This window comes from Ochotona curzoniae, unplaced genomic scaffold (assembly GCF_017591425.1).
Source record: "Ochotona curzoniae isolate NIBS_2020 unplaced genomic scaffold, NIBS_Ocur_1.0 scaffold_2587, whole genome shotgun sequence".
Taxonomy (NCBI): domain Eukaryota; kingdom Metazoa; phylum Chordata; class Mammalia; order Lagomorpha; family Ochotonidae; genus Ochotona; species Ochotona curzoniae.
The window spans coordinates 3,093,821-3,236,261 of record NW_024467096.1 but is presented as its reverse complement, the minus strand read 5'-3'; the positions used below and the strand labels follow the sequence as shown (position 1 = coordinate 3,236,261).

General features: G+C 50.6%; 1 protein-coding gene across 5 annotated transcripts; it reads left to right on the top strand.

The window, feature by feature from the left end:
• Nucleotides 1–34,895: 34,895 nt before the first annotated feature.
• MYLK (myosin light chain kinase) lies at nucleotides 34,896–139,035 on the top strand. Of its 5 annotated transcripts, none has more exons than XM_041002643.1 (26): nucleotides 34,896–34,973; nucleotides 36,026–36,522; nucleotides 37,296–37,502; nucleotides 42,084–42,218; nucleotides 45,170–45,322; nucleotides 53,966–54,103; nucleotides 55,817–56,014; nucleotides 56,638–56,887; nucleotides 60,735–60,806; nucleotides 61,216–62,507; nucleotides 69,079–69,195; nucleotides 77,437–77,523; nucleotides 90,966–91,016; nucleotides 91,803–91,930; nucleotides 93,656–93,809; nucleotides 101,609–101,911; nucleotides 108,572–108,607; nucleotides 108,709–108,802; nucleotides 111,097–111,300; nucleotides 115,855–116,072; nucleotides 117,862–117,985; nucleotides 124,233–124,385; nucleotides 127,330–127,453; nucleotides 132,835–132,964; nucleotides 134,568–134,699; nucleotides 136,911–139,035. In XM_041002643.1, exons 1-26 carry the CDS (start codon nucleotides 34,909–34,911, stop codon nucleotides 137,159–137,161), a joined length of 5,313 nt encoding a protein of 1,770 aa, XP_040858577.1. In that variant the 5' UTR covers nucleotides 34,896–34,908; the 3' UTR covers nucleotides 137,162–139,035. The 5 variants fall into 5 exon arrangements, with proteins under 5 accessions (XP_040858577.1, XP_040858576.1, XP_040858575.1 ...); XM_041002642.1 differs by having other exon boundaries at nucleotides 34,901–34,973; nucleotides 36,023–36,522; nucleotides 134,571–134,699; XM_041002641.1 differs by having other exon boundaries at nucleotides 34,901–34,973; nucleotides 36,023–36,522.
• Nucleotides 139,036–142,441: the final 3,406 nt, after the last annotated feature.

The following is a 142,441-nucleotide window of genomic DNA, read 5'->3' as shown; positions in this document are numbered from 1 at the left end:
ACATTCAAGGTGAGGACTCTAGCTCTAGGCCACCGCACTGGGCCCAGAAGCCTCTCTAGTATAGAGAGGAGTGAAAACATGTAAACCTGTGGGAGGCAGCAACAGCAGGTGAGAGATGGCAACAAACGCCTCAATGAATGCTGGAAAGCTGTCATCTGAGATGAGTTTCAGCTGCCTACGTTGTGATTTACCTGTGATTATGGGAGTGGACAACAATAAAAAGCAAGTCATAAGATTCTTGAAAAAGGCTGAAGATTTGGAAGATCAAGCATTTTCAAAGCTTGAGGAGCAGAATAAAGCTGAAAAATTTTTAAAAGCCTGATGCTGGCCAGATAAGCACCCAGATGCCCTCCCACGGTCCCTGCATCAGATTGTGGTTCCTTCCTCAGCCCCCGAGGACCAGGGTTCCTTTGTGGTAAAAACTGAATTCTACCAGCTCTCAGCTTCTAGACATGAGGTTCAGTGGCAGACAGGACAAGAAGCTGTACTCCAGAGGGAGAGGGGCTGAGCCAAAGCCAGGCTGTCACAATAAGGGTCCCTGCCTGCAATGTCTTCTTTCCCTGGTATCCTAAATGCTGGGGAGCCAGGCGCCAACATCACACCTACCACCAACACCAAAGTTAGAAGGAGGAAGATGCCTGTTTGTGCAGCCAGTCAGCTAGTAGAAGATCCATGTGTGAGTTAGGATGGAGTTTTTCATTCTTCTTTCTACCATGAGATTCAGCAAGTTGAAAGACCTCACTTGTGTACCAGAACGTTTTATTTCAGCACTTCTATCTGTGAAAATCCAGTGAAAGATCATCTGATGGCCAAGGAACACAGCTGTAACTGAAGGAACATAAACCAAGTAGAAGAAGCCAATGAGAAAAGGCAGAGGACTGCAGAAAGCAGGGAACTTCTAAGAAACTTCATGTCACTCACAGATAAGATTTTGCATCCACTACACAAGAATTCAGGATCATTTTAGAAAGCCTAAAAAGTTTTTTTGACATTATAATAGCCAAAATAATAAATTCAAAAGACTTACTGAAAGATAACTTTGAAGAAATCTACTGCTAGTGATGCAACCATCCACCGAAGAGAACACAACAAGGACATTAAGACCAACGGCAAGGCAAGTCATGAAATTTTAGACCGTCAGGTAGGATGAAGAGAAGATCTTCAAAGTTTGAAAGAACACACATGCACGTCCTAGGTAAAGAACTAGTAAGTTGACATGGCATTAAGCCTCTCAGTAGCAGCACTGGATGCCAGGAGTGCAATGCTTCAGACGCTGTGAAACAATACCTGTAAAATTCTGAAGAAAAGGATTTCCAGCTAGAGTTCCTGCCGGGGGAAAAAAAAAAATGTCAGTTGAGCAAAAATAGGGAAGGTCCAGGTCTTAAGGTCAACTTCCCATGAATTTGTTCTTAGGAAAGCCCTGGAGACGTGTTCTATCAAAAGGGTGAGGGACACCAAGATATTCCCAAGATATCCCAGAGAGGAATGCCCCAGAGCCACTGTGCATCTGGCTAGAAAGCATAAGCTTAGATCATAGGGGAACGCTAGAGGTTTTTTTGGGAGGGATGTCTCCAAAGGAGAAAAATATAAAAATAGAAACAATTGGCTGATGAGTTATCTATGTTTCAGCGATTACTGACCATAATAGTTCTCAAGAATTTAGGGTCCTTAAACTAAGCAAATCGAAAATAGGGGGATTATTAACTCCAATGAAAATGAAAAGCTCACGAAACTTAGTTGTAAATGTCAGTGTAGCTTGGCAGTGAGCAAAACTAAGATATAACAAACATTCTATATTAATATAGCAAAAATTATGATGTGATTATGGGAGCAAGTAACAGGAGAGTTTAGAGGGGGGATGATATTTGAGAGCCAAAGGCTCCTATCTGGTACAGAAAATTAAGTGGTTGTCTTAGTCTGTGATGTCATTACAAACACCCACAGGCTGTGCAGTTTATAAGCAAGAGGAAGCCATTTCCCATGGATGTGGAGACGAGGAATTTAAGATCAAGGTGCTGGCTGGTGGCAGCCTAATCTCGCTGTTTTCAAGACAATTCCTTGTTGCTGCTTCCTCTGGGGAGCATAGATACTGTGTTTTCATGTGATATAAGGTGGGAGGCCAAGTGTGGGCATGCTCCCTTGCTCCTGTCCTTTTATGAGGACACTTGATTACACTCATGAAGGCAGAACCCTCAGACTCCATCATCTCCTCATCACTTCTCAACACTGTTGCATTGGAGAGCAAGTTTCAAGTCAGAGATGATACCTACAAGTAAAATGCATAACTGTATCAGGCTGTTGTTTAGAAATAATAAAAGAAAACACCAGAAGAAATAGCTGAAAGAATTCAATGTGATTGTCCTCAAAGGAAGTGGAAATGAAGATGGTAGAGGCAGAACAGAGGCTATCAGTGGGAACTGTATTAGTGAAAATGAAAATATTTTAAGAAAGGTTGCAGGGCCAGCGTGGTGGATCAATCAGGCTAGTCCCCCCTTGTGATGCTGGCATCTCCTATGTATGTGCCAGTTTGAGTTCCAGATACTCCACTTCCAATCCAGCTTCCTGCTCATGATCTGAGAAAATGGCAGAGGATGATCCAAAGCCTTGCACCCCTGCACCCACAAGGGAGAGCCAAAAGATGCTCCTGACTCCCAGCTTCAGTCCAGCCCAGTTCTGACCATCATCACCATCATTTGGGAAGTGAACCAGTAGATGGAAGATCTCTCTGCCTCTCCCACTCTCACTGTGTTGACTTTCAAGTAAAATAAACACATCTTAAAGAGAAAAGAAAGTTTGCTTTCTCCAGCCTGATAGCCAGCCAAAAGTTGATTCTGCATGAGAAAACAACTGTTGATTCCCTCTCTGATATGATTCTCTGGACAAATCTGAATGCCTTTGAGAAGGTAGATGCTCAGAGCAAATTCTCTGCCCTAACCATGGCTGCCACCAGTGCAAGGAACTTCCTGGCAGAGTCACAGAGGTTCTCTCCTGACCTGACAGTGACACTGACATGGGTGGCTTGAAAGGCTGTGTGTCCATAACTTCACTTGCTGAGCTCCCTGCCTCACCACCTGCAGGAGTCCAGTAGAATGTGGACTTTGTCCATTCACTTCACACATGCAGCAGATGTGAGAGCAGACGGAAGAGACCCCAAGTTTTGAAACTAAGCCCAGAAGTCTGAGTAATTATGTGCTTGGGTTTGGGGGGACCCTCAAGTCACTTTTGCCTGTCCTTGCTTCTAAACAGAAGTGCCTTGTATTTTCTGAGAGACCCTTTTTGGAGTCTCTCTTGTTACACCTGGGCCCTGCTGGTGCGGGGAGGGCATGGTGTCTGTGTGGTTTGGGGAGCTAGCCTCAGCTCTATCCCTTCTGTCAGTGATGTATGTCTCCTTCTCTCCATGTCTCAACCTTGACTGGCTAGAAATCTGATTTATGGTGCCAGGTTGATTTCATCCCTGACTCTCCCCCATGCTCCCTTGACATTCCAGAGCTGCATTAGTCAATGAGGCAGAAACCCAGGAGAAGGTCATGTCTCAAAAGTGCACGTGGAAGGACGACATGGTATGACCTCACTGGATGCTTATGTAGAAGTGTACTTTGTTGTGTGACATGAGAACAATGGGCCTTTCCAAAATGGATTTCAACTCTTCCAGTAAAAATAACTAGCCAGTTCAACCCGAGTGAAATGTGAGGTTTTTACCTAATTAAGAGTGGGATACCTGCAGGATGATGAGTCATGTAAGATGAGGCACACAGAGCTCAGAAGTTCACTACTGCTGGTAACTCTTAGAGCCACATTTGTTTCACACTGGTAAGAAGGCTGGGAGCTAAATGGATTGACAAAGAATCAACTTTGAAAAACAAGAAGGATTTAATCTTTATTGATGTACTATTGTAATTGTGTTATCTTGTTTGATCAAAAAATTTCCAATGTGAGTGGATTTCATCCCTATCTCATGTAAAATTCAGGCCAGACTGTTGGCAAGGGAATTATTCAGAGCCTGCCCAAGGTCAGGCAGCTGGTTCTTAGTATAATCAGTGTTCACACACAGGTTGTCTAACTCTAAAGGCCATATACCTTCCTGGATTGACTGGGACTCTTGGCCTGCAAATGACAGAAACCAATGAAAGCAGGTGAAGTAGCAGTAACATACAGGTTTTGTATTACTGAGAGGTTCTAGAGGGTGCCTTTGGCAAGCAGCTGTTGGCATTTTTTTTTTCTCTCCTTCATTGCATGCTCTTGTTCTCATCTTGGATAGAAGCAAGAAAATGAGGGGTGGGAATGGGAGAAGATGGCTTCAGCAGATAGCTTCAGGCTTCAATCCCGCTCCCTATTCCCCAGCTTTGGACCCCTATGAAACAAGCCAGTCTTGGTCTTTCAGTATCAAAGATAAATGTGCAGACCCAGCACAGTGCCTCAGTCCTCACCTTACACGCACCAGGATCCCATACAGGCTCAGGTCCATGCTCCACTTCCCTTTCAGCTCCCTGCTTATGGCCTGGGAAAGCAATAGAGGATGGCCCAAAGCTTTGGGACCCTGCACTCTTGTGGGAAGTCCGGAAAGAGAAGCTTCTGCCTCCTGGTTTTGGATTGGCACAGCTCCGGCTGTTGGGGAATGAACCAGCAGATAGATCTTTCTCTCTGTCTCTCCTCCCTGTAAATCTGCCCTCCATACATCTTCAAAGATAAATGCACAGTGAAGATCTCTGATTGACTGACACAGGTCAGGTTTCTTGAGACCAAGCACTCTGGCCAGCAGACCTCTCACTGATGGGCATCCCCACCAGATTCACATGTAATAGAGGCAGAGAGGGAGCACTTTCCCTATAAGGCGAGTGGGGAATCCTCAGCCAATCAAACCATTGCATTAACTTGTGAAATCACATGCCTCTTACTAATATTTTCACATGACTGAGTGTTGATTTCTGCTTGGTAACAGAGCTAAAGAGCAGCCATGGAACAGCACTCTAGAGGGCCTGCCTTGACAACTGATAACATGGGGTCCTCAGAGGCCAAAATGTCTGGTTCCCAGGGAGGTTGGACTCCCACAGCTATCCCAGAGTGACTGGGAGCTAGTTTCACCAGAAGCACACTCTTTTTTTTTTTTTTTTTTTAAATTGAAAACAACAACTTTGGTACAAGGAGAGCATCAAAATGAGAGGTGTGCCATCACTCGCAAATTCTTTGTTGGATGAGTTCAAGTCTTTGATGTTTGTATATTCATAGAAGGGGAATTAAGGGGCTGGCTCTCACCGCACCTGTGTGGGAGACCCAAAGAGGCTCTTGGCTCCTGGCTTCAGACTGGCTCAGTTCCAGCTATTGTGGCCACTTGGGGAGTGAATCATCAGATGGAACATCTTCCTCTCTGTCTCTCCTCCTCTGTGTATATCTGTCCAATAAAAATAAATCTTTAAAAAAAAATGGGGCATCCAGGGTGCAAAACAGCACTGATATGGGATGCTGGTGCTGCTGTCGACAGTTTAGCTTGCTATGCCATGGAGGCAGCCCCTTAATTCCCTTGGACATGCTGGAATCCCACATGGGCACCATCCTCTACTGCTTTCCCAGGCTACAAGCAGGAAGCTAGATGGAAAACAAAGCTGCCAGGATTAGAACCGGTGCCCATATGGGATTCCGGCATGTCCAAGGTGAGGACTTTAGCCACTAGGCTATGACGTTGGGTCGATACTCCACTTCTGATCCAGTCCTTTGCTAATGTACCTGGGAAAGCAGTGGAAGCTGGCCTAATCAAGCCTGTCCAGGGAGACCTGGAGGAAGCTCCCAGCTGCTAGCTTTGGCCTGGCCCAGCCCTGGCCCTTGCATCCACCTGGATAGTGAACCAAGAAATGCAAACTCTGTGTGTGTGTGTGTGTGTGTGTGTGTGTGTGTGTGTGTGTGTAACTCTGACTTTCAAGTAAATGAATACATCATTTTCTACAAAAAAAAAAAAAAAGAAGAAGCAGATCTTTTGGGGGGTTTTGCTTGTTTGATTTTAGACTGAGTAGGGTCCAGAGTAATAACCCAATGCTGCTAAGTGACAGCTTGCCTTGTGCTGTTAGTGAAGCAGGAAGTCTTCAGACCTGCAAATGGATGTGGGCATTCCTGGGTCTTGGATCACGGGAAAAGAAACCGTGCACAGAAAGTGTGAGTGGCAGAGCACACTGAGGAGCTGCAGGCATCTGGTCCAGGAGACCGTGTGGCATTGGCTGAGGGTGGGGAATGCTCCTCTGAGTTTGGGTCCTGCCTGTTGCACATGCTGGCCTGGTGATGGGATCATCCACCAGGCTAAATCTTTCTCCTGATTGTCAGCCAATGTGATCTCTTCCCTGTGGGTTCTGTGGGTTCAGCTAAGGCTTGCAGTTGGCAGGGGAATCCTTCAGAGCCCTAATCAAGGACCAGCTTGTCCAGGCATGGGGGGGGGGGCAGAACTGATGCCAGTTGCTGACACAAACATGGGCCAGGATCTTGATCATGCCATGCCCACGGCTCTCCCCTCACTCTGCCCCATGTACACCCGGGAGCTGAGTCTCAGAGACCGTGTTGGTGGGCTAATCCATCTGAGGAGTTAATGTTTCAGTTGGTTGTGCTGTATACCTGTGTGTATTTATTACCTGATATTCGGAGATGGGGTAAAGGAACGAGTTTCGACTGATTCTTCAGCAACACTGGCTGAATTCCCCACTTCTAGCCATCATCCTTTATCCTAAAGAATGTATTTTTCATAAAAGAAAACACCTAGTCCAAGGCAAGAAATACAGAGCAGGCAGGCTGGCAGGCCCCTGTTCATGCACAGAGGGTGGTGTTGCAGAACCAGCCCTTGTCAACCTCAAAGCTTTCCTACATGTCCATCTCCAGGCCCAGCCTTTCCCAGCATCCATTCAGTTCACGAAACCACGTAAATACTGACATCTGCCCCCAGTCCCCCTCCACACACACACACCCGAGTCCTCAGGAGTCCTGGGCTCACATCTCCCTTCTTCTTGGAGCACTCCCCAATCCCCACATCCTGCTGGGATCAAGTTGTCTTCTGCCTGGCCCTGACTCAGTCCGGCTTCTCTCCTTGTGATTTCTCTCCATCCCCAGTGTGGGCAGGACCTCTGTTCCTTTCTCCTGTCCCATCCTGGCTGACAGCTGAGCCATTATAGCTGTACCTGTGGTTGCCAGGACCACAGAGCACACAGCGACAGGGTCCCTTTTCTTATGCTGCTTCCAGAGTCTGCTGCTGCCCTGATTCAGCCTCAGAGTCCTGTCTTGTGCAACTGGGAATGAATTGATAGCCTTGGCGCATCTAAAACAATCTTTTAAAGGGTAGGGCTTCTCCCTTTATCTCCCCTTTTGTCCCAGATACAGAAAGAAAGAGAGAGAATGTAGAAACAGTGGTCTTACCCACTTTCCTGTAGCCCTTGATCCTTTGTGCCCAAATCAACTATGTTAAGGTTATCAAAATAAAATAATTCTTAAAAATTAAAAGTTAAATGCATTATTGAAGAATATTTTCTTGGAAAGCATTTAAAAATGTTATAAAAACGCATTTGTGTGGTGTAATCCACTTCCTGCTTTATAAACTGATATTAACAGAAAAAAAAAAAAAGCTTTAGAATCCTTCATTTGTAGCCATTAAGTAAATTCCAAGATAGTATTTGGTTTGCAAACTGTCTTTCAGGTGACACAGGCGGCAGCTGCCTCTTTGCAGTCCAACATCAGCTTCAACCATCAAACCCAACAAACCCCATTCCTTTAAAGGCCTTCTGAGGCCATAAAGGTTTTTGAGGACATTTTATAGGGCCAAAGCACAGTCTGACTCTGTGAAATTCTTATATGGGTTATGGTTACTGTATCTGTATTTTTATGACAGGTTGTTGGCTATGCCCATGATTTATTTGATATTGGGCCTTTGTTCAAGAACACAGCCTCCAATTAAATGTGGCTATTGTGGCAAAAAAAAAAAAAAAAAGGAAAAAATTCTATGACTCTCTTTAGAATGACCCTCCTTGGGTTGTTGCCAAAAACTCATTATGGTGAGAAGTTGGGGCTGCCTGTTCATGTTGTGAGCATTTCTCCTCGTGGTCACTTGGCTTGCTCGGATGGAGGATTAGAGGGTACTGGAGCTGTGGGTTGGACCCAGAGGAGAGTGGAAAAGAGAGGAAAGCATCTTCCCCAGGAAACTAAATGGGCCACCATTTAAAACGAAAAGAAAACAAAACAAAAAGCATTCAGAGATGGAAGGAGCCAAGGACAGCAAGAGCAGTTTTCTCTTCAGTAAAAGGAAGACTCACAACCCAGAGAGGTTAAGAAGCCTGGCCAGGCACAGGACATTCAGCCCCAGCCTTCCAGCTCCTGGCTCTGCATTTTACTGATGTCCTAGGTGTGTCTTGCGTACATGTGCACAGCCCCTAGCCTACTGGGAATCCTGGAATACAGCCCAAGATTTACTCCTGATGTGACCCATGTTATCTGGGATTCATCTGATTTTTTTTCCATAAGTGAGGAACAGATATTTCTCTGATCTTTAATAACACTGAAATTCTTTCAGGTAAGGGATACTTATCTAACAGATTTGGGTTCTAGAAAACTCAGGTCACCAAACACATGAATTGGTCAACTTAAAGGCCAATATTGGGGCCTCAGATATGCCACTTACTCTGTCGTGTGAGCTCAGTGGCAAACCATCCACCACCCCAGGCCTTTTTTCTCAGCTATACATGCTTGATGCTGGGGTCAGCTCTGGAGCTTTCGTGGATGCTCTTAGTTTGCCCCATGGGGCCATTCCCAGCCACCTGGGGTAACAACGGAGGGTGGGGAGCTTGCAGAGAGGGTTTCTGAAGCCATCTTTTAGATCTTGCACCTGGGTTTCCCAACCTTCGACACCTACTTCACAGTGTTGCAAGGATCAGATAAGATTCTCTGTATGGAAGGGCTCTCTGAAAGGTAAAGCACCAGTAGGTGTATACTGTGCTCCTGATGAAGTTCCTAACCATAAAAGTCCAAGCAGTGGCATCCTGGCTAGAGGGACAGAGATGTTGGCAGATAAAATTGTCAGGGAAGGCAGGAACTGTGTCCACACATGCCAGGGAGCCCAGGAGAGTGGGCAGACAGTAGGAATGGGTTTCCTTGAGGTTGGCTTATGCTTAGGCCACATTAGGTAGAAGTTAAACAGGTTTTCCAGGGACTGGAAAGACAAGAATTGACGTTGCAAATCATGCAGACTTTGGCACTAAGTGAGGCTTGCATAAACTCCTGCCTTTGCTTTCAATCCAAAATAGTCTCATTGGAAAACTCCAATTCCAGCATCTGCATATTTTTGAATTTCTGAGCATTTATTCCAACAGGGTATTTCAGAGGTAACTTTTTGGGTGAGTGTACAAAGTGAGGGGATAAAGAGGCTGAGAGATTGTGTCCCCGAGGTCTGGTATGCTTGTGTTGTCTGGTTAATCATTGATGCCTCCAGACCTGATGGGCATCTGGAGCTGGCCTTGCTGCAGGGGGCCAGCGTGCCTGCTGATGGAATGTTAGTACGGTTAATGATTCATCTCCTGCTAGTGGCCCTGCTCCTCACTGCCCCAGTGTGACGCCACTACCAGGATGCCCCGCTTTTTTCTTCTGGAAGGCAAGTCAACCTTTTGCAAATTCTCTACAGGACTGGTCAGCCAATGGTCTTCCTTCTGTCCTCAGCTCTCTCTGAAAGTGAGAAGATGGCCATTATGCTCAGTGAAATAAGTCAATCTCAAAAGGACAAATGACCATATGTTCTCTCTGATATAAGCAGCCTTCATGCAAATTTTAAGATCAGTAACCCTTTCCATACTGTTTTTGCTGCATCCCATATGTTTTGATGTTTTTGTTGCTATTTTCATTTCTTCCAAATAGTTTCTTTTCTCTTGTCAAATTCATCACTGACTCGTGGATTGCACAGTGGCATCGTTTTACCCAAGAGGCTTTTGTGTTTTCATTTTCATTTCTTCACCTGTGCGTTGGTTACTCAGTGGTGTGTTTTCAACCTCATAGTGCTGTAAATTTTTGGTTTTAACTTTATACCTCTTGTTGACTTTGTTTTGTGGCTTCTCATTTAAGGGAATGTATAGTTATGGTGTAAAAGAGATTATCATATCCAGATATGAAAATGCAATGCAGTGTACATCTCTCTTCCAAATCATTGGACTCCCAATGAAATTGTTGGACATATCTAGACAATAGAATGCTGGATTGTCTGACATTGTCTGTACCAGCAATGTTGGGACACACTTAAATAACAGACTGATGGACTTATGACTGCTTATGAAGGACTGTACCATTGTAATAATATGGGGATAATCAGTGGGGAGTGGGAATTTGGGGAGGGAGTAGGGAAATCCCAGACCCAATGGAATTGTACCATAAAATTCAAAATTCAAAAATAAAATAAAGACTTGGGACTAGAGACAGAAAAAAAAAAAAACAAAGAGAGAAGATGGTTTTAAACAGGCAGTTGTTTTCTGATACTCCTTTGTGCCAAATAGTGCCACATGGCGCCATAATTTCACACAGATACACACGAAGTGGTCACCTTCAGATGTACATCATGTTCATCTGGGCAGTACCCCCTTTTTTTTCTAGACTGCTAAGTTAAAATCACATGAGAGCCCAGACAAATGTATGAGTGTGCTACACACTTGTTACACAGATGCCCTAATGTAATATAAAAGGATCACATTTTAAAATTTAATTTGTTTGCACAAAGGCCAAGTCTTGTTATTTGTGGAAGTATCAGAAACTAAGTGTTCACCAAGAGGGAAGGGACCGAGGCCCATAGTCTCACCAGAGACAACCCCTATTAATATTCAGTCCATAATTGCTCACAGCTGTGAAGCCCTTGGTCCCTGGAAACTGGTCAACCTAAGGTGTGATGCACTTGATTTGGTGAGACTGGTGGCTTCATACAGAGCTCACTTGATTTTTTTTTTCTTGGTGCGGGGAAGGGATTGGCTTCAGAAACCAAGCATTTCCTCATGAATGGTTCATCTTGCTTGTTTCAAAAATTAGAAACAAGGAGGTAATGCAACTCAATGTTGCCTTTCAGTTCTGTTCCTGGCTTAATGAGGCTAAATGAGTGAAGATGCAGAGGCCAGGTCTCTGTGAGATACAGTGAGTGGCTGGCACTGAAGGGACCCCAGGGTGGGGAACTATATACGGTGACCAGAGGAGGGGCTTGTTTCCCTCCTGTGGCTCTCGCTATGCTTTGAAGCTCCTTGCTCAGGAAAATATCTGCATCCTAGCTGTGGCAGCATTGAGCTCCAAGGATGGCTGAGGGAGGATGCACTTAGGAGGGGGACTGGATCCCACCCAGAGACAGACACTGATGCGGTCAGCACAGCTCTTCCTCCCACAGTGTGCTTGGGATCGTTAATCATAGTGGAATACTACTCTGCCTATTTGTACACACCACTTCGTGTGCCAAGAGAGCATCACCCCCAACCTCACAGGACAGGTGGCTGGAGGGTTGCTATAGGTCATCGATGGCTTGCTATGCAAATGTCAACAGAGAAGTAAAGGGATGCAGAGCAGTGCTGCCCCCAGGAGGGCCACATGAAGTCTGGACAGATGTATGTGGATAGTTGTGTCACTCTTCAAGTAGTCATAAAAAATAGAAAGAGGGGGAAACCTTTAGCACTACAGTGAAGACACTGCTTGGAATACCTACATCCCATATCAGAATCCCTGGGTGGGAATCCTGGCTCTGCTTCTAATCCAACTTCCTATTAATGCCCAACCTGGGAGGCAGCAGATGATGACTTGAGTACTTGGGCCCCTACCACCCAAGTGGAATCCCAGACAGAATCCCAGGCTCCTGGCTTCAGCTTGCCCCAGCCCTAGTTGGTGAGGGATATTTGGGGATTAACCTTCCCCAGCCAACCCCCATCCCATGTGTGTATGTGTGTGTATGCACGTGTGTGTGTGTGTGTGTGTGTGTGTGTTCTGTTTCTCTACCCTTCAGATAAATATTTTAAGAAGTAAAAAGAAACAGGTGAAATTGATAATTTATTTTTTCTAGACTGTTAGATAAACTGCTTGTTCAATGTGCAATCACTGTGCTTCTATTACTGAGATATTTTACAGTTCCTTCCTACTGTCTTTCAAACCCAGTGTGTAATGTGCACACAGTGCTCACAGTGCAGTACAGTCTCACTTGTCACATCCCAAATGCTTCCCTGCCACCTGTGGCTGTGGCTGTCCCGCTGGGTGGTGCAGGTCCTGATCCTTGCTGCTCAGAGTATGTGTTCCAGGTTCCAGCAGAGTCACTGAGCATGTCCTAAATGCAACATCTGGAGCCCCAACCATGACCCTGGAGACAGAAAACACATTTTAACAAGATCCCCAAGGGATTGCTCAGGTGTTAGGCTGAGTTACTGGCCTAGGGGTCCCACGCTGAGTCCCCACCTGAACCCCTGGGGTTCAGATTTAGTTGACCCAGGGTGGAACCTGGGTACTCCCCAGTGATGTTCCTACACAGCAAGGCTGAAGAGCCCCATGGGGGCAGTGATCTGTATAGCCAGGATGCACATGGGACCTTTAGGACCATGGGAAATCATTTTAATTTTGTGGATCTCCATCTCCTTCCCTGGATCTTGGGGATGAAAGAGTGATGTCTACATGCAGGGTTGACATGAAGATGAAAGATTTCACTCATGTCAGACACACAGACCATCGCTGGCACAGGGTCAGTGCTTGGGAGACTGCAGCTCTGACCCTCTCTCCTTTTTCCTGAAGGTCCGAGGTTACCCAGAGCCCCAGGTGACATGGCACCGAAACGGGCAGCCCATCCCCAGTGCGGGCCGCTTCCTGCTGGATTGTGGCATCCGTGGGAACTTCAGCCTCATAATTCACGCCGTCCAGGAGGAAGACCAGGGGAAGTATACCTGTGAAGCCAAAAATGGCCGTGGTGCCCGCCAAGTGACCGTGGAGCTGACAGTGGAAGGTAAGTCCCAGGGCTTAGAGCCCTCCCTGGGGCTGAGCTGTTGGTGTCTCCCCCAAACACCCCCTCTCCAAGGCCTGGAGCTGTGCCTCAGCCTCTCCTGAGAAATGGAGAAGCTTCAAGCCTGTGCTGTGGTGTAGTGGATAAAGCTGCCACTTGTGACACTAAGTGGATATTGGATATCCACATGGACACCATGTGGATATTGGTTTGAGTCCTGGCTGCTCTACTTCCAATCCAACTTCCCACTGATGATCTGGAGAAAGCAGCAGAAAATGGCCCAAGTGCTTGGGCCCCTGACACCCACGTGGAAGACCCAGATAAAGCTCTTGGCTCCTGGCTTCAGCTTGGCCCAGGGCTGCTTGTTGCAGCCACTTGGGGTGTAGGGGGTGAACCAGTGAGTGGAGGACTTCTCTCTGTCTCTGAAGCATTTTCAAATTGATCAATAAATAAAAAAGAAAGAAAGGAAAGAATTACAGAAAGGCATGATTAGTATAATATAATTTAACCACGACCACCACCACCACAACAAAGTAGGAACTTAGGAGCCATCCCATCCCTGGGCTGGGGACCCTTCAATGTAGTGAGGGACAGGGAGACACCCCAGGAAATGTGTGTGTCACACTGGGAATCCCTCACTTTCACGTTTGCTGTTTCCATGGCAGGTCCCCTCAACCCATCTCCTATCTCCTTTCACTTGCATACCCTGTTGAGGCCACCCTGGCCTTGGGCTCACCTCTCTGGTCTGCAGCTGTCTCAGGCACTCACATTCTTCCAGTCCCTGCTGAGCTAGCACATCCTTCTTACTCTCCAAATTCATAGTTGTGCACCCTTTGCTCGCTGCTGGGACTTGCCACCACTTCACATGCTGTCCTGGGAGGAAAGAATATTGTCCCTTGTTCACGGTTGGGTCTGCCATCTCAGGAAAGCTCCCTGGCATGCAGCAGCTCTTGAGAAATTTAGAGAATTGCCCAATAATTTTTATTGCTGTTAGCATAACCTTATAAAACAATAGGTGCCTGTTATTAGAAAGGGATAGAGCACAGAAAATATGGGAGAGACACCCATCAGTCTCTTAACACAAATTTGTTATTGTGTCTTTGTCCAACCCCCTCTGTCCTTGAAAACATCCCATGAACTTTAGAATTTGCAAGGGAGATATCTGACCATAAATAAGCCTGCTTTCCTGCTGTCAATGCATCTTCTCGCGATCTCAAGGTCGGCCCCCAGCTGATGCTTCACGACTTGATGACTGAAAGATCACAGGGTCAGCCAGTTTCTCAGATGGCAGACAGGTCCCCCCTCCTTTCTAAGCTGCCCCACCTATAAGCCAGCAAGTCTGACTGTCTTTCAGAGAGACCTCCTCCCAATCTTGGTTTTCTGGAGCACTGCGTGTGAGGACTGTAGAGGGAGAGTTAAGGTAGCTGGGAAGGTTCCACAAAGAGTAAGGTGCAAGGTGTCTGTGCCCTGTTTTCCTTATTTCCCCACACCCTGGGGCAGCCAGGTTGCTCCTCGCAGCACACATAGTTTGGATACTTTCCTGAAATTCTTTCATCCAGTGAATCATTTGTTTAATGACCCTCAAGGGCCTTGGCAGGGCACTCTTGATGACAAGTCTCAGGAGGGACTGACTTCATCTCTGCCATGCTGCTCCCCAGGATCCACTTTTTCAGTTCCCTAACTTTAAGTTAAGGTCTACAAATAACAATTACCCTGTCCCTTACCTCTCCTTCTCCCACTCTACTCTTCTGTATGCAACCAGAGGAATGGAGAGAGTGTCGAGTTCCCAGCCTGGGGCCGAAGTAGTCCTGGTCCTGACTTTACCATTCAGTTGTGTGGCTTGGAACCTGCTGATCCTTATTTCTGTAGAGTGAAGGGTTTGAATCCCATGGTCCCTATGGCCTGAACTAGTCCTTGCCTTCTGTGATCCAGGTTAACAGAAGGTTGGAGTGAGTTAGGAGTGCATGGGGGTATATAAAACTTTGCTCAAAACTTTGCTCAAACTTTCTCTGCAATTCCCATTGTTTGGGAAGTTGGATCTGATGTCCCAAGCAGGTAGGAGTACTGTAAAGGAAGGATGAAGGCCCAGGCCTTCAACCCTGCCCTCTCCTCTTTGATTTTTCATTTGGGAGAAATTCTGGCCCAGGCCATCAAGGATATTTTATGTCTTCTAACCCCAGGAGACAGCAAATCTTCAAAGTGCCAGGTGCCCTGGATGTTTTCTGCTTTTTCATGAGAGGCTGCTTCTGGCTGATGTGTACCATGGAGCCACCCAAAGATTACAGACCTGGAAGGATCCACTTCTGTCATGGAGATGCAGTTGACAGTGTCAGGCTGACCTAGACTTTGACAATGGGAAGCTGGCAACTCTTTTGCCTGCTCTCCTGCTGTCTGTGGGTACATGTTACCTGTGATCCCAACCTGGAGAGAACAAAGAGAGACCCTGGGATTAGGAATGTGAATCATACACGGAGCCTTCCATGATTGAGGAGGCCGTATTGTATGACAGAAACTCAGATGTCCTCAGATTGAATCTTAATTCTAAGTTGCTAACTAGAAGGAGCTTGGTTTTTGCTTTTGTTTTCTGTAAATTGGAACTAATGGTCTCCCCACAGGGTGGTGTGAGGAGAAGCACAGCCACTGGTAAATGGCTCCCAGTAACAATGATTATAAGACATTTGCATGAAGATCCTCAGCACTATATAAAGAGGGCAGCCTGGAAGTAGAAGGTGGCCTCACCTGACTTCCCATTTAGCAGTTAAGACCAAGGTGTGCGCGGTGTCTCCTATGAGAACAAGTGTCTTAATGAGAGAATCACATGGTACTTGGAACTTTGTTCACTGCAAGCAACCTTGGGCTGAGCTCCTGAATAAGACTCCCTAAAATCAGCTGTGATACCCACTCACCTGCAAGGGGCTGGCACCTGAGACCTGGCACAGAGTAAGGAAGAGATATGGCCCACACCCTCTGGGCACTTTTTCTCTAGCGTTTGGGCCCCAGGCCTTTCCTTGGACGTGTTACTGTCTGATAAGAGATGATGCAAGTCATGTATGTACTGTCAGGTTGGCAAGTAGCTACATTAAAAAAAAAGGCAGGTGAAATTAATTCTGATATAATATTTTATTTAGCCAAGTTTCATCATATCAACATTAAAGCTCCTGAGTTATTTCACATTCTTGAATATGCGTGTATATTTTACACTCACCAGACATCTCAGTCCAGACTAGCTGCATTTCATCTGCTCTGTAACTGCACATGGCTAGTGGCCGCCAGCTGGGACAGCACAGTTCTAGAAGCTCTCTTCTTAGTGGGGACAAGCAAGACTTCTACGGAGCAGGAAGGGAAGAATCCCATACAGATGGACAAAGTAGTAGATGGTCTGGGTCCTGAGCCTTGGATACTGGGCAGGTGAGTGCTAGGGCTCCAGTGATGGGTGTGGTCTGAGCCTGAGAAGGCCTTTTGCATTCAGACCCAAGTCACTGCAGGTAGCAGAGAATTAACTTTCAGGATGTAAATATCAGGTACCCACCATAATCCAGACCTTGGATAGGTGTCACCTTCTGGAAGGACGGATTGGTACAAATGCATGTGCATGTACTTCCCCTGGAGCATTTGTTAACAGGCTAATTTGGACCTATCGGTCTGTAGTTACAGCCAGCCCCTAGATGGTGCCCATGCTGCTAGGCCATAGCCTGCATCTGGAATAGCAAGTGGCCACTCCCAACTCCTAATGGGATATATTCAGTCGAAGACAATGATGGCTTTTTCAACTTCTAGAAATGTATTTATTTAGTTTGTTTGAAAGTCAGAGAGAATGATCCATTTCCTGATTCACTCCCCAGAATGCCTACAAAAGTATGGAACAAAGCCAAGGCCCTGGAGCTTTGAGTCTCCTATGTGGTTGGTAAGGACCCAAGCACTTGAGCCATCCTCTGTTGCCACTCAAGGTACACATGTTCAGGAACTGAAATCCATAGTAGCGCTGGGATACTGACATCCCTCTTCATTCATCTGTCAGACACCCACCCAAATCATTCGTAACTCTGAGTCTCAGAATCACCCAGAAATCAGGGCTGGAGCAGGGGTTCCTAGCCGGCCTCCCATTCCTGCTCCAGACACACCTCCTTCCCACCACCAACCACTTCTGAACTGTGACTGGGGCTTGCGGTGCCTCCATAGAACCACTGCTCTGTGTGCCAAGGCTTCTAGGTGGGTCAGCTTGTGTCCACCTTCAGAGTGACAGCAGAGAAGGAGTGATCCCACATCATGGGATTTAAGGGAGCAGGGAGGCCCTGGTGGTTACTAGTCCCGCCCTAGTGGTGCCACCAAACCCAGGATTCCTAGACAATTTTAAACTTAGTAGGAAATGCTCCCCTGTGATGCCATCTTTCTGCAACTGCCCTTCTTGGGGACAGATTTCTCTGGTCCTTTTTTACCTTCATGATGGACTGAATGGACTGAATGGACAACACTATGCTACTTGAGCCTCTGCATGAGTTTTAACTTCTTGTGTTTCTCCAAAGGGTCTGTCATGATGTTCCTTTAGTGTTTTGTTCTCTTATTTCTTTTATACTACCTTGACCTTATTTTCCTACTTTTCTAAAAACTTAATAAAAATCTGTTTCTTAAGAAGTAAATGTGCTAGCCAAGTTTAACAAAAAGAGTATACCTGACAGATCAGGTGGGCATCTCGGGAAGGAACAGAGAGCTCAGTCTGCATTCATGTTGGAGTTTTTTATAGATATAAGAATGGGTCCATTGTATCTCCTTCCCCCTCCCACTCCTGTGATATTCTTGGATGAATTCCTCCCAGAACATCCTAATGTACCTGCCCTCAGGAGAGAGTCGGGACCCTCCTAACAATATCAAGCAAAAGCAATTACTTCTTTCTGTGTTATTGCTGATCAGTCTTGCATCTACATTTCTGGGTCATATCGCAGGTCAGTTTTCAGTTCTCTTAGAATTCTCCATATTCACTTGCATAATGGTTGTTCTAGCCTACATTCCCGCCAACAGTGAAGGAGGGAACTTTTCTTCCCACATCCACAACAGCAGGTGTTGTTAGTAGAGTTCTGAATGTAGGCCATCTCACTGGAGTTAGGTGGTACCTCATTGTGATTTTCATTTGTATTTCCTTGACAGATAAGGAGTCTGAGCATTTTTTCATATGTCTAGTGCCATTTGAATTTGTTCTTTTGAGAAGTGTCTGTTCATTTCCTTTGTCCGTTTCTTTACAGAGTTGTTCTGCTGTCGCTGAGTTTCTGGAGTTCTTTGTAAATCCTGGATATTAGTCCCCTATCAGTTGTATAATATGCAAAGATTTTCTCACTTCTTCACTTTGTTGGTCATCTCCTTTGCTGTACAGAATCTTCTTAGTTTGATGTAGTCCCATTTGTTTATTTTAGCTTTGGCTGCCTGTGCTTTTGGTGACTTTTTAAAGAAATCTTTCCCCATTCCTGTATCTTGGAGAGTACTTCCTATGTTTTTCTCCAATAGTTTGATGGTTTCTGGGAGTAGATTTAGGTCTTTGATCCACTTAGAGCTGATTTTTGTATAAGGTGACAGGTGGGAGTCTGTCTTCATACCTCTGTAGGTTGCTATCCAGTTGTCCTAACAGCATTTGTTGAGGAGACTAGACTTTTCCTCTGGATTATTTTCTGTTCATTTGTCAAAGATTAATTGGCTGTACATGTGTGAGCTCCCTTCTGGGATTTCTAGTCTGTTGCATTTATCTTGTCTGTGTATGTACCAGTACCAGACTGTTTTGATGACCACTGCTGTGTAATATGTCTTGAGGTCTGGAATTGTGATTTTTCCATCTTGATTTTTGTTCTTCATGGTAGCTTTTGCTATTCATGGTTTCTTCTGTTTCAGATGAAGTCTTGTATCTTTTCTATTTTTGAGAAATATTACCAAAATTACTTTTGGAAATATGGACATATGATGATGTTGAGCCTGATGATCCAGGAACACGATAGGTTTCTTTATATTTTAATGCCTTCTTCTATTTCTTTTTTTTTTTTTAATGTTTTGTAATTTTCATTATAGGTCTTTCACATCTTTGGTTAGGTTAATTCCAAGGTATGTGAGATTCTTCTCTGCTATCTTAAAGGACACTGTACTTACACATTCTTTCTCAACTGTGGAGTTATTTGTGTATACTAGTGCCATCAACTTGTGTTCGTTAATGTTGTATCCTGCTACCCTGCCAAATTCTCTTATAAGTCCCAATAGTCTCATTTTTGTGTAAGGTGAATCTTTAGGTTCTCCTATATAGAGAATCATGTCATCTGCGAACAAGGCTACTTTAATTCCTCAGTTTCAATTTGAATTCCTTTATTTTGTTTTTCTTGCTTAATAGCTCTGGCAAGAACTTCCAATACTATATTGATTAGCAATGGTGAAAGTGGACATCCTTGTCTAGTTCCAGGCCTTAGTGGAGAAGTTTCCAGTCTTTCCCCATTTAGTATAATACTGGCATTGGGTTTTTCATATATTGCTTTGATTGTGTTATAGAATGTTCCTTCTACGCCTATCTTGCTTAAGGTTTTTAGCTTGAAGTAGCATTGGATTTTATCAGATGTGTTCTCTGCAATTATTGAAATACTCATATGGTTTTTATTTTTTTCAATGTGTTAGTGTGGTCTATCACATTTATTGATTTGTGAATATATTCCAGGCAAAATATTAAGAGGTTTAAGGTTCCTTTCTGTCACATTAGAATTGACAATATAAATATGGTAGAGTTACAGTTAATCTTATTGCCCTGCTGGTCTCAACACTTGTGTGTCATTGTGGCCTTGTGAAAACCTAGCTTATTTGATATAAATAAGACATAGATGATGACTTCTGGAATCTCTTTCTATTGCTGAAGAATAATGTTCAAATCATTTCCCTTCCCTGAAAGTAGACTTTTTTTATAAAAAATTTTTTTACTTATTTAAAAGGTGAAGTGAGAGACAGAAATAGGGAGAGATTGTCCACGTACTGGTTTGCTTCCCAAATGCCCAGAATGCCCACAACAGCCAGAGCTGGGTTAGGTCAGTCTTGAATCAGACTCTATGTGGGTCTTCTATGGGGAGCAGTGGCCCAAATACTCCAGCCATAACCTGCTGCTTTCCCAGACATAGTAGCAGAAAGCTGGATTAGAATCAGAGTCAGGACTCAAACTTCCACTCTGATTTTACATGCTGTCATCGAAACACTTAATGCACTGGACAACTGTCACACCACTATTAACTCCTTTAGGTTTGTTTGTTTGTTTAGGTTTATTTTATTTCCATTGGAAGGTCAGATAAACAGAAAGGAGGGGAGACAAACAGGAAGATCTTCCGTTTGATGAGTCATTCCCTAAGTGGCCACAATGGCCAGAGCCAAGCCAATCCAAAGCCAGGAGCCAGGCGCTTCCTCTGGGTCTCCCATGCTGGTGCAGGGTCACAAGGCCTTGGGCCATCCTCACCCACCCTCCCAGGCCACAAGCAGGGAGCTTGATGGGAAGCAGGGCTGCTGGGATTAGAACCGGTATGCATAGGGATCCTGGCACATGCAAGGTGAGGACTTAAGCCATTGGGCAACTGGGCCAGGCCCAACTCCTTTAGTTTTACCTTATGTGTTAGCTTTATGTCTTTCTCCCATCACTGTACCCTTGCTGGCCTAACCTTGATTTTTTTTTTTTTTGTAACCATCTCTGTTGCCTCTTTTGCTTCTCATCTCTCACTCCTCTACCCACTTTTCCCATCCCCCACCTGTGGCCCTTTCTGGTTGTAGGCTTTGCCAAGTTACCCATAGCTCTGACCTCTTACTTATTCACCAAACTTTATTGGATGAGCTGAACTTTATTGGGGTGTGAAGAGAAACAAAACTTGGTCATTACTCTCCAGAGACTGATTTTATTGATCTCACATTTCATTATTAGATTATGATTAAGATCTTTATGAAGTGCTGGCTTTATGTGGGAGGCAGACTTCTTTTTCTAAACCTTTTCCACAGAAGCCTGAATGGTCAGATTAAGGCCTAGTCACATTAAAAAGTTCAGTGAGTGCAGTTTTATTCTGTAGAGATTCTAGAATTGTGAGAACTATCTCTTTAGAAGAGATGTGTTGCAGGGAGGAGTGGGGTTGTGTGGTTGTAATGCAGTGGAGTAAACCATCTGTTTGGACATTGGCATCCCGCTATATCAGCATGCTGGTTCCAGTCCCGGCCATCACTGCCCAATTCCCTGCAGGCGCTTGGGTTCCTTCCATTCGCATCAGAGATCTGGATGGAATTCCTAGGTCCTGACTGGCCTGGCCCAGCCCTGGCATTTGGGAGAGTGAACCAGTAAGAGGAAAATTCCTTTCTGTCTCTCCCTTTCTCCTTCTCTCCTTCAAGTAGGTGAAAATAAATTGTTTTTAAAATGTATTTGGATTCTTTTGTCCCTTTTCTTTCTGCTGCCTTTAAGTTAGAACTCTATGCCCTCTCCAAGGCCCTGCCCATGTTAGTGGATCTTTACTTCTCCAGTCTCCTCCTTGCCTACTGAGTCCCGGCCTATAGCCTTTACAAATCTTTCAAGAACCCAAGTCTGAGCCAATCCAACGCTAGCAGCCAGGAACTTCCTCCAGGTCTCCCACACGGCTGCAGGGTCCCAAGGCCCTGGGCCGTCCTCGACTGCCCTTCCAGGCCACAAGCAGGGAGCTGGGATTAGAACCAGCGCGCATACGGGATCCCGGCAGGGAAGACTTGAGCCACTAGGCTGCAACTCTGGGCCTGAGACATGTATCTTTTATCGTTTACTGAATTCTTGGTGCTGACAGCCTGACACAGATCATGTCCCATAGTAGGTCCAGTCCATAGCAAGAGCTTTGTAAACTCAGGGATATTTCAAGAAGCTCATGGAAAAAGTAGAATTATGTAATAAGATTTTGGTGTGTGAAAAAAAAAAAGGGGGGGTCCTGGCTACTCTAGCTACTGCACTTCCCTTCCAGCTCCCTGTTTGTGGCCTGGGAAGGCAGTCAAGGGCGACCCAAAGCCTTGGGACCCTGCACCCATGTGGGAGACCTGGAGGAAACTCTAGGCTTTGAATTGCCTCATTTTCACCCATTGTGCCACTTGGGGAGTGGACCAGCAGATGGAAGATCTTTCTGTCTGTGTCTCCTTTGCTCTGTAAACCTGACTTTGCAATAAAAATAGACAAATTTAAACAAACAAACAATAAAAAGGCTTTGAAAAATCCATGCATACAAAAGATACTGTCAAAAATCTCATAAAGATTCTCATCATAAAAACATTTTGTGTGGATTTCAGAAATTTTTTTGTGCCAAATTTTCTTTTAGTTCCATTTTTTCCCATGAACTTTTTAAATTTCCCTTCTGTATGTTGAATCTCTGTGTGCCTCTGTTTGGAGCCTAGCATTTTAAACTAAAATATTGATCCAGTCCTCATGGTGAATATGGCCAAAGCTTCACCAAGAAGGCCAGGGTGTGCCATGAATCCAGAATAAAATCTGATCTTTGGAGAAAGACATGGTGCTGCAAAGTACGAAGAAGACATATTTGCTTGCAGAATTTCCATAAAAAAGTTACCCACAAGGAGCAATCTTAGTTTCAGCTCTTTTTTTTCACTCCCTTTTTTTTTTTCCAATGTAAGGTAGAACATGCAAGCAATAGCTCTAATATTTGCATTTTTATTTATTTGTTTTTTTAGTTATATTGTTGACAGTCTTTACATAGTTAACTGGGGTAAAAAGGTTTAAGGGCTACAGGAAAATGGGTAAGACTATTATTTCCACATTGTTTCTTTCATGTATCTGAGATAAAGAGGGATAGATATTAAGGGAGAAGCCCCACCCAGTCTCCCACCCTCCGCAGATCCCTGATGTGGGGCATGCTCCGAGGGTCTTGCTCAAGTGGTTTTGATAATTCAACAGTTATGAATCGCTGCCAATCTCGCCACTCTGAGCACTATGAGGTTGTTGAAGAATCCACTGATTGACGCAGCCCATCTTAAAGTCTCCATTTGCCCAGTTTTTCACTGGCAACCTATGGCTGAGATGGTTGATTGACTTGTCCTGTCCTCTGTCTTTTCATGATTAGGGTTCTGAGTTCGGTATTTTGATCGGGGAGATCCCCAAAGAAACTTTGAGGTATTCCCAGACCAGATTCTTGTATGTGTTAGCAAGTACAGGACCTGGCACAGTCCATTGCCCCAATCAGCTGGTGGTTGCAATTGCTGGGTCGGTTCTTCTCCAGCCCTGTCTTCCACTGGAACCAATGGGTGTTGCAGCCTGGTTCTGCCCAGCACATACTCAGCCCTCACATAAACCAGTGGGAGCTGCAGCCTAGTCGGAGTGACCCACAATAACCCCCACCAGGCCTGCCCCCTACCCTGGTTTGCCAATATGTGCAGCAGACTAGTCCAGTCTGTCCCACACCCCGTTCAGCTCTCATACATATCAATGAGCATTGAAGCCTAGTTTCATCTAACCAGCCTCTCTATCCAGCCCATACAGATGTTATTGGGTGCCTTTCTTTCTAGCCACCGCATCCCCTGTCCTGGTTTTCGTGCCCTGCAGTGGGAGTGGTAACCCAAGAGGGAGAAGCCCACTATTTCCCTCCCAGGCCTCTCCCACTCCCGGATTATGCACTCTCCAGGTAGTTCTGTAGTTTACTTTAACAGAATTAGCCCCCAGTGCCAGCTTCTGCCAGCTGACGATGTGACTAGGCCCAACCAACCCTCACCCACTCTAATTTTTTGTTTGCATTAGTAGGAACGATCAGCCCAGCCTGGCTTTTTTCCCTGATATAATTCACATGAGGCCCATAGATGTTGTAGCCCTGCCTAGTCTGGTCTGCCTCCATCCCAGCTTAAGCTCTCCAGTGGGAGTAGCTGTCCAGCAGGGGAGCACCCTCACATTCCCCCTGACAGCTCTGCCCCTGCCTCCCTTCCTGGCTCTCATGTGTGCTGGTTGGGCACTGTGGTCACATCTGGTACAGGTTACCTCACCTTGACATTCCATAGTGTGAACTGTTTTTTTGTCATGACCGAACCTGGCTTGACCCACACTCTGTTCTGGTGCTCAGATTCGCCAGTGGATGACATGAACTGATTCAGGCTGGTCTGCCCCTGACCCATGCCAAATGTATGCCAGTGGGCAACTTTCCATGGCCTGTTCTGGGCTGTTTCCTGTCATGCTTCTTGCGCTTACCTGCTGGGTCTGTGTCCTGCCAGAGGAGTTGCCTAGGCTCCTCCATCAGAACCTCTCCCAATGCATACCAGGGGGTCCATGAGCCAACCCTACTCAGTTCACCTCCTGTCCTAGCAGAAACAGTGGCTTTTCCTGACTGGCTGTCAACCCAATCTGGTTCTTACTGTTGGATGTTTCAGTCCAGCCATGGCTTGTCCATACCCACATACAGCTCACACATGGCTCAGTAGGGGCAGAGACCTAGCCTAGTCCATCCCACATCTACCCTGGTCCTCCAGAGCACCAGACAGTGTTGGAGTCTAGCCTGGCTTGGTGCGTCCAGTCCCAGTCCGACTTGTATTAAGTGAGACTATAACCGTATCCTGATCAGAACGCAGCACCCATTCCAGCCCCATGCTCCTTGGTGGGAACCTCAACCCAGTTAGGGTGTTCCCTTAGCTCCCCAGCCTGGCCTGTTCCCAGCCATAGATCACACGCATGCCTGTGATTGCTCTGATTCAGCTTGGTTCAGCCCCTCGCCTGTCCCGATCTCTTCCTTAGACACTGTGGCTTAGCGTTCCTGGCTCACACAGAGCAGTAGGTGCAAGAGCCTATCGGCATGACCTGTGCTCCATCCTGATTTCTAATTTTGCTTGTGGGCTAAGATTGCTCAGTCCTGCCTGATCTACCCCATTCCATTACCAACTCACACATTATCCAGCCATTGGAGCTACTTTGCCCAGTTTGTCTGACCCCCAGGTCTGGACTATGTTTTCACCAGTGGGAGCTATGACCCACCAGGGGAGTTTCCCAAGTTCCTCCACTTGACCCACTCCCAGACCCAGTTCTCATACATGCCATTAGATTTTAGGCCAGTGCCCGGCACAATCTTTCCTTCCATTTGGCCTTGTATGAGCAGGTGAACATTGCAGTCCAACCCACCCCACACCCTATTCAGGATGCACATTCAGGTGCAGCTGCCTTGACCAGTCCAGACTGTTGTCAGTTCCTTTACCCATGAGTGATGGCAGGCTCCTTCGTCACACCTAGCTTGGACCATCACCACATCAACTCTTGAGCTAACCAGTGGGGCTAGTATTTCCACTAGATGGGGCCCACACATCCCCCACAGAATCAACCCCCGGATATGGTTCTCTCATGTGCTAGTTAATGTCATGGCCCTGCCTAATGAGACCTGTCTCCTGATCCATCATCATGTCAGGTAACAGGATATGATCCTGCTAGACAAGCCCTGAGCTTTAGCTTTTGCATGGACTGGTGTTCGGTGGTTAGCATTGTTCAGTGTTACAAGTTCTACACAGGATTTAAAGGAGTTTGGTATATCAGTCTTGTCCAAAAAGATCATCTGGTCCCTCTCCTTCAACCTACCAGGTCTCGTTACTCTTGCTTACCTTCAAAGGAAAAGTTACTGTCTTTGGAAGTCTTAAGGATTGATTGACATCCCAGAAGTACAGTGGACTTAACATGGAGCTACCTAAGCAGCAATTCAAAGTCCCCAAACCCCAGAGCTGTCTGCCAGGTGGCCAGCAGGCAGAGCCTGACGCCAAATGGAGTACTGGCTGCCCAGGGACAGGTCACCACGTGTACATGGTGGCTGGAATCAGGGCTCCAAGCATGGTAACAGTCCAGGCCTGGCACCCACCAGCAGCCAACAGGATGCTGGAAGTTTTAATCTCCAGACTCCAAGTTCACCCCCCGTAATGTTTGCATTGTACCAGGGATGTTCTCAAGCTGTGGTTCTCAAGCAGACCCATCCTCTATGAGGCACTTAGGAGACTGTGGGGGCCCTTTCAGTTCTCCGGTGACTGAGCTGCCACTGGTGTTGGGTGAATGAGCACCATGGGTGCAGGAAGGGCTTTGTGACAAGAGGGCAAAAATCCCTCAGGCCCTCCTCACTGTCCTTCAGAGCAGAGATGCCACAGATACATACATCAGAGATTCCTTAGTGTTCAGTAATACAAACCAAGTTTACAAGAAGTTGCAAAAACAAGCCCAGAGATTTAAGAAACAATATTTACGTAGGAGGAAGCCTAAAAGAAATAAAGGTATAGCCTCAGAGTCTTTGAAAAACTTCCTCTGAGCACAGTTTTTCCACTCCGTGGCATATATATTTCTAGTTGTATAAACAGTTTCTTTCTGTAATTATATACATATAGTCATTGCTACACATTCATCCTGAAAATATGGATCAGAGGAAGCTTGAAATACTTAGATTTAGAACCAAACAGTGTTAAATCGGTGGAGACACAGGAAATGTCGGTGTCACATTAAATCATATTGCCATCTTACATATTTTAAAAAAAAGCCTTTGGAGTATAGTGATAAACAAAAAAGATTCACTATCGAAGATACTTATTTGGGTCCCTGATTTCTGAAGCCTCTTGTTATTCCTCTGTCCAAACCTTTCACTGAGTGTTTCAAGAGGTGATAGGATGTTAAGACATTGATAAGGCTCTCTGTGGTTACTTTTCACTCCCTTGATCCCATGTCATAAAGCAGAAAATTGCTTTGATAGTCGCACTTACACATTTTTTTCATCTTCTCCACTTGAGTGCTCTGTACCTTGTCTTGCCAGATTATTTTTATATTCTCTTTGCCTTTCTTTTTAATGTAGTATATTTGCAGTGTTATTTATCCTAATGCATTTTTTTTATTTGTGTGTCCACCTGCAGTTTTTGGTTGTTCCTTTGGAAACCCAAACATATGTTACAAGTTGACACAAGTATCTGACAAGTTAATCAGTTCCTCAGTAGGTATATATTGTGAATAGTTGCATATTAAAAGAAATATCATTTTAATTTACTTTCTTTCCACATCTCCTTCTGTTTTTAAAGCTTTACGTTTGTTTCTTTTCGGAATTGTGTGTAGGAGTGATTAGTGGTAAATGCCAGTTCAGGGTGGCAAGGGTTGGAATTTATAGTAGTGGTTGAGATGCTGCTTGGGCCACCCATGTTGCATATCAGAGCACCTAGGTTTGAATCTGCACACTCTGGGAGGCAGCTGGTGACAGCTCAAGTAGGTGGATCCTTACTACCCATGTGGGACATCAGATTGAGACCTAGAGTACTGTCATGGACCTGGCCCTGCCCAATCTGTTGCCCGTGTTTGAGGCATGAATCTGTGGATATTATTGTAGATAGAACACACACACTCTCTCTCTCTTTCTCTCTTTCTCTCTTTCTTTCTCTCTTTCTCCCTTCCTCTCTCCCTCTTTCTTAAATAAGTAATATAAATTAAAAATTGCAATATCATTTTTAAAATATATTTTTATTTATTTAATGGCAGAGTTGCATAGAGAGAGACAGAGAGATCTTCCATACACTAGTTTATTCCTCTAAATGGCTACAGTGGTTGAGGCTGTGCCAGGCTGAAGCCAGGTTCCCAGAGCTTCTTCGGCGTCTCTCTTAGTGGTGCAGGTCCCAAGCACTTGGGCCATCTTCTGCTGCTTTTCCAGGCATTTTAGTAGGGAGCTGGATCAGATGGAAAGCAGCTAGGACTCAAACTGGAATGCCATCACAATAGATAGCTTAATCTGCCATAGCAAATACCTTATACATGCATAGTATATATAAATATATTACTGTGTATAAATACATAGTAAAATACCTTCCAGCCTCAGGAAGGTAATTTTAAGAATGAAAATCGTTGTTAGAGTGATAAATGATATGATTCCCACATTTTGGAAACATTCCCCCTACCCCACCCCAATCCTTAAAATCCTGATTGCGGTATCATCTTCTAAGCAGTATGTTCTGTTTCCATTTTGTCTTTAAGAAGCTCTTGTTTATAAAATAAAATTTTAAAAGGCCTAGACCTGTTTTTATCCCCTCTTCTGTTGAACTTTTCACTCCTACAACCTGCCAGCATTCTCCTTCACTCATCCTCGAAAAATCCATGACTAGTTCAAACACATTCAGTTTCTCAGCTTTTTCGTTTCTTCACCAACTTGATCCTGTCTTCGTTAATTGTCTTACCTCACTCTTCCGTTTTTTGGCATTCTACCTTAATTCCCTTTCCACTGATTTTTCCATATCTTTACTTCTCTGTCAAATTTTCATGCTTTCACAAAATTTATTGTGCCTTATCTGACAACTTGTAACTTCAATTCTTTTGCTATAAATAGACTCTACTGGTTACTGTAGCACGAATTCTCTTTTTGTTTTGATGTGAGCTCTCCGGTGTTAACTCCCATTAAGACAAGCATTCCTCAATTCCATTTTTATCTCATTGCTATGTGTGTCACCTTTGAATCATACCATAAACTGCTGTCACTCTGACATTCAAGAATGTCTAAATCGCATTCTTTTGTTACTTGGGGGCAGGGAAAGGGAAATGCTGTATTTTTCTTTGGTTTTTATTTTAAAAGAAATTTTAGCTTTTACATGAAGATATTTAGTTTCTACCAGTTTTAGTAATACTTGGTCTTTTTTTTTTTTACTGTGGTAAAATGCACATAAAACTTAACATTTTAATCATGTTCAGGGGTGTGATTTTGTGTCACAGAGTACATTCCTCAGTGCTGGACAGGCATCACCTTTCTTTGGCACTAGAACTTTCTCGTCCCAAGTGAAAACATTGAACCTACAGAGCTTTTCTTCCCCATCCTTCCTCCCCAGCCTCAGGCAACTAACTACCATCTTCCCTCCCCAGGAGTTTGCCTCTCCTGTACGTTTCATAGGGAAGGAGGCCCTTAGTGCGCGGCTTCTTTGGCTTGGTGTACCCTGTCAAGGTTCAGTCATGTTGTAGCCTAGATCATGACCTCGTTCTTTCTCCTGGCTGAATGACAGCTTATGGTACGCAGAGCCCCCGTCTCACTATCTGTTCACCAGTTCATCAGTCTGACTGCCTCAAGAGATAAATGACACACTAGCACTGATGAATACAGTGCTGATGTGTGGGTATTTGCAGGTGGGAATGCTGGTGCCTGAGAGTGTGTGCCACGCTGCTGTGTAGGCAGAGCCGGCACAAAGGGCCTGCTCATGCTTTTTTGGATGCAAAACTTGACAGCTTACACTTTACTCCCTTTTTCATAACTTTACTATGTTTTGTCTTTATTCTACCATTGTATTGCAACACCTAATGTTGGAAAATTCAGCTGATGAAAATGAGTCAAAGTTGCACGTGCCTCCCTCTCCCCATCCTCCAAAAAAGGAAGGAAGGAAGGAAGGAAGGAAGGAAGGAAGGAAGGAAGGAAGGAAGGAAGGAAGGAAGGAAGGAAGGAAGGAAGGAAGGAAGGAAGGAAGAAAAAGAGAGAGAGAAAGAAAGAAAGAAAGAAAGAAAGAAAGAAAGAAAGAAAGAAAGAAAGAAAGAAAGAAAGAAAGAAAGAAAGAAAGAAAGAAAGAAAAAAAGAAAGAAAGAAAGAAACCAGAGATAGCATGTTGATGTACTTCCTTGTGGTCATTGTCCTGACTTTTTTCTCCCTAATTATGAGCACAATCCCTAGGTAACTGAGTCCCTATGCTGTCCCACATCCAGTTCTAGAGATCTCTGATGGGTGAAAAAGAAGTGCCAGTGGGGATACATTGGAGGGGACTGTCAACATATAGATGGTCTTCAAAGCTCTGGGACTAAGACTTGCTGGATGAGGGGAGAAAATGCTGAGGAGGGGCTGGGCTGAATCCCAGGCCTCCCTAGCATGCAAAGGTTGAGTAAAGACGGAGGGCTGACAATCGGGGAAAAGCAGATGGATCCAGAAGAGAAAGTGCTTTGGAGGAGAGCAGCGCTTGTCCAGTGCACCTGCATCTCAGAGTGAGAATGGGACAGAGGACTGCAGTCAGGCTGGAATCTGGGGGAGTGAGAGGATCTTGAGGATCTTAGCCCTTTGGGAGTTTGCCAAGGAGCAGAGGAGATTGTGTTTTTGAAAACAGGTTTCTGCATGTTTCTTCTAAACATAGTTCCATGCAGGGTAAGCTGTCTAACTATGCATCCTATTTAACCACTTCTTGTCTTGCCCCCGGGTGGCATTGGCTGTACTTCCAGTCCTTGCTTTTACAAAGAATATCTGAGCGGCCAGCTCCTTCAGTCTTACTGTTTTTAGCATTATTTTCCTGCAAGTGGAGTCAGTTACAGAAAGAGAGGGTGCTGATTGAGGAGCAGAAGTAGCCATTCACCATCTCAGATCCTTTCTAGAAGGGTCCAGTGTGGTCATTTGATAGATGCATCTACATATACACAAGCATGGGTGGTCAGTCTTCAATATTGACCATTTCTTGGTTGGGGCAGTCTCTGAACTCCTGTCTCATATCAGTTTGGAGAACAGAGGATGGAACCCCAAGTGTGGAATCTCGCTGATCCCCACACCAAGGAGCCATTGTAGGTACACATCCTAGAGATGTGACTTCAACATGTTTGGCTCACTGAGACCCTGAGGAAACCAGCCCAGGGCAGCCATAGAGGCACATAGGCAGCAGTGATTCCCCTGTGGTACTGGTGTTGGAACTTAAGGTTAAGTTTATTCTTTTCCTGTAAACACCCTGCACAGTCCCCAGAGCAGCTGCCTGTTGACACCAGAGAACGACGTCAACCCTTTCCATGCATATCTTGGGTAGGGTTTTGTAAACACTTCCCAGCTTGTAGCAAAAAAGAGAACAACTTCTAAGGTGATCAGCCTCTCAAAAATGTCCCCTCCTGCTCCTCTCCTTCCTTGAAACAACAACAACAACAACAACTTTGTGGTTATGAATTCTTCCTTCCCAGCCCAGCTGGAGCAGAGGAATCTGAGGTGCTGACCTCGCTGCCTTGCCGGGCTCCCTGTTTAACTACTTCCTGCCTGGCAGGAAGGGTAGAGGCTCACCCTGGGCCAGGGGTGGCCTGCCCATGACTGGTGGCCATGCTCCACCACAGCTCATCTCCATGCCTCTGTCCTGCTCCATCTGGGTTGTTGGCTGAGCCATAGTGGGAAGCATGCCGCATTGGTGGTGCCTGTTGCAAATAGAAGTTGGAAGAGATGTGCATGGCATCTTGTTGTCTTCTCTGGCCTGGGTCATGTTCTAGAGGGATCCTGGGTCACTGCAGATCTCATCCATGAGATGGAAAGATTCCTAGCTTGACCCCCCACCACCTTCCTAGCAGAGGAGTTGCATGTCCTAGAACCTGGCCCACCTGAGTGAATTCCCACACTGCTCCCAGTTCAGTGTCCTGACAAGGATGGTTCAGCTTCCCGGAATCTCACTTTTCTCTGAAAAATAGGCAGAGTGTAGTACCAGCCGCATTCGATTGTTAGAGAAACTCCTGGGACAGTGCTGCTCAGCCTCTGACTCATACCTGACTCTTGAACCTTCTCTGTCTCCTCTCTGCAGGGGGGTTGGCAAAGAGACATGGTCAGCCTGTTTTCTCCAAAACCTTGGGGTAAGTGTTGGAACATGCAGGTCATGAGGAGGCATGGTTAAAGCATTTTCTACCAGCTTGGGTAGGATAGGTCTGGGCATCCAGGTTGTAATAGCTGGGGAGGAGATGGCGCATCTTTCACACAGCACATGTGAAAGGTCATGATCAGAAGACAAAGCAGACAGACTCAGAAGAGGCAAATAACCACACCTTCCCTGTGGTGAAGAAGCCCCACATGTTAAAGGCTCCACCCAGGGACAGCTGATTTCCCAGGGAGCAAGGTTCTGTTCAGATTGGCTTGGACAGCTAGAGGACCTTCTGCATTTTCTCCCAGGAACCCAGGCTTTTGCCATTTTCAGCTGCCTCCTCTGCCAGGGCCCTGGAGCCTCCACTGGACCCTCTGCCCCTAACCAGCAAAAATGGCATGGGCAAAAGTGGAGAACCTTGCAGGAGAATATTATGGCTCTGCCATAGAAACAGCCCATAACACTTGGCTCATAGTCTGTAGGCCAAAACCCTAGCTTTTGGCCAGAGCTCGGCAGAAATCCTGTAGCTTTAACAAGGGAGGCTTGTCCTGAGACCTAGCTGCAGGCACAGGACGTGGAAGAGATGATTGTTGCCATCTCTCTTTCCAGAAGGGTCATGAGAAAGTCTGAGGCTAGAGTTGGGATGAACTGCACACCCCTGATGCTGTGCAGTCCCAGCCTGTGTGACTTCAGTGGGGTAGAGGAAAGAAGATCAGATTGCTGCCTAACATGATTTCTTCCCAGGGATAGACTTGCAACTCCAGCAGCAGAAACTCGCCCTAGCATCTGGGGAGAGTGCCCACCGAAGTTTGCTACCAAGCTGGGTCGAGCAGTAGTCAGAGAAGGACAGATGGGACGGTTCTCCTGCAAGATCACCGGCCGGCCCCAGCCACAGGTCACCTGGATGAAGGTAAGGTTTCCCAATGCTCTAACCCCAAGCCAGGCCTGGAGACCCTGCAAATCCAGGGTCACATCCTTCAAACAGTGAGAGTCTCTTTGCAGACTGGAGGGTTCTCTGGATGGCGAACAGCAAATCATTTGTGCCCCTTCCCTATGTCACTCAGACCACATGGTTCCTATCATTGTCACAAAACAGCAGCCTGGCATCCTCAGGAGAGTGGATTTGAAGTTATGGCCCTAGGTTTAAAAATCCTATGGTGCTGGCATCTTACATGAGATCCACTTCAAGTCCTGGCTGCTCCATTTCCAATCCAGCTCCCTGCTAATGTGCCTGGGAAAGCGTGGAAGATAACCCAAGGCCTTGGGCCCCTGCAACCATGTGGGAGACCCAGAAGTTCCTGGCTCCTACTTTCAGATCGGTTTAACTCGTTGCATTCATTTGGGATGGAAGATCTCTTTTTCTGTCTCTCTCCTGCCTGCCCTGTAGCTCTTTCAAGTAAAATAAGTCTTTTTAAAAAAACAAAAAACTGAAGAACAAAAAACAGCTCCCTGGTTCATAAGAGCCATGATCTTGGATAAGCTGTCTCATCTCTTGTACTTCCTCCAAGTACTCGGAGAGGCTGCACATGGTAGTGCTCAGTAGGTCATGCAGGGCAGAGTAAAGATGAAAGTGGTGGAGAAGATTGGGACAGGGAGGGAAGATAGTGGGGTGAGAGTCAGTGTTCAACCTTGATGAGCAGGGAAGATCAAGGCCAGGAAGAGTAGACTCTTCAGCAGTGGGTGGTAGGAGCTGGCATTGTGATGCAGCAGGTGAAGCTGCCATGTTGCAAGCCTGACATTCCCTAACAGAGTGCCAGTTTGAGACCTGGCTACTATGCTTCCAGTCCAGCTCCCTGCTAAAGCGCCAGGGAAGGCAGCCAGTTTTGGATCAAGTACTTGATTCTACCACAAATGTGGGATCCTAGATGAAGCTCCTGGCTCCTGGCTCGGTCCAGTTCCAGCTCTGGTGGCCATTTGGGGAGTGAACCTGTAGATGGGATCTTTATCTCGCTCTCTCTCAGTCTGTCACTCTGTCTTTCAAATAAATATTAAAGAAAAACAGGTGCTAGGATAAATTTGCCTCTTTCTTAGTTCTTCTGAATTCATAAAAAAAGAGCAGCAAAGAAAAACTAAAGTGATAAATAGAGACTTTCCTTCCTCAAACTTGGGCTCCTTTGAAATGTGTCCCATGCATCCGCTCATAGTCTAACTGACTGCCACATCACGTCCGTGGATCCTAGATCAGGATGATTAGATTGTCTCAAGACTGCTCCATGAACCTGTGGAGCAGAGTGTGTCTCTCCCACCAGGCCTGGCAGGAGAACGGTGGCGACAGGATAACAGGTTTGTGTGACCACTCCACCCTTCTCACCCTCCACAGGGAGACGTGCCACTTCAGCCAAGTGCCCGCGTGTCCATGTCTGAGAAGAATGGGGTGCAAGTTCTGGAAATCCACGAAGTCAGCCAAGACGATGTGGGGGTATACACATGCATGGTGGTGAACGGGTCAGGGAAGGCCTCCATGTCAGCTGAGCTCTCCATTCAAGGTATCCTCCTACCAGGGAAGCTGGCAACCTCTGTGCCATCCTAGGGAAGCCACTCATCTGTCATGAGCTTGTGTGTACACAGGTGGCATCCTTGTGAAGCCATCCCTCCCCCACTCCCAGCAGGGGCAGGGTCTTGAGCAAGAAGAATGGGGAAAGCAGGTAGGCAGCGCAGACCTGGCTGGAAAAACTAGGCTGTCACCTCCACATGAGCCCGCACACTTGATCTTCAGTCCTTTCTTGTCACTGAGTCCCTTTATTCTCACTTAGCTCCCTTTGTGTTTCTCTTACCAGTGGGAAGAGCATACTAAGGTTTTGCTGTTACCCTAAATGTCACCTGCTTAAAATATAGCTCCTTGTCAGCTCTGTCCTCCACTCAATTCTTCCTACCCAGGGTCTGTGTTTCTTCTTGCCATGAGTCGACCTCTCACCATCCCCTTTTGACCCCTGCCTCTCTCTGCTACAATCCTCACCCTTTGAGATCTCTCTGAATTCGTCTCCTTCTTCCACATCCAGCCTGGAGAAGCCAGAGCGTACAGGGGAGAGTAGCCCAATGTCACATCAAAGAGGAGTACTTTGGGAAAGGGTACCTCAGGGTGGGTTAAAGTGTCTGGGTTGAACATTTCAGAAGCTGTTTATTTTTATGTGTGGCTCCATTGGTTTCTCTGTGTGGTGGATGGGGACAGATCCAGTGCCCTTAGGGCACAGCCACTGGTGGGTTGGTTTTTTTTTTTTGTATTTGTTTTTTAGTAGTTTTTTTTTTTTTTTTTTAAGCCTAAGAAGGCAACAGTTGGAGCTGTGACCTTATCCTTCAGTGGGGATGGGTTTATCGGACCAACCATGTTCAGCAAAGGAAGCTGGTGGGGGTACAGCAGGGCAGAACCACAGAGATAGGAAAATGCTTGGGAAGTGAGAAGTCAGTCAATGCAAAGGGTAGCTGGCATGGTGTCTCCAGTAACCGTCTTTCTTCCCTCCTCTCCTTTCGCAGGTGTGGACAAGACCAGCAGGTAGGTCTAGGTTCTGCCCTGGTGTGCTTTCCAGTTTACAGTGCCCTGGGAGGAGAGGCAGTCATGAAAGAGTGACTCTGAGAGTCATCTGTTTCAGTCAGGGAGTATTCTGGTTGGTTCTGTCACAGAATGGACCTTGCAGGCCCTGTGTGTCAGATGTTAAGGCTCTTGAAAAATCTTTCTGGGCATCTTCATATCTCCACGAATTAGCCATCCTTAGCAAGGGGCACTTCAACTGAGTTCATTAGGTGCTTCCTGCGCTGTGCTGAGGCTCGGGACTAGCCACTGAGTCCACAGGTCTAGTGTCAGGAAGGGTTTTGAACAGAGTCAGATGAATGTGTGATTAGAAACTTGGCACATACCCGTGAAGGGGAATAGCCATGAGAGGCTGGCTGAGGTGAAGGCTTCAGGATGCCCTTTCTAAAAATGTGATGTTGGAGCCAGTGAAGAAAAAGCCTAGGGTAGAATTGCTCCCAATGCAAGGGCCAGCATGTGAAAGCCCTGAGACCACCGATGGGCAAGCGGGTCTCTCAGATGGACCCCTCCTTCTGTATGCCTGCAGCCTGGTGGGCAGCAGAGCGCTGTCTCATGAATTCTAAGAAGCAGCTGGAGGAGGTCCCACAGTGGCTTGCTTTCAGGCCCTGTCGAGAGGTTCTGCCAAGAAACACCCAAACTTGACCTATCACCATGCATTTTATGTATAACAAGCTGACTGTGGTTGCTAGGGGGGAAGTAGGCTAAAGAGTGGACAAGAGCCAATGGTCCACTGGTTAAAACTGGGATTGGGCGCGTGGCACCAATGGAGCAGAGAATTGTAGAACAAACGGGACTCGGAATGAGGTGCAGCCCAGCAGGTGTCAAGAAAGACCACTGGTGCTTGGGCTTGGGAACCTGGCAAGCTGCAAGGACTCTGCCCCTACCCACTGGTAACTGATGGGTTGTTGTGACCCCTGGGCCCGTGAGCTTGTGGCAAGTCATGCCCTTCATGAGTCACCAGCTGATCATCCCACTCTTGTTTCTCCACCCTCCTCACCCACCGCACCACCCAGCAGGTCAGACGTCAGAAGGGAAGTGACCAATGGCATCCCGAAGGGGCTGAAACTGGACAGCATGGATACGACAGCCGAAAGGAAACATGGCTCTAGCCCTCAGGGTAGCAGCTCCCTGGCCTGGGCCGCTAACCTGCCTCAGCCTCTGAGGGACTGCGGACTGGAGCTGAGCAGGGAATCAGCCCGAAATGTCCCTCAGTCCCATCTTCCTCATAAGGTTTCCAGCACCATCACCCTGCAGGCCACGAGAGTCCAGCCAGAAGCAAGAGCACCCAGCACTCCTCCTGCAGAGGAGGAAAGGAAGAGACCGGCTGCTCTCTGGCCAGCCACCCTCCCCTCCCAGCAGCCTGGCCTTGGAAGCCAGGAAGCCCTAGGGAGGAAGATTGTCCCCAAGAACTCCCCCACAGAGAGCCAGAGGGAGTCAACATTCCCCAAATTTGAGAGCAAGCCCCAGAACCAGGAGGTCATTGAAGACCAGCCAGTGAAGTTCAAATGTGAGGGTGAGTAAATAACCCGAACCCTAAGGTTACTGGTTGCCAAAATGCAGCCACTGGATGGCCATTCCCTTTCTGCCATGCACAGCTGACCTGCAATTCCTATCCACCCTTCCCTTGGCCACTGGGTCCCCTGGGAAAGCCACCCTACCAGGGGTCTTCCTTCCAAGAGGACAGATGTAGTCTGAGAAAGTTCCTTGTTTGTCATTGAATACAGTGTCACTGTATACATACTGTGTTCCTGGGCCCTAAGTCACACCACCTGGAAGGGAAAAGCTCTCACCATCACCACCATCCTCTTCTCCCTTCTCCCTTTTCCTTGACTGTGTGGAGATCTGACTCATCGCCCTTGGGTGAGGGTAGTCAACAGTGTCTAAAGAAAACGAAATTCAAACATCAAGTTTATTTTGGTGCAAACCAGTTTTGAAGTCCATACATTCGAGGGCTTGTCAAAGAGTTCACAGAAAGTGTAAAATTATGGGAAAAAAAAGTATGTATGCACGTAAAATATTTTCACACCTTCACACCAAAATAAACTTATCCTTTGTTTCCAGTTTCCCACGGAATTTCTGAGGTTCCCTTATGTTTCTCCCACTAAGGCCCTGCTCGGTCTTATGGCCAGGGCTGAGGGATGAGAAGGGGGAGGCCAGCTTCAGAGGAAATGGGAGCCCTGCCTCCCTCCTGGTCAGGTCCTCCCCACCACATCCCACAAATTGAGGTGCTCCCCAGGGCAGGGGCTTTGTTGCAGGGAGGTTCATGTTCTTCATCCGGCCCTATAGTTTCAGGCATCCCGAAGCCTGAAGTGACCTGGTTCCTGGATGGTGTCCCTGTGAGGCAACGAGAAGGCATCCTAGAGCTGAATGAAGAGGCGGGATCCCATTACCTGTGCCTGCTGAAAGCCCGGCTGAGGGACAGTGGGAGGTACAGCTGCACAGCTTCCAATTCCAGAGGCCAGGTGGCCTGCAGCTGGAACCTCATGGTGCAGCGTGAGTCCAACCCCCCGTCACCCTGGGGCCCTGAAGGAAGAGCCATGCATGGGCTGGCTTGTGGTCACAGGCCATTCACCTACAGCCCCTGAGCCCTGGTCTGCAACAGAAGTATCAAAACCCCACCCCACGCTGTGACCTTAATCAGGAGATCCTATTGGAATCCTTCCCCCAGCCCTGTCCCCAAGTCCTGTTGGGAGCTGGCCACTGGTTATGGTGCCTCCACAGTGCCACAGCTCGGGTGTTGTAACTGCAGAGAGCTGTGTACCATACAGGCTCAGAGTAATGTGGAGTGGCAAGGAGGCGCTTCACTGACAAAAGGCCAGCCATGGAAAAAAAGAACCCAGGCTTATTATGGGGAATTTAAACAATAGACCCTCTGATGACTCAGTATTCTAATGTTTGTTAAACAAGATCAGCACCACCACATTGTTGGTATTCTGTTTCTATTCTGCTTTGCTTATGTAACATAAACATCTTTCTGTATTATCTAGCGTTCTTTGAAACCATAATCTTTAATGCCCACTTAATATTGCATAGGATGCATGTAGCTAGTTTAGGCATGCTCTCTTAAGGGTTGAGTTTTTAAATTATTTATGTTTCTTTCACTATTAATAAGAAAATGGTGATAAGTAGCTCTCCATAAAATTCTCCCTCTCTTTAAGTGCGTGCTGTCTTGAGAGACCATATCATATCACAGAGAAACCTATTAAGTAATGTTTTGGGGGTATTATCAACAAATTACGTGCTGCTGAAGAGTCTGTGTACCAAATAACCATTACCCATTTTTTTTACAACAAATAAACCTCGAACAATTTTTAAAAATTAAAAAAGAAGAGAAGGGAAATCTATAAGGAATTTAGATTCAAAGAAAAATAAACAACATCAACAATTACAGTATATGGACCTTGTGTGGATCCAGATGGAAACAGTTTGAAAAGATTATTTTCAATGAGAATATCAGGAAAATGTAGATTTGGACAAGTTATCTGATATAAATGAATTAGTATTAATTTATAGATATGATGGCAATGCTGTGTCTTTTTTAAAAACCTATTTTTAGAGCTGCAAACTGAGTTATTTACTGGTGGAATAGTTTTATTTAAAGTCCCAGTTCCACACCTGATTCTGACTTCTTGCCTAAATACACACTGGTAGGCAGCAGGTAGTTGAGTCTCTGCTACCCATGTGGGAGACATAGACTGAGTTCCTAGCTCCCAACTTGACTTCCTGGCTGTTGTAGACATTTGGAGAGTGAACCAGTAGATGCATGATTCCCTCTGTCTTTCTTTGTCTGTCTATCTCTCTCTCTCCCTACTCTCTACTCTCTACCCTCCATGGGACAGGGTAGAGATGAGTGGCGTCAGGAGCACCACAGGTCAGTGCTGCACCCAGGGAGCTATGTTCTGCTGTGGCTTCCCTCTTCTGTAAATCTAGCAGAAGGCTGTTCTTGGCTGCTTGCATCCTAGAGCAAGGCATCTCGGAGCAACTCCCCAGTCTTACTTTGGTCTGTGTGGCACCTTTCTTGAGCCATAATTCACACGATGTGAATGCCCATCTTTATGGCCGAGTCACATTCACCATGTATAGTCATATGCTTCTTTTGCCCATGTATCAGTTGATGAATGTTTAGAATGTCTCTGTGTTGCTGTGGACGTTGTGTGCAAGGTCATTTTGAATAACCCATTTTCAATTTTGAATAGGTGGAATTGTTGCACCATAAAATCATTTTCTGTTGACCCTTTGGGAGAACTGTTTCTTACACTGTTCTTCTTACACTGTTCCTACAATGGCTATACCATTTACCTTCCACCTGAGCAACGTGCAAGTGTTCCAGCTTCCCCACATACTTGCCAACGCAATCCACCGTCATCTTATGATTCTGAGTTGCATTTCTCTAATGACTAATGACGTCAGGCATCATTTCATGTGCTTCTTGGCCTGTATATATCTTCTTTGGGTAACCATCCATTCAGATGGCCCTAATTTTAGTTGGGTCATTTGTGGTTTCATACAAGCATTATTTTTCAGTTGTAGAAGTTCTTCATATATTCTGGATACCAATCCATATCAGATATCAAGTTTGAAATTATTTTCTCATTGTGCAAAGTCTGGGTTAATTTTCCTTTGTGGCTGTGGAAGTGTCTTAGTTATCAGTTAATAGTTGAGTGGAGATTTTTTTAAATGCCTTGGGCTGGTGCATCTCTCGCCCTTGTTGAGGCTTCTGTGTTTGCATTGGAGAAAGGTGTCAAGGCTCTGACCGGCACCTTAAAAAGTCCTGCTTGCAGACAGCCCCTAGGGAGCCAGAGATGAGCATAAAACCTATCTTCCCTAGACACACACATAGCCCTGCACATGGGTACTATTGTCTAGGTTCCCAGGAATATATTAGTGCTTTCTCAGAACCCTGGACATCTTATACCTCAATTTGTTCTTGTAAGTTTTTGTTTGATGTTTGTTTAATTATTTGAAAGGAAGAATGATAAAGAGAAGATGGGGGAGAGATCGAAAGAGGTAGAGAGAGAGACAATCTTCCCACCACTGGTTGACTCTCCAAATGACTGTAATGGGCAAGGACGGTTCATGTCAAAGTTGGGGTCCCAGAAGCTCCACCTGCGTATCCCACGTGGGTAGCAGGAGCCCAGACAGGCACTTGGGCCATCCTCTCTGCTTTGCCAGCAGGGAGCTGGGATGGAAGTAGAGCAGCCAAACCAACCCTCTGATATGGGAACGCCCATGCCTCAGGGTGCAGCTTATCTCACTTTACTCCAGTGCTGACCCCTTCTTTTTAAGCTCTTTGATACTGCAGCCACAGGTAGCTGTATTGTTCAATAGCTGTGGGTGATTATTCAACCACACTGGGGGATCGGACTGTTCTTATAGAGCAGATTTGAGGCCAGATCAAGTACAGGCAAGTCCTGAAAAATGAAAATCAGAAAGGTGCTGTCAAAGAGCTGCCAGGCTGTGACAGCTCCCATGCAGATGGCATTCTCAGGAGCTCCGAACCAATTCCAGGCTCTACTCAGCAGCTGGTTCTGTTAGGTCCCAAGGTTGTTGTTGATCAAAGTTACTGCAAAGCCGGTGTGGGGGCAGGGGATGGGAGATAGGAGCTCACTCTTTTTATTAACAGGGCTTCTTTTCAAATTTCGGCCTCTGGTGTTTGTCTTTCAATGAAGGCTGGTTTATTGCAAGCCGTTGGTTCATTTCCAGTCTTCTGAGAAAGTTGGTTTTGATTCTTTTTGCAAGTATGTGGTTGCTTTTTCTCTCTTTATTTTTTTCATTTGAGAGGCAGAAACAAACAGAAAGGGAGTGCTCCCATCTGATGATTCACTCCCCAAATGCACATGGCTGGGCTCAGCCAAAGCCAGGAGTTGAGAGCTCAGTTCAGGTCTCCCTTGTAGGTTGGCAGGGAGGCAACCCTTAAGCCATCACCTGCTGCTTCCCAGGGTCTGTACCTTCAGGCAGCTGGGGTCAGGAGCCACAGTCAGAAATGTAATCCAATTAATTTTGACGTGAGATGCAGGCACCTTACCGGGTATCTTTAATGGCCGAGTGCCTGCTCCTTTTGTGGCTTTTATGAGTAGATTTGCAGCGATCTTTAATCTACTATTCCAGAAGCACATGTTCAGTCCCTCTCCCTTTTGAAGACACTAGCTGTTTTAAATGCCTCCGACCTTCCAGAAATCCCCGTTAACTCTTAGCAGATGACTGTGCTAATGTGCAGGTCATCCGATGCATGCTCTTTCAGCTTCCCCTGAGCCCCTTCCTCCCTTTTCCTCCCATCAATGCTGCCCGTTTCCCTGACCAAGGCTTGTTTTTCTGCCCCTTCCCAACTCCCAGAGATCTTCTCTAATAGAAGCTTATTCTTGGACCATTTCTTCAATCTCTGCCCCTCCTTTACTAAGAGGTCCCTATTCCTCCCTACGAGCTCAATGTGGTCATCCCTAAGCTGAGAGGTCCTCCTTACTTTCTCTTTGCATGTTCCTCAACAGCCCCCACCCCAGCATTGCACCTGCTGCAAGTGTCATCTGTGTGCTCAGGTTTTCTGGGTAATAGTAGCTCACACTCACCAAGAGTGTTCTCCGTGCCACGCTGTGTGCTAAATGCTCTGTTTACATTGCTTCCCTTAGTGACCCAGCAAGATTAGAAGAAAATTAGAGTCATGTCCATTTTCCAGAGAAGACTGAGTTACAGTGAGGTTAAGTGAGTTGTCCAAGAGCCCATGCCTTACAGAAGAGAGCCTGTTTTCAACCTAAGCCGGTCTGGCACAAAGGCTTGTGTTTCTACCCATGACTCTCAAAGGGATTTCTCTAATGCAGGGTATTGGCATCAGCAGAGGGGAAATGTCATACCTCCCTATGCTTCTCAGGGTTGTCCACTTGGCTCCTAGCTTAGTGTTGGCCAGCTCAAACATACTGCCCTTGTGTCATGCAGCTGCTCTCCCATTATCCACAAAGGCAGACAAGGCACAGCCAGGCTGTCAAGGAAGCTGGTGCCAAAAATAGTGATGCAAGCCTCTGTGGGCTTGGAGCAGGTGTGTTGTGACCTGGGATGTCACTTCTCCATCCTCTGCTCCCACAGGGCGGGCCACAAGGGAGGTGGCCCCATCGTTCTCCAGTGTCCTGAAGGACTGTAGCGTCACTGAAGGCCAGGATTTTGTGCTGCGGTGTTCGGTACAGGGGGCCCCAGTGCCCCGCATCACCTGGCTACTCAATGGTGAGTTGCACTACCCCCTGCCCCCTGGTGCCATGGCTCCTTCAGTTCTCTCCACTCTGAACCATTCGGAACTTAGGTACTCCAGGAGCCTCAGCAGAAAGCACAGATAGGAAGAACATGGGAATAAGGGGTCTACTACTGAGCAGCTGAGCGAGGTATGGCTCCTGCATCTGCTACACATTCCCATTAGCATGATGTGGACAGCACATTTTACCAGGCAGCAGTTTGTGAAACTGAATCCCAGCTTTTACATCAAGCAGCTAATGAGGTATCTATCACAGAAGCACGCAAGCAACTTAATTTCTTTTCAGACTCAAAGGAGGCCCTGAGTGAACATTGCCTGAGTCAACAAGTGAACAAATCAATTAGCCAGCTAACGAAGCACACAGATGTTGCTCGAGGGATCTTACCTTCTGTTGGGTGGCAGGTGGCTCTGGGGTTTGTAGCCCAGTAGATCTGTTCTGTGTTCTGCTCCCATAGAGACATTTCCTCCCACAACCACTTGGGCCAGGATCCTTTGAAATAATGAACTGCCATATCTTATTGCCCTTTTCTCATTTCAAAAGCATGGTAAGACTCTGATTGTAGAGGCGGGAGCAGTCTACTCAACTGAGAAGACTGAACATGAACTCCATGGGGAGGAAAAGGGGGCACTCCCTAGGGAGCACAAGGCTGGGGAGGGTGGCCGGAGACCTGGGATACCCCATTTTGTGGCTCTGAGTGCCAGATGCTTTGTCCACAGGGAGGTAGGCTGGTAAAGAAGGTGCAGGGTCCTGGCTAGCTTTCACACCTGATAGAACAGGTTCATGAGTAGGTAATGGCTTCCTGCCGTACGCACCAAATGGCCCCTGATTGTGCCTACATTGGACAGTTGTCCTCATGAGGCCTCCCAGTGGATAGTTTGCTCAGGCTTTGCTAGAAATCATCATCAGTGAGAGGGGAGACCGCGCAGTCTCCTGATGGGTGGTCTTCTTGGGTGGTCAGTGACAGCAGAGCTTTGCTCCCCTCCTACCCCCATCTGAGGACAGTATTCCTACATGATGGCCATGAGCACTAACCTCACTCCTGCCTGGCTCCGAGGTAGATCACGGGCCAGCCAACTCTTCCAGAAGAGGCAGCCAGGGGACGTAGCTCCGGCTTTTCAGGCCATACAGCGTGGGTAACAATACCCACTCAGCTCTGCCGTGGCTACATCAAACATGGGCCGTGTGTCCGTGCATGAATGTGACTGTGAGACAACGAAGCTTCATTTAGGAGGCACTCCAATGCGAATTCCATACCACAGTCACATATCATGAGGTTCTTCCTCCCTGTTTTCCAACCACCTAAAAATCTGTAAAAACAACTCCCAGCTTGCTGGCGGTTGGGTGGGCAGTGAGTGCCCTGTGTATCTTCACCATTTGCTAACAGCTAGGGATTCCTGGTGAATCTCAGCACTTCCACACCTTCCCATTAGGGGGCAGATGTGCTCTGACTGGGTTCCCCTGGCTGCTTGCTCTGGCCCTGACCAGCCCTGAGCTCCCCATTCCGTCTCCCTTTCCCAACGGGAGCAAGCCTGATGTTGTCACAATACAAACCACTCTATGTGACAGGCTCCTATCTGCTCCCTCCAGCCTCCTGGAGGGTCCACCAGACTGTATGGAACCTCTCCCTTCTGGCCCCATGGCACGTTTGGCACTGTCTTTGCAAAACTGTCGTGGGGACATGAAGTGCTGCTATGTGCAGAAGGAGGCATCGCCCCGTCCCGCCCTGCCACTCACCCCCAGCTCTATGAAGTGTAAACTCTGACTGCCCCTGCCTCTTGGCAAGAGATAATACCGACAGTCGCTTCCTGTATACCAGACAGACACATTCCTGCTCTAAGGCCAGAAGCTTCAGGCATGAGATTTGGGGTGTGTTTCCCCCTGAAAATGAAGGGTCGTGTCCCAGGATGATGAAATCCCAGGAACGTAGACCATTCTGGAAAGCACTGGAATTGGTGGCATATACTCCTGACTCCATGCGGGAATTTCTTTTTTTTTTTTTTTTTAGATTTATTTATTTATTTGAAAGGCAGTGCTGGTGTGGGGGCAGGGAGACAGGGAGTTCTTCCATGTGATAGTTCAGTCCCCAGTAGCCACAGTGGCTACAGTTGTGCAATCCAAAGCCAGGAGCTTCGTTCAGGTCTCGTATGTTGGTGCAGGAGCCTAAGCACTTTGGACCCAAGCACTTTCCCAGTCACATTAGCAGGGAGCTGGACCAGAAGTAGAGCAGCTGTGACATAAACTGGTTACCTCTATGGGATGCTGGCACCAGAGGGGCACCTTTCCTTGCTATGCCACAGCACCAAGCCCATGTGACCTGAAGAAAGGGTTTCTCACAGAAGGGCCAGGGTCAGCCAGGGCCAGCTGCCATTGGCGCCCGTATCTGTGCCCATTTGCCCAGAAGAAAATCACCTCCCCATAGTGTGAGTTTAGCGTGAGGTTGGGGGAAGCAGAATCGCTCATTGACACAGTCTCCAAGGAGGAAGTAAACCTGCTGTTTGTGCAGCCCTCACATTCCACCTAGGCACAGGGTCCTGGGCGCCCCAAGCCTGGGCTCTGAACAAGTGACCCTGAGAGCTTCTGCATGGGCTCTGAGTTCCGTGACTCTGATGCCGTGCAGTGGGAGACTTTTTTTTTTTTTAACACAAAATGCCCAGGAGGACTCTGTCCCTTTCCTCTCCCCTGGATTCTTCCAGGCCCAGTCTTGTGCCCTGACCTCATCCATTTAGTCCATTTGCGTCACTTCCTTAGCCACATTCTCCAGCCCACAGATCTCCATGCAACTGACCGGGTGTGGTGAACTTCAGCTCCAGGGCCACCAGGGACTGGACCCCACCTCATACCCCTGCTCACCTAACCCCACCCCTGGCTCCCATCCTTGCTGCCTGGGCACAGCCTGGCCTTAATCCTCTGTGCTTCCTCCCGCAGGGCAGCCCATTCGGTACGCCCACTCCACATGCGCGGCTGGCGTAGCTGAGCTTCACATCCAGGACGCCCTGCCGGAGGACGACGGCACCTACACGTGTCTGGCTGAGAACGCCTTGGGGCAGGTGGCCTGCAGCGCCCGGGTCACTGTCCACGGTAGGAACCTCCAGGTGCCTTGTTTGAAAAGGCAACTTTCCTGCACACACAGCTGTTACCTAGGAGGTGCACGGGACCTGGCTCCAGTTGTCACGGCACAGCTGAGCTCACCAGAGCCCTCCTAAGGACAGAGGCCAAGGGACTCCTTTCAAAGAGACAGGTGGAAGCCTTCGCCTTCGGGAGTCCCCAGGGACACAGTCAGCCACAGGAAAGGGCTGGTCCCTACCCCAGTGGGAAGTAGGGAGGGCCCCACCTGGCTTCAGCAGCCCCCAGTCAGTAGGAAGAAAGTCGCACACACTACAAGATGAAGGCACACTCAGACATACCCTGAAGTACTTAATGGGGTTCTCACACAGCCCTCAAGCAGGACGTGAAGTGTGGGGACTGGGGCTCCTGGCGGAGGGGCTCGGGGCACCTCACATTGTTCCTGTCTCCTTCTGGGTGTGCTCAGGCTTGTTCTGTCCATCCCCAGCCCACTGTCCAGTAAGCTAATTATCATAGATCAGCCAAGCCCTAAGTTCTCTGGGCAAGCTCAGGGAGCTGTGGACTCAAGGTGATTTGTCTGGGCTCGGGAGGGAAGTACGTGGTCCTGGGGCTTCGTGCTGAGCCACCCCAGGGAAGCTACAGGGTTTGGTTTTGCTGGAAGCAGGGACAGACGTGTGCTTCCCACTACATTCGATCCTTTCACCCATTCCATTTCATCCCACAGTGGGGTGCAGGGGCACCATCCCTCTTTCAGACAGGAAGATCTGTAGTTCTTAAGAAATCTGTGTCACTTGCCCAAGTGCCCCCAAGCTAGTAAGGAAAGCCAGCCTCCTGAACCCAGGCCCTGGCATAGTTTACTGCTATGCCTCGCCTCTCTTCCTCAGAAGAGCATGACCCTGGCCCCAAACAGTGTCAGCCCCTTGGGGACAAAGGAACTGCTACCCAAGAAAAAACAGCGTTGAGGCTTGGCTGCAGGAAACTTTGTAGGGAACTAGTGTGTACCCACAAAGACACTCTGAATTACTTGGAAAAATATTTTGACATGGAGCCATCATGGGTCAACTGGTCTACCCCTTCCTCCAGGAAGCCTGGGAAAGTGTCCCACTTGTCTTGCTCATTCTCATTGCGCGGCTACAGCCCAGGGACATGGGGTGGGGGGATCTGAGGAAACCAGACAGCTCAGACACCCAGGACAAGAATAGTCTCGCTCGCTCCCCTTTGTGCCCAGGCCCCAATAGGCACGGCCCAGCCAAGTTCATGTCGCCATGCAGGAGGAGTCAGCATAGGCCAGGCCATGTAGCTCAGCACCCCTGCTTCCAAAATGCTCCCTGGCTGGCTCAGTCATCTACCTGGCCAATCCAGCTCTTGTTGGTGCTGAGATTAGATTAGCAATATCCATCCAGGCTGATCACCCTTATCCCCTGAGCTGGGTTTCACAACCCTGTGAAGGAACAAGAACTCTGAGGTGACTGCCTGCCCTCTTGCCTATGAGCAGGGTTAGGTTGGGGGAGAGCATGTAACTTCAGTGTGCCAGGCAGCCCTGTGCGGGTGACACCCCACCCTGTGATAGGAGTGGGGGAGGTGTTTCGGGGAGATGTGCTGGCCCGTGCAGGCCAGGCAGAAGCTCAAAGACCATAAATGGAGAAGGAAGTTGGGAGATGCTGTGTGCACGTGGCCCTGTCTCTGCACAGGCCTGGGGAAGGACAGGCCTGGCACCGTGACACCGTTGGCACTTTGCCCAGAGCCACTTGGGAAGGCTCGAGCCACTGCCTGCACCCCTCTCCACCACAAGCTGCAGAGTTTTTCTTAACTTGCCAGACAGCTCCTGTGGCCTCTGATGAGGTGCCAGGGTGCCAGGCCTCAGTGGGGGGCATGGATGGCTGTGAATCCCTCCCTCCCCGACTCCAGTTGCTGGCCTGCAACCAGGACACCCCTTCCTGTCCTGTTGCCCACAGCAGTGCAAGTGTTAAAGGAGCGAATGCACACAGTCCCCAGGGCATAGGAAATAACAGTTCAAGTGCGGGCAAGTTAGGATGGTTGTCCACCTCAACACACCTTGAAGCAAAGCCAAACAGCTAAAGAGGCCAAGACTTAAGAGTGTGGCTTCTACCCGAGGCTTGGCTTGGCCATCGTGCTGTTTGTTGGTCTGGTAGGGGAAGCCAGAATGAGAGGAAGGCAAGTGTGGTGCCTGGTCCCTGGAGCATCGGTTTCTGCACCCAACGTCCAGGGTTCTGGCCACAAGGTGGCACTGTTCAGCAGCGCATCTCCCACCCACCACCTTGAGGTAGCTGTGCTCCGGTCAGGCTCTGTCTGGAGGCAGAGTCCAGCAGCTTTTAAGTCAAGTCAGACATGATAACTCTTCCACCTCTTCAACTATGGGTCCTCCTTGGACTGTGTGCCAAAGGAAGCCTCTGGGATGTCAAGAAAATGAAGAAGTGGTGCTCCAGGCACTGGCCATATAGCAGGGTGTGGGCCTGTTTGAGTACCAACAAGATGGCCTTTATGGCTGCAGCCAAGTGAGCAAGCAGATGGAAGTGATGTAGATGAGCCAAGAGAGAGAGACAGAGAGAGAGAGAGAGAGCTGGGCAAAGTCTGCAAGGGTCAAAGGAAGACATTTCCTCCTCTCATCACTTGACCAACTGTCTGGCAGCCCCCTCCTCCTCTTCTGAGGTTGATCTCAGATGTACAACTGGTTTGCCCTATGTGAACTTAAAAATACCAGCTACTTTTAAAGTGGTTATGTTGACTAAAGAAAAATTGATGAGAGAACAAAAATTAACACCAGTCTTTTAAAAATGTATATGTTAAGGATCTTAATCCACCCAAAACATTCATCCATCAACCTAAGAAGGCAAGCAGATAACTCAGTGTGAGCTCAGTGTATCCCTGAGGTCTGGTTGTGCACAGGTCAGGAGAGAATTGGCCTTGTGTGGTGTATGGGTTCTTCGTGGCGCAGAAAGACTTGTGAGTGCATTGGTGTCAGGGAACTTAAACTTCATGTCACAGAGTGGGCAATGGTTGAGAATGACAGCTGTGTACCCATCCAGCCTCCCCCTTGCCCCCCAAGCGCAGGCAAGCACACCTACTCCCCATGTGGGCAGACTGGGTTCCTCGTGGCAAATGTGTCCCAGTGGAGAGACATCTTGAGGCATGTGGTTCCCAGACACTGGCCGAGAGAGGACCCTGAACACTCTAGAGAAGTCTGTGGAACAAAGACTCCTGGCTGCCTTGGTCGCGTCAGGCTGCCCCTCCAGACTTCTGGCTAATGGGTCAGCAGACAGACCGCGTTGCAAAGACTGAGGGTGCGTCCCTGGGGATCTGGGCTATGAGGGGGTGCCCTGGGAGTGGGGAGAGGCCACAGCTCCTTCCATCGTGGTATCCTGGAGTGACAACCCCTGAAGGCAGGCAGGGAGCTGAACAAGGACTGTGTCCTTGAGCCCTGGGCCAGGCTGGCTGTGGAGCATGAAATAAACAAAGAATCCTACTGCCCCAGCACCCCTACCCCCCTCCACATGCAGTGGATGATTTATTGAATTTCCACAGAATAGCGGGGTTGAGGGTGAACCAGATCTGCTATTGGAATGGCATTTGGCATCATAATAACTAAGAAAAACAGCTCGTGTTGAAAGCCCCAAGAAACTCTTGAGCCAGTTCGAAATAAAAGTAAGCATGTGCATTAAATGTAAATTTGAATCTAGTAATCCGGGGCTTTCCAAGAGCAGTGAGTTGATCAAAAACAGTCTCAGCAGGTAGAAAAAAACAAAAGAGGATTTTTCTTTAAAATTATTTTTTTACTTTATTTGAAATGAAGAGTTACAGATAGAGGGAGAAAGAGCCTCTATCTGCCCGTCCACTTTTCAAATGGCCACAATGGCTGGAGCTGGACCAGTCCAAAGCCAGGAGCCTGGAGCCTCCTTTGGGTCTCTCACATGGGTGCAGGGACCCAGGCACCTGAGCCATCTCTGTAGCTTTCCCAGGCCATAGACAGAGAGCTGGATAAGAAATGGAGCAACTGGAACTTGAACCAGGGCCCATATGGGATGCCAGCACCATAAGCAGAGGCCTAGCCTGCTACACCATGACAGCTGTGCTAAAAGAGAGGCTTTTAAAGAAAAATACAGAGAGGAGTTGGTCTTGCTGCTAACCTCAGAGAAAGAGAAGGAAGGGCTGTGCAGGGATGAATAAGGAGAATGACTCCGGCAGACAGAGGGGCACTGAAACTGCGGTTCTCACTGCCAAGTCCCAGAGCCACCTGCTGGCCCTTTCTCGGGGAGTGGCTCATGCTGGTGGGTAAACTGCAGTGTCGAGGATCCCAAGTCCCTCTCGGTGTGTGAGCTGTTAACCCCATCTGGGGGTGATGAGAAGCCTGCACAATCTGGTGCTGGGCATCACTTCGTGTTTGTGTTTTTCAGCTGAATCCACTGCCAACGAGTTTTCAGAAGGTGTGTGGTCTCAGTAGAAGGCGTCTAGTTGGCACCTCACACCTCCAAGTGAAGAAAGTAGAATGCTCAGCGAGGTGAAGGCAGCTGCCCAGAGCAGCCCAGGCCCAAGTATAAAACCAGGCCTGCAATGGCTTCAGCCCTGGGACACGCTGCCTTGCTGTAAACCCTGAAACACCACATGTTAGCTGACTCTGCTTCACCTGAGTGAGAATATGTTCAGTTTCCTACCCAGGAACTGCCTTCAAAAACAGCCCCACTAGTGAGCCCACAACAGTGGACACAGCCAGGAAGGAAACACACTGTGGTTTCGGGAAATCATAAACAGGTGTGTGTGTGTGTGTGTGTGCACCTAGGTGTGTGTGCAAACATGTGCATGTGTATATTGCACTATACATACAGTGTGAGCAAGTGCATGTTGCAAGTGTGTGCATGTCTAAGAATGCAAGTGTGTGTGCAACCATGAGCATGTGTACATGTGCCTCTCTCATCTCTCCGCCCTCACTCCCCTCTCCCCATTTCCTTCCCTCTCCCACAGAACCTTTCTCCTCTGTCTTCTGTGCTGTGTCTGTGCTCTCTGTCCTATGCGCTGTGCCTTCTCAGGTGCTGTTCATATCACGGGTCTGCAGGGCCCTAATTCCCATCCATACTTGTTTCCACTGGCAGATCACTCTTATTCCACCCTTTCTGTCTAAAGGGAGGGTAGAGGTCAGTGGAATGATTAAGTTGGCAGAGAGTAGGCCCACACCCAGCACCAGGGCACCAGAAAAAGCTCACTTTGGATCCTAACTTCAGACCACCTGTTTCTGGACTCTTCCCTGGACTTGGTCTCAGCAGACCAGCAGGAAAGCCCAGGAGCAGGTAGGCTGGGCAGCATGTCCTTGTCTCTGGGCCATTTGGCATCCCTGGGCTCAGGCACTCTGCAGGACGGTCATGGCCCACCTTAGCTCCCTGTGAGCTGTGTCAGCCCTTGGGGCCCTTGAGGTAGGTCAGCTTCCTTCTGAGTCTCAGCGTCCTCCTCCATCCAACAGGGCCACCATGGCATCAAGAAGTGCTGAGCCTATCCAGTTATGCTCTGTGGCGGCTCTCATGCCTTTTCCTGTCTGGTTTGACATGAGCATCCTGGCTAGCGGGGATAGGGGAGGGACTTCTGTCATCCAATTCAGGATCAGGTTGCGTCTGTCTAAGTAGCAGAGATGCAGGGTCAGGACAGTCAGAGATGTGTTGTGTCTGTAGCTGTGGCATGCCAGCTGCGGTCCTGGCTGTTTCATGTTAGTTCTCCAGACTGTCTAATACTGCTACTACACTAATACCCTGTTACACTGCCCCACACAGGGGGCAGAGGTCGGTCCCATGCTGTCAGCAACTGGACTTGGAGGAGAGACTTCCAGCTTGGGTGGGCAGGGCTGGGGAGGGTTGAAGACATGCTTGCCTGTTTATTAGCCTCCTTGTTTGGGAAGACCCCCGGGAAAGGCCTGACCCCTTTGAAAACAGGCCTGTGTGTGAACTCCAGGTCTGCTTGCACCAGTACCGTGACCTTGGACAAGCCACTTCCCTGTAACATATCATAAGCATTCTATCAGCAAAGCAGGGTGATGGGTTTGCTAATAAGGGCTGTGCCTCTCGAGCCACCCAAGTAGGAAGTCACTGACCCAGATGCTCTGGTCCCCTCAGCTCCCCACCCCCAAGCAGTGTGTGTTGGGTGGGAAGTGAATGTTCACAGGCAATGTTGGGCTGGTGTTCTCTCTACAGGGAAGAATATGGGGCATCTGAAGGCTTGGGATGCATCAGCCACCCCAGTCTGCTTTCAGCACAGGTCACCCTAGCCCGAGGAGATTGACCCTGCTGTACCTACTGGGAAACCCCAGAAGCAGATTTATTCCAAATACTTCCCCCCTTCCCAATCAACCATTCATTGTGCCTCTCATTCTTAGAGAAGCAGCAACAGGATCAGAGATGGTGGGTGATGCTGCAGCCGGGTGCCTGCCTGGGTGTGAGGGGGTGCTCTCACTTCAGGACCTCCTGGTGAGGGCAGGGTTGGGAAGAGAGAGTATGCAAAGAAGTTTGTTTCTGACTTGCTATGAGCCGTCTTCCATGGATACATGGGCCTGTAAGCCTTAGGCAATGCTCTGTCCCCTGTGCTTTGAGTGCTGCAGCTCAGCCCGTGACGTCAGTGAGCAAAGGGGCATAGGCCTGAGTGGTCCTTGCACCAACCATGTAGGATTGCCAGTGTCTGGCCCAGGTGGTAGCACAGGCAGTTTTCACCTGTCGTCTCTGCCGCTGTCCGGGGCCCTGTGATGATGCCACCCCTGGAGACAGGTGGAGGACACTGGGCAGATGGGTACTTGTCCGAGGCCACTAGAGTTCAGGGCAGCACTGCATCAGCCATGTGGGCTCTGAGAGAATCAGGGAGGCAGCTTTCAGACCCCTCCCATGCATGCCTGGGTTGTTGGGGTCCACAGTGGGTGGGGAAATTCCCAAAGGAGAGAGGGACAGAAAGATTTCCAGTTTGTAGTAGCTGAAAACCCCAGGACAGCTCTGTATTCACAAAAACCCCAGTCTAAAAAGCAGGCAGCAGGAGGAATGGAAAGAGGGTGGAGCCCATGAGAGGTAGCCTGGAAGAGAGGAGGAATGGAGTACCTGATGTCCCCAGAGTACCTAGAAACTGGTACCCACAGGAACCGGGCAGTGACAGCAGAGAGGCGGCGACAGGGAGTGGTCTGGATCAGGGGTGGGGGAAGACATCGTGTCCTGGAGCCTTCTCAGTCCGTGCAAGACAGGAAATTCCTCAACTCTCCCGAGGCCATCCATGTCCGGGAGCCAAGAGAGGTCTGTGCGGCTCCAGTGCTACACACCCAAGTCCACAACCAGGCCTCCTGCCCAGGCCTGCAGGTTGCTACCCCCACCCTCCACCCAGCGTATAGTGGTGCCTGGGCTGGGATGTCGGGCAGCAGCAGGGCCTCCTGAGTCCTGTCTCTGAGCCAGAAGGGAGTAGTACCCACTCAGGCACTCCTGGCTAGTGCCTTTGTGAGTACATCTGCTCTTTGGGGGGCAGTTTCCCCAGCCTCCCAGGCCTTGCCAGCCTTTCCCTATCCACAGAGCCAGAGGCTGGACCAGGTGAAGTTGGCAGCAACCCTGATTCTGTTTTCAGTGGAATCAAGCCTCTCCCAGCTATGTGTATCGCTGCAGACCTAGGCTTCCTAAAGAAGCTTGTGGCCATGAGCTAACAATATCCCAGAAGGCCAGAGTGGCAGTCCCTTGAAACTTTAGCTAAGAGCCATCTTAGCTGTCTTTATCTGTTTTCTGTAGCTGTAACCAAAACCCCTGAGGCTGGAAACTTGCAGATTGATTTCAGCATGTAGTTATAGAGGTCTGAGAACTTGGTACTGGCACCTGCTCAGCTTCCCCTGGGGCCTTGGTTTACATCATGTCGGTGGGGTTTTGAGCAGAAGGGGAAGCAGATATATGTAGAAGCACATGTGTAAGAGAGACAGGGCAGGGGCAGGCAGGGATGTCCCAGACACCCACAATGGCAACCTGCTCTAGTCCCACGAGACCTAATTCACTCCTGCAAAAACTAATCCAGCCTCCAGCAAACCCAACCCAGTCCTTTGAGACGGACTTGATCCATTCGTGAGGGTGGTGCCCCCTTGGGACCTCAGCACCTGTAAAGCCTGACCCCACCATCTTGGAAATCAAATCTCAGTGTGCATTTCCATGTGGATAAACTGTCTAACTCTAGCCCCACCCCTATCTCAGTGCCCGTGTCATCCGAGATAAAGCTGGATGAATTTGGTAACGTTTCTAGCTACCTGTCCCCCAGGTGGCACAAAGGGAAAGACAGCGGCAAGACACTCTTTGGTCACTTCTGAGTACCACATGAGTGTATCACTTATTCAAAAAGCAATAAGCTTTAGGGGGAAAAATTCCATAGGATGCCAACTCTCAGTGAGGGACAGTGTTGACCAGCCATGGCTCCATGGAGTTCTTGTTGCCCCCATCCTGCTCTGGGGCAGGAGTGCTATCAGGCCAAGCCAGCCAAGCAACAGGGCTGGTCTTGTCCCTGCTGACTTCTGAGTCTCTCCTCAAGCTTGCAGTCTCTGGAGTGGGGAGACCTGAGTGGCAACCCAGGGCTGGCTGCACCGAGTGGCCATGTGGTCTGTGTTGAAGGAATGAATGAATGGCTGCTCACCCCTACCTTCTGTTGTCTACTGCACAGAAAAGAAGAGTGACAGGAAGCGTGAACACCTTCTGCCCGTGGCTCCCAGCAAGCCCATCGCACCTGTCTTCCTACAGGGCCTCTCGGACCTCAAGGTCATGGATGGCAGCCAGGTCACCATGACAGTCCAGGTGTCAGGTCTGTGTCTAAATGTCTCCTTAGGGAATAGGCGGGAGTTGTCATGCTTGCCATGGGGGGTACTGCTGCCCCCAGGGGAGCACTGATTCCACCAGGTAATCCACACAAAGCTATCAGGTAAGGCATCCAAGAAGAAGCATTTGCTCACCTCTCTTTCCTGTCTCTTGTGGGTTTTCTGGATTCAAGGTTAAACAGTCTAGAGGCCAGCATTGTGGCATGGCAAGCTGAGCCACAGCCTGCAATATTGGCATCCCATCTGCCCTCTCTTGAGCCTTCTTGGGCCTGAGGGCACCCAGCCCACCTCAGCAAGCCTGTTTGGGGGACCTTGCTCCTGGGAAGTTAAGCCCAGTGGTCAGCTCTTGCATCAGAGAACCATTGCCAAGAGCCATTGTTTTATGCCCTAACACACCCCTGGAAACAGCCTAGGGCAAGAGAGCAGTGAGAACTGGCTGCCATCCTCTGAGAGCCCTGTTGGGAACTCTTTGGCAGGCTGGAGCCCTTCCTTACTCACAGTACAGCATTTGCATGGCAGCAAATTACAGTGCACATTGAGTTGCCTTTTTGTTTTGTTTTGTTTTCATTTGTAAGAGAGTCACCACTGTCTGGATGTGGATATGCTACATTAGGCTATGTTGAGTAGAAAGTGTGTTTCCTTGGAACCCAGTGCTTCTGTTGCCATTTGATGTCATTAGGCAGTTTGGGAAGGCAGAGTTACAGAGAGAGAGGAAAGATCTTCCATCTGTTTGCTCACTCCCCAAATGGCCACAACATGGCCTGGGCTGGTCTAGGCTAAAGAAGCTATTATGCCCCTGCATAATAGCCTACTGGCTAAACCCTCACCTTGCATCCACTGGGATCTCATAAGGGTGCCAGTTCATGTCCTGGCTGCTCCACTTCTCTTCCAACTCCCCGCTTGTGGCCTGGGAAAGCAGTCAAGGATGGCCCAAAGCCTTGGGATGTTGCCTCCATGTGGGAGACCCAAAAGAAGCTCCTGGCTCCTGACTTCAGATTAGCTCAGCTCTGGCAGTTGCAACCACTTTGGTAGTGAACCAGTGGATGGAAGATCTTTCTTTCTGTCTCTCCTTTTCTTTGCAAATCTGACTTTCCAATAAAAATAGCAGATCTTAAAAAGAAAGGGGGAAAAAGAAGAAAAGAAAAGAGAAGAAAAGAAAAAAGAAAAGCCAAGCCAAGCCAGGAGCTGGGATGCTTTTTCTGGGTCTCCCACATAGGTGCCCAAACACTTGGACCATCCTCCACTGCTTTCTCAGGCACATTATTAGCAGGGAGCTGGATCAGAAGTGAAGCAACTAGGACTCAAACCAGCTTCCGTATTTCCCATATTGGATGTTGGCATTATAGGTTGTGGCTTAACCCATTGCCCCTTAGCACTAGCTGCAGCCTCCCACACCTCCGTGCTAGGTCTTTGTCCTCACCTCTAAAATCACATGTTCACTTCCAAGTTCTTTCTATAGTCTCCCCAAACCTGTAGGAACAAACACATATCTAGCATTTTCTTTGCACCAATGCTGTTCCCACCTGCTCTCCTGATGGGCAGCCAGCAGGACGACTAACTGTAGTCCTCCCTGTCTCCTGTGAAGTTGATGCTGTTGGCCACTGAAGCCAGAAGAGTCAGAGAGAATGTGCAGGGGTCAGGCAGGGAAGCCCCTCGCTGACCGCAGCCACCCACCCCCCTTGCCCCTTCTCTTGGTCCAGGGAGTCCGCCCCCCGAGATCCTCTGGTTGCACAACGGGAAGGAGATCCAGGAGTCAGAGGACTTCCACTTTGAGCAGAGGGGCACTCGGCACAGCCTGTGCATCCAGGAGGTGTTCCCCGAGGACACAGGCACCTATACCTGCGAGGCCTGGAACAGCGCTGGCGAGGTCCGCACCCAGGCTGTGCTCACCGTGCAAGGTGAGTCTCAGCCAGTTGGAGCAGGTGGGGAGGGGGAGGCAAAGAGGCCCCCACCAGCCAACCTGGTACCCAGTGTCACCCCGGAGACCTGATCCCCATTCAGTTACAGCATACTCCAAACACAGCTGCCGCCTTCCCAGCTCTCTTGAGTCCCTGCTCTCCCTCTCTGGGATCCTGGTGACAAGCTGTGCAGAGTGCTAAGAGGGGACACTTAGCCATTTGGCAGCGGTAGCTTTTGTAGCAAATCAGAAGCTGATCCGAGCCCTTGGCTTTGGAGAACCAACACTTAGGAGGGTTAGCGAGTCAAGCACACACAAAACGAGTGGCAGCTCTCAGTCACATGCAGTTGGTGTGAGTGTCTGCCCGCCGCCCCCAACCCCCGATTGGCTGGTGCCTAGCGCCTTGCTTTGGCTGCACCTTGCTTTGGCTGTGCAAGTTCATGTTCACTTATACCATCTGAGAAGGGAAGCAGAGTGGCCACAGCCCAATGCATGCAACCCAGATGCTTCCCATACACGCTGGGCAGCATGCAGGTTTCAGATCCTTCCCCTCAAGGATAGCTGGGGAGTGGATTTGACTGCTAAGAAGCTCCCTTTCCAGCTGCACCCTCTGCCAACCTCCAGAACCCCAGGATGGTACGCAGCCCTGGTTCATCAGCAAGCCTCGCTCCGTGACGGCCTCCCTGGGCCAAAGCGTGCTCATCTCGTGTGCCATCGCCGGTGATCCCTTTCCCAGTGTGCACTGGCTCCGAGACGGCAAAGTGCTCTCCCAGGACACTGGCCACTTCGAGGTGCTGCAGAACGAGGACGTGTTCACCCTAGTCCTGAAGCACGTGCAGCCCTGGCATGCCGGCTGCTACGAGATCCTGCTCAAGTAAGTCACCCGTCCTGCCAGCACCCCCAGCCCCACATTCCTCACTCCTGGACATGGGAATGGGAAGCCAGGGAAAGGGGTGCTGGGGAAGGGTGTGGACTCTCCAAGGGAAGGTAAGTGCAAGCTTGCTGCCACCAACCTGCTCGTGTTTGTTCCACTTTCCTGGAACGGATATCACCTGAAGCTCTCCCCTTTGGGGCTTCTTTTCCCCGAATCCCCTTGTCCAGATGTATACTGGATTTTGATCCACCCTACTCCTGTTCCAGTTAGTTGATGAATGGAAAATATGAAGTAGGGATGGAGAAAGAGATTTGCCTCCTTGGAAAGAGGAGCATCCAAGAATTTGCAGACTTCTTCAGAGTGTCACAGGGAAGTTAACTTGCTCCATTCCCTTTTTCTTCCCTCTTTTCTAGGTCTTGCTTAGATCACACAGGCACCACAGGGCTGCTGTGTTGCATTCCCAGGCCTAGGACAGTATCTGGCATGTAGGCAGCATTGCTCCAGTCTAGTGAGTAGGAGCCAGAAACATACCACTTCTAAGGTGCTCCAAGCCTACTGGCCCTGGGTTGGTGGGAACACAGTGTTGGCCTTGGGCCCTAGGGCTGTCGGAGTGTTTGCTGCACTTTGACCTGCCCATCACCCTGAAGGTGGTAAGACCTGTGCTGCGTTGGGTACCTGGTTTGTGGACTTGGTTTCTTGAGTGCATCCCATTCAAGGCTCTGGGCTGCTGAGGGATTCTGTTGCTACAAGCCAAGGTTACGACCATGGTGACATACTACTTCCACAATACACAAACACGTACTCCATCCACTGGGGTTCTTCCTGGGCCTGTACACTGATAACAGCACTCACTGGCCTTTACTCCTTCTTTCTTATCGACCTGTGGGTCTGCTAGGAAGTTCCACTGATTCCATCACAGCTTAGGGAGCCTCCGCTGAGCTCAGTGACATACCCACCCTCAGGTAATGCAATGGCTATGGCTTGCTGGTCACCCTCGCTGACCACACCAGCTGCCTTGGCCTTGTGCACAAGCCAGTGATTGCCAAGAAGACAAACCTGCCTCCCAAACCAGAGAAGTTCCCTTTAGCCCCAAGGTCAGCACAAAGAGTAAAGAAAATATTGTACAAAACATACAAAGTTACTTCCAAAGTTGGTAGAAGATTAAAAGATAAAAATCATTGTTATGCAGAGAAGTCTAAACTCCATGCATTTTTTTCATGACACCTATTTCCCATGAACTTACCCCAGAATCTGTGTGTACAGAAGCAGTCCTAGGAGAGGATGCTTGAGATGAGCTATTTCAAGGTGAAAGGAGGTGGGGCACATGAGTCTTGGCACATGAGAGGAGATTTGGCCATTGAGTGGGCTGAGTAGTAGAGGGTGGGGAGAAGAGAGAGGGAAGCTGAGGGCCGTGGGAGGCTCACAAGGCTGGACAGGAGGGGAGGCCGGGAGGGCAGCAGGCAGACTGTCTGGGGCCGGCTGCGGACAATCATAAAACTTTGACTGCCCCAGCTAATAGGGCTCTCGGAAGTTATGTAACCTCCGTCTCATCTAATACGGGGGGAAACTGAGCTCTCGGGGTCACAGACTTGCTCAGGACCACCCACAGGCAAATGTCACAGCTTGCATCTGAACCCTCATCCTTCAACCTCAAATATTTATCCATCCCCCTCCCCTTAATCCAGCAACAGAGAGTTCCACTCAAGTTCACTGAGAACCTGGGGGCCCTTGGGAGATGCACTGCAATCTCCACCTGTGCAGTCCTGGCCTCTTCCTTGTCCAACTTCCAGCATCTTCATGGCTCTGGAAGGTTGTGGCCCTAGCCTTGGCTGTATCACCAGCTCAGGAGTTGGCCATTGGGATGAACAGCCTACCACTGGCTCGTGTTGGCCAGCAGCTGATGGAAACAGGTGCCAGGGTGCTGGGTATCGCTCTCTGGCAGGACCTGACATGGATCCTCTACAAGCTGGCCCAAACCCCATCAGCCTTCCCGAGAGCTTCAACAGCCCCCAGGGATTCCCAGCCCCCATGAGGCTCCTACTTGCTGCTTGCATCCTGAACCCCGGAGTTTTACAGACTGAGGTCCCGCCCTGAACCATAATTAGTGGCCTAAGAGCTTGGACTCTAAGAAGGGTAGTGGAAGGAGCCAAGCTTTGGGTGGCTAGCTGGGAAGGGATGAGTGGTGGAGAGAGAGCAGTGAAAGAGCTTAGGTCCTCAGAAAGGCCCAAGCATGAGCTAAGTTGGGGGCCTAGGGAGAGGGACAAACACAGGGGTCCCCAACAGGTAAGAAGAGCCTTGAAGTAGGGCATCCCAAATCAACCCTCTCCTTATTTCAAAGGAATCTCAGCACCCAGGGTCAGTGAGCAGTGGCCCCACTGGTGCTGAGGCTCATGCCCCAAGCCCCAGACTACAGTGTCTGTCCAGGCACAGAGACGGAGACACATCCTCACCCATATCAGCAGAGTGCACACTCCCATGCTCACATGTCTGTCTCTCTGGGTAGGACCTACACCTGCACAGCCCAGACCTGCAGGAACTACCACATATGCCTTTCCATGAACAGTCTTCCAGAAGCTCCTAGCCAAAATGATGAAAAGAGAAGCTTGTTGGACTGCCAGGACTTTTGAGGCTCATACAAGGTTCTTCTATAATCTGCACGTTCCGTGAGCTCGTTGAAGATCACACATACACATGCTCATACACACACACACACACACACACACACACACACACACAAGGACAGATGCATGCTGATGAGATTGTTGGAAAGAGTGCAGAGGTCACTGGAGTTATGCAGATAGACCCAGGTCTCACCCTCTTCCTCACAGGCTAAGCACTGTGAAGTCAGACAAATGACATTAGCTTTTTAAGCCCAGGGTTTTCTCACCTGGAACAGCCTTGCCAAGCTGCCAGGAACTACATGAGATGGATGGTGTCAGGAAGGTGTCGCAGCACCTGCCATGTCCCTGGGAAAAAGGTTAGACCGTCTCCTTTCCTTGCCTTTAAAATGGGCATAATCGTGGGGTACAGGTCCCTTGTGTGTTGTAGAGAACCAGATAACGGCATGAACGTCAGGGTTTGAAGGGCATATGGGCAATGCATTCCTCAGTACCAGGAGGAGTCCCTAGGGCTCCTAAACCAGGCCAGGCCTCTGCTTCATCTGAACCAGAGAAACACCAGCAGGTGGCGTCCTTGCAAGGCTGGGGGAACAAGCTGAGGCCCCTCCCCTGAGCAGTGAAGCCCTGGGCTGGCCAAGTCTTGCATGGTTATGACTTGGGAGAACTCTAACCAGTCCCATGGACAGGAAGGATGCAAAACCCCCCACACCTGCAGGAGGAAAGGAAAGGGGCCACTCTCACGGGGAGACACTTCTGGGGGTCTTAATACAGAAAAATTCTGATCTCAGGGTACCCCAGCAGCCGGGGAGTTGGCTGAGGCCACAGGAAGCAGACCAGGGTCGCTGAGGAAGACTGGCCAGCATGCTCTAGCCTTGTACTCTCCTGGCATTGCCTCGTATTGTGAGGACAGGCTTTCTACCCCTAGACTGATGCCTGGTTGAGTTACTGTCTGCACAGACTTCTTGGCTACTGCTGCTTCCTTTGAAACAAGAGCTGAGACCATCAGGGGGTGACCACAGGATGATAGAGGACCTTGTCTTAAACCTGAGTCTGGGATGGATGGCACAGCTGAGCCCTTGACCGCTATCCTCCAGGCTCCCAGCCCACACTCCCCCTGTGTACCTCACAGCCCTGGGCTGATCAAGCGAGTCAGCCAGCCAGCCCTTGGCCCAGAAAGTTCCTTGATCTTCACTGACCACCCCCATCCTCCCCACACACAAATTCCTCAGGAACCGAGTTGGTGAGTGCAGCTGCCAGGTGTCTCTGATGCTACAGAACAGCCCAGCCAGAACCCCCATGCGGTAAGTGCCAACCCTGTGGGCCATACCCCCAGCCCCACAGCTCCCATCCTCTACCCCCACCAGCTTCCCTCAGGGTCTGTGTCCTGCAGCTGAGGTGGCCAGAGCCAAAAGGGAGCAACTGAAAGGGGAGTGAGGGAGGGAGAGCAGAGGAAAGGAGGGGGTAATTTTTTTTTTTTGCACACACCCTTATAAGGCTACTGAAGTCATTACCGATGTAATAAACCAACTAGGCCAGCGAGAGGCTGCTCACCAATGTTCCCTTCTATAAACACAGCCTGGCCGGGGGCCCCCCCTACTCCCGCCTCTCTACCCTCCGCCCTCAGGGATCTGCTCGCCCCTGACGTTGCTGCCTTCTTACCCGGCCCCCTTTTCCTCTTGCCTCTTTCCTCTTTTCCTTCACTGGTTGCAGGGGGAGGGAGCCTGCCAGCTGTGAGGGCCTCTGCAGCACAGGACTTGATGCTGATGGTGGTGGTGGCAAGCGCTATGGGACCCTGAGGTCCTGGCAGTCAGCAGCAGCAACAGGGCAGGATTGGCCCGAGAAGGAGGAGGAGGAGGAAGACGGGGAGGACGTACGGGGGCTTCTGAGGAGGCGTGTGGAGCCCAGGCAGTACACAGAGGAGACAATCCGCCAGCAGGAGGTGGAGCAGCTGGACTTCCGTGAGCTGCTGGGGAAGAAGGTGAGTACCAAGACCCTGTCAGAAGAGGAACTCAAGGAGATCCCAGCTGAGCAGATGGATTTCCGCGCCAACCTGCAGCGGCAGGTGAAGCCCAAGACTGTATCCGAGGAGGAGAGGAAGGTGCACAGCCCCCAGCAGGTGGACTTCCGCTCGGTGCTGGCCAAGAAGGGGACTCCCAAGACCCCTGTGCCTGAGAAGGCACCAGCTCCAAAACCTGCTACCCCAGATTTTCGCTCAGTGCTGGGCAGCAAGAAAAAATTACCCACGGAAAATGGTGGCAGCGATGCTGAGACCGCGAATACCAAGGCAACAGAAAGTCCCAAGCCCGTGGGCAATGCGCAGCTCTCAGGGTCTCTGAAACCTGTGGGCAGCAACAAACCTGCTGAGACCCTGAAGCCTGTGGGCAGCGCCAAGCCTACTGAGACCCTGAAACCTGTGGGCAATGCCAAGCCTGCCGAGACCCTGAAACCTGTGGGCAATGCCAAGCCTGCCGAGACCCTGAAACCTGTGGGCAATGCCAAGCCTGCCGAGACCCTGAAACCTGTGGGCAATGCCAAGCCTGCCGAGACCCTGAAACCTGTGGGCAATGCCAAGCCTGCCGAGACCCTGAAACCTGTGGGCAATGCCAAGCCTGCCGAGACCCTGAAACCTGTGGGCAATGCCAAACCTGCTGAGACCCTGAAACCTGTGGGCAATGCCAAGCCTGCTGAGACCCTGAAACCCGTGGGCAATGCCAAACCTGCTGAACCCCCCAAACCAGCTGAGAAAGAGGAACTCACAAAGGAGGTCAAGAATGATGTGAACTGTAAGCGAGAGAAAGCAGGAGCCACAGATGGTGAAAAGCCAGCTGAGAGCCAGGGAACAGCCCCGATCTTCAAGGAGAAGCTGCAGGACATCCGGCTGGCCGAGGGTGAGAAGCTGCTGCTGCAATGCCAGGTGTTCTCCGAGCCCCCGGCCACCATCACCTGGACTCTGAATGGAAAGACACTCAAGACCACAAAATTCATCATCCTCTCCCAAGAAGGTAACCTAGGGCGGACATGGGGGAGATGGGGCCCTGAACCAGGTTGCTGCCAAGCTCACAGGTCCTTGAGTTCTTGTTGGTGACTTCTATGCCCTGCCTTATCCTCTCACCCCCAACCCACAGGCCTCAGGTCCGTGCTCTCTGTGGTTGATGGTAAGGGTTGATAGCAACCCCACCACAAAAGCAACCTCACCACCCCAAGGAGCCCTAGGTCTGAGCTGATGCCCCTCTATTCCTGTGTGAGAGAGGCAAGATAGCAAGTGGGAGACACAGCAGTTGGTGCTCACCAAGGGGTCTGAGCCAAAAGCTACTGGACCAACAGCATGATAGTAATGGGTTTGGGGTGGGGGACAGCATGCCATGACCAGTGATACCAGGTCCATGAGCAGGGTCAGCAGCAACTTCAGTCCAGCGGGCTGTGTGGCTGGGAGAGGACCTGTGGGGCAGCCAGGAGACAAAACAGCCCCGAGCAAGCCGGCACGAGCTCCCAGGCAGATGGAGCAGCTCGCTTCCTAATTTGGATGAGACTTTTGTTTGCTGCTATTTCACATTCTTGGGTGGTGGGGAGGGTGGGGGTGGAGGCAAATCCTGCCATCTGTGGCCTTTTGGGGTCTGGGGCTTCCAGGCAGGCCAGTTTATATCTGCAGAGAAGATGGGAGCAAGAGCAGTGTTGTCTCTGGACCTCCTTTCGGTTTGGAGGAGCCACCCCCTCCCCCCATCCCAGAGTTGGAGCCACACTCCTTGTTGGTGGCTGGTGGGGCAGTGGGTTGCCTATGCCAGGAAAAGGCCCTGCCTGAGCTGACACTGATGCTGGTGACTTTGGCCAGCCAAGGGTCCAGAGATGTTCCCCGGAAGGTGACCATTGCCCATAACAGGTGATAGGACAGCCAGTGCAGAGGCCACAGCACACAAGTCCTCTTAGTCCATGCCTACAATAACAGAATTGCTGTGTCCTGCACTCCTGGCTTGCCACTCTCTGGTGGTCCTGTCCTCCCTCCAGTCCCACCTGTCTTCCTCTTCAACACTGGGAGGAAGCCTTACACAACACAGGATGCCTCTGAGCTCAGAGTGAGGCTTCCTCTTTCACTCTGCATCTCAGACAGCAAATCAAATACCCACACCCCACCCCTGCCCCGCCTTGAGTATTCTAAGCCTGTATGCCCAGGAACTACAGAGGGCTCAGTGCTCCTTCCCGTTGAGTTGTCAGCACTGTGACTTTTTGTGCTGGATGTTCCATATTGGTAGAGCCCTCCAGACCTCACTCAGTTTGTGCCAGCTCAGCCTCCCTTAGGTCCATACACAGCTGAGTTTGGGGTCTTACTGTAGTAGGGCCACATGTCCCAGGGGTGGGTGCCACAGCCTTCCTTGCAACCCCTGAGTGGGGACCCTACCTACTGGGTTGACCAGGAGCATGTCCCAGCTCACCCTGTGGTGCCCCCCCTTGGGACAAGGGCAGTCACACAGTCCTACTTGAGGTAAGGTCCATGGTTACCAAGGCGGGTGGAGGGGGTGAGGGAGAGGGGTGGGAAGTGAGGAGGGTGCTGGGGTGAGAACAGGGCCCAAAGCCGTGCTCATGGGTCTGAGGCCTGCTCAGGGTTTCAACTTGAGAGCTGCCAATGGCCCTTGGTAAACAACTCGCCCAGCCAAGCAACATAAGGCAGACCCTGCCCCCATCTCAGACACATGTCCTGAGCTGAGCCCCTTGCCACTCACTGGCTTCTCACACCCAGGGTGTCCTGAGAGGTCACCACCAGGGAGAGGCTTATTCCCACACCCTTGCATTGCCTCCCATGGAAACCGTAAGGTTATCTTCTTGAGGTCCAGTGCCAGCTCATCACAATTCAGAATCTTCTAGATACCCATAGAATTCTTCAGTAAGTCAGAGTAGCTCACAACTGTTAAACATGCCAACTGGCTCTCCCTTCTGTATTTTGCAATGTCCATCCACTCATGTGACTTCCTCCACCCCCAAACACTGCCATGATGTGAGTGCAACAGAGCAGTTAAGCCCCTGGCCCGGGTGCACAACTTGTACGTGCAGCAGAACTGGCAGATGAGCTCAGCAGCCCAATTCCCTGTGCTGCATCCTCTCTGAGAGTCCAGGCGCAGCCAAGACATCGTGGGTGTCCACAGTGAACGCTAAGGACTGTTGCAGATGTACATGGTCAGCAGCTGTCAAAAGGCTGATGCGGCCCTGGACTGGCCAAGCCTCTAGTATCTTGACAATCAAGGAAGGACACTGCTATTGGGACAGTGTGTATGTGCCTTGTCAAAACGTGGGCCTCATCTGCTATTTTTCCTCTGGGTGCATCTTCAGGAGCCTGGCTGAGCTTTGTTCAGGGGGAGTGCCTCCTCAGACCTTGGCAGCTGACCATCTGCAGGTCCCTTGTGGGCAGTAGGGCATCAGGAAATCTCATAGATCTGGACAGAGGACATAGGCAGTAGTGAAACCATGGGAGTCAGGTGCAGGTGAGTGTGCCGCAAACAGGTGTTGGCAGCAGATATATGGGGTGTGAGGACTGCAGCCACAGCCAAGGGCTGCTGGCAAAGGAGCCAGGCCTCCCCACTGAGCCCTGAAGACAGAGCCAGGACATAGAGAAGCAGGGCAAGGGACAACCAACTAGGCTGTGCAGGCCCCCAGTCACATCCTCCAACAGGCCTAGGAACTTGAGTCATGCAGGACTGTGGAGTGAGGGGTACTGTGCACAGAACTGGAATTGCAGGAGTGCTGCTGGCTGCTGTGCCCAAAAGGCAAGTTCAGAGCCTATGGAAGAGGTCAGAGATGGAGGTGGGGAAGCCTGTACTGCCATGACAAGCCAGGGTTAAGCAGGACACAAGCACTAGAATCTGTTGCTTGGTGGTGTGGAGGTGGCAGAGCGCTGAGTATATGTGTCTGTTTCGGGTGGGGGGGTCACCTGAAAAAGGGAGGTGGTGACCTACAGGGAATGATGAAGAGACAGGTTGTCCTGGTCCTCCTCCCCTCTCCATCCCCACCCCTACCCCTGACACGGAGCCCTTCCTGTCAGTCTGTACTGACCCTCCTTCTGTCACTTCTGCTACCAACAATCACTTTCTCCAGGCCACCTGTCAGCCCAGTAGCACCACACTCCCTCCCCATGTGTACCTGTGTGCAGTGCATGTTGGGGGATACTCTGCTTCTGGATGGAGGGGAGGGAGCTTCTTTGTTGTCTGATGGGGCTTCAGAGTCCTCATAGCCCACAGAGCCTACCCCAAACCAACACACACACACACACACACACACACACACACAACACCACCAAGCAGGAATCCAACCACCCTGCTCAGGGCCGGGGGCAACAGGGAAAGAGGTGTGAGCTGTTGCAGTTGGCTATTGATTAACTCTGGATTCGAACACAAATCCATGTAATGGTTCTGCTTCTTCCTGTACCCCCAGAGCTGCAGGGTAGATGGAGCTCAGGATGCCACTGTGCCCACCCCCCCATCTGCCTGGGAACCTGTGTGCCACATCTGGGCCCCCTGTCATGCACCTGACTGCTGGGCTGCCCCTAAGGAGAACTTTCCTCTACATGTTCTGCTTGCTGCCTGCCGCCCAGGCCTCCCCCACCAGTAAAACATCCTTCTGGCTCTGGCTTTGTTCTTTCTGGCCTTGAGGATTTATTCCCAGTTGTCCTCAGGGTAGTGGCTTTCCTTGCAACCTGTGTAAGTCTATCCCACGCAGCATGAACATCCACAGTTCCCAGTGTGCAAAGCCACTGTTTGGTCCCTCTAGTTGTGTAGGCAGCTCACTCGAGGAAGGCTGAATCGGCAAGTCATCTCGAGATCCAGACACCTTGCTGGCTTCTCAGCAGCAGATTCTGTGGAGGGCATGCCCCTGATCTTAACCTGCACAAAGCCTGCTAGGTCACCTGCTGCACACACACCCCGCCATGATCTCCCAGGAGCGACAGTTTCTTCCACTGCCTGCATTCCAGGCATGGGAGAAAAAATACATCCATGATGACATGCTCCCCTGCCCTCCCCAGCCACCTGGGATGCAGACCTGTGGTTTCCAGCAGTGGCTCTGCAGCATGTGCTTGGTGAATGGCTGGGCTGGTGGGTGGTGTGGGGGTGTTATTTAGAATCCAGCTGAGGCAAGTAGCCAAACATGGAAGATGCCATATCTGAGGAGGCAACCTGGACCTGAATGCCTCTGTCGCCTTGCCCTGCGTTGGACCTGTCTGGTGGCTTAGCTCAGGCAGGCTCCTGCTGCCCAGACCAGGCTGCTTGTAGAGCACCCAGGACTTCAGACCAAGGCTCTTCCCCACCCCCACCAGACCCAGGGAGGAAGCCAGTGTCCTCAGGCCCTGTTGGCCTGGCGGGAGGGGCGCTCCCAGGCCCAGCTCCAGCTGAGCAGCTTTGTGGATTCCTGCTTCTGACCTCTTCCCTCCCCCTCTCCTCCCTCTCAAAATTCCCCACCAGGCTGAAGCGCTTTAAAAAAAAAATCCTCGCTGGGAAATAGCTTTGCTTGTAGAGGTCAGGAATGAGCAGTCCCACAGGAAATACCAATTCCTCATCTAAGGCAGCTATGCATGTGGCTGGGGGTCCAGGAGCTGGGGCTTGGAGGAGCCCACTGCCCCCTCTGATGCCTTCCCCAGGGGCGGGGGCATGACCCACATACCCCCCTCTCCCCTCTTCCCCTGCCCCTGATCTCCCAGTGGTTTCACTACTCTCTTGTAAAGTGTCTCACTTTGGTCTAAGGCTGAAGACAGCTCAGGGACTGAAACTGAAAGAAAAATCCAGGATTTGAACAGGATGTTTGCTGGGATGGGAAGGATATCTGCTCCCTCTCCCCTTCCCAACACTGCCCCTCCACCCCGCCAGGGCCTCAGCCATGCACATGCAGACTGATGGGACATTGCAAGATGGGGTCCATTCCCCTTGTAAAGCCTGGGCCGGAGGTCAGCTCAGCATCCCCCTGTCTATTCAGCTGAATGGGGACTTCTGTCTGCAGAAGGCAGGCAGGCAGTTGGCTCCTGTTCCCCAGTTTCACGGTTCTCACTTTCTTAAAAACCCAACCCCGGGATGGAGGTGGGAGGGGGAAGAAAAAAGAAAAAGAAATCAAACATCCAAACCCTTTTGATGCAGTTTCTGCATATTTCTTCTCCTAATCACAATGGGGAGAGGACTGGACTGCTGCCCTAGAGGGGGTGCGGGGAAGGGGAGCTGGGTACCTCTAAGGTTGTAGGAAGTTGAGGGGGGAGTGGGCTACTGGGCAGCCAGCCTACCTCTGGCTGTTCAATACAGGCCCTAAATGCCAAGGAGGGAGGGCATTGTCTAGCCTCCCTGAGGTCCTCCCATGTGGTTTTGGTTGTACTAGCACGTGCCTCCAAAGGGGAGGGGCAGAGCCCCGGACAGATCGAAAGACCTGTTAGGGACGAATGCCCGCTGTGATGCACCGCTCCCCCCGCCCACACACACACATCTACACTGGGAGGCGCTCAGCTCTGCTTCCCAGTACCAGTGGCTGGGCCGGTAGGGGTGGGACGACAGCGAGGGATGGGGCTCCAGTGGCTGGGCCGGTAGGGGTGGGAGAACAGTGAGGGATGGGGCTCCAGTGGCGGGGCTAGTAGGGTTGGGAGGACAGCGAGGGATGGGGCTCCAGGCAACAGGGCACACAAGGCTCTGGTCCCAGACTCTTCTTCCTCCTGTGATGATCACAGAGGCAACTTTGGGTAGAACATCTTGTTTGTGTGTCTGAACTGGTGAAACCTGGTGATTGCTGTCTTGCCTGACCTGGCAGCTGACCCAGTCATCAGCTGCTCTCTATCTCCCTCAACCGTACCCTAAGGGAAATTCCCCCCACTAAGGGGACCCCTGGAGGAGAAGCAGCTAGTGCCAGGGTGAAAGAACTGCATGAGTGAGTCCCAGAGCCCAGGTTCCTGGGTGCACCTGCTTGACACCTTTCCTCAGCCAGGTCAGAATAGATGTTGTAGGGGGCCAAGAAGGCCCACGCTGGGGGCTTGCAGGAGGAAGAGTGTCCACAGTGAGGGGAGGAGCCCTCGGCTTTCCTTCACTGGTGCCGTCTTCAGTTTAGGTGCACACGTGCCTTGAGAAGGCTTAATTCTGGGGGCCCTGGACACAGTCACCCTTTTCCTCCCAGGAGAGTGTCCCTCAGGCCAGCGCCCTGCTGGACCAGGTTCCTGCCTTGCCTTGCCCCCTACCTCTTTGCCTATAAAGCTCCTTTCCCAGAGGCCTGTCCAGAACCACTGCCCCATCCACCTTCTCCTGGTCCTAATGCAGGAATGTGCACATGTACATGGCTCCACTTTTGGCGAAAGCCTACGTCCAGGCTTCGATTGTATATGTGCTGCCAAAGTGAGCACTTGAGGGCTTGGGTTGCATCTGGTGCTGATAACCTGGAGCTTTCCATGCTGGTTCCAGCAGGGGGCTCTCTGAGTGGAGGAGATGGGGTTCCTGAAGGAGAAATGGTTGGGGTAGGGAAGAAATACCTGGGGATGCCAGGCTGGTGTGTGACACTCACCTGAGTAGAGCAGGTGACCAGGCAAATGGTGTCAGCAGGCTCACTCATCCCCCCTTTTCTCCCCACCAGGTTCACTGTGCTCCGTCTCCATTGAGAAGGCACTGCCAGAAGACAGAGGCCTGTACAAATGTGTAGCCAAGAATGCTGCAGGCCAGGTGGAGTGTTCCTGCCAGGTCACCGTGGACGGTAGGTCTCACCCCTTGTCACACACACACATGCATGCTTCCATGGGGAACGCTGTTTCTCAGCCCTCCCTGCCCTCATCCCCGAACAAGGCCACCCCTACCTGAAGACAGGCATTTTGTGGGTGTCAGGTCACAGCGAGGCAGGTACAAGAGCATCAGCAGCTCCACCTGATGGGCCCACGTGGTCCTGCACTCCTGGGCCAGAAGGAGAGGCTGCTGGCCCTCCACACCCAGAGCCTGCAGAGCCAGGCAGCAAGGGGGCAAGGGGCAGCAGGCGGGAGAGAAGACACACCCACAGGAAAGTGACTTCAAAACATTTCCCAGGCAGTCACAACTACTGTGGGCACTGGCAGTCAGGCCCAGGCAGCACAGATTTGGGTCCTGCGCAGAAGAGGGGAGCAGAGTGGGGGCCCGGGCAAGGTGAGTTGCGGGTATTTGGGGGCAGGAGAGGAAACAGCCCCACTGTGGCCTGGGAGGGAGGGGAGGAGTCGGTGGAGAAAGCTCAGGACCATCTAATCTAGTGGAATTCCCCTGCCAGAGGGGCAGGGGTTTGGACTTGACCTTCAGAAACCACACAAGTGTATCTGTGGCTCTCTCCATGTGAGGCATGCAGATTGAGGACCCAGGAGCAGAAGAATCCGGGGTCATTCGGAGAGAGCAAGCATTCCCTTTCCCGGCCCACTCTGGGCTAAGCCAGGGCCTGAGCCCCATCCCAGGATGCACAAGCCAATGCCCTCTCTCCCTCTCTGTATTTTGGTACTTGCCTGGAAATGTCTAAAAAGGTAGTTTTGCAAAACACATTTCTCACCCTTGAAATGCCTGGTTAATAACCATGCACGACATGTCAAAACCCAGTGTCCAAATAAGGCGTCTCAGAGGGCAGCCTTGCTGCTCAGGCTCCACAGGGTGATTGCCTGAGTTCTCCAGGTTCCGGGCTGGCTTTTACTGCTGTTGCACAGGAGACGCCGTCTTTGTTCTCCTTCTGGATTTTATCATCGGATTTCCTGATCACAAAGCTGAGGTCCACTGGGCATAAGGGCAGGGGAAGGAGGGGGCGAGTCTTTGGAAACAACAACTCACACACACTCATAATGACAATTCATGTTAAGTAGCTATAGCCAACAGTCAAGCTGAGATGGCCCAGTGTCTGCTCTGTCTCCTGCAAGTTATGTGAATGTGCTTGTCCCAGGGCTGTGAGACTGCCAGTTTAGAGGTGAAGGTCAGCTCCAGGCTGGGCTTGGGGCAATGTGCAGAGTGGGGTTCCGGGTATAAAGGGGCAGCTGCTGCTGTGGCTTACTCCAGTGTGGGAGTCTCTCCTCACCTTGGCCATCCAGGGTCCTACTCCTTTTGTATCGGTGCTGTCTGAAAACAGATTAGCATTCCTGGGAACTTGACCCCAGGGAGCCTATTTTGGACAGCCCGGCTGTTCCTTGGGGACTCCCGCTGATTCCCACCAATCTGCAAGGAAGCTTGGCTGCTACTGAGACAGACCTGCTGTTGCAGCCGTTGGCCCCTTTAGGTCACATTGCCATGGCAGCCACGCCAGATGCATTCTCCTTATCTGAGAAGTGTCAGCACCTTTCCCAGATTTGTTTGCAAAGTGAAAGTTCTCTTTTCTCCTCTCAGAAACACATTTGAGAGGCTCCCAGGGCCCTGTCTGCAGGGAGCTGGAGGAGTTTGCTACTCTCCCCGCTATCTTGATCTCTCCAAATCCCTGAAGGGCAGGGTGTGGCCCCTGACTGGAAGTCAGTTGCTGGCGCTTTTGGAAGAAGAGCTAGAAACCTTGGTGGGAGGAAAGCCAGCTGAGATATCAGGACTGGCTCTGAGTAGAGTTGGATTTCCAGAGAAGAAAAGGGCAGCCTCTACCTCTCCACTCCCTCCCAAGGTTGTCTGTGAGATGCTCCTGCATGTTGTTTGTGCCTGGCCTCTTGCCACATTGGGCTTTGTTTTTCTATCAGGAGCCACAGCCAGGCCAGCCACAAGGGACCTGAGTTTCCTGCCAGACCCTAGCACCTGGCTGCCTCCTTTTGGCTGGTGCTCCCACCTGACCCCTACCGCCGCAACACTCCAGGCATAACATTCTTGGACATCAGTGGGTCCCAGCATTCTTTAGAAATCAGAGGCAAAGCATGGGTTGAGGCACATTTACAAATATATGCATGGGTTGAGGCACATTTACAAAGAAGGAGAGAGAGGGAGAAAGAACCGTAATTACTCAGCAGTATTATGAATCAAAGTGCAATGAAGATGTTCCTGTCTTAGGGCATATTCCACACCCCAGCTATTGTGTGGGCTCCTCCCATCTTGTTTCACCTCCAGGTGCCAGCCCTGGAGGTGGGACTCATCCTGTATCTCTCCCAGGGAGGCAGTGAAGTACCTCTCCACTGGGTGTGCCTGAGGTCCACAGTTGATGCTGGGCTCTCCCTTCTCAACTGAGGGAGTGGCTCTTTCCCCTGAAAGTCACCCGTGATCATTCAGCCTGTGCCCACACCATTCAGACCATGCATCTGCAGCCAGCATGGTACTAAGTGTAGAGACTTCATGCAAATGAGTCCTGCGGGGCTGTGGCTATTCCATGCTGACCAGAAAACAGTTGCCCCTTAGAGTGAAGAGGAGGGAGATGTCCTTGATCATACAAGCAAGTCTGGCTATTCCAAACATGACTCTTGAGGCTTTTTCTAAGAAAAGGCATAACCCGTGCCCTTCCCTCCAAACTCAGCAGAAGATGAATGGTAGTTGTGTTACACAGAGGAGAGCAGAAGTTTCTAAAGGATAAGGACTTGCCAGAGAACCCAGAGAAACACTGAATCTTCAGTGCCAACAAGGCCAGACTGTCCCACCGTTCTGCCCTCTCCAATTGGTATTTGTACCCTGTGCTGCTGTGGACAGGGTGTCCTCTGTGAGCAGCCCTAGGCTCAGCAGGGGTTGGTAGCCTCCGCAGGTCACAGGGTTTATAATAGGGCCAGCATAGGAACCACACCCTTCGTGAGGAATTACAACATGAATCACCTGGCAGGACTCAGGTGTGCCGGATTCCAAGCCCACACCTTCCTGCAATCTGCTACAGCCAACTCAGCCCCAAAGGAAACATGAGGAAACAGAATCCTCCTTGGGCCAGAATCCCAAAACGGGCATTCAAAGGCACCTGGGTCGCCCTCACTGGCCCATCCAGCAGTGCCCAGCTTAGACCTCCCCTCTCAGCTCCACTGACCAAGGGTCCCAACCTTTGCCACCCAAGAGATGAGGCTTCCTGACCAGGGAGGGCCACAAGTATGTATGTAGGAGAGGGACCCAGCAGCCACCCATGCCGTCATTCATTCATTTATTCATTCATTCAATATATGCACACCCCAGTCTTAGCCAGGTGCTGTTGTAGGAATGGGCTGGTGTTGAAAATAATGATCAACAGGAGAAAAACCTCTGCTCTCAAGCCTTGGAGAGGTAATGGTGCAGATAACAGATACTTCAGAGTCTTCAGTAATCTCACCTGAGGAGTGAGGGGCCCCAGGTAGTGGGACAGGGAATGCTGTGGTTGCTGAGGCCTCTGGAGGAAAGCCTATTTGAGCCGAAACCTAAAGGAATAAAGGAAGAGGTGGCAGTGAGTGCACACGTCTGAGCTGATATCTAAGAGTGTGAATGTAGCCCAGCTAGTGGGGGCACTGAGCCAGGGTGCAGATGAGGTCAAGGGCTGCAAGACCATACATATTCAAAGTGTGGTGGGACCACTGTCGATACTTGGATAGGTTCCCTTGGGTGTATGTGATGACCACACCTGGGGATGGGTAAAGGAAGAGTGGAGACCACTGGGAACCATTACTGTGGCAGCCCAGGCAAGGGTCAAGGCAGAATGGACACGACAGGAGTGCTAATATTGGGTGTGTTCTGGTGGAGAGCTGATAGGACTGGATGATGAGTTGACTGTGGGAAGAGAGAACAGGAAGTGAGAGGAGATGCTTGGTCTTTGTATGGGTTGAAGATCAGTGGAAGCAATATCCTCTGAAACCAGAAGGCAAGAGTTGAGCGAGTTCTCTGTGGGTGCATAGCTTAAGGTGCTCCTAGTGGGCCTGGATACATAGGTAAGAGCCTGGACCTGAGAAGGGAGGTCACAGCTGGCAGCAGGAAGTGGTGAGCCACCCACATGTTAGAGGAGTGGAGCGAGGTCCCTGGTGGATGTGGAAGGAGGTGGCATGAAAGAAGGAGGCAGAGTCCAATGTTGAGAGAGAGGAGCAGGACGGGGATCTGCGAAGGACCCGGGGAAGGATTCCAGGGGGTTAGGGGAGGATGGCAAGAACTTCAAGAAGATAAGAATCAAGGGCGATGTGTCAGAGGCTATAGCAAGTTGCACCTGGGCATTGGCTACAGGATTTGGCACCAGGAGGTCACCGCTGACCCTGACGCTATGGTTTTGAGGGCAATGTTAGTGCTAGCTGAGGGCCAGTTGAGCATATTGAGTCATCTGCTCAGGGTCTCCCTCTAATCAGCTGGGAAGGAATCTGCCCAGGTTGAGACTCCTGACCCCTGGAAACCACTGCCATCACCACTGTCGCCACCAGGAAGTCTGGCAGTCCCTGGCTGAGTGTCACCCATCTCTCTTTCATGGCCTGATACCCAGGAGAGTACATGTGGCCCATCCTGGTGCCGTGTTCCTGAGCTCACACTCATTTTCAGTCATCATGGGCAGCTGGCGAGTGGTAGGTTGAGTGGAACTCCTATCTGTGCAGATAGTGTGGTTCAACCTACCACAACATTTAGTGCAGCCCTGAGCCAAGTGTGTGCCCCAAGTGAGTGCCCAGCAAGTGTCAGCTACTGTTGTGCAGTTCACCCTCTCTTTCCCCTGAGGGTTTCGTGACCCCAGGCTTCCTCGTGAGGAAGAACAAGTTCTGAAAAGTCCAGGAACCCTGGCCAAGGACTCACAGCCACCCAACAGCAGTGCCAGATGGGAGCTCAAGTCTTCTGATGAGAAGTCTGTGTTATCAGGCTAGCAGAGAGAGAAAGAGATGAAGGGAGGGAGGAAGGGGCAGAGAGGAGGACTGGGTTGTCTGAGGGAGAGGCTAGAGCCTAGCCCATCTCCCTGGCTCCCTCCTGGGGAGTCCCCAGAAACTTCCCAAGACCTCCCCAGGGTCCAAGCTCCAGGAACCAACCTCTTGGGGGAGACAGAGGAGAAGAATGCTGCCCCTAGGCGAGGCATGCTCTAAGTTCAGGAGTAGAGAGGGGTGAGGCACTACCCATATAAGGATATGTTCTCTCTCAGCTGAGGCCCCCCCACATCCCCACACCTCTGTCCATTTCCCTCCCCCACACCTCTTTGCGGGGCATAACCAGGTCAGCCTGAGACTCCAGCCCCTGCCTCAGGCAGGGAATGAGGGGGGATGTGTGCTCAGATCTAGAAATGGAGTTCCATTTCATCACAAAATGATTAAAATAGACAGAAAATACAAGCTGCTCTTAAATTTTATTACTATTATTTTTATCCCCCGGGACAGCCATGTAAGCACAAGGCTGGTTTTGATTAGCACACGGTCCTTCCAGCCCATTCCTCCCTCTGGTTCTCACAGCAGCTCACATTGCTGGCCAGACCTCACAGTGGTTGCGTGCACGAGAAACACCCCCCACTGCCACCTTCCCGCTGCAGGCACTGGGGTGGGAGAGACCAGGGCCTCCCTCCCTGGGGCTCCAGCCACTTTCCTGCTGGCCTACTTGGAAAAGCTAAGACACAGGAGGTAATGACTACAAGGTTGTGTACCCCCATAACCACCCACCAGCCTCATACCCCAGTGCCACTGTAGGAGTCTTTCTGGAAGTGGAGAAGCCCCCAACCAATGGATGCTTGAGTTGTCACCTTGTGCCTCAGGGCACAATGGTGTCAAGAAGGTCAGATCCATGTTTGTGGCCCTGACATGAACATGGACAGAGACCCAGGACAACGCCTATGATATGCCCAAATTCCCCAGGTTGCCTAAAGCAATCCTAAGTTACTGCTCACCTCTGCCAGACCCCAGCAAAGCCCTGTGGGGAGAGAAAACAATCCCCTCCCTTCACTGCCTTTCTCTCAGGAATCCAGGAAAACAGTACTCAGCTTCTGCTAACCTGGGCCTCAATGTGCCTCTGAATTTCAAAAAGCAGAACAGCCTGCTTCTCCCAGCATACCCTCCTGGTATGCCCTGGCACTCAGTTGGAGATAGAGGGCTGGAGCTGGAGCAGGCAGAGCTGTGTGCCCTCCTTTGAGAAGAGATCCCAACCAACACATTTCTGCCAGTCCCTTTCTGGAAATTGTCCTTAGTGACTGTCAAAAGTGCTAACACTGAAGGAAGGGAAGAAAAGGAAAGCCTGGAACAAGGAAGATTTAGTCTGGCCCTGTGTCCCTGGTGCAAGGCACCCTGTCTCCCCAAATGCCAAAGGGGAAGCCCTGCCAGGCTCTCCTGGCTCTTGGAGGCCCCCTCCAATGTATCCCCCAAACCTGTGTTTACATTTGTGCGTGCGCGCACACACACAGAACTGGAGGAGACTCCCACTGGCCATGTGTTAGAGCCATTTGTGCACCTTCTGGATGATCTTGCTGCTCAGATCCCAACCCAAGCCAGTTAAACCACGGTCAAGGATGCTAGTGAGATACCTGCGTACAGATACTTGTAATGCAGCCAAGGCTAAGAACCACTGGGCTGATGGGTAGGTACAGAGAGCTTGCCTGTGACTGAGGATGACCATGGTCCACCTCCATGTCCACATGGCAGCTGTAGAGGTAGGGATCCCAACACACATACCCCAGCTCAGCCTCTGGGGTGCCTTTGCTCCTGCCAAGATGGAAATTAGTAAGGAAATCAGCAGGCACCCCAGGGCTGCTTGACAGTCTCTCACAGCTTCATGTCCCCCCTAAACCCTGTCCGCACTGCTGGGCCTGCTGAAAGACCCTTGTCATTGTTGCTATGAGGGCACATCTAGGGTAGGGACACCCTCTTACTGCTGATCCTGCACAGGACCCATTTAATGGAGACTAGGCAGGCATTGAGTGAGCAAGGAGGCCCGGCTCATGTTTAGGCCTCAGTCAAGGACTTCCCACAAGCAGAGCAAGGAAGGGATCCACATGCCATGTGAAAGGAGAAACAATTGTGGACACCCCTGACCACTCCACTCTGGGCTCTCTGGACCCAGGAGCCTCTCCTAGTCTCTGGAGCCCAGGCCTGGCAAGATCAGCCAGGGCTGCCCTATAGTGGCAGCTGGACAGCAAAGGGGCCCAGGCTTCTCTAGCCAAGCCACAGGAATGTGGCCAAAACCTTGGCTGGAAAGTCCCACTGCCTCCTCCTTCCCTGTGAGCTTCCTCTCCTGGGGGGTGGGGATGGGGGGCACAGGAAAGGGATGGACAGGGAGGGAGTGCAAGGGGGGTGATGGGTGGGGGGGTGATTTCCCCAACGCTGAAACCCCCAGAAGTGCTTTCAGTGGGGGAATGACACCCACTGAGTCTGCCCCTTTGCTGAATTTCTGGATAGAGGAGGAGAGGTTTCTTGCAAGTCCTGAGGGGAGTCAGCTAGGGGCCCAGTGAGGGCTTTTGCTACCCAAGCAGGACTGTTGAGTGACTGTTCCTTGCTGCGCAGCCAGGGACAGTATCCCATAGTGCCATGCATGCTTTGCATTAATGTGGAGTAGGGTATGCACCTGCCCAATGTGGTGCAGGTAAGGGAATGTTTTAGGGGTTTGCAGTTTCCCTGGGTCTTCTTTGCTTGGGGTGAGGAATGGGGTGGTGGCAGGAATCTCTAAAATGAGTGAGGAATGAGGCCTGGGAGGCCCTGAGAAATCAGAGGTGGTAAGCCCTCCAGCTCAGCACCCAAGGCAGGTCTGCAGGCCCTCTGTCTACAGCAGGATAGTCCTCATTCTAGGCAGAGTGAATTTGGGGGGAGAATCCAGGCCATGTGCCCCAATGGAGAAGCATGTGCAGAGGCGGGCAGAGGGAGACAGTTTTGCCCGGGACATTGCTGTGGGGGAACTTCCCGGGAGAGCCTGCCCATCCATCTTGCTGGGCGCCTGTACTCTCTCCACCTGATTTATCAGGCCCAGCATAGCAGGCACTCCTTCTTTGGTGCTTTCCTGGAGGAAGGTGGCCATGGCCTGATGCAGGCACCACAAGGGGGTGAAGGGGTAGGGTTGGAAGGCTAGGCAGAGGGAAGGGGCCCATAACCATGATTGTAGGGAGGGGGATTTTGCATGGACACCTCTGAACTGATGTCCCTGTCACCTCTTTTTGTTCCAGATGCCCCAGCCAGCGAGAATGCCAAGGCCCCGGAGATGAAATCCCGGAGGCCCAAGAGCTCCCTTCCCCCCGTGCTAGGAACAGAGAGTGAGTATGGGCTCCGTTCCTCTTCACCTCACAGCAGCAGGGCCAGGCTGCCCCAGAGCCCAGCCTCCTGAGCACCTGTTCACTTCTCATCTGCACTCTGCAAGAGCTTCCATAGGCACTGCCAGGAAAAGCTTACAGTCCTTGAAGATTTATTTCTTTGAAAGTCAGAGCTAGAAAAAGAGAAATTTTCCATCCATTGGTTCACTCCCTCAAATGGCTGAATTGACCAGGACTGGGCCAGGTTGAAGCCAGGAGTTTCATCCTGGTCTTCCATGTGGATACAGGGAGGCAAGGAATTGGATCATCTCTGGTGTCCTCTCAGGCACATTAGCAGGGAGCTGGACAGGAAGGGATGCTGGCACTCCTGTCCCATGGGGGAGCTTTCTAAGCTGTGGCTCTGATCCTTTTTTGCTCTAGTTTGAGATATCCAGTGGTCCCAGTGCCTACAAAAGCCCGTACAAATGACCCCTCTCACACATTTGTATGCTGGGCACCCCTGTCACATAGGTGCACACAGTATGCACCCGAGTTGCACAGCAAGTATCCTTGCTCTGCCCCCAACTCCTTTACTCAGCTACCTGATAATCAAGCCACACAGTGCATGGGCCTTCCCCCAAATTCCTTCTGATGTGCCTTAGCCATGATACCTACCTCTATGGGTCACCTTGTTGGTAAGATCCCACTGAAAACCCACCCAACCTCAAGTTCTTTCCCACTTCTGTTTCAAGTAACCATTCTCTCCCAGGAGCTCCCCCTTCATGGGCTGTCCCCTCCCCCAGGTCAGGGCATGTGTGCCTCACCCTCCCGCCTCCACCATAGATTCCCTAAACGGCCTGGATTCACTGAAACACCTCACATGGTGTAAATGGCCAGTAGCTGCCTCTCTCTTTGTGGATGTCCTCCACCCAGCATCCACCTGTACCTGTGGCAAAGAGATCATAAGAGCTTAGAAAACCAGGAGGGAAGATGAACTTTGAGGTCAGAGACAGTGTTTCAACTCATTGCATTAACATGCTCATCTTCATACCAAATATAATTTGCATACTTACAATGTAGCATATATTACAGTGTGTGTGTGTGTGTGTGTGTGTGTGTGTGTGTGTGTGTGTGTGTGTTTTAATGGAAGAAAGAACCTGGAATGGATCCTCAGCAACTGTAATGCAGCCATCTCTCCCACATGCATACCTGTTTTGTTCAGGGAACTCTTCCCTGAAGGCTTAGGTTTTCAGGAAAATGTAGTTGCGTGGGCCTCTCCAGCGCCCTCTGTTGTAAAGCAGGCAACAGGCAGTTACTTCCGGGGGCCATCTGAGGACCAGAATGGAGCCTGATGAGTTCAAACGCAGCTTCTCTGTCTAGTATGTGGCAGTGTGTGGTGGCTTTGTAATGTTTCTTTTTTTCTGCTCTTTTAAAGCAACCTACTTCTCTTCATAGTGATGAACCAAGGGTTGCCTGCAGGCCGGCAGAGAGATACTTGGCTTTTAGCCTGTGGCAGCAGCCTGACCAAGATACCCATTCCTTGTGATGGCTAACCCACCTGACCAGTGCTAGATGTCCACTCAGGGGACACTGACCAAGTTGTCGGAAAGCATCTAGGTAGCTATGAGAGAAGTCTAGTGAGAGCAGGCTCCCAGTCTCTCTGAGCAAAACCATGAGGGTGGGGAAACAGGAGCAGAGCAGACACAAGTTGGAAACCCTAAATAGACTACATCCCAAGAGCAAGGGGCATGGAAAATCCTAATCCAGTTGCCATCCTTAGACTCTGGTGCTGTGGCTCCTGGCCCCAGCTGCTGTGAGATCCATGGTGGAGCTCTGAGCTCATGCTGCCCAGCTAATTCACTCCCTCAGAGCCTTGGGGTAGGAGCCAGGCTTCTGCCTTTGTTTACATCCCAGGTGATGCCAGTGCTGGCCAAGACTGAAACCCAGCTGTGATGGGGGGTGCCCATGCTGTCGGTCTTGGTCAGCGGAAGTGGGGGCAGAGGGGGAGCATGGGGTATTGCTCTTGACCACATCCTTGGAGAGCAGAACACACTGCGGTATGAAAGCTGGAAGCCGAGTATGTGTGTATGGGAGGCTAGGTCAGCGTTAATCAGATGGGCAGGGCTGGTGTACATGTACACACACACACACACACACACAGGACCAGCTCCTGGAGACCATGCTCAACTATTGAGTGGGGATCTGCTGTGTTGCACTGAGAACTTCTGTGCTGGACTTAGAAAATCACCCCCACACCCCAGCACAGGGATGTGCATCTGCAAACACCATCCCTGGTCCTCCACATGCCTCTGCAGGCCCGTGCATCCAACCTCCAGACCCCCAAACCTGTTAGCTCTGGGCACAGCCAATGTTAACAGACAGGACTGATTGCCCCTCTATTGGCCTACACACCTGTACTCTCATCCTTCAGAAACCTCCCTGAGTGCCTGAGAGACACCTCAGGGAACTTTATTCTTGGAGTCTCCTGAGATGACTGCCCTGAGATGGGAAATGGAGGCAGTGACTTTGATGCTTGCATCACTGCCCCGTTATTTTCTCCTTTTTGAGGGTAGTTGGTGTTATTTACTAGCTCCATAAATTATATAAACTCATGCATGCCTTCTTAAATATTTTAAACAGAACAGAAATGCACAAAGTACCATATGAGCATCCTTCACCTCCAGTTCCACTCACTCCCTCTCAAATATACTCAGGGTCCCTCTTTTCAGCTATATACAGTTATATAAATATATAAACACCCTCATCCCCCACCAGAAATGGGATTATGCCAGCTGCAATAGGGCATCACTGGCCAGCCCTGCTCGGCTCTGACTGTACCAGGGGTGGGCTGTGTGTGTGTGTGTGTGTGTGTGTGTGTGTGTGTGTGCGCGCGCACACGCGTGCACGTGCATTTCTGCCCAGGGCCAGGAAGCTCCTAATCTAAGGAGGAAATCCCTCTTTGCGAGTTTCTTGTCTCGCATATGTGGAAGCCTCCCCTGTCCCAGCTGGGACAGCTATCCTGCGGGCACGTGTGTGGAATATGGAAGAGAATAGCTCCAATCCATGGGGCTTGAGAGCCCCACCCACCTCAGCCCAGCAGTACCAGGCAGCCTGAGGGGAAGACCCAGGTCATGGGATGGGAGAGAAGTGACAGAAGTACAAGGGAACTGCCAGGCACCCACCACTGATACACGAGGCAGCTTGAACCATCACCCCAGGATAAGCTGGGAGCTTGAACCAGCATTGTAAGGGTACCTGACCCCCATAAGCTGCTGCTGGAACCACACCTGTGCAGCAGATGTAACCCCCAGGTGTTCTGCATGAGTCCCCCTCATTTCCATCGAGTCTCACTGCACTGTGAGATGGTTGTTCCCATCCCGTAGGAGAGTGGAGCTGAGCCATAGAGAGGTAAACTGACCCTCCTCTCAGGGTGTCGCACAACTGCTCAGGGTGATTCCAGCCCAGACCTGTGTTCTGCCACAACATGTGCCCCTCTCCATAGTCCTGGGACTGTCCTTGGTCCCAATGGCATAAGGCTGGGCACAGCTCCCCCTGGCCTGTAGCAGCAAGTTGGAGGAAGCAGGGGAAGGCGGGTAGGGCTGCTGGGAGGGAGAGGGTGGTGGCTAGTAGACTTCCTGGATCCTGAGACCAGTCAAACTATTGGCTGTTATGTCTCAATGAGAATTTTTGGTAAACAACTATTTTGACAAATATTTCCAATGTTCAGAAAAGTTGCAAGAATAGGATAAGGAGCTCTTGTTGTATACTCTTGAACTCATCAGTTGTTCACATTCTGGTCTGTTGTCATCTTCTGTGCATATGGGGGTACTTCATAAGGTTTGTTGAAAAAAAATGGAGTGAAGATACCCATATTCTAATGCAAAAAATATTGTGACATCCACACTTAGTGTTTTTCAGAATACGTATTTTCCATGAATTTGAAGATTTCCCTATTATTCTTTTATGTAGATAGATAGCAGTTTAAACCAAACTGAAGAATATCTAGCTGACTGGATTTTCCTGCTTCTTACGAACATGACCATCATGGAATTATGAGGTTGGAATTTGACATTGAAACAATGCTATTATTTAATCCACAGTTCACATTCAAATTTTTTTTGTCAGTTGTCCCCATAATATCCTGTTTGTGGCTACCTTTTCCTCCTCTTGATGGAAACTGAACACACCACACTTCCAAAACACTTTATGTATGCCTTCAGCCGAGAACAGGTTCTCCCCTACCTTGAGAGACAGAGCCAAAGACAGGTGCACAGGCTTAGGGAGGAAGGGCCCATGGCTGCCCCAGTGGAGCAGAGGGTTGTGTGAGGAGGCAAGGACACCCATGGTGGATCTTTTGGGACCAGTTTACTAGGCTAAGTCCAAGAGCAGTGCTTAGGAATGGGATATAAGAACAAAGTTCCTGGGCTAGAAAGGAGACAGGGTCTTGAATGGGTGGCCTTGGGCCAAGTCTTCCATCCCTGTGAACTGCCTTATTTTTCTCTCCAAGGGGGAAGGGGTCCCTTGGCCAATCCCAGGCCTTTCCCAGCTGTGACAGCAGGCTACTGGCTAGAAAACTTTGGAGTAACACAGTTCAAACAAGGCATGTGTCATCTGGATGGAGAAGCCCAAGACTACAGCAAGCATAGTTGAGGTGACACAGCAGCAGACTCATCCTGGCAGGAGGAGACCTTTAGCATAAGGGCCAGCTTTAAGGTGTTCTGGCTGGAGGGGGGATTCCAGATGTCGAGCGGCATTTTGGGGAGTGAGGGACAGATCCATGGGCTTAAGAAAGGGCTCAGAAAAATAAAAAACAGAGGGACCCTACTGGTTGGATGACAACTCGGGGACTGCTCCTGTCCGTGAGGAGAGAGGCTGCAGATCTGTTGGAAAGAGATCAGTGAGCATACCCAGGGGCTCTCGTGATTAGAGGAGTGGCTGGCCCCTGAGCGTGTTTATGTTGTATGCTTCTAATTGACTCATGAGCTTCCATATTAGAAGGGCTCTGCATTCTGTGCCTTGAGAGTGTAGAGTGTCCTTGGAGTGTTTCCTTCTTGGCCTTGGTCACTCTATACCATCTGATCCCCATGGTGGGTCACTGTGAATAGTTAGGCTCTGACACTTGTGCATCTGCTTCTGTGTGTGTGTGAGTGTGTGTACGTGCACTTTGTGGTAGCTACCTGCTGAGCTACTACCACCTTGAATTCCCTTTTGTACTCTCCCAGTGTCCTTGAGCCATTGAAGGGCAAGATAGGCCCTCCACAGGAACCACCTGGAGGGCATCTCCTCGATCCTGCAGGCACCACTGGGCAGCTTCCTTCACAAACATCCTCACAGTATCCTGACAGCCTCTCCTGTGACGGAGGTGGATAGGAAACTTACCCAGAGAGATTACTGCTAGGAAAACAAGTCATGTTTCTCCCTGCACCCCCATCCCAGTCTGAAAGGATGAAGGAGGCCTGTGTGTGCGCAACAGGGGAGAGAAGCAAGTCACCAGGATCTTGAACATGCCCCAGCACAGGGCAAGCAGATCTAGCCTTGCATCTCTGGGCTCTCCTCACCCTGCCAGCCATCACAGCCCTGTGGCGAGTATAACCCCCTCACCCACCACCACCACCACTGCGGTTTTACACCAGCCCATGTCCCTTTTGGGAACCTTTGGCAGAAAGCTAATACTGGCTTTGGGGAATTGTGAAGGATTTGATGTTGTCTATTTTCAGCTGCTGTCCAAAAAGGGAAATGTCCCCCAGAGAGGCTGAGATCCAGAGAACCTGCCTGTACCCAAGGCTGCTAACTCTGGCTCCCTGCTTCTCCTCTCTGACCTTCTTCACTCCTGGGAGGTGGTGTGTGTGTGTGTGTGTGTGTGTGTGTGTACACACGTACAAGGGAAAGAGCAGGACTCAGTTACCCTACCTTTAGTCCAAGTAACTCAATGAGACACTCAATTGAGTAACTCAAGTAACTCATGGAAGGAAGGCTCCTGAGACCTGAATGAGGTTAGGGCTTAGGCAGGCTGGGGCAGAAGCTGCAGATGGGTCACCCAGCCCTGCCTGGCCCCAGCTTCCCCAGCTGGCTTCCAAATGCAGAGGTTAAGCCCAGGGTACTTGCCAGGCAGCTTCACTTCTAGATTCAATTGCCTGTCTAGACTCAGCACTTAATAGTTTTCACCCAGGAGCTATCAGAGTTAAGACTTCTTTTCAATAAAATGTGTGCAAGGATTCACCTGCTCCCCTGGAATTGATGCCTGAAGCACTATCAGGGTCCATGGGGCGGGAGTGGAGTGTTACCTGGGCATTCATTCTCCTTCGAACAGGGACCCTGAGCAGTTCTGCTTGTGCCCTTCATTGTACTTATCAAACACTCATTCCAGGTTAGATGTGTGGCCCTGGAGCTGTGGAAGCTTGCCCAGTGGGCTGCATGTGTGCCAGGGATAGGTTTCTGCCATGGCAGGGCCTGGTGCAGGGTGCGATGAGCCAAGTGCAGCAGTTGTGTTACACGAGAGACCTGCCCGAAGAAAGGGCGAGTCAACTTAGAGATGGTGCCCAGGATATGCAGGAAGAGCTGAAGGCTGAAAGTGTAGTCAAAGGTTGGTGTTGCAGAGATGGGAAGACACCCAGCCTAGCATGTTGGCTTCAAGACAGCACAGAGACCAGCAGCTGTACCTGTAAGCCTAGGATCTGATTTGTTAAGAGGCTTCCAGATATCTGAAATACACACTGCAGTTTGAGAACCAAGAAGGAACAGTGAGAGGAGGGTGGGGATGAATGGCAGGCACACATCAGGCAGGCCCTGTAGGGTCCTGAGTAGCAGTGGCAAGCCACTGAGGAGGTTCCAAGAGCAGGATGGCATCGGATTTGCATCTGAAAGAAATCACTTGGGTCACAGGATGACAGGTGTGTTAACATAGTACTGAGGAACCCTAGGTCTAGGAAGTGGCAGGATGAGAAGGAAGGTAGGATAGAATCATGAGCAGGTGACTTACATGGGGCAGGGAGGGAGCTGGAGAGGTGATGGAGACAAGAAACAGCTTGAGGGAGAATGTTGTAGGATTTGGACATTCAGGGATGCTGTGTGTGTGTGTGTGCGCGCACGCACATGCATGCGAGTGTGTGCGTGTGTGTGCATGCGAGTGTGTGCGTGTGCACTTGGCATGGCCCAGGGAGGTGATAGACAGGTGACTGGATGGTTGGGTGGACTCCAGGGAAAACACAGGTAGAAGAGAAGGCCCAACTCCAAGGGCAACAGGGTTTGAGGAGCCGGGCTGTATGGGCTGCTTGTGCTGTCCAGAGCTGACCCCTCAAGGAAAGTGGAGGTGCCTGTCCTCCTTTTCTGGTCATTAGTCCTGTGGCCATCATAGAATTTGCAGAGAAGGCTGGGTTTCTTTCCCCTTCTAGGAAACTCTGCTTGGTATATGAGGTGAGGGATGTTGGAGAATGGGGGGAGAGGATAGGAGTGAAAAAGGGACAGAGCCAGAGGAGAGGAAACTCAGGCTGGGCATCTGGGCCAGTAAGAGTGTTTCTCTGCTGAGGGCTGGAGTCAGGGAGAAGGGTGTACTAGGGACCCAGTAGAGGTGTAGTATAGGTGTGAAGTGGAACAGAAAGGACAAACTTGTCCCAGAGGGTGGAATTGTGCCCTAGCAGTGTGTTGCGGTGAAGTGGCCGAGGCTGGTGCACAAACAGGCCCTCCAGGCTCTGTGCTCTGCTCTCTTTACAAGTATAGCCGAACTCTTTACAGCACGCTTTATTTACTCTTCTCCTTCCTTCAAACAAGGACACTGAAACTCTAAGAGGTTAGATTGCATGCTTGAAGCCACAGCTTAACAAGTGCCAAGGCGCATGATTCAAGCAAGCTGTAGCTGTACTCCAGGGCCTGGGGCATCGCTGCCAAGGACCACCCCTGCGAAAGGATTCCAAGGTCTGGGTCTGGGGACGGAGCAGAGTGTAGCTGGAGGGGAAACGAAAGGGAAGGAAGCAGACTTCCTCCCACAGCAGCATGGGCTTTGGGTCCCCTTCCAGCTCACCCACACCTGGTTTTATGAGCCTGGCACATCACCTGACTTTTATGACACTCTGACTCCTTTCTCATAAAATGGGAACACCATGAGGTGTGTTGCTTACATTTGGTTGGGATTAGAACCAAGTGAGAAAAGAGGAAATGACATCATGGAGTGGAGCCCCAGCTACTGAGCCCAGCTTCCTGTAAGAACGTAGTTGTTGTTGTTGTTTTCTAATTTGAGAGACAGAGCCCCCATCTGCTGAGTCACTCCCTGAGTGCTCACAACAGCCCAGGAAAGGCTGTGGCCAAAGCCAAGACCAGGGAACCAAAGCAGGATAGTAAGAACCCAATTGCTCAAGACGTCTCCACTGGCTCCCAGGAGCTGTAAACAGGAAGCTGTAATCAGGAGCCAGAGGCAGGAACTCCAGTCTGGGCAGATAGGCATCCTCCCTGCCCCCAAAACACAACTGATGGATTACAGCAGATGGTCACAGAAAATATGTATAGAATAAGATAGAGAACAGCGTTAGGATTCAAAATTATTTTCACTGATAGGAACCAAACCAGTTTCATATGCCACCCAATTTGAAATAGCAGTAGCTCCATTTTTATAGGAGAAACAACCAAATATTGACCTGAAGTGCTGTTTAAATATAATATTGAAAGATGGATCTTAGAGAAGTTCTTATATTCACATAGATTCATCCACAACCAGCGTATGGGGCAGGACATGTGTGCTGTGCCGCTGCCCCTACCACAAACTCTTAACTTACCATCCAGGAGCTGTCAGCCTCTGTTGCCCACCTACTCCCTGTCATAGTCTATCCATACTGCATTCATAAGCTGGGGCTGCCGAAACTGCACACCACAGACTGGGTATTCCCTCATGGTTTCCTCCCCCTGTTTGTAGATGGGTGACATCTCAGTCTCCCCTTTGAGTGTGTGCGTCTAGCTGTCTCCCCAGCATGGGGGCTGAAGTTCCAGCATCTGATTTTGGCGGGACACAGATCAGCAGGAACAGCGCTCCACACAGCTTCCCATGATGGTCTGTCTCCTCCCCTCCCTTGAGGGCATTTCCCTTGCCAGTAGGCCCAGAGCTAAGTGGGCCAGGGTTTGTGGGCTGTCCCTGATAGCCTATATATCCCACTCTGCTCCTGTCTCTCCTATGGGCTGTGACTTCCCTGCTGGCCCCTCCTAGGGTCTGTGGGTTCCCCTTTGCTGAATGCTGGCCTTCTGCCTTCCATCTCTTTCTCAGCTCAGACCTTTCACCTCCAGCATTCTGACTGATTTCCACCCCCTGTTTGCTTGAGAAGCTTCTGACCCCTCCAGCTCTGCATGTGGGGCCTCTCACACTTGGGGCTTCCAGAGCCCTGCCTTCTTTTTCCTATTCCTCCTCCCAGGGTCCCCCAGCTCCCCATGAATTGCCTGGGGTCACACACTGGTCCCTTCTCATTGCATTCATCCCCCCCCTGCGTCCCCCCCCCCCCCCGCCTAAAGAAGCAACCAATCCAGCCCATGGTTGCCGTTAGAATCACATGGTAGCCTCTCTCCAGAATTCTGACCTAAGCTTCTCCCCTGCACATAAATTCCCATCTCTCAGCCCCCAAGTTCACTTGTCCAAACCAGACTGCATATGAGCATCTCCATCATGTGACTAAGCGAGACATCCTCAACAACCCCTGGGCCTCCCTTGCTTGGAGCCCCTGCCAATCTTTTGTGTTTTCTCTGCCTCTCATTTGTGTCTTCCCTTCGTTATGAAGCTAGGTCAGTGCCTGTCAAGGGCCCTAGCAACAGCTTGCTCATTGGATATCCTTGTCCTCTGGGAACTGGCAAGATCTGTCAGGGTGGATGGCTGGGGTCTTCCTGTTCACTGAAGACAAAGGCCTAGCTTGGGGACTGGACCCTGGATACCAGCATCAGCCGGTGAAACGTTGTGTGGTTCTGTGTCTGAAGAGTGTGATAACAACGGTGACCACTCACTCAATGATGTCACCCCAGAGCACTTGAGATGTGGCTAGTTCAAGAGAGGAAGTGGGTTTTTGTTTTCTTTGTATTGTTTTCTTTATACAGTTTCTTTCCTCACCACTGTCACCCCCTCCTAAGTATTGCTCTAACTCCTATCTGCTTCCAACCCGAGGCTCCTGTGGTTTCTCTGGTCTGCAGGTCCTTCCACAGCCTCCCTTGGCCTGTTCCCCATCTCCTCTGCCCACTGGTCCCCATTCTCCATTATGTCAACAACCACATGTTGACTGCTGGAGAATATAGCCTCGTTCTTCTCACTTCATATCCATGTACATAAAGTCTTCATGAAGTTCATAGAAAATTCATGTTATGAAAAACTATGCACAGATTTCCATATTTTGTCAATTGTACTTTCCACAAACTTTTTGAAGTTCACTGGTACTTAAAATTATTTTTTTAAAAAAGCAAGCATGGTCTCAAAACCAGTTTGATGGTCAAAACAGGAAATTCATGTTGACGCAATTCTGTCACCTAATTTGTGGTTCTTACGCAAAGTCTGCTAATTGTGCTCCATGATAAAAGAAAAAAAAACCTTCTCAGGGACCATGCATCTTGACTTCTTAGGCCTTGAATATAAGCCTTCACTTCTCTCTCTCTCTCTCTCTCTTTTTAATATTTATTTTATTTTGAAATACAGAGAGACAGACACAGATCTTCCTTCCATTGACCCATTCCTCGGTTGGCCACAATGGCCAGAGCTGAACTGATCCAAAGCAGGAGCCAGGAGCTTCTTCTGTGTCTCCCTCGTGGGTGCAGGGGTGTAAGAACTTGAGCCATCCCCAGCTGCTTTCCCAGACTGTAAGCAGGGAGCTGGATCAGAAGTGGAGCAGCTGAGATATGAACCATGCCCATGTGGGATACTGGCACTACAGGAGGAGACGGTCTATGGTACCACAATGCCGGCCCCTCTCTCTGGTTTTTCCAAACACTTTTTACTCTGAATGCAACGACCCTGTAATAGTAACCACAAGAAATATTAGGAATTTGTCTTTAGTTTGTTTTTGTTCATTTGAAAGGCAGTGTGATAGAGAAAGGCAGGTCTTCTACCTGTTAGTTAACTTCCCAAAACCCCACAACAGCCAAGACCAGGCCAGGAAGCAGGAACTTCCTCCTAGTCTTTCATATGAGTGGCAGAGGCCCAAGTACTGCAGGCATCCCCTGCTGCCTCCCAGGATGCGCAGGAAGATGGATAGGAAGCAGAGGCAGGACTCCCATCTCAGGCACTCCAACATGGAACGCAGGCATCCCAAGTGACTGCCTGACTGCTGCACCACAGTACCTGCCCCACTTTATCCGTTACATTTCTTTGGTTTTCTGTCAGTGACTACTTCCATAGTGTTCTTCTTTGTAGTTTACTAGTCTATAGTAGATCTTCAGCAGATGTTTGGAAAGGAAGAGTAGGTGAACAAGGTAGTGAGTCAATGTGAACATGGGAGAAACAGGTCCTATCCTGGGCTGGGAACCCAGAGCTTTGGGCTCTCAGGGAATCCTCTTGTTACTTAATCCCAGGGATATTCAGCCAATCGGTAGCACTGGGCATTATAGGAGAGCATAAATGATTCTTCGCCAAGCCAGTAACGTGCTGTGGTCCTGGAGCAGCTGCCAATCAGCTGCTTGCCTGGCACCTGCAGAGGTGAAGGGAGGGTGGCAGGGAAAGGTTGTCCCAGCAGGGTAAGGACCATGGAAGTGCTGTGGGCGGTGGCTCTATCTGTATGGACTGTCAGAGAGCACTCATTGCAAAAGGGGATGCTTCTTGGTTTTCCTGTTGCTACGTAGAATTTTCCTCTGTTCATCTTCATCCATGCTGCGATACAGGTCTGTGAGTCATGACAGATTCATGAGAAGGTCCTTGACAAAGTTCATGGAAAATGGACTTTTAAACTACACTTATTTTGAGGCACAGATATTTTGAAGTCCATTTCTTTCCCGAAGGTTTCTGGGAAAGGGGGCTGGGCATTCAGCACAGCAGGTGAGACCCTCCCACATCTTATGTCAGAGTGCCTGGATTCAAGTGTTCATCCCAGCCTCCTGCTGACCACTGGTGACAGCAGATGGATGGGCCCAGTGATTGACTCCCTGCCACCCAGATGGGAGGAACCTAACTGGGACTCAGTACCCCCTTCTGGCTTCAGCCTGGCCCAACCTTCGCTGTAAAAAGCATGTGGGAACTAACCCAGTGAATGGGAGATCTCTGTCTCTCTGCCTTTCAAATAAAATGAATAATTTTGAAGTACATGCAAAAATGCACATTTTAAAACAGTGCACAAATTTCCAAAGCTTTTATACAATAAGCATATCCTTCAAGTCCATTTTGCATGAACTTTTTAAATTCCCCTTAGATAATCATGTAACTAACACCAGGACATGATTCCATCACTTCACAACATTGCCCTGTGTCCCTCTATGATCAGTGCCTAGCCCACCCACCCCCAGAAACCACTGGTGTGTTCTCTTTCCCAGTCGTTGCACCTTCTCTAAAACATAGAAAAGGAATCCTCACACACAAAGTTTGAGGTCTGTTAGAACAGAAAGGTTAAATCATCCGTGATTGTCAGGGCTGTGGATGCCAATAGTTCATCATTGGTGAAAAGTGTTTTATGGCATCTGTCTATGCCATAGTTCGTCCATTTGCCACTTGATGGACATTGAGCACCTTCAAACTCTTTGGCAGTTCTAAGTAAAGCCACTGTTATCATTTGCATACAAGTGTTTGCACACCTGCATATTTCCAATGCCCTTGGATCAATGGGACCAGCAACCTTGGTGCAAACACCCTCGGAGAGAAACACTGACAAAATAAGCAATGCAGCAATAAATGGGGTCCTCCTTCTTCCTTCCTACCCCACTTCCTTCAAAGTTATTTTGTTCGTGCACCACACTATCATTTTGCCAGCTCAATGCATTGGTGCTGCCAATGCCATTTGGATCATTTTTCTTATTTGATTTGAAGGAAGTGGGGTAGGAAGGAAGATGGAGGACCCCATTTATTGCTGCATTGCTTTCGTCAGCCAACAGACACCGAGGAAAATGAAAGCCACTTTGACCCAAGGGAAGCCTGAGACTGTTGGATCCCCAACCAAAGCTAATTTTAGTTGATTTATCTGACATAATTTCCTTTCTGAGTTTCCTGAAAGTTAGAATTGGCAGTCTGAAAGCTCCTATACTCTTTGGGAGTATAGGAGCTTAAGCAGTTATAAGAAATCTTATCTCAGGTTCCAGGGACTCTCTCCCGCAAAAGACCCTTGAGCTCTGATACTCCTCACTCAGTGGCAAGGTTGTGTGGATGACAGGGCAAGGGGATGCCTGGAAAGACAAGCTTAAGTGAGGGCTCCCAGATGGATGGGGTGAAATGGGGCAGGGCAGAGGGCAAGACCAGGTCCTCCCCATGACTGGGGAAGCTTTATGGGAAGCCAGGACCAACAAGAAGTAACTCAGGACATTTTGTGTTGCAGGTGATGCCACTGTGAAAAAGAAACCCACTCCCAAGACGCCACCGAAGGCAGGTAATTGGTCATCACAGTGTTGAGGGCGAGGGGGTTGGTTTTACCCTGCTGCACTCACCTCCTGGACGTGCCAGTCCTTGGAAAATGGACCTCTATGTTTTTCCGGAGCCAGTATCTGTTGGCCTGGTCCCTCATACTACCCCTGCCTTGTCTTCTAGTCCCTTTCCCTCTATGTGAACAGCAGCTTCCCCAACCCCTGCTGGGATCTTCTGCCATGCCCTCTGTCCTCCCTCTGTCCCTCCTGCTCTTTTGTGCCCCGCTCTGCCTGGCATCCTTCTGTGGAGACCAGAAAAGAGGCCAAAGGCAGAGAACTGGAGATAGCCAGCTAGCCAGCCAGGGACACCTGGAGCAGGTGAGGGCTGCTCCACTGGGCAATGGCTTAGCAGGTTCAGAAACCAAGGACAACCTGCTACATGCAGAATCAGGCCATGGAGAGTGTGCAGGCTCCATCTGAAGAAGCAGGAGGGGAGATAACCCAGCGAACTCCTGAGCTCAGGTGCCCCAGTCCCACATTGTAGGCAGTGAGAGCCAACAGAGCAAGGTACTAGGGGCATTGGAAAAAGCAAGAATGTCCAGCCTCCCTCCCCCTCCCCTGACTCCTTACTGTTTCCCTCCCCCTCCTCACTGTCTCCCTCTCCTCTCCCCACTGTCTCCCCTCACTCCCTCTCTCCCTTATTCTCACTCCCACCCCCAAGTCCTTGCTCTTTCCCCCACCCTTCTCTCCCTTCCTCCCCTTTGCTTGCCTCCTTCCAACTTCTCACTCCCTGCCTCCCCTGTCTCTTTCAGCCATGCCTCCTCAGATCCTGCAGTTCCCTGAGGACCAGAAGGTGCGCGCAGGGGAGCGTGTGGAGCTCTTTGGGAAGGTGGCAGGCACCCAGCCCCTCACCTGCACCTGGATGAAGTTCCGCAAACAGGTCAGTAGGAGGATGGGTCCAGGCTAAGCCAGAGAGATGTGATAGAAGGGGCATCGTCTGAGTCCTCTTAGGAATGGAAGAGACCTCTGCCTGCCCAGCAGCCTCGAGTCCCTAATGATCCTAAGGATCATCTGACCCTTCTAGTCAGCCCTGTGTTAGAGACAATTGAAGCTACCTCTGGTCCCCTCTTTCACTCTGGCCTCATGCTGGACTCCTGCTCAGGGTCAGGGAAGTCAAACCGGTGCCCTCAGGTGACCCTGGGCTCTCTGTGATCCTGTGTTGGCTCACAGAGGGCTTCCCATCCGTAGTGACTGCTCAGACTCCACATGCCAGAGTAAATCAAAATGAATCTGAATATTTGGAAGAGTTATTACATGCTAGGTAGGAATCTAGCAGGTTGATCCTGGAATCTAGTATAGTTTATAATCATTCTGCCATGGAGACATGTTTAAGAATCCAAACAACCAGGATGTGGGGAGCCCAGCCATGGCTGCAACCCCATGCTGGTAGCATGCATCCACATGGGCAATCAACAGAGAGCCAATGCTGGGCAGGAGGTGTGGCTTTATTCTGAGTCCTCTGTGGTTTTCCCTTCCAAGCTGCTCACATCTCCTTGTTGAAAGGATGAGCAGCCAGTGCCAGGGAGGAAAGTAGAGGTGGTCTCAAAAGATAGATAAGGCAAGAGGGCCTCTGACATCATCCCAGTATGCATCTGCCTTGATCCACATCTGGGCTACATGATCTGAAACGAAATGCAATCACATTCCTTTTCAGGGGACTTTAGCTGAGTCCCCACTATATCCATCAGAACTTTCTGGATAGAGCATTCTATACCTGTGTTGTCCCATATGGCATCTGCTGATCTATGGCTGTGTGGAGCTCATGAAATGTGGCCAATGCAACTGAGGACTGGACTTATACATTTTATTTAATTAAAATTGTTGGTACAACTTTGTTAAGATCTGACTCACTACAGTACATACTTTGAAAGTATACGGTTCAATGAGTTGTAGTACATTTGCAAGGTCATGCAAGTTATTGCCATCCTCAAATTGCACCCCAGAAAGAAAATTCAAGACTCATTAGTAGCCGCTCCCCTTCTGGCCCTAAAGATTCCTGGTCTACCATTTGCTGCCTATAGAGACACTTCACATGTATGGGGTGATACAATGTGCCGTGTTGTGTGTTTAGCTTTCCCCCTGCCCTTAGTGTAATGCTTCAGGACTCCTCTGAGCATGTGGTAGTACCGATCAACACGGCCTTCTGTTTTTGTGGGGTGGGTAATATTCCATTGTCTGGGGGAACCACTTTGTACTGACGGACTGATGGACACTTATGTTGTTTTCACTTCATTGAAATTTAAATAGTCACATTGGCTAGTGACTGGTACCTCAGGCAGCCCAGAAGAGGTCAGAGCACACCCGAGTGGGCTTGCCAAGTGTGCTCAGATGTGCCCTCCTGTTATCCCATCTCAGAGCAATGGAAGGGGGTCAGGACACCCAGGAGCTCATTTCTGGGAGCAGAAAGCACCAAGAGGGTCCATCCCCCTGCATATCTCAGGGCTGGGCCCTCACAGGGAAGTGCAGCCCCAGATGCAGCGGAGAAGCGGCAGAGGATACAAAGCTCCCCAGCTTGTCCAGCTTTGTTGCCCAGGGAGCAGGCTGTGGAGAGGAGCCTGCTCCCTTCCATGGCCTGAATTCCATCTCCTGTTCCCCCTGCCCTCAGATCCAGGACAGCGAGCACATCAAGGTGGAGAACAGTGAGGCTGGCAGCAAGCTCACCATCCTGGCTGCACGCCAGGAGCATTGCGGCTGCTACACACTGGTAGTGGAGAACAAGCTGGGCAGCAGGCAAGCCCAGGTGAACCTCACTGTCGTGGGTGAGTACTGGACCCCACTGGGGGCTGGGAACCTAGGGCGAGGAGGGCAGTGAGCCTCAGGTGGATGTATGAGTATTCCAGATGGGATGTGTGAGTGTCAGGTGGATGTGTGAGTCTCTAGCAGTCTCTATGAGGCTCAGGAAGGTTCATGAGCCTCAGACTCTCATCACCTTCAGCGCCTTTTTCTGTGCATTTCTATTCTCCCAACCTTTTGTGCCCCCTTCACTCCGCACCATTGCTGTCCTTCAAGCTCATTATGGTCTGAAGATTCTGCACTGCCAGTGCTACACACGCATGCATGCGCGCGTGCACACACACACACACACACACACACACACACACTTACTTTCCTCTTTCTCAACGCCCCACACACACCGGTTCTCTTTCTGTGTAATCATTGGAGACTGTCCCACTCCATACCCTCTGCTGCTGGTACCTTTAGCCCCTTCTCTTACCTCCCTCCCCCTACCCCACCCCCTTTGCAAATCCTCGCCTTGGATCAGTGCTGCCTGTTCACTTCACCGCTCCTTGCCAGATCCCAGGGGCACTGCAGAAGGACCAGGGTCAGCTTAGCTGCCAGGACTGGTCTCTGAAATCTCTTCCTTTGTGTCTGCTCAGTGCTATGCCCTGAGGTCTCCCAGCCTGCAATCTTGACCTTTAGCTTCTCTGAGAAATGAGACATCAGACATAAACTTCCTCAGCTTCTTGGCCTCACACCTCCAGGGTCTGTCTCTGTCCCCAGCATGATTCCTCCTTCGGGCCATGCAGATGGCCCACCTTTGTCTCTCTCACACACACACATGCACACACCAGCAGGGTCTGTTGCCTCCTCCTGTTCTTCTGGCTCCCAGGCTTGGGGCGCCCACCTTCTCTCTTCTCATCCCCCTCTCCTCTGTTGGCTCCTCCCTGAAACCTACTGATGTTATCTCTTAGCCCTGCTGTGCAAGTTGATGCCACACCTGCAATATTTTGTCTTGCTTCAGCCCTCCCTCCTTCTTCTCAAGCCCTCTCTCTGACCAACCCTCCTGACAAGGAAATCCTTCTATTTTAACAACACATCTTAGCTCCCTGAGGCCATGTTCTCACACCTATTAGTTGGCCAGGACACCTCCTCACCCTAGCTCAACTCTCTTTTCCTCACCTCTTACATGAGCTGAGTCTGTGTCCAGGCTGATTCTCAAGTTCACTTTGTTCTCTTGTCTCATCACTCTGTGTGTGCCCTGGTCGACTCTGTCCAGAGCATTCAAGTAACTTGCTAACTGGTGTCCTTGCTGCTTGTCGTGCTTAGCCCCAGGGGCTCCCTGTGTGGCAGGTGCAGGGAACAGCAGCAGGCTGATACAGACCAGATGGTAGGTATATGCGTGTCTGGGCCTCCCCACATGGTATCCATGAAAGCCCAATATTGTTTATTGACACCTGACCAAGGCCTGTGTGGGTTTTCTGATTGTTCTTGGCTTCCAAGCTTGTAGGACACCTTTGTGAGAGTTAAGGGGAACAGGGCGGGGGGCTTCTCTGGGAGAATGAGTAGAACAGCCTATACCCCCAACCTCACAGTAGAGCTAGTACCTGGCCTTGGGGAGGGGAGCAAAAGCTGGCTCAGACCCCTCTGCTGGGCTTCTGATGAAGCCCACAAAGCTGCCAGCAGGGTATGTCGAGCCTGCCCTGGACCCCCTGCTTGCTATACACATGGGCAACCCAGAACTGATGAGCAAGAATACTCGCAGAGCCGTGATAGAGTGGGGGCAGAAGGCTTCCCCTGGCCCTATCACAGGGAAGTGCCAGGCAGGGAATTAGAAGCTGAAGAAGGTAGCTCTTGAGGTCTGTCATGGCTGTAATGTCCCAGCTTGCAGGGATGAGTCCCTGGGTGGACAGGACTTTGCATGCATGGGAAGGCCAGGGCCAGTGAAAGCCAAGTCACCCAGCACAGTGGGGTGCCAGCAGGCACTAAGCTCTTGCTGTTTCTCTTGATCCCCTGGCCTCCATAGGCCTCCCCTGGGAGAGTGAGGAGAGACAGAAGACCCCAGAAAGTGAAGGAATCCTCCAACTGGAAAATTTACCTTAGAGACTCAGTAATGGGACAGCATCTTCACACCACCACCTTCTTCCAGGGCCAATGGAGTTCTTGTCCGCTGGGAAGAAGGGACATGATAGAAGGACAAAGAGCAGCACAGACCAGAAGTCAAGTGAGGTGGCTGTGAGTTGAGTCCAAGCCAGCCACACAGCAGATCACCATCCCTGACCCCAGCCTAGCTCCTTGCACGCCAAGTCCTGCAGCATCGCCTGGAGCTGGGGCCACTAGATGCAGGGGCTGTTAGGAGGGAGCCTCCCTCCCTTGCTGTACACTAGCCTTCCCCTCCAGGGGCCCGTGCTCTCACCTGTCCCTCATGCTGCCTCATTTTTTTTCACCCCAGGAAATAGGTACTTTTGATCGCTCTGTTCGTGGTTCCATCTTCTTCCCCCAGTTTCTGCCCCTTGTCTCTGTCTCCCAGGCCAAGGAGTTTTCCCATATAGGATGGCTGGCACTGAGGGTTCATGGAACAGACTTGCATCTTTCAGGAGGGAGAAATGGGGCCTTTTTCTCACTGCTACTCTCTGGAGGTGGGAGGAATGGGTGCCAGGTGCTCATTTCAGTAACCCCATCCTCACCTTCAGAGGCAGCCAGGACCCACCAGGGTTCCCTTTGTCCATGCACTTTAACCCACACCTAATGTGCTGATCTGGTTCTGCCTGTACCCCTTTCATCAGCGTCCATTTCTGCTTCTCCCGGGGTGTTCCCCCTGCTTTGAGGGGAGAGTGGGAAGAAAATGCCACCCGGATCAGCTCCTGGCTTTTCTGGCACCAGTATGCCCCTCTAACCCCCCACATCCCAGCAGGCCCACCCCGGTGCCACACACTCCCCTCCCCCACCGCCGCCCGGGCTACAGATCTGGCCTTTTATGGTCGAGTTTCTTCTCCCTCCATGGCCAGCACTGACAGGGCCATTGGTGTGGCTGCCCGCCAGCTGGCAGGAGCCTCGCGTTAAATGCCGTTCAAGGAGGGGGAATGGAATGGAGGAGAACCGGGCTCTCTGTCTGCCTCCCCCTCGGGGAGCTAAGAATAGAAATGCTCCATAAAACCCGCCACTCTCCCGCCCACCCCCATCCCAGCCCCATCCGTGGGTCCAGCAGAACTGCTCCATTCAAAGTTGGAGAAGTTGGTCTCAAATCAGCCTGGGTTAAACTGCCTCACCTGCACTGCTGCAGGGACACCTGTGTGGTCAGGGTTCATTCGGTATACAACACCTGGGCCTGCTCCTGACACACCTCAGAAGTGTCCGTCCATTGGCAGTCGGACTAAATAAGGCCAGAATCATGCTGTGTGTGTGGCCAGTCAGCAGGTCCACTTGTCTCATGTGTTCTGACCTTCCTGATGGTCCACAGCTCCTGTTTCCAAGATGATAAATCAGGCCAGTGTTTTCCCCCATTTTAATGTAAGGGAGTGGTGTTTGGCCATCTTAGAGGATTCGTGATCATTCTGTTCTGAGAGGCAGACAGGGAAGTCATGATGCTAGAGTGCCTTTCACTGCCTGCACCTGAAGGCTGCTCATGGAGGAGGCAGAGAGCTGCAGCCTCTAAAGATTCCTGGATGTCAGTAGCCCAGTGCTTGGTTAGGCAGGATGCGAGGGGCAAAAGCCTCTGCCTCAAAAGGAGGGAAGTGAAGTTGAGAGGATCCCAGATGGAACCCTCATGCCTTTTTTTTTTTTTTTTTTTTTTTGAGAGAGATGGAGTGACAGAGAGAGATCTTCATTCCTTCGGTTCAAACCCCAAATGGCTGCAAAGCCAGGAGCTTTAAACTCCATCCAGATCTTCCTCGTGGGTGACAGGGACCCAAGCACTTGGGCTCATCCCCCACTACTTTTACAAGGTGCGCTCATCAGGAGCTGGATCAGAAGTGGAGCAGGCAGGACTGGAACCGGCACTCCTATGACTCCTATGAGATGCCAGGTTGCAGGCAATGGCTTAACTCATTACACCGCACACTAGCCCCCTCATGTGACTTTGAAGGGCACAAGAGTTCCCTTTATAACCCAGTACTCGGGCTCAAGTCAGAAGCACTCCTGAGATTACTGCACCTGATAGTCTGGAGAGCACTGAACCCCAGAGAGAGCGGGGTTCTGGGGCTTCGTGGAGTACCCTGTGGGCTGTGCCACTGACCAACCAGTGTCCTGGTCCAGGATGCCTTCCAGCCAAACCACAGGGCCAGGGAAGGATCATTCAGTTGAGGAGGGTACAACTACATGTGTTGATCATAACACATGAGCACAAGCAGAGCAAGAAGGCCCTGGCTTTAGACAGGGAAGTTTTTGAGACCAGGCTCTGTTTTCCCAGGAGGAAGTAGATCCACTGAGTAGGAAACCCTTGAGCCACTGCCTGGGAAGACCCTTCCCTCAGCAGCATTTCCCATTCTGCCCGCCAGGTCTCCAGGGAGCCCTGGGAGAATTTTACAGAAGTATGGCAGGCGCCCATGGTCCCGGACCTTGAGCCTGTTTCTCCCATGCTGGGCCATGCCCAGGACTCACCTCCCAGATGGGGTGTGTCTGTGTCTTTCACATGGGAGACAAGATCCTGGTCCTGAGGGTTTTCATCACTGGCTGGTGCAGCCTCTGATTGGAAAGGGTGGACTGGATGAGGCAGAGCCCAGTTAGAAGGCAGACATGGTGGGGAGAGAAGAGGGGCTTGTAAGCCAGTGTCGGTATAGATTTGGACATGTTTGAATTCCTTCACTTAGCCTCAGAATCCTTGAAAGTGTTCAAGTTTCTCTTGTAGTTAAATCCCCCCCCCCCTACACACACACACAATTTTGCTTCTTTTCTTGAACCACAGGAAGGGATGTGTGTTACTTGTGAATTTCTCTCTCTCTCTGCCAGGAGCACCTCTTCTTCAGTACCCATTTCTCAGCTTCTTTTCTTGTCCATAGCAGAGGGGAGACTGTTATCTGTGGTGTGCATCTGCCTTCAGTGTGCATGTCCCTCACCCTCCATGTGTCTCATCCCCGGGTTACACCAATCTCCTGTGGCAAGCAGCAAGGCCGCCGCTCACCCCGCAGTAGGCTCTTGCACATTCCTTAGCTGGCCTTGAGAGGACACCAAGCACTTGCCTCTAAGAGGCAAACATCTTAGCCAACACCAGAAATGTTTCTAAAAAGACCAATAAATCTTTCAGAACAAACAGCTTTCCTAAGAGAACACATTAAACAGCCAGTGAAAGTGGTTCCATCATAGCCTGACTGCAGACGCCACAAAGCGTCTCTGTCACTGTCCCAAAGCCATTCCCAGGACGAGGTCCAGGCCCGGGCTGCTGGGGATGGATGGCTTCCAACGGCACACCCTGGCCTGGAGGACAGGGGGAGAGCTGAGAACAACTAGGTATATCTGTCCATGTACACACAAGCACATTCAGACCTGCGTGTACATTCATGTACACATTCACACATGTATACACACATGTACAGATACATAGCACATTGGCCCAGACCTGCACATGTGTACACACATTCTTGTGATAAGGCACATGTGTGTAGCACACCATACATACATGCATTCACATACATATTTGCACATTTGTATTCACATTCACCCATAGATGTACATGTGTAGTACATATACACGCATGTGTAGCACAGATGGTTATTTTGCCCATGTGTACAGAACATTTCCTTTGAGCCCTCCTGCCTGGCAGGGGTGGGAGAGTGGGCATCAAAAGCTCTGCTTGCCAGTGATTGCTTCTTTGAGGCTTGTAAATGGCCCAAGAAGCAGGAACAGATTAGCACCATTTATTAAATCGTAAAATCAGCAAACTGGTCTCAAGTTTCCTACAGCTTCTGAGTCCACATAACTTGAAAGGTGGTTTGTTTGATTTTTCTTAAAAATACATTTAAAATTCTTTTTAATTTACTTGCAAGATACGTAGAGATCTTTCATCCACTAAGTTCATTTCCCAGATGCCCACAATAACCAGAGCTGAACCAGGCCCAAGCCAGGAGCCTGGAATTCAATCCAAGTTGACCATGTGGATGGCAGCGACCCAAGCATCTTGAGCCATCACTGCTGCTTCCCGGGGCACACATGCGTGGGAAGGTGGGATCTGAAGCAGAGCTGAGCTTTGAACCCAGGGACTCCAGGACAGGACACGGGCATCCCATGTAGCGGCTGAACCGCTGCACCAGGTACCCACCCATACGCATGGCTTTAATGGCTGGTTTGTGAGGCTCTGTGAGCTCACACTGTATTGATGGGCAAGGAGCATGCCCGAGCACACACATCTATAATTAACCAAGCACCCACCAAAGCCAGAACTCGTAAGTAGGACAGCTTTACTCAAGTCAGTGGTTCACAAAACTCCACAAGGCTCAAGAGCCTTGGGAAGGCAGCAGCCACAGTCGCAGATTGGTGACCTTGTTGGTGGAGGGCTAGGTCTGCAAGGATCAAAAAGGTATAGGGTAGGCATGATCCTGTATCACAGAGTTAGAGAAACACACAGTGACAGCCGTGGTCATGACCAATGTCACACCAGCCACATTGCTAAGAATTGCCTGACAACAGCCTGGGGACCTAGCACTCTTACCAACAGCCCTTAACAGAGAGGGAAGCTGAGACACAGACTGGCCAGCAGCTCCTGAGTGGGACTTTATGACTCACTGAACTGCCCCTCAAGCAGTTTAGTGTTCTCCAAGACCCAGAGGAAGTAGAGCAAACCTTGAGGTATGTCACGGGTCATGGTCTCAGGCCTACAGGAGAGACACACACACACACACACACTGAACAAAGAGTCATAGCCTTAGGCTCACTGGACACACATGTACACACAGTCTAAACACAGGTCAAAGCCAGTCGTAAGGGACACACACATGAATGTACACACATATATCCACTCACATCCACTCAGGACACAGCCTCAGACCTGCAGGACACACACACACACACACATATGCAACACACACACCTATGCATACATCCACTCACACTCTGGATACAGCCTCAGGCCTACAGGACACACACACGCACACCCACACACATACACTCTGGACATAGACTCAGACCTGCAGGACACACACATATACACACACACACACACAATGCATACACATCCACTCTGGACACATCCTCAGGCCTGCAGGATACACACACACACACACACACACACACACACACACACAATGCATACACATCCACTCTGGACACACATCCACTCACATCCACTCTGGACATAGATTCAGGCCTGCAGGACACACACACACACACACACACACACACACACACATCCACTCATACATTCTGCCCACAGCCTCATGCCTGCAAGGACTCACACACACACACACACAACGCACACACATCCACTCACATCCACTCTGGACATAGACTCAGGCCTGCAGGACACACACACCGTCAACACTCTCAAAGCTTACTTTTGATGGGAAACAGTACACGCCTCTGGGCAGCTTCCTAGATCTGTTTATTCTGAGATGTGTGTTTAGGACTTGTTCAGAGCACAGAAAATCTTAACGTGCAGATTGAAACTTAGTCCTGAAACATTTTTTTTGTTTTTCAAGCAAATGGGTATTGGTGAGGCTCTCTGAACTGCTGTGTCTGTGTGTATGGCGGTGCCTGAGACACAAGGGGAGGGAGAGTCTGGATCCTCCCAGACCCCCTCTCTCCAAGGAGTGTCCCAAGGCCACTTCTCCCCAGGACCAAGTTAATTCGAGCACATCTCTCTCCTGTCCTTTTGGAGAGTCTGGGTGACCCCGTGTTTCTTTGTCTCCAGATAAGCCAGACCCGCCAGCTGGCACACCGTGCGCCTCTGACATTCGGAGCTCCTCACTGACCCTGTCCTGGTACGGCTCCTCCTACGACGGAGGCAGTGCAGTGCAGTCCTACAGCGTGGAGATCTGGGACTCGGTGGACAAGCTGTGGAAGGAAGTTGCCACGTGCCGCAGTACCTCTTTTAACGTGCGCGACCTGCTGTCTGACCGCGAGTACAAATTCCGTGTGCGTGCTATCAACGTGTATGGCACCAGTGAGCCGAGCCAGGAGTCGGAGCTCACGACAGTGGGCGAGAAGCCCGAGGGTAAGCTGCCTTTCTTGCTTCCCCGTGGGCCCTCTGTGAAGCCCCGTGACTGCCCTGCGAGTCTTGTAGATGGGCAGTACAGAGGCACTGAGAAAGCATTGGTGCATGGAGGGCCTCTGGACACCATCTTCCTTCTTAAGCTCGGGGTGCTTGACTTTTTCAGGAAACACTAATCTAGCAATTTGGGTGCACTGCTACCTGGAGGCAATGTTGTGTCACTCAGGAACAGGTCTCAGGTGGACCTCAAGTCCTGTACCCACCTTCTACCTCTTCCATCTTTCTCTTACACTTATAGGACGGAAGTCACCAAAAAATTCATTATGCACAAATTTCAAAAAAAATTTGCACCAAAGTAAACTTACCTTGTAATTCCATTTTTCCTGAAAAAAATTTTTTTTAAAATGCTCTCTTCTTTGAGTGGATATTTGGTGTCTGATGCTTGGGGCACAAAGACAGAAAGATTCAGATCTAGGGGGACAGACCTGCAGATGGCTAACCATAAGGACATGGGTGCATCCTGTATAGGTGATATCAGCAGAAAGCCAGGTGGCATAGTAGAAACCTGCAAAGTTTGTCATGGGTGCGGGAAGCTTCCTGAAGGAGGTGATATTTAAGCTGAGTCTTGGAGAAAAGAAAAAAAGAGAAGACTTGGAATCCGGGAGGTAGAGGAGATATGGAAAGGCCTTCCATGCAGAGGGAACAGGGGCAGTGAAGGTGAGTGTAATGGAAGGAATGTGTGGTTTTGTGGGACATGTTTGTGCCGCCTGGTTGTATTTAGAGTGAGGGAGAACAGGAGGAAGTAAGATAAGGACAACTTGGGTGAAGCTGCGAAGGCCATCATGGGCCTTTACAGTTGTGAGAAGGAACAGGCTCCCACCCAACCCAGTGCTAAGGGTCTGCTGAGCCTTAAAACACATCTAACACTGGGGGGCATTTGTGCATGCATCTGCACAGAGTGTATTGGTGGAGTGAGCCTGGAATCAGCCAGGTCCCAGAGCAGGGGGCAGAGAAGGGAAAGCTGACCTGTGTCGATGGCCCATTGGGCAGAGAGTAGAGGGGTAAGTGGGAACAGTGTGAGATGGCTCTCGGTTCATGGCCTGGGCAACCACTAGTCAGTGCATAGGTTGACGATCACCATGACTTCATAGTCTATATGCCTTGAGCACTTTTTGGTCTGTGCTACCCAGGGGCTGATTGCTTTGTCTACCTGCTGCCACTCCCATCTCAGTTGCTGTAGTCTAGGTGCTGTTCTCACCCCACATTTTACACATAGGGACATGAGGTTCAGAGGGGCGAAGCTATACACTCCAGCTCACAGAGGCTTCTCGCTCAGTGCCTCAGCCCCCCGTTGGTTCCATTGAGGTCGCTTGCCCTGAGTGAGGTGGGGATTAGGAACAGGGATGCCTGGGAGTAGGGGGGAGCTCTGGCTGCAGGCCTGTTAGGTTGAGAGGGTCTGAAGGATATCAAAGGGGAGATGTCATCTGGCACACCAGAGAAAGGCTTGACTAATGCTACAAAGCTGCACCTTCTAACGGGTGGTTGAAGCTGAGAGTACAGGGATGAACTCACCAAGAAGGCAATAGAGAAAGCCAACCCTAGAACCACAATAAAGGAACCTACAGGACCAGACGGAAGGACTGGGGAGGGAAGGGGGAGCAATGTGAGCCTCTGGGAGGCTGGACCTGCTTTATGGGGACAGGAGAGGGAGTAGGTGGCAGATGGCCTGGGGACCTGAATCACATGTGTGTGAGCAGGTGAAAGAGATGGGAACTCAGAAGGGTGTTCGGGTTTGGGCCTATGGTGGTTGATGGCGACCGTTGTGAATGCTCTGGCGAAGGAAGAAATGGAAGAAAGAGAAGCTAGGAGCATGGGCTGTTGTTTCAGGACATTTGGCATGACGAGCAGGAAGACGGATTGGGGGTGAAGGTGGAAGGGTTCTGAGGTTAAGGGTGTAGTGGGGCAGAGATGTGGGAGACACAGTCTCTCCCCTGCAGACTCCTTGTGACCCTGAGATTCCAGGCTCCCTGAGCACTTGGACTGTCCTTGCTACACTCTTACCCTCTGAGTTGCAAAAGATAGGTGAAATAGCCATGAAAACTCTGCTTCCGAGTCCCAGGAGAGTCACAGGCAGGCACGTAGGGGAGGCAGCTTCCAGTCTCAATGGGCTGCCTACGTGCTAGGCAGACTTTGCCCAATAGAGCCACTAGAAGGTACAGAAAGGGTACAGGGGCCCTGGACAGCATGGCTGAGCCTCAGCTCCATACACGGCATCATGAAATGCAGTGTCATCATATGCACAATGTCATGTACCCAGACATATGCATATGTCATATGTGTGCTTGTGATTTCATATACATGATGTTATATACACTTGTCATATATGCATGATACATGCAGCTTCATACAATACGATGTGATGTATTTCATACACATGTCATACACACATGCTATCATATGTGTTCTGTCATATACATGGTCTCATACAAGTAACATCATGCATATACACATGTCATATATATATATGGCAGTGTACACACGTACAGTGTCATACATGACAATACATACAATGTCATACATGCACACACATGCAGGCACACACACAACCATATCTCTCTCAAATGAGCAGTGGCAGAATGATTAGAGAGGGTAGCAGGAGGGGAAGCCGAGCTCCAGGGGACAACTCTTAGAAAAGTGACAAGACATGGGTCAGCAAGATGGCATGCAATAAGCAGATGGCCCTGGCCTGGAACGGAGGCCCACCAGGTGTGCTCTGTGTGTAAACCACAAAGATGGCCTGGGAGGATTCATAGCAAGGAGGAGGCGCTGGGCAGCCCCTCCCACCCACCACAGCCCCTCTCCTGACAGCAGACAAGGGCTGTGTTTAAATCCTTGATATCCAGAGGAGGGGTTCCAGCCCCCCAGGGCCTCCAGACAGAGAGTGACTCCCCACCACAGGCCCAGCTGGCTGTCTAAGGCAGGTGTCAAGGGAGAGAAAAGGCAGTTGGCCAGGTTTGAGCTTGAGGGAGGAGGACTCTCAGACAGGGTGGACAAGTGGGGCATGTAGGTGTGGAGGGAGTGGGTGGGTAAAAGGTCGTGGCAGATGATTTCCTTGAAGATGGAGTGTAGAGGCTGTAGTGAAGGGGCAGCGCCCATCAGCCCTTGCACCTAAAGCCCAGCTAACGGCAGCCCCAAGCACTGCCTCTATCCCCACCAGCACCACTGGGGCCCTGGCTTCAACCTGCTCTCTGTGCCATCCCTGTTTGCCTGCCCTCCACCCCACACTTCTGTCATGTTCCAGGCACCCCTTTGGCATTACAAAAGACAAAGCAGGGCTCTCCAACTGGTTCCAGGGGCTCCTCTGGCTGCGCCAGAGCCACCCCCAAGCCTGGGTTTTCCCTCCCAGAACAGAGTCAACTACCTGCATAGGACCTGCCCTCTCCCACTCCAGGCAGTCCTTGAACTCCCCCACCACAACCTGGCAATTCACGCCTCCTGGGTTCCAACCCTCACTGGCTCTGGTCTATGTAGGTTGTTGGCCAAAGAGACCCTGGCAACCCTAAAGCAGTAGAGATGGGGAAACTGCCAAGCCTGGGCCTGAAGCCATCTCTGAGACTGGGTCGCCCTCTAGTGCCCGCTGGGCATGCAACAGTCCTTGGGCTGTGGAAGGGCACTGCTCTGGGCAGTAGCTGTGGGCCATACATCCCACTCTGAATAGAGGCTTGGTTCCACTGGTGGTCATCTTGCAGGACTGAAGGGAACAGCTGGGGGCAGGGTGGGTATCCATTAGAGTTTCCCCTAAAGGAAAATTTGCTGCACAACCATGAGCTCAGTTCAGGGGTTTATGTCCTCTGAAAATCCCACCTGTTCCTCAGCTGCCTCGGGAGACAGAGGTGAGAGGCAGGTGTTTGCAAGGTAGACCAGAAGGCTGGCTCTACTCTGGACTATATGAGAAAGAAGTGGTTGTAGAGTAAGAGTAAAGTTCTCTGTGCTGGTCACTGGAATCCCCACCCCAGGCTCACCCAAGCACCACTGCTCCTCCACGCACAGGGCACCAAGTGTCCTCCTGCAGAGACCATGCTGAGAAAGCCTGTGCACTGTTCCGGGCACTCCAGTTCCTGTGTCACCTTAGAGCAGCACAGGGGAGCAGGAAAATCAAGGATGCCTGGGGAGGCCAGGACTGCAGTCTCAGGGCACCCTGGGTGGTCACTTCTTAGCTTACCCTTAAGATCAGTGATGAAGGATCAGCTTGATCTTCCTGGGACCCTCCAGGACCTGTCTGAAGTGACATCACTGACCTGGCTTAGACACTACTTGACATTCCTGATGATTCAACCATGTGGTTCCCACATGCTATTGCATTCATGAGCTGATGAGCAGTCTGCAGCTCGACCTTGGCACACTAAAGCCAGGAGCCTGGAGCTCCATCGGGGTCTTCTGTGTGAAGGGCAGGGGCTCAAACACTTGGGCTGCCTGCTGCTGCCTTACCAGTTATGCATTAGTAGGAAACAGGATTGGAAGTGAACTGGAATCGGTCTTTGAATAGGGACTGTCAGCATTGCAGGTGGCAGCCTAGCCTGTTGTGCCCTGGAAGTTCTTCTACCTTGTGTCAGTGTTGGACTTGTGTCACAGAGAGGGACTCCTGGCCTTTTTTCTGGGTGTCTTAATGGGGCAGCTCCCAGTCCTCCTACATTCAGGGTCCTCCATAATCCCTCCAACTCACAGCAGACTTCCACCTTCCAGCATACCAGAGCAGGGACCCAAGCCCTTGCAGAGTGTGTGCTGTGCAATACCTGTGTGTATATGTGCTGGCACACTCTTCCCAGTAACAGCAATCTGCTGCTGGAGCTCTGGAGGACCCAGTAGCTCCCATCCTGGGCTTTAGGTAAATGCTCAGGACGTGGCGCCCAAAGTGTAGAGTAGCTAAGCCCTCCCTGCATGGCGACTGTTAAGGAGCCTACAGGTGCACTGCTATTGGGCCATGCTTGTCACCTGTAAATTCTTAATCCCTTGGGGCCTCCTCTCCCACTCGGTGGCATTGTGTAGCACATAAGGGACTCTGCATGAGTCACTGCGTCTCTCACTCCTGGGCACACACTAGCAGGGGAACCTACCCCATCGAGGGCTCATGTCCCTGGTCCCCTGCTCGTGTGCTGGGGCTCCAGGCATTGGTTCATTCCTCAGCCTAACAGGGTAGTTCGATGCAGCCCCTCCTTACCAGCTCGCACCTACATCCCAGACACTGGACTTGCAAAGCCCAGCAGAGCTCAGTTTGCTGGGACCCACGTGCACCTTCCTGTAGTGGTCCCCATGTGAGGTGCCTTTCCTGTCCACCACAGAGCTCTACTGGGGCTTCAACAAACCCCACCCTTCCCACAGTCTTATTCACACACACACACGCACATGTACATACTCATACTATCACACATATCATCACACATGCACATACGAATACATCCAGTCTCATGCATGTCCATACACACAACCTAACACTCTCAAACACTATCCTTCTCTGACATATGCACACACATGTACTCGCACTGTCCCATACACTCATCCTCACATATACACACATTCACCTGCACACACACCCTCTCACATACACTTACGTTCACACACTTACATCTCATACATCGTCCCCGCACCCCATGATCTCTCTCACTATCCTAGTCCCTCAGGAAGCTGTTCCCTAGGTCCTGAGCTGCCAGGGCCACCAAGCACATTGCAGAGTTTGGCATCCAGAGCCAGCCAGGACCCTGGAAGCCCCTGCCATTACTCCCTCCTCATACACATGAAGAGACAGAGAACCTTTGCCCTGGTCACCAAGCCCCAGCACCTGCTGCCACAGGCAGGTGTGTTTCAAGGGCAATGAAAGCTGGTGCTAGGAGCTATGTGCCTGCCTGTCCTCTGTGCCCCGTTCCCTTCCTGCCACATCTGTGTGAACAGCTGCTACTGTGGGCTGGGGGGTTGCTGGGTCCCTTCCCACCTGCCTCCTGCCTGCCTGGCTATTAGGTCTACATAGGGGGGTACTCACACCCCCTCCCATTTCTGTCTTTGCTGTAAGACACAGCCTGTGGGCTGCTTCTGAGGAAGACAGGTGTGCTTTCATAAGCACCCGTTGGTGTCTGCTCTCTCCACTGTGGTGCCATGGGTTCAGTCTGTCCCACAGTAGTCTGGGCTGAACTAGGGAAGCTTCCTAAGTGATACTCCAAATCTACTTGTGGCTCTCCGACTAAATGATCCACTTCCAGAAAGAAGGAGCATGTATTCATGTTGCCTGGCAAGGCGCAGGGCAGGCAGGGAACTGCACAAAGATGTTCAGCCAGTGGCTGGCAGGTTCCAAGCCAGAAGAGTTCATCAGTTGCCAGCTCCAGAGCCTGGGCAGAAAGTGGCCAGTGGGGGAAGTGGGCAGACGTGGGGGCTCTGGGAGGCTAGAGGGAGTGAAGGGACATGGAAAAGGGTGCACGATAGGAAACAAGACAGGGAGGCAGGGATGGAGAGACAGTCGCTGAGAGAGGGCTGGAGTGGGAGTGGGCAGCCAGGACTTCCCACACCAGCTCTGTGGGTGGTATAGACGGAGCAGCCCCAGGATTGTCTGCAGCTGTAGCCTGGCTGTCTTCTCTATTGCCTTCAATATTGACCCACGTGTCCTCTCTGTCCCAGAGCCAAAGGATGAAGTGGAGGAGGTGTCGGATGATGGTGAGTGCTGGGCCAGCTCCCTCTGGAGTGGGGTGGCAGGTAGAGGATGCTTAGGCAGGGGACGTGATGGCTCACACTCCCTCTGACCTGTTCTGCTGCAGACGAGAAGGAGCCCGAGATCGATTACCGGACGGTGACAATCAACACCGAGCAGAAAGTGTCTGACTTCTATGACATCGAAGAGAGACTAGGATCGTAAGTGGAGTGGGATGCTGGGTGAGGGGCAACAGGGCCCACTGTGAAACTCAGAGTCTTGAGCCCTCTTCTCTCCCTAGACTTCTCCTTGGGCTAAGATTCCTACAGAAAGAGGAGGGATTGGCCCTCTGCCCCCTCTCTGCCCCTGACCCACCTCTGCCACAGCCTGGGGCAAGTCCCTCCTTTGCTGACCCTCTGTTCAAGTGCAGGATTGGATTGGATTCTGTGCAGGGTCTCTCTGAAACCGACTGGGAATCCATGTTCAGCAACACTAGCTTTAGCACATCTTGAAGATGCACAGAGGAGCAGGTGCTATGGCACAGTCACTTAAGCTGCCCCCTACGACTCTTATCAACTCATGTGGAAGTGCTGGTTCAAATCCCAGCTGCTCCACTTCCAATCCAGATCCCCGCTAATTATCCTGGGAAGGAAGCAAAAGATGGCTCAAGTACCTGGGCTGACAGAGCTCCTGGCCCCTGACTTTGGCTTGGCTCAATCACAGCCTTTGTGAACAATTTATTTTTTTCTATCCATGGAGGAGTCCAAGGAAGTGGAACAGAAAGGAATGAGACTCAGTTTTTATTTCCAGGGGTTTCTGGGAAATAGGAGGGCGCTTTGAAGATTGTAAACAAGGAAATATAATTCTTTTCAATGTTTTAAAGCCATATATTTTAGTGCATTTAAGATACAGAGAGATATAAAGAGAGCTCCTATCTGTAAGTTCACTCCCCAAATACTGTCAATGGTCAGGGCCAGAACTAAGAGTCAGCACTCCAGGCCAGGGCTCCCCCACAGGGAACAGGGACCCAGCCAGCACTCTAGGCCAGGGCTCCCCCAAGGGGAACAGGGACCCAGCCAGCACTCTAGGCCAGGGATCCCCCAAGGGGTACAGGGACCCAGCCAGCACTCTAGGCCAGGGCTCCCCCACAGGGAACAGGGACCCAGCCAGCACTCTAGGCCAGGGCTCCCCCAAGGGGAACAGGGACCCAGCCAGCACTCTAGGCCAGGGCTCCCCCAAGGGGAACAGGGACCCAGACAGCACTCTAGGCCAGGGCTCCCCCACAGGGAACAGGGACCCAGCCAGCACTCTAGGCCAGGACTCCCCCAAGGGGAACAGGGACCCAGCCAGCACTCTAGGCCAGGACTCCCCCAAGGGGAACAGGGACCCAGCCAGCACTCTAAGCCAGGACTCCCCCACAGGGAACAGGGACCCAGCCAGCACCCTAGGCCAAGGATCCCCCACAGGGAACAGGGACCCAGCCGCCACTGGAGTTATCATTGTTGCTCCCCAAGATCTGCAGTAGCAGGAAGCTGAGTCAGGCAGGCAGAGCTAGCATTGAACCTAGGCACTCCAGTGTGGGACATGGCATCCTCACTCCCAAGACATCTGTTATGTCATTGCAGAGAAAAGTTTCAAAACTCATGCATCCTCCCAAATGATGCCCGCCTCATCACAGATCTGTGGAGAGGGGTGCTGTATCAAAGGACCCTGCAGAGGGTAGTAGGGCCCTCCCTGGACTCTGGCCAGGGCCCCACGCTGGAGGGTGGAGTAGAAAGAAGGGAACTGCTCAACCATTTCCTGCTTAGGAAGAACAAGCTCAACTCAACGATTGGGAAGGAACAGAAGTCCGTCAGCCAAGGTCAAAGCTAGAAAGTTAGCACATTAAAGAGGCACCCCACTTGGGGTGGGCATGAGACTCGGTATTAAGCCTCTGACTGGAATGCCTACATCCCATATCAGAAAGCTTCGGTTTGAGTACCAGCTCCACTTCCCATCCAGCTTCCTGCCAGGGCACAGCCTGGGAGGCAGCAAGGAGTGGCTCAAGTCCTTGGGTCCCCTGACACCCACATGGGAAACCCAGAGGGAGTCTCCGACTCCTGGCCCAGCCCCAGCTGCTGCCAGGCGTTTGAAGAGTGAAGTGGAGGATGAAAAGGACCTTTCTCTTTCTCTGCCTTTCAAATAAAAATGGGAAGAGATGAGTGGCAATTTTCAAAATGTTCTTCATTGATCCAGGATAGCAGCAGGCAAGCTTTTTCTATGAAGAGCAGAGTATCGGTCTTTTATGCCCACAAGTCACACCCCATGTCACAACAGCCCCCCTGGGCTGGTGCAGCACAAGAGCCACCAGTGATGTTATGGGAGCCAACAGGTGTGGCCATGTCCCAATGAAACGGGTCCCTGTTTGTCCCACAGACCCCCAACATGCCAACTCCGACTTAACTGACAGCTTGTCTCAGGGTGACCTCTGTCTCTTACCCTCTCTCTCTCTCTCTCTCCCCCCTTTTCTCTGCAGTGGGAAATTTGGACAGGTCTTCCGACTGGTAGAAAAGAAAACTGGAAAAATCTGGGCAGGGAAATTCTTCAAGGCATATTCGGCCAAAGAGAAGGAGGCTATCCGGGAGGAGATCGGCATCATGAACTGCCTGCACCACCGCAAGCTGGTGCAGTGCGTGGACGCCTTCGAAGAAAAGGCCAACATCGTCATGGTCCTGGAGATGTGAGTGGCTCTGTGACTGCACGCGGGGATGGGACTGACAGGCCAGGTACCCAGAGGCCACGAGGCCAGGGCTGAGCAGTGGGAACCAGGAGGGTCTGCGTGCAGCACTGACCCTGACCCACACGGGCACCCACACAGCCTGTGCAGTGGACCTTCTCACCCACAAAGGCCAAAGCTCCCCTGGGGCTCCTTGGCTTAGCAGCCAACGCCCTGCTGAGATGCAAGTGGTTGAAAGTGCAAGGGGAGAGATGGCATGATTTTCCTGAGAAGTTGAATGGGAACCAGGTGTGGGGGTGTGTGGAACCTGGGAGTGGAACCCCACCCCCGACTCCTGGCCTCCCCTTGTGCCACTCCATTTCCCCATCCCTCTCTGTGTCCCCAGTGCAGCTGTAACCTTCCAAAACCCACAGTGCTTTCTCTGCTGGGCTGGGCAAAGGCATAAGGGATGGACCAGAGGGCCTCCAGCCAGGGCATCCTAGAAACTGCTCACTTCCTTTGCCTTCCAGGTCTCCACCTCCCTCACCTCTGAGTACTGGTGTGGCCCAGCATGGACGCACATGCTCTCTCTCTCTCTTACTCTCTCTCTCTCTCTCTGTGTTTGGTTTCTAAAACCAGGCATCCCTCCATAGCATTTGCATTTTTGTCAAGTTTCCTTTCTTAACTGAATTTGTTGGATCTATGGTGCCATCGCATCAGAAAACACACAGTGACGAGTCTCCCGCACACCCTGTCGTCACCCCTCACCACGCACAGCTAACCCGTTTCGTTGGTTTGATCCGTGTCCTTACAGACATACAAGCAAATGTGATCGGTGTGTTCCTGTTTTTCCACCTGTCAACACGATAGGTAGCTGCGTGCGTTCACGCCCTGTCCTTGCTCACCACACTGCTGCGCAAGGAGGCACCTTGTCAGTGCCAGGGTTGGGTCTTGTTCCCACGGCCCCACAGGAACTCCGGAACTCCGAGAAGTAGGGCCTTCCTGGAGTTCAGGAGCCAGCCCAGAAGCTTGGGTCCCAGCACACACATTTGTGGCCTCTTCTCACTCGTGCCCATGTAGATTGGTAGATCAACTCCCACAAGCCCGCGAGTCCTGGACCCAATGGCAAGTACTTTGGAATGTCTGGGAAAACTGTGGCATGGCCTCCAGTGTCCTGGACTTGCCCTGTCTGGGCTCTGGGCATGCCAGTCCCCTTGGGGAGGTGCTCCCAGCATCTGAGCCTTCCACTGTTGGAATACAGAGGCCAGCGAGACTGGGCAAATGTCAGCTTTTCATTCTGCTCTCAGGCTAGCCCCACAGGCCACAGCCTTCACTTTTGTCCTAGAACAGGTTGCGTAGACCAGGCAGCGTGGGCATGCAAGGACAAGTGGCAAAATGTCTTATCTTTAGAACTTAAACCTAGAGCAATTTCATGAGAGGGTTTGGGAGGGGGGAGGGTGCAGGGAGGGGGACAGCCGGGTCTGGGGAGAGCTGGGCAGCTGCGCCAGTGGGCAGAATACCATACTTAGCTCGGAATTGGGAGTTGGCACGCAGGATGGAAAAAGTAGGGAGGAAGCATAAGGAGGTTTGAGCTGGTCTGGCTTTCATCCGCCGTCCCCCGCCTCCCCACCTCCCCCTGTGGACAGGAGCAAGGCAGCTATGCACAGATGCCAAAAGGGACCCCAGCACAGCAGGGGAGGGGCTGAGGAACCCACCCCCCATCCCTCCCAAGAAGAGCTCTACCCTGGAAGAAGGAAGCAGACCTGTCTCCTGCTGTGCCTCGCTCCCAGCTCCTGCCTTCCAGCCCAGGGCCCGGAGGGCATGCGGGGACAGCGGGGGATCTTAGCAGTGCAGTTTGCTGCTGTCCTAACTGGATGGAGAAGCCACTAGCAACCATGGGATAGAGGAAAGTGAAGCTATCTTCCAGGACCCTCAGATGCACTGAGAATAAAGAAGGAACCTTCCCAAATGCTGAGTATGGCACGCGTTCCCATCACATAGCAAGCCAGCTAAGAATCAGGGCGCCTTCCTGCAGACCCCGGCCTGCATCTGGAGCTCCTTATTCTGGAATGGCATGGTCCATGACACCTGGTGGTGGGACCCTGCACACAAGCCCAAGGCTGTGAGCCAGGGGGGTTGAGGGCCCCGGGGTAGCATTCCCGGACAGTACCATCCCTTCTGGCTCGCCAGTGAGGCCTGGCTAAGGTCTAGAGTTCCAGGGAAAATTGACCTGATCCCTTGGGATTAGGTAGGCTTGGTGCCGGTCAATGTTTACTCATTTGCTCATTTACCTGAGTGTTCAGTGTTAATTTATCCAATACATAACTTTCTCTGGCCCAGTTGTAACCCTTGGCAGTCCTTGTCTCAATGGGCAGTGAGCTGCTTCCGATATTGTCCACCCTTAATCGTGAGTGTTTTGAAGAGGAACCTACAGAACCATTAATCCTGCTGGTCCAATGCCTCCCATCCTAGAAAGGAATCGCACCTGTAATGTTGAGTAAGTCACCTACAGGAGTGCAGTGGGAACAGCACGTGGCTAAGAGCCCCCAGACTCTCAAGCTTAAAATCCAACATGGGCCAGGGAACAGATATTATCAATTGCAAATAAGGGTCCAAAGGTGAGGTGGAGCTTTTGCAGACATGCGCACACATGTGGTGCTCAGACACAGAGGTGTAGACTGCCAGGCCGGGCCAGGCCCCTTCCCCAGGGGAGGTAGAGGAGGTGGGGAGTAGGGACAGGCTCTTCAGAGCAGAGGTAGTTGAGTAAGCCAGGATTTTTCAAATATGTCTGAGCTAGGATCGACCTAGAGTGCCTAAAATCCCTCCCAAGAGCTCAATCAAAAAGGGGAGGACTGTGAGGAATCTAAATTTTCCAACAAGAGGCCCCCAAGGGATTCGTCCAAGTAAAATATTGCTCATGGATACTGAGTGCTGGGTGTGTCCTGCGCTCCCTTTGCTCAAACCCTGCACCTGCAACAGCTCAGGCAGGTGGGGGAGCAGAGGTGGGGGAGAACGGTTTCAATCTGCATCATACAGCTGAGGAAACTGAGGCACTGAGATGGTTAAACACTGAGGTTGGAGGCAAGTTGGACTCCAGAACCCAAGGCTTAAGGGCCAGGGCGCCACCTGCTGACCGTGCAGTGACCCTCGCTCTGATGGCTTTGAAAGTCTCGGTTCTAGCTCCCCCTCGTGGCCATCAGCTCATCCCTTCCAGGAGCGCATTCTTGTCCACTCTGCTGGGCGGGATCAGCAACAAGGGCCACCACAGGTTGTCAAAACTATGATGAATGGGTGCAGAGCCCCCGCTGTGTGGCAGGCACACCGCTGGTGGACCGTGGGCCCTCGTGGAAATGGCTTTCCTGGTATCTGGGTATTGTTTGCATTGCCAGGGAGGGATTCAACTTTCTTGGCAGTGAGCAGAGGAAGGTGATGGGGGAGCAGGGGCTGGGACTGGGACAGACCCGAGTTGGGACACACTGCAGGGCTGCACACTGACTGGCCAGGGCCTGGAATAGAAGCTCGGAGCTGACTGACTATGACCAGGATTTAAAGACTAGGCAGTGGGCCTGCGTTTTTGATACAATGGTTAAGACGCTGCTGGAGGAACCCACATCTCATGTCAGAGTGTCTGGGTTTGAGAGCTGGCTCAGCTTCGGGTCCGAGAGCCAGCTCAGCTTTGGGTCCCTGCTGCCTCATAAAGCACAGCCTGGGAGGCCGTGGCTGATGGATCAGGAGTTTGGGTCGCTGCCACACACGTGAGTGGACCTGGATTGAGTTCCAGGCTGCTGGCTTCAGCCTGGCCTAGCCTCAGCTATTACAAACATGTGGGGAGTGAAACAGCAGATGGAAGATACTCTCCCTCCTTCTCCACCTCTCCCTCTGTCCGTCTTCTTCCTAAATAATTTTAAAAGTAATTAAGTATTACTTAAATGAAACCTCTCCAGGCAGAGAGGATGCTTTTTGCAGCCTGAACAAGGAGTAACCTGGGATTGTAGCCCTCGCCCAAGAGAGAATGCATCACAGCTGTAGGTAGAATGGACTGCAGCCGACTAATTTTAGAACACTTGCCAAGGTTCCTTTTTGTTGAAGGTTTTTTTTTTCCCCTGTTCCTCACTGGGCAAAATAAATGATGATGGGAACTGTGTGTATTTTAAACTCCAGCTCTCCATAGCTAAAGGACATGGCCTACGTACAGGAATGCTCCTGTATTCATCTATGGTCATTTGAGGGAGAGAATCTCCCCAGGGGTCTTCCTTATGTTAGGGTGGTCATGTCTGGATCTTTCCATGCATGCCCACCTCTGAAGCTGCCTGGCCCAGATACATTCCCCAAGTACCCCCAGCAACTCAGCAGGTGCAGGGCAGGGGTCCCTCACCACCACACTATCCCCAAGCAAGAAACCAGGAGGCCCTGCTGCACCTCAAGGTTGGGCTTCAGGAACTCAGAAAGCTGCAGCAGGGAACCCCTCTCCCCCAGACCCAGAGCTTTCCTTCCTGGGATCCTCCCGCTCCCTGCCAGTACAGCCTCAGGCATCCTGGGGTCTAAGTCCCGTGTGCCCTTCTGCCTTTGTCCCTGCAGCGTGTCGGGGGGCGAGCTGTTCGAGCGCATCATCGATGAGGACTTTGAGCTGACGGAGCGCGAGTGCATCAAGTACATGAAGCAGATCTCAGAGGGGGTAGAGTACATCCACAAGCAGGGCATTGTCCACCTGGACCTCAAGCCCGAGAACATCATGTGTGTCAACAAGACAGGCACCAGGATCAAGCTCATCGACTTTGGCCTGGCCAGGAGGCTGGGTAAGACCCGTCTGTCACCAGTCTCCTCATCTCCGCCTCGGATTGGGTTTGGGTCTAACCTGGGGACCGAAACCCCAAATTGCCTTACGTATAGAGTGGACATTACCCATGCCTGCCTTAGAGCTATTGAGGATCAGGATCGGGCATGTCCCTACAGAGAACATGATGGCAGCCAGGGGACTTATCCGTAGGAAGCACGGTGCAAGGGGCAGCTCTGTATTTGATGATGGTGATGATGATGACAATCGTCCCCCCTGTTCTTTTGTACTCTGGTGCTGTTGGGGGGTAAAGCCTACAACGACAGCTTCCTACACCTGCACCTTCACTTTAGAAAGAAAAAAAAAAACCTGCCTGATTTTCACCATGAGATCAGGAGAGCCAATATTTTAAGGCCCCATTTGTGGACTGGAAAGCTAGTGTTCCACAAGCAGCCAGCGGGGGTGCTGGGGCTGGCAGAAAGACACTGAGCCTTGTCCAGGGTGCCTAGTGGCTCCTCGGCTGTCCCTTACGCTGAGCAAGGGGGAGGCCACCTGGGGACCCAGCCCTGCGGTCATGGTGGCCCGTGACCATTCCTAACACACCTTCCACCACCTTTCCATGTGTCAGTGGCTGAGGAACCATGTTCCAGCTGTCCCCTCCAGCCACTGCCCTGCTGGTGAGCAGCCCAGGACCTGGGGGAGTTGGCCTTTGCTTTAGCATGCTGGGGGAGGCAGAGAAGAGGCAGCCTTCTCCCAAGACCCACAGTCCTGGTTGGGGCTGGGTCAGACCTCCGAAGACCAAGGTGGAGTGAGGCCCAGCCAGGTGGTGACTTGCCTCTTAACCAACATAGCTGGGCAAGGGATGGGCGGCTGTGCCCACCTGCTGTCACCTGCTCAAGATGGGAGCAGCTGTGGCTGGTGAGCAGGGCATGCTCCTGGACAATAACTGTCCCAGTAGGGCCCTGGCCTTGGGAGCTGGCCACGTTAGAGCCCATGGGCAGGCTCTCTGGGTCAAGGGATGCTGAGTGCTCAGCTTGTATCACATCAGAGCTGGGAGAAGCCATTATAGTGCAGTGCGCAGGGTCAGGATGGAGTGCAGTTCCCATATCTAGGGGCTGCTGGCCACGGCCACAGCCACAGCCCTAGAACATTGGTCGTGCCACCCTGCGCAGCCCAGCAAGGCCAAGTATGGCCCCGGGTGGAAACTTGCTACCAACCAATACTGACAAGGCCTTGCCTAGGTCTGTCTCTTTGTGGCCAAGAGTACCACCTTGGTTAGAGCCTGTCCCAACTGACCATAACCATGGTCCTAGCAGCCCCCTGAGGGCTAGGCATGTGGCTAGGATAGGGAGAAGGCAGCTCAGGAGCTCCTGGGGTGGGGTGGGAGAGGGAGGGACAAGTCCTGACCCCCATAGACGAGGCAGGGAAGCCGCCTGGCTAACTGGCCTCACTCCCCTCCCCAGTAGCATGGTTGTCCCACTGCCCCCACCCAGGCTTGTTGAGGGCACTGAAGCATGGAGGATTAGAACGGTGTGAGTGAGTATCCAACAGAAGGTGCCTGCTCTGCCAAGGGCCTGACTCATGGGAGAGACAGACACACAGGGGCCAACGTCTGAGCTGAGTGTGGCCTCCTGGCTTGCTGGGGGTGTTGAACAGAAGGCCAGGTTATCTATACCAGCTTCCAGATAGATATGCTCCCAGGGGGCAGCCCTGGTCTGTGTCCCTCCTGGCTTGGGGCCTGTGTACAGACAAGGAGAGCAGCCACTTGTCCCCCGCTGACCAGTGCCTGTTTCTCTCCCTCCTGGCTTCAGAGAATGCAGGGGACCTGAAGGTCCTCTTTGGCACCCCGGAATTTGTGGCTCCCGAAGTGATCAACTATGAGCCCATCAGCTACGCCACGGACATGTGGAGTATCGGAGTCATCTGCTATATCCTGTAAGTCCTGGGGAGTGGGAATGTTGTGGGGGTGGTTGTCAGGGCATGGCTTGATAGGCAGCCCCCACCCAGAGTTGGCCCACCCTAAGTGGGGTCGCCACCACGTAAGGCGCCCGCCCAGACACGTTGGCCAGCCTGGCCTGCAGTGAGGAGGGGTGCGGGGGGAGGGAGGTTGCAGGGTGGCATCCAAGAATACATCCCTGTGTGCTTACCTACTCCTGAGGCCAGCGTGAGCACAGGCATCCGACTGCCAGCCTCACGTATGGAAGAATGAGCAAGAGCTCTGGGTGACAGTCTTTATTGGAACAGACAGAAAGCCACACAGTAATTAAAACCAGGACGCGGGGTGAAGAGAGGGAGCCATTTACACACTAACACTGCTGGTGAATGCAGCAGGGGTTGGCGGGGGAGGCATGGCCGGTGTCCACACGTCCTTGGTCCCAGAGGCAGCCCCTTGACCTTGCGTGACCTGCAGCAGAGTGGAGTGCTCTCGCTGCAGGTGTAGAGAAATGCACGCATCCAGTTTAAAAGAAATAAGAAATCCTGTTGTCAAAGCAAAAGGAAAAGTCAGTGTCCTAGAAAGCCTGGAGGGGATCTCCGTGTGGGATGCCTGCTGTCCGCAGGGCGTGGTGCTGGGCAGGCTCTGAGAACCACTGTCGGGAAAGCTTGGGCTGGGGGCTAACACTGCGCCAGGGAAGCTGCCCACAGGCCCCCAGGGAGTGCCTGGTCAGAGCACCGCCTCTGGGTTCTGATCCCAGCTTCCTGCTGGGACAGACCCCAGGAGGCTGGTGGCTCCAGTGACCGCCAGGTCCACCACCCACGTGTGAGACTTGGATTGAATTCCCGACCCCCAGTTTCCGTCCTGGCGGACATTTAGGGCAGTGGATCAACAGATGGAGAAGCTCATTTGTTCGCTCGCCTTCTCCCTCTCTCACTCTCACTTTCTTACCCCATGTGTACTCCCTTTTGTGTCTCTTACTCTCAAATCTGTAAGAGAGAGAAATTAAGGAAGGGAAGGAATGAGGAAGACAAGGCGAGGTGGGGCATAAGCTGGGCAGTTTTGTGTGCAGGAAGTTTGCTCTCTGGGGGCTCATGGACAGCCTCCCTCATATCTGCAGGAAAGAAACCCCTGACTGGGCATGCACCTGCCAGCCCTTCTCCATCCCTTTCCTCTCTGACTACCCTGCTCCGTGACCCTGGGGAGACCTCTGACCCTTGAGAAGCCAGCCTTAGCTGTCCAGCCCACACTCTGCTCAGCTGCATTTGCCCCTGGTCTGGCCTGGTCTCCCACCACCAAGGAGACTGGCCTTCCTGTTTGCTCTCCAAGTGGTCTTCCTTGCACAGGGACACGGGGCGCTGTGCAGCCAGGGTCTTTGTACAGGATCTTTCTTGGTCTTCAGAACACACTTGGAGTGAATCTCGCTCAGATTCAGTCTTCATTTGGCATGGAGCTCACTGGGTCTGAGAAGTTCCCTGTGACGGGCTTCCCACACTCTCCTGTCTGGGAGGGGTGACCAAGCTGTTCCAGTGTGTGCATAACCGGCAGGTGTCTCAGGATTCAGAATTCTCAGCGCTAGAATATGCCTAGCACTGGGCAAACCGGAATGGCTGAGCTGCTGGCTAAGCGTCTCAGGGACACACTCAGGCCTAGCAACTCAACCACAGCAGGGCCCTTGTGGCTCTCTGGTGCCCCCTCCTGGTTGCCCCCTGGAAGTTACCATCATATTCATAGTGACATCTGCCTGTTAAACTCTCCCTCACCCCCCTCTCTTTCTGTATATATATATGTTGAATTACAGAAGGGAGGACAGATAAATAGAACCAGAGAATCTTCCATCACTGATTCTCTCCCCAAATGTCTCTAGTGGGCCAGGACTGGGCCATGCCAAAGCCAGGAGCCTGGAGTTCCATCCAGGTCATCCACATGGGTGCAGAGGTCTAAGAAGCTGTGCCATATTCCACTGCTCTCCTAGGCACATTAGCAGGGAGCTGGACCAAAAATGGAGCAATCAGGATTTGAACCGGCACTCAGATGGGATGCTAGCATCACAGGTGGTGGTTTAACCCTCTGCACCACAATGCCAATCCCCATTCTTGAGCTTTTCGTTGGTGGACTCATGCAGAGGGGAGGGCCTGCTCGTGGTCATGTGTGTAGCAGCAGACAGTTCATCCTTGGTATTCAGCATCCTGTGCTTGAGCATGCTTTAGGACTCGGTCCTTTCCCTCTTGGTGAGCCTTGGCGTGGTTTCTGATGTACCTTCCCTCCACACACTTCAGCGAGCACATCTCTGAGTTTCTGTCAGCCATCTATGTGGGACCCACCACTAGGGCTACTGACCCCAAGAGCTCTCTTCTTCCCAATGAAGAGAAACATGTGGTTGTTTGGATACCAGACTGTGTTATAATAGGTGACGCATAAGTCAAGGCCAAGAGATGGGAATGAGTCTTTGAAATTAGAGAAGGCACTGCAATGCCTGGGCCACCAAGCTGGGGGTAGTCAGCAGGGAGACCCTGGCTCAGCCCTGAATAGAAGCCTGACTCTGAGGACCACGCATGGTGGGCCACTGCCCTCTGGAACTCTCACACCTGGCCCTCACATGTAGATCAAACCTTAGCATCCCCACATCCCAGTCTGTGCTGTGCCTCTCTGTGTACCTTGATGGCCTGCCTGGCCATCCTGGATGCCACGGAACCCCTGCTGAGTTCCTGGCCCGGGTCCAGTGGGAGAAAGCCAGGTAGGTTATGCACTTGCTCCCCCATCTATGTCAGCTGCTATCACTCCTGAGCCGCAAGCCGCCGCCTCCGGGAGACTGGAATACCTGGCATCCTTGGAGGAGCTCTGTTCCCAGAGCTGAGAGGCCAGGGCAGTGCCAGTGGAGCCCCCTGGCCATTGCACTCCTGAAGGTCAGGGTTGGATTCTTTGGTTCCTAGGACCCATTAGGCTTCTGGCAGGGAAAGAGCATGAGGTAGAGCCAGAGGCCATATTTCCAAGTAAGAAGAAATTCAGGCCCACCTCCTTTTCAAAGGCATCCTCCCCTTTGCTTCCTCCCTCACCCCCAGGAACTGATAGCAATGTTTCCTTGTTGCCTATGGAGAGGCAGGATTGTTTCTGCCAACCCTGCCCTCCTCCCAGCCCCCAGCTCCTGTTGTCCCTATGTACCCCAGCCCCGTGCACACCCAGAAGCAGCCCCTGCCTCCTTATCCCCATGTCATCCCAGACTGTGCTGCATGCCCATAGTGGCCCATAGCGCCAGAGCCATGCTGTGCCATGTGTGGTGTGGTCAGGGGTACCAGGATGGAAGAGGAGAGGTGTGTGAGGCAGGGAGGCCGCTGAGCAGTTCTGATTACAGAGCCTGGTCAGCTTGGAGGAGGAGGCCTGGCATTGCACTCTGGTTCCAACCTTGCCACCTCAGGCTTCTTGCTCCCTCGCCAGGCCTGGCCACCACCAACTTCAGGCCTTGCCACCCAGGGATCTAGGCTGTGGCTTATAGGGCTTGAAGCCCGGGCCAGTAGTTGGCACAAAATAATAGTCAGCTCCTCCATTCAGGCCGACCGAACCTGCTCCAGGCTCACAGCTGAGAATTGGAGAGCCAGAACAGGCTGGAAGCCGAGGTCCATCTGAGCACTCAGCAGCTGTGAAGGCAGACGTGTGGTCCCTTCAGCCAGCCACCTGTGGCACAGCAGACCCTCTGTAACCTGCAAGGCCACAGACAGGAAGTGCTGTGCAAGAGATGTCTGCAGCCTTTAGCCAACCTGACATAATGTTCTGTGATGAGAGCAGGCATCGGTCCCGGCTCCCCTGGTGAAGGTGTGCCAGAGGAACATTCAGGATTGAGGGATCCCAGCACCCTGTGGTCACTCTCCCTGTGCCGCTGCAGCACAAAGCCAGAATTCAGCCCAGCCAAGTGAGCGGGCGAACGGACTCCAGTTGCACTTGAGATAGCAAATGCAGACACAGCTCCGTGTCCGAGGATCCGCCTGAGCCGAGTAGGATGCTGTGAAATCCAAACAGATCCCTCGGTTCAAAAGGGGGGCAACTTGGACCTTTGTGTTTGTGCCAATGAGATTATATTTGGGGGGTTGGATGCTTTTTTGTGATTGTTGTTAGCAAATCGTGAATTCTTTTTGTTTCAGTAAAAACACACAATGATCCCTTTTGCAAATTCTACCAAATATGGAAAATGTGCAAAAGAGAAAACTTATGGGATCCTGTCAGATCCTATCACTGAGAAACAGCATGACTGAAAATGCAGACGCTGTCTTCCGCCACCACGCCATGCACACACATGGGTGCCTTAGAAAGCCCCTTGGAAGGAGGGAGCCATAAACACTTATTACAGTTATTACACTTATTACAGAACGAAGCAGTTTGGGAGCTTCTGCATCACTGTCTCTTAGCGCAAATTCCTTCATATTGCATGGGTTGCAAAAGTGCCCCCCAAAACAAGCTGATCTTTTCATTCCATTTTCCCCAGACTCCAGGTTTTACTCCAGAGATGTGCTGCCTACCAGAGAGAAGGCTGGGGTACTCTTGCAGGCAGGCGGGGAGCCAGCTGGGGCGTGTGTGTAGAGGGGGAGAGGGGGACGTTCCTGACGGATGGGCTGCCAGGAGGAGGAGGAGCACCAAGGCAGAGGCAGGAGATTAAAGCCTATCTTTGCAGGATTACAGCTCCTAATTAGGACAGGAACCTGACAAGGGGGCGCTGGCAGCATTCCACTCCACAGCGAGGTTGCTTGCTCCTCCTGCCGTGTCATCTGGAGGAGGAGGTGTGGGGGCCGGGCAGGACTTTCCTTCTCTGGCTTCCAGTGGAAAATGGATGGAGAACAGCACACAGCTGACAGGCAGGAGACCCGGTATTCCTGGACAGGGCCAGTGAGGCCACTCAGGCTGGCAAGGGCGGAGTCCCCCTGGGAGATCTCATCCTGTCTGAAGGTCTCATGAGGTTCCTGAGAGGGCTAACGGAGGCCAGGGACGGGGAGAAGGGGAAGGAGGAGCACAGGACCAACCTCGCCTCCTGGGAAAAAACAGGCAAAACATCCTCTCTTTTGCCTTCATAAAATGCAAACCAACATCTTGCTCTAAGAAATGCTATTAGCAAGAATCTTCCACTCAAATTATGAGTGTGTCACGTTGGACCAATGTTTTACCCACAGCGTTCCTCCCACAGCCAGCTTTCTCCCAGGATTTCCAGTGGGTCTTGTTCTGCCTAACTCCGGGTTCGAGAATGGGTGCAGTCCATAAACGGGGACCTGTCTCTCAAATGCCAGGCAACTCTTGGCCATATATTGCATAAATATATGTGGGATGAACCCATAAGGACTTGGGAGGAGGCCACTGAGCAGTTCTAATTACAGAGCCTGATCAGCTTGGAGGTGCCATGCACTGTCACTCATCCACTATCGGTAGTAATGCCAGCAGGAAGTGGCAGCTAACAGGACAGGCTCTAACAGCAGACGCCTGTGTACAAATGTCGCTTCCTGTGAGTCCTTGGCCAGGTTGTGCCTTTCTCTTGTGCTCCAGGCAGGTGAAAATGAAAAGGGTGTAGCTACTCTGAGCTTTCTACCCAGTGCCCAGCAGGTGGTAGATGGCTGGGACCAGCATGAAGGGACCACCTGCAACTTAGTTGGAGGGTGAGGAGAAATTTTCTCTGTTTCAAAATGAGGGTCTGTGACCCAGAGATTAAGGAGTTTGCTAACAGTTGCCCAGCAAAGAAAGAGGCTTTTTCCCCTGCCACAGTCCCTCAAGGGGCAGCTGTCCAGCTGAGCGGAAACCACTGAGGCCCTGGGCCCCAAGGTCTGACCCTTAGCCCGGCTGTCCAGCCTGCCTGATAGCTGCACTACCTTCTCCTCAGAGGTCAACGTGCCTAAAGAAAGCGAGACAGGTGTAGCGATGCTGCCTAGGTCAGGGAAGGAGCAGGAGCATGGGGTGGAGGGTGAGGAGGATCTGGAGAATGTTCTAGAAGGGGCCACTGCCTGCCTAAATAGTGACCAAAGGGGCTTCTCAGCCCTGCCATGGACCACTCAGAGGTCTGTAAGAGAAATTAGACTTCTTCAGCACAATACAGCAGGTGGGCGGCACTGAAGGGCAAGCGAAGACCCAATGGACTATGAGCAACGAAGAAGAGCATGTGTGTGGGGGCAAGGCAGGGAGGGAAGGCAGGGCTGCCTGGCTGGAGTTGGAGGGGGCGGGGAAAGTAGGTGCCAGGGCTGCCCTCTCTTTGATTCTGACTCTTCTTTCATCCCCCAGGGTCAGCGGGCTCTCCCCCTTCATGGGGGACAACGACAATGAGACCTTAGCCAACGTGACCTCCGCCACCTGGGATTTCGACGATGAGGCATTCGATGAGATTTCTGAGGACGCCAAGGATTTCATCAGCAGCTTGCTGAAGAAAGACATGAAGTAATGCTCGGATCAGACTAGTCTTGGCTTCCTGGTGCGGGGATGGGGGAGGGAGCTGGGCTCTCCTTCTCTTGCTGGGGTTTCCCTACCCTGGACTACCTCCAATCCTGGTCCCTCGGGTCCTCGAGGAGGGGTTAGGTGGGTGCAGCCAGGATCCCACTCTGTGTGTGTGTATGTGTTGGCAGGGAGATGGAGGAGCAACTTAGCTAGGCCCTGCTCTGTGTCCAACTCAGCTGCTCACAAACCTTGTTTGAAGCAAGGCACCCCCTTGTTTTCTTGGGGTGACTGAAGCCCCTACCCACCCCATTAGGTAGCAGAGGGTATCCTTTCTCCACCGTAGGAGCTGGGACTAGAGGGGCACAGGGGCAAGCTGAGAGCCTATTTGTGGATCCTCATCGGGTGTGCCTAGGGTTCTGGCCTGGTAGGGTTTTAGTTTTCCATCTTTAAATGATTTAAGAATGGCCTGATCATGTGTGACCAGCTGTTTCTGTCATTGGCCAGAGTGAAGCTGTGGCAACCCCCACACTTCCTCCCCCACCTCTGCCTACACAAACTAAGTAGGCAAATATAGACAACATAGGTGAACAGTGGAGGCCAGCATATATAGGTCCATGGGTGAAGAGAGGGGGCTTCTGGGCCCAGAGGGTCCCAGCATAAAGGTAAGGGGGGCTGAAGTCTTGAAAGAGTTGAGACTGGTGGCAAGAAGAATCTGATACATGAAAGCCAAAAGCTGGGAGAAGGACTCTGTGTCCTGAGGGACATCTACCCAGCAGATAGACACTGTGGGGAAGTCAGGTGAGGCCCTCAATCCTCGGGCTGAGTACCTCGCCTGTTCTGCCAGTAGGTGACTGGTGAGGCAAGGCTCTAGGAGTTTGGCTCCAATAGGGCTCACTATAGCCTTATCTGGGAAGGGAGGCCACATGGTGTCATTCCAGAGATCAGGAAGGCAGCCCATCTCCAGGGCCAGGCAGGTGACTTTGCAGCCCTCCGTGGCTGCAGCTCCCCCAACTGGGGGAAGCGTTCTTTGAGACCAGAGAGCTTGGCCACTTAATTAGGAGCTGGTGTCTCCTGGTTGGCTCTAGCTGACTTTTCTCTCCCCTACCTACATCCCTGGTCCTTTGTAGCCATCTCAGGGGCACTTGGTGCTAGAGGTCACCCACATCTTGTCCACAAGGCCTCAGAGCCATCATAGTCTTCATGTCAGAAGTCATTGTGACCCAAGGAGGGTCGAGATGGGGGTGGTGTTACTCCCTTGCACTGTGATGGGTCCCATGTTTTCAAGGTGACAATTTCTTGCTAATAGCTCTGACCTCAAGGATGGAAACCAGGCTTCCTTTGTTGAGGACTGAGAAAACAAGATCACACATATTCTCATGAGTTTCTTCTCAGACTTTGGATTTATCCAGGAACAGTCTATGTTGGGCCACTCTGTACTCATAGGATGAAGCCACCAGAGGCCAATGCTGTGGTACTGTGGATTAAGCTGCCACTGTGATACCAGCATCCCCCATCAGAGTACAAGATTGAATTCAGGTTGCTCCTCTTCCAATCCAATTGCTTGCTAATGTGCCTGGGAAGCAGCAGATGACAGTACAAGTACTTGGACCACCACAATGCATGTGGAAGACCAGAGTGGAATTCCATGGTGTTGGATTTGGCCTGGTTCAGCCCTGATCATTACAGCCATTGGGGAGCTAACCAGAGAATGGAAAATCTCTCTCTCTCATTCTTGCTCTCTCCTGCCCTCCCCCCACCAGCACCACCTGCATCACACACAACTTTCCCTCATTCTCTGATGCTCTCCGTTCTTAAATGGAAGCACCAAAGAATGGGTATTAGTGAAATAGATAAGACATTAGATGTTCAACCAGAAGTTGAACATTTCAGTACCCTTTTCAATCTTTTCAAATTATAAAAGCAATATGTGTTAAACTATGGAATATTTGAAGACTATGAGAAAATGTCAGTCACCCACAATCCTTTCCTCTGAAGCTATGCTTCTTGCTCACCATTTTGTGCTGTGGGTGACTTGTTATGTATTTGGTATGTGGTCCTTTTGTTAAGATTCATTTATTTTTATTTGAAAGGCAGATTTACTGAGAGAAGGAGAGAAAGAGGAAAATCTACCCACTGACTCACTCCCCAAATGACTGCAATGCCAGAGCCGAGCAGATCCAAAGCCAGCTCAGAAGCTAGGAACCTCTTCCAAGTCTTCAGCACAGGTGCAGGGGCCCAAGGCTTCAGGCCATCCTCCACTGCTTTCCCAGGCCATAAGCCTGGGAATGGATTGGAAGTAGTGGAGCCGGCAATGAGGACACAAACTGGCATCCGTATGGGATGACAGGCAGATGATTAGCGAGTTGAACCATCACACCAGCCCCTGGTATTTGATCCTTTGAGTTGTTACAGTGAAGGTGATGGCCCTGAGCCTCCTTAAAGCCTAGCTGAGTTTCAGGGTCAGGATTGTCAAAGCACAGGTCATGTATAGGGTGTACCCTTATGGATTGCCACAAGAAGTGCTGATATGGCTCAGCCTCACCACAAGACTGAGAGGTGAGTGGATGGCACAGGTTTCATCCTTGTATTTAACTTCTCTTTCCTCCAGTTGGAGAGACACTGGCCCCCATGTGGCCAGCAGAACAACCCCATCCTGAGCTGTGGTTTCAGCCATTCCAGGACACGTGTGCCCAGCAACACCTACCCCATCATGGTTAAGCCTCCTGGCGCTGAGCATTTCTGGGTCCACCCAGATAGAAGGGAACACAGTGGAAAGGACTGTGTTCCTGAGCCTAGTACACAAGCCAGAGGGGAGGAGTTGTGAGCTCTGCCCTGTGTGAATGGAAACGGGAGCCACACACCCAGCACCACCACCATTTGCAGTCTGTCCAGAGGTGTCTGTGTAGGTCCTCAGCTCAGAAACCCGCTGATGTCTTTCCACCATCAGAAACCGCCTGAACTGCACACAGTGCCTGCAGCACCCGTGGCTCATGAAGGACACCAAGAACATGGAGGCCAAGAAGCTCTCTAAGGACCGGATGAAGAAGTACATGGCGAGACGGAAATGGCAGGTAACGCAGGTGGCTCTGCTTGAGCCACTGTCCTTCCCAGCTCTCCCCGCCTGCATCTGAGAATGCTTATATCTTCTGCTGAAATATCCGGGGACCAATTGGGCCAGTGACCCAGGTCCCCTGCTGTGCTAAGTCCCTTGCTCAGGCTACAGTGTCTTTCTGGTCCTGCCCAGCTTTGTCTGTCAGTTAGGTCTTGTGCCACCTTTCACTCACCCAGTTTAAGCTTCTGGTATCTCAGCTCTTTGTGGCGAAGGTTGAACAACACCAGCTTGAGGTCTGCTGAGTGACCACAGACTACAAGTCCTTTCAGGTAACATTGGTGGTCTTAAACTCTTTTACCATGGACAAGGAGGATGCATGTTCCAAAAAGATGGATGCATAGCCCCCAACTAAGGGGGGGTTTGTGTCATACTACTAGCTATGTAGCATGGCCATCAAGAGAAGTGATTCTTCTCCCTTGCCGTAGTTTTGTCCCCTCACTTGGAAAGTGGGGATAATGGCAGTACCAACTCCCTTTCCTTGTAAGAATGATGTCTTCATGATAGGAGAGCATTCCCATGTCATCTTCAGTGCGAGCACTTGGTACAGGGTGAGTGTTCCCTAACAATGTCTGTGGCTGATGTGGGCTGAAGGCTGGCCATGCATCAGGGGCCAGTCGAGACCTTGTTCACGTGTAGAGTCTGAGAAGCAAGGAATGTTAACTCCACATCACAGATGAACTGGGGCAGGAAAAAGGTTGGGGAAGAGAACCAGGATCATACAGGTAGTGAGTAGATTCAGGATTTTCAAATCTGGAGCCTGGTTCTGGAACATTCTGGAACTGCCTGTGATAACAGGATAGGTGAAAGTATCATTCTAAACCACAGTGTAGTTATCACTGCCATTGTCTGTGTTATAGTTTCAGTTGCCTCCATCAGTATCCCAAGGTTCCTGGCCTACTGAGATGGCCCAGCTTCTGTCCTCTGGGAATCTCTAGAGTGAACAAGCAGCCATCAGAGGGAATGAAACTCACCAAGACTCAAGCCACCCGTGTGGCTGTCTGTCCCTACATGTGGAGCATGTGAGTGTGGGCAGGAGAGCAGAGCCAGCTACAGCCAGCAGTGACGTGGCTATGGCGAAAGCTCCCGGGAGTTTGGGGCTAAAACAGCACAGAATGTGGGGCCAGAAGCCAGAGAAGAGGGGACAGCCACACAGGGGGAGGAGTAGGCACAGTGACGGAAACTGTCCCCCCCACCCCCACCCTTGTGTAGGAACTGGACGTAGGTCCACAAAGCCTCTTAGCTGGGGTGCAGGGCCTTTCCAGGGTGGCTGAGACAAAGGAAATCATTGTTGGCAGAGGCTGCTTGGGACACCCATCCTTTGCCACATGGGAGGACTAAACACAGTTCCCTTGAAAAGCAAACTTTGCACACAGGAAGGAGGAGGCAGCAAGGTGGCTGAGGGCCCAGGGTTCACCATTGCAGCGCCTCCCAGCTAGAGCTGTGTGAAGCTCCTCCCAGCTACACCTGTGTGAAGGGATGGAGCGGTCTCATGGGAACCCTCATATGCAGGGTGGGCTGGAATACCACTGTCACCAGCAGGGAACAGAGTAGCAAATCTGTAGAAAAGAGAAAAGGAGGTGCTACAAGAGCAAAGGTTGGCTTTGCCAACCACTCTGTCTCAAAGGCTTCTGGGATGGCTGGTGTTGGGGCATGGCAGTTCTCAGAGTGGGGAGTCTAACGGGGTTGTGCTGAGGGGAGACTGTGAGCTAAATGGCACCCGGCTGGCCCTGGAGGATTTGCAGGTGGAGACACTTCAATCCCAGGGAACAAGAGCGGAGAAGGAAATGAAGCAGGAAGTGAGTAGACTCCGTCATCCAGATAAGCCAGGGAATGCTGATTGGCACTGGTCCATTCATAATGTCGACTTTTGTTGCTGATGTTCATGGTGTTATTAGTCACAGGACTGTTCTGGAAGGGTGGTAGGTGGTGCAGGAAAGGATAGCATTTAGAGAAGGAACCTTAATTCCTTATTTTAGTATAAGGTGACACATCTGGAGATGAGTTTTCCACAAAAAACCGGCAAACACAGAAACACAAAAATCACAAAAACACGCACAAATGGAGTTCACACAATGTCACAAAGCAGGTAATCTTGAAGCATGTTGTTACCTGTAGTAGTCCACTGTGTCAGACCCTTCTATGCTGTTTCCTTAGGAAAGGGTTTTCTCTGTGCTAACCGAGCCACCCCAAGATAGGGGATCCCTTCTCTGAGTGACTGAGCTTCCAAACACTAGGTCAGGCTGCAGTGGAATAGCACAAAGTAGGGTGATCTAGGCTGAAGGAAGAAGGGAAGAGCAGGCGTAAGTGGCCCAGAACATTCTATAGCAGCATGTGGGAAGGCATCTGGTTGTTCTCATCCAAGGCCCTAGGAGGTATGAATTGCTCTAGGCAAGGTTAGGCTTGGTATGGATAAGTCTATTAGAAAATTCTTTGATAATTTCCCAAGGGCGTGTTGGAGAGGAACCGCTAAGTAGAATGGGCAGGATTTGTGCATGCAAACTGCAAGCAAAAGCCAGTGGATGGGAGGTCAGCGGACAGCATGGCTCTTCTCTGGGAACCACATGCACTCTGACAGCATGCAATCAAGGGCTATGGATTAAAGCCCTCAACTCGATATTGCACAGAGCATCCTAGGCCGTGGCAGGAGAATGTGGTGTGCTTCCCAGAGCTGTGGATATGTGTGAATGCTCCTCATGGCTGGCTGTTGCCCTGTGTGCTAGAAACCATCTGGACATTAGCAATGAAAGCCCCTAACCCCAGGAAACCCTGAAGTTCCTGGGTGAGCCAGGGTGGTTTGTCACCCTTAGGGGGTCTTTGCAGCAGGTGCGGGATGTCTGCCCTGTATGAGTGAGGCTGGGACTGACACCACCTGCTGGGAACACAGGACCCCAATCCCCACAATCAACCTCCAAGTAAAAAGAGGCTTTGTCACTACCAGGATGGAAGTTAGAGCTCTGGGATGTTGTTGTTTGGCTGTACAAAACAATCTCAAAAGAGCTTAGTAAGTAAAACACTTTCTCTTCTAGCTCAAATAACTTCTCTACCGATTCCCACTCTCACTCCCACCAACCATGCCCCCCCGTACCAAATCTGTCCCAAAGATTGAATTCTGATAGAGACTACTTAAAAATATGTCTGTGTTGTTTATATTGTATGCTTGTAGAATTTAGAAATTATACACCGTGTTTCTCCATGTGTGGGAAAATGACCCCTGGACAAGGTCTGTGCATCTAAGATATTTGCAATGTTAAATCCTTTTTGTTTGCCTCATTCAGATAATTCCATTTGAGTCATTTTGTTCTAAAAAATCAAACCAAGAAAAGTCATTAACTCTGTGTATGGCACAGAAGAAGACAGTCCTGACCCAGCTGTGTGGGATTAGGGATCCCCAAGGACTGGAAGAGTGCAGTTCCCTACTGGGCTTCCCTGTGCGGGAATCCTTGTCCTACTGGCAGAGTCCCAAGATGCAGGAAGATCATCCGGTCCGACAGCACTGACTCCTGGAGAGAAGTATGATGACCTGCACAGGGTCACAGAGCAGTCAGGGGTCGGAGGACTCACATCACCTTTGTTGGGAGTGAACCCAGGGCAGGCCAGTCTGCACTGGATGGATGATAGGCAGAGTCCAAGAGTCTAGCCGCTACCTCCAACTCCCATCGTAGAGGGGAGGGGAACAGGTGGATGCTGCGGCTGGTGCCACCTCTCCCAGCACCTAAGGGCAGTGTAAACTCCAGCGGATTCTCTAGGCTTCAGTTAGCACAGCAAACACCTCAAGGAGCCCCCAGCAGCAGCCTGGCCCAGGGTGGTCTCCATAGGGCCACCACGCTCACAACCTGCACAGAATTGAGGTGACTGATCAGTTAGGTACTGGATTGCCAACTTTTCCTCCTCATCTCCACCACCAGGCGTTCCCTGGGCTTTGATCGGGTTCTGTATGTGTGTGAAGGTTGATGGCTAAAGGCCAGGGTGAGGAGGAGTGAGTGTCTAAGGTGAAACATAAGAGTTTGCAAGGAAACAGGAGATGCATAGTAACTGAAAAACTTTATTGTTTTATATGATTTAAGGGGGCCCTGGCTTACACAGCAGGGCCCCCTTAAATTATACACACCCACCCACACACACATATGTACATGTGTGGTGGTTGCTGCAACAGGGCCCTTTAAATCACACACATTACACACGTGCACAATTCTCTGTGTGGTACCTTAGTCCCCAGGCATTCTTTATTTTTAAAAGACTCTGTCTTTTGGCTGGAGTGTGCAGAGCTAACTCGGGAGGGCATGGTTAGGTTTGGAGGTTCAGTGAGCAAGCACAGGCCCTGTCCAACCTGTTTGGGAAGGTGGTTGGTCAGCCTGCAGGAACACCTGCTCTCAGAGGGCCACAGTCTCTTGTGCCTGTCAAAGATGTTTTGTGCAGGAATAGGCATACTTGGTTATGCCTTAGCTTTCTTCAGCCATTCCTATTGACTGCAGGATAAAAGGGTAGGGGACGGAAAACCTAGGTGAGAGGAGACACACAGCTGTGCATTATTGGGGATCTCGCCACCTCACCCCTGTGCGTGGTAGGATTTTCACAACAGCAAGAAACTATATAGCTCAAGTCCCAATCCTTCTCTGCAGAGATCCGTCCTCTCCATGCCACCCAGTCTGAGAAGAGCTGGGTACCTCTTGGCTTTTCATTTCTTTGGGGTGCCTGAGTTGTCCACAGAGGAGGGGGCCCATTCTCTCAGACTTCCCCCTAGCGGTCATGGACTCAGCCTGGGGACCAGCCAGGGGAATTGGCAGAACCTCTTGAAATATCCGGATCATAAATTGAATCGGGTCCCTCTGTCCAACTCCCATCTTCATTCAGAGAAGGACGGAAGCCCAGAGAGACCCCTCGGACTTGCCCAGGATCAGGGGACTGCTTGGCCTCAATGCTGCCCCAAGACTTGCAGAGCTCAAGAAGAACTATTCTCCCAACCCCTGACAGCCTTGTCACTGGCATTGTTTTACAAGAAACAGGCACCCGCAGGGCCCGGTCAGCAATAAGTCTTTGGAGCTGTCTCAGCCTGCAGTTGCTTTATATAAACTATCCCTTTTATGGGAGCTGAAGCACACTATGAAAAGGGTTTTTGTCTCATGTTGACCTTGTTTAGTCACATTAACGCACACATCAGTTCCAGGCCCCATTCCATTCTCCGAACATCTTCTGACCCGCTGAGAGTGTTCTGTGCAGCGAGGTTGGGCTCACTGCTCGCTCCCCGGGACCAGGCACTGCTCCTTGGAGCCCCCCTCTGAGCACTGCCCAGCTGCAGCTGGGGACCCCCACCCCAATCCAACCTCAGCATCTATTTTCTAGAAAACGGGCAATGCTGTGAGAGCCATCGGAAGACTGTCCTCTATGGCAATGATCTCAGGGCTCAGCGGCAGGAAATCCTCCACGGGATCACCAACCAGCCCACTCAACACAGAGAAACTTGAAACAGAAGGTAAGGAGCTGAGAGGCCAGCGGGAGTGAAGGGGTGACCAAAAGGGCCAGCGGTTTGTGGGTTTTCCTTTCTCTTCTTTTCTTTTCTTTTCCTTTCTTTTCTTTTCTCTTCCTTTTCTTTCTTTCTCTCTCTCTCTCTTTTTCTCTCTCTCTTTCTCTCTAATGCACCCTACAAGAATAAATTCAGAGGGTTTTTTTTTCCTCTTTACCCTGACAGCAGTAACCATGTCTAATAATTGTCCTTTTGCTGTTTAACTTGTTTTCAGAGAAACCGTTATTGTTTATCTCACAGAAATAAATGACCTGAGTTTTTCTTTCCCCTTGAGCTTGGGATGAGAACAAAGGTTTGACAAAAAGCCTCCTCTTATCGCAGAATTGACCCTGAAATACCGACAGGCACAAGTGAAACCAAGCCACATGCCGTGCAGGATAGGGCTACTCTCCTCCCGTGTTCTGTCTTTTACTCAGAAATTTAGCTCACAGGGTTCATAGCAAGGCACTTCTCCAAGCTCATTTCAAATGGAATTAAAAGAAATTTATTGTTGACACCAAAAGACATTAGAAGTCCAGCGCATGGTTTTCTTTGTAACATGCAGTTCCCATGAACTTTGCAAAGACTCCCTGTAATTTTTTTGTACACTGTTCCCGCAGCTGGAACATGTCATTTGAACTGGGAAGATAAGGGTTGGCGTGGCTCCTCTTGGAGGCCGTAGCATTAGTGCCTGTAGCTGCTATCTCTGAGATGCTACCTCATCCATCTCAACTTATCCCAGCCACATGTGCAAGCAGGGTCCAGCCTTTGTCTGCATGGGGGGCCTCTTCTGGCCAGAGACCACTTCTGTCTTATACTGCCTGGTGATATTAAGATCCACAGGTGAGAAATTGAGTCTAATCCTTTCAGTGGCACAAAGGCAGGGTTATGGGCAAGGCCAGCAGCTGGCTATTCTGCTACTACTTTGTGGCTGGGATCGGGGTGGGCAGAGGCTGCAGCACATGGCCTGGTGTCTGCTGAGCCACTCCTGTCACTCCCCCAGGTGACCCAAAAGTGACCTCAAATGGAGTGAGGGGACACAGGAACCTCTCCGAGTTATATTTTTGCCCTGCACCAGTTTCATGTCTTGAAGGCAGTGTGGGCATGGGGGCACAATTATGGACAAGTAGTTAGGGATGCCTCTAAAATCCATCTCCTTCTTAAGAAGTCCTACCTAGAGGACATGCTGCAGAAGGTAGCCAAGGGACACCCAAACAGGAAAGCTACTGAGGTTCTGTCCTCCCAGATACCCTCAGCTGAATCCCGAAGCAGCATGAAGTGCAGCCAAAAATGTTTTTGAAAGATGACTGCCTTTTGCAATGTGTCAGCAGAAAGGAAGTTGGGGGGAGGGTGAATGACAGAACAGTGTCTTGGTTTCGGCAGAGTTCTTTCTTCAAGCCATCCTCAGGAGAAAGGCAAGTTTATGATTCAGATCTCTAAATGGCATTATTTACTAAATAACAGCAACTTCTTAAAAAAAAAAAAAAAGGCAGCTCTCTCAAATTAGTAGGGAATGCAAGGAAGAGAGATTAGAGTCGAGAAATGACCTGGCTACCTTCCGTATGTCTTCTAGAAGATGTCTCCCAAGCTTTCCTGGAGGCTGTCGCTGAGGAAAAGCCACACGTGAAGCCATATTTCTCTAAGACCATTCGCGATCTGGAGGTGGTGGAAGGCAGCGCTGCTCGATTTGATTGCAAGATCGAAGGTGAGTTTGTGGCCAGGCCGGGCTGGGTGCTGGGGGCCCCGCCCTGTGCCCTGGGCCAAGTGTCCAGTTCCCTGCAGGCTGGAACAGTGGGAACGGCCAGCTCTGAGGAAAACTGGGTCAGAAGGAGCTGACCGTGGAAAGCCACATTCCCTCCCCTCACACCTCCCGCTAGACCCAGGAGTGTTTTGAGAAAAACGTGAATGGTGCACAAGAAGCCACCAGAGGCACAAAATTGGCACAAAAGCCTGGGGTGTGGCATCAGCGCCTCTGCTCACTCTGGTCTACAAGCCAGGGTAACCTTGGTGGCGAGTCACCCCTCCCAAGGTGAGATGACAGCCATCACTCAAATCGTAGCTGTGAAAAGGGGAGCAAACTTTGTCTTTTCAAAAGGCAGAGAGAGAAGGAAGTCAGCGGCATAGCAAAGTGCAGAGAGAGGGCGCATGACTAGACACTGGGTAAGTCCTACCCAGGTGCCTGGGACATGCCACACCATGTGCCACCTTCCCTGTGGCTTCCCCACCTGCCAGGAATGATACAACCAGATGACTGTGCATGTTGACAGCTCAGGAGCCTTAAAGGGATCTTAGCATACACACCCTCCCCACACTCCTCCAAAAAAATGAGCACAGTTCATAGCACACAAGCCCTGTAACTTCCAGAAACTGCCACGCTCTCTGAAGATAAAGGGCAAGATAAGCCAGGCCTTTTGGCTGTAAAGTCTGTACCTTTCAAAGTGCCAACCAGAGTCGTGGGTTAGCTCCCATTTCAGTCTGACCAAATAAAGCCGGGAGATGATTCAGCAACTTTTTCCAGCACAGGGCAGTGGGCAGAGAGCCCTTGGGGGAAGAGATTCCAACAGGAGGCTCTGTGTCACCAAAAGACCTTGTAAAATGCTCTGCCTTCTGCATTGTGCCAATGTGCTCAGCCGATTAAAAACAGAAGTGGGTGCACTGCCACTGAAAGCTGAGGCTGGGGACTCTGAGAGCCTGTGTGTGGCTGTCACCCTCACCGCTGCCTGGGTCGTCTGAGGTTCTTTCCTCTTCTAATGTCTGCAATCCTAACACAGTAGCTATTACTTGCAACTACTTTTCTCCCTGAGACAGTTTCCCTTGGTGTCTAACTTCTGACTGGAGGTTGCGCAGGAGGCATGCATGGGGTAGGAATTGAAAGCAACCTGGATGCTGTTCTGATAAAAGCACAACTCAAGGCAGGCTTTTCCCTGGGGCTTTAAGCCACACGTTGGACACCAGAGACCCGGAGCCAAGTGCCTGGGTTTCAGTCCCAGCTCCTCCTGCTATTTCAGCTTCCTGCTCATGACAGACCCTGGGAGGCAGCAGGTGATGGCTCAGAAAGTTGCTTACTAGCCATGCAACAGGAAAGAACCTAGGTTGAGTTCTCAGAACCTGGCTTCAGCCTGGCCTGACCCTTATGTAGGCATACCGGGCCACAGGTGTGCCAGGCAGTACATGAAGAGCAAGGCCAAATATCTGCCTCTACTCAGCCTGGTATTTTAGTGAGTGCTCTGTGTGTGTCTAAGGAGAAGGGTAAATGGTACATTGTGACATGGGTGGGAAATGGGAAGCTTTAAAGTACCTTATTTGGGGATTCAGATGCTGGCATTCACAATACACACCCATAATCTTAGTGTGGGTATCAAGACAGAAGCTAAAAGCCAACGTTATTCTTTTTCTCTTTGACCCCCTTCCCCTCCCCCCCCCCATAACGATTAGCAGTAGCTTAAGGCTTATCTGCATGCATGGGTAAGGAAGTCTGATGCTCTGGCATTGTGGCATGGCAGTTAAGCCACCACTTGCAATGTGGACCTCCCCTGTCAGAGCACTGCTTCAACTCCCACCCCTCCACTTGTAATCAAACTCTCTGCTAATGTGAAGAAGCAGCAGGAGACAGCCCAAAGAGCCCAAGTGGAAACCCCAGATGAGGTTCCAGGCTCCTGGCTTTGACCTGGCCTAGCCCAGCCCAACCCAACACTGTGGCCATTTAGGGAGTGAACCGGTGCATGGAAACTTGTGCTATCTCTCACTCTTTTATCTCTCTGTCAAAATAATAGACAAATCTCTTTTATAAAAGAAAATTTGGTAAGTCTTTAAAAAAACGGACTCTCCTTCTAATTCAAATAAACAAATAAATCTAAAAAAAAAAAAAAAGAAAAGAAAAAAAATTAGAGTAACGGTTTCTCCCACTGTGATGCAGGATACCCAGACCCTGAGGTCGTCTGGTTTAAAGATGACCAGTCCATCCGGGAGTCCCGCCACTTCCAGATCGACTACGATGAGGAAGGGAACTGCTCTTTAACCATCAGCGAAGTCTGCGGGGATGACGACGCCAAGTACACCTGCAAGGCCGTCAACAGTCTCGGCGAAGCCACTTGCACAGCAGAGCTCATCGTGGAGACCATGGAGGAAGGAGAAGGGGAAGGGGAGGAGGAAGAGGAGGAAGAGTGAAACACAGGGGGAAGCAGTTTTTAAGTCATAGTAAAAGGACTATTTCTCTAAAGTTCAAACAAACAAAGTAACCAACTCCAGCTAGCAAAGGCACCTAGTGTGGTAAATTCTCTAGTTAGATTTTCATGGGGGGGTGGGGGGCGGTCGGTGATCGTTCGTTGTTCAGCAGCAGCAGCCAAGACAGAGTAGTATCTGAATTAGCTGGTACCTTAGTTAGGATACTTATGCAGCAGGATTTCATTTAGAACACTTGCCTGATGAATTCATTTTAGAAAGAGATACTTTCCTGGGGTCCATCAGAAATTCCCCCAATTGAACCCAATTGTGAAAAAGAAGGCCCATAGTAAAGAAGGAGTCTGGGCCCTGCAGCCCCTTCCCTCCCGGTTAGCCCAACAGAGGGGTCCCTTCAGATGGAAGGCCTCTCCTTCTCTCCATCTCCCTCCGGCCCCCTCACTTCTAGACAGCTGGGTCGTCCTTACCAGGAATGCTTCCCTTCACTCTGAAAGCAGTTGAGCCATCCTGATTTCCAACATATGCTTCCCTCCAAAGTAACCTGCAGGCATTCACATTTCCCTTACCGCTTCCCTAGAGCACCTGCAGATTTTTCCGGGTCTGAACTTGTCAGGAGTTTAGGCACTACGGACTTTGGTTCTGCCTCTCAGATTCTGAAACACAGGCCCCTGCTCTTGGCTGACTCTGGCTTCCTTAGGAAAATAAGATCTCTTTTCTTCCAACATCCGTAGGAATTTAAACATACCCTCCCACCCTATCTTAGCAAATGCCTGGAAGCTTCAGACATGTTGGCTAAGTAGCCACGATGGGGGTTGGAGGGGAGAAATTCTTGCTAACGTGCTTTTTCTTCTTAAACCAAGATTCCTGTTTGTGCTGTTACACTGTCAGCTCTGTGGGTGTGGAAGAAACATGTATTTCAACGTAGGCACAATCAGTGGGCTGAAAAGTTAGTCTTCATTATTTATTGGCCACTCTGAAAACAATGTCAGCTGACGAAGAGCTGTAGAACTCCACGTACTTTGGACTTGCTTTCAGGAGAGTCTGAGTCTAACGCAGCTTCATTTCGACTCTCCAAAGAGCTCAGCCTGCCTTATGGGTTCCACTGTTAATTTTCTTCTTGAATGTGCCTCTGCCATGCCTTGCCCCAACCTTGAATTATTATCTTAGGCCTGACAAATGCACTCAGACTTGCATCTTTAGGAATTTTTAATTTTCACTACATTGGCACTTAAACTTTTTTCTTTATAATTTGCTGAAGGTCATGAACAAAGATCATCAATTGATATGCCTAATACATTTCCTCTGTGTGTGTGCGCGTGTGTGTGTGTGTGACATTCCAAGTATTTTTTTTTTCTTTTCCACCGTTGGAAGTGACACAGTTTAATATTTCAAGGGACTAGTTATTAGTTCCTTAAGAACCAATCTGAAATGATTTCAGTGCAATCCTACACAGTATCAGCATTAGAATCTTGATATTACTTAGTCTTACATTATCTTCTATTTTTATCTGCTTTGTGCTGCTAGTGTCAAATTGCCAGTATTTTTTTTCTTTTCTGCTTTTTAAAGTTATGCTATTTTTTCATAATAGCCACAGTATTGCCACCATTTATTATAATAAAGGATTTTAATTTGACTTAGAGCAAATGTTTTTTTCATCACTTAAACATGTTTAGACTATAAACTTTGTGGGCGTGTATGTCCCGTGTGTGTGTGTGTGTGTGTGACATATATGCGTGTTTACAGGTTAACGCTTTTTTGAAATTGTGTCCATGTTCTCCTGTTTATTATGCCGTCAGAATGGTAGATGAGAACACTATGACTGTAGCTAGTGCACTATTTTTAAATAAAGGATTACCACAGCGCATGCTGTTTGTTCTCTTTCCCTGACACCACTTGTAGAACTCACAGATGCATCCTGCAAACAGAGGACGTTGTGCTGTGCCAGTGGGGGGTGCAAGGGGGATGGGTGATTCTGGCTGTGCTTTCTGAAGAGACAGAATGACTTCACCTGCTTTCGTTGGTGCAGGTGTCTGACTTACACATTGAGTCCAAAAGCTGCCTTGAGCATCCGTTTGGCACCATTGCATTCTGCAGCCTCAGGGCTTTGAGTGAAATTTTCCTACAGGCAGCAAAGCCACCACCCTCCTGAAGATGAGTTATGGGTCCTTGCTTGGGACTGGGGGTTCTGGTAGCCAGTGGATTTTCCCCCTGTCTTGGTACTGTAGAATGTGTTGTCAGAATACTCACTCCTGCCTTATAGGAAGTCTGACTTGCTTCTGTCTGGGAATGTTCAAATGTTCTCGAAAGAATCCAACACGTGCTGTTAAAAGTCAGATGGTTTTATAGTTATATAGTGCATTCTGGGAAAAAAAGTAATATCTCACCATTAATGTTCAACTTTTTTTCCTTTTTTAAAAAAAAGAATATTTGAAAGTCACAGTTACAGAGAGAGAAGGAGGGACATAAAGAGAGAGAGGTCCAGTGGTTCACTCCCCAAGTAGCTGCCATGGCCAGGGCTGAGCTATGTCTAAACTAGGAGTTTCATCTGGGTCTCCCATGCGGGTGCACAGGCCCAAGTATTTGGAACATCTCTGCTACATTTCCCAGGCACAGTTGCAGAGCCCTGGATCAGATGTGGAGCAGCCAGAACTCAAGCCAGCACCTGTATAGGATGTCAGCGGCACAGACAGCAGCTTTGTTCACTATGCTGCAATCCCAGTCCCCTTTTATTGGAAGGTAGATATCACAGAGAGGAGAGACAGAAAGATCTTCTGACCACTGGTTTACTTCTCAAGTGGCTACAACAGAGCTGAGCTGATCCAAGGCCAGGAGCCTCCTCCAGGTCTCCCACGTGGGCACAGGGCCCCAAGGCTTTGGGCCGCCCTCCACTGCTTTCCCAGGCCACAAGCAGGGAGCTGGAAGGGAAATGTAGTAGCCAGGACACAAACTGGCACCCATATCGCTTCCCGGCTAATACAAGGTGACAACTTTAGCCACTATGCTACCTTGCCAAGCCCCAAACTGTTCTTTTTATAAGCCATCCAGACTTTGGTGTTCTTGGTGGCTGTGACATAGCCTAGATTGTCTTGATACAAGGTCACACCATTTTCTAGATCTGTGTGGATCAGTATGGTAGCCATCGGTCACAAGAGGTGAATTTGATGTACAGTAACTCAAATTAGTACAATGAAGAATTCGGTCCCTGTGTTGCACGAGACCCATGTGAAGTTCACTGGAGTCCATGCAAACTAGTGTGGTGTTGGACAGCACAGATGAGCATTTTCTATAAAGCTCTATCAGAGATTTCTGTTCCTGAAGGACTGAGAGGGAAAGAGAAACTTCCAATTCTGCCTTAACTGCACTTTACCACATTTCACATTGTTGTGAAATGAAAACTGGAAAGCCATGTGAAATCAACCAGGAGAGCCTGGTGTGAGGGCCAGTCAGGTGTATCGGGTAAGACAGACTCGGTACTCAAGTAATGCTCTCAATTCCTTCTTCACATGTAATTTTTCACTTCTTAAGACATTTTAAAAGTGCCAGTTCTGGGCTTCTCAACTTGAAATCTAAGTAGGTCTGCCATTCATAATTTCCTATCAGATTACTTGCCTCAGGAAACTAGCCGCAGCAACCAGAGTCTTCAGCATCTTTGGAGTTTGCAGCTTCTAGGTAGAGGTAGAGCATCCAGTGGAGGAGACAGGGAGATGGATGCTGGGAGGCTGCGGGCAAGGGGCAGCATTTTCTCCACTGTGAACCACAAGAAGGGTCTGGGGCATCCTCATAGCTACCAGCCAGGATGCTAACACCAGAGACCTGTAGTTGAGTCTCTGTAGTGGACAGAAGCTCTTGCTCACGCGGTTCATCAGGCAACCACAGTCAGTTTCTCTTGGAACTGACGTGTCTGACTTACCCACAGTTTTCAGTCCCTCTATAAAACAAAGGACTAGCACTAACCGGAGTTGCCCAGATGTGCCTCAGTTTCCTTATCAATAAAATTAGAGCAGTAATAGTTCCTCCCTCACAGGTTCCTGTGGGGCAGGCCTTTGGCCTAGCAGTTAAGCTGTGTGAGGATCCCTACAGCAGTTGGGAGCACAACTGTGTTGTAAACTACTGTTGCTTCATGTTTTAGCCAAGCACCTGCTCCTGTTACAGATGCTCCCACACTTCAAGGCGAGCTTCATGTCAGAGCTGTCTAATTTAGAGCACTGAGACCGGACATAAATTTTCCCAAGATGTTATTTGGGTCTCCTGGACTACATTTTTTCCCTTTGGGTATAATTAGAGAATAAGGCATTCCACATGATTCTAAGTCAGTTTGATCACTGACATTTATTAGTGTCTTTTAAAATATATATATACTTATTTTTATTTGAAGGTCAAAGTTATAAAGGGAGAAAGAGTGACAGAGAATTCTTCCATTTGCTGGTTCACTCCCCAGATGGCTACTGCTGCTAGAACTAGGCTGGTCCAATGCCGAATGTCAAGAGCTTCAGAGGAGCCTCAGTGCTTTCTGCTTTTATGATTTCTGCTTTGCTTGCTTGGCTGGGGGCTGTGTGAACTCCAGTCCTGACAGTCTATGTGACATCTGACAGGTCATGTAGGCAGAGCACTCCTCAGGAAGGAGGCCCCTGATGTTAGATAAGACTTGCCCTCTACCCCACAGTCCACTAGTTTGTACCATTTGAAAGTTGCTTGCTTCAAACCCACCAATAAAAGCCTGCCAATTTGCTCTTTTTAAAAGTTAACAGTTAAACTGACCAGTCATGACTGTGGAATTGTGTGGAATTGGCCTGAAGTGTATAAAAACCCTGTGCTGTCCAACCTGGGCCCTTCTGCCCCTTCTGCTTCAGCTGCTGCTCCTCTCTCCCCAGTCCCACTGGGCTGGGTGATGGCTGGGAGCCTAGGCTGACCTGAATAAACTGCCCTTATGCGTTTGCATCGACTTCAGACTCCTGATGATTTCTGGGGATCTCAAAATCTGGGTACAACACTTCTTCCACGTGAGCTTGGGTCATCTTCCACTGTTTTCCCAGGTCATTAGCAGAGAACTGGATCAGAAGTGCCCAGATTCGAACCAGCACCCATATGGCATGCCAGTACCACAGACAGAAGCTTAGCTCACTGTGTCACAGTTCTAGCCCCTACTGTGTCTTTTAAGCAGATATGCAAGGACTCCATTAGTTAAAATGTGGGTTGAGCTGTTGGGTTCCTCCAGGTCCTTGCCCCAAGCGGTAGGTTACAGGGAGCGTCTCAGACCAGATTCCTGAG

Bases quoted from the DNA above. Each gene is read 5' to 3' on its own strand.
- MYLK (XM_041002641.1), top strand. From the start codon at position 34,909: ATGGTGTCTCCAGTAACCGTCTTTCTTCCCTCCTCTCCTTTCGCAGGT. The intron at 42,219-45,169 runs GTGAGTTGCACT...TTCCTCCCGCAG, and splicing joins CATCACCTGGCTACTCAATG to GGCAGCCCATTCGGTACGCC. The intron at 60,807-61,215 runs GTAAGTGCCAAC...CACTGGTTGCAG, and splicing joins CCAGCCAGAACCCCCATGCG to GGGGAGGGAGCCTGCCAGCT.